Source organism: Rutidosis leptorrhynchoides, chromosome 2 (assembly GCF_046630445.1).
Source record: "Rutidosis leptorrhynchoides isolate AG116_Rl617_1_P2 chromosome 2, CSIRO_AGI_Rlap_v1, whole genome shotgun sequence".
NCBI classification, from domain to species: Eukaryota; Viridiplantae; Streptophyta; class Magnoliopsida; order Asterales; family Asteraceae; genus Rutidosis; species Rutidosis leptorrhynchoides.
In genome coordinates this window covers 66,715,169-66,859,347 of record NC_092334.1, presented here as the reverse complement: position 1 = coordinate 66,859,347, position 144,179 = coordinate 66,715,169, and the positions used below count along the sequence as shown (strand labels likewise).

General features: G+C 33.2%; 2 protein-coding genes across 2 annotated transcripts; both read left to right on the top strand.

The window, feature by feature from the left end:
* Positions 1-43,712: 43,712 nt before the first annotated feature.
* LOC139887942 (uncharacterized) lies at positions 43,713-78,972 on the top strand. Its single transcript, XM_071870987.1, has 3 exons — positions 43,713-43,787; positions 56,736-57,294; positions 78,887-78,972. Exons 1-3 carry the CDS (start codon positions 43,713-43,715, stop codon positions 78,970-78,972), a joined length of 720 nt encoding a protein of 239 aa, XP_071727088.1.
* Positions 78,973-86,135: 7,163 nt separating this feature from the next.
* LOC139894341 (kinesin-like protein KIN-7D, mitochondrial) lies at positions 86,136-101,122 on the top strand. Its single transcript, XM_071877575.1, has 25 exons — positions 86,136-86,720; positions 86,844-86,941; positions 87,032-87,121; positions 87,253-87,305; positions 89,142-89,207; positions 89,525-89,578; positions 89,764-89,823; positions 90,118-90,196; positions 90,467-90,534; positions 91,164-91,220; positions 91,310-91,414; positions 91,565-91,669; positions 91,832-91,939; positions 92,038-92,169; positions 92,276-92,452; positions 92,771-92,881; positions 94,139-94,276; positions 95,110-95,229; positions 95,333-95,383; positions 95,567-95,614; positions 95,902-96,045; positions 96,411-97,118; positions 97,551-97,680; positions 97,770-97,885; positions 100,760-101,122. The coding sequence occupies exons 1-24, from the start codon at positions 86,362-86,364 to the stop codon at positions 97,853-97,855; spliced, it is 3,147 nt and encodes a 1,048-aa protein (XP_071733676.1). The 5' UTR covers positions 86,136-86,361; the 3' UTR covers positions 97,856-97,885; positions 100,760-101,122.
* Positions 101,123-144,179: the final 43,057 nt, after the last annotated feature.

Genomic DNA, 144,179 nt, shown 5'->3' with positions numbered 1-144,179 from the left:
AACTTAATCTTTATATGATTTTGACACGACAAGAAAAGTCTGTTAGGTTGAGCCTCAAGAATTTTGAACTGTTTCATATATGCAGTTGACTTTCGACCGTTCTCGATGATTCACGAACAATTAATTGTATATAGTTATGTGTATATGTAAATATATATAAATGGAAATTGGGAAAAAAAATAATTTGAAACATTATAAGTTGTTGTATTTAAAATTAATTATGTAAAATAAAATAAAAATAAGATATTATAATATAATAATTATTATTTAAAGCATAACTATATATAAATAAAGCATAATAAAAATAAATAATAAATGATTGTAATACTTGTTGGACATTTCAATTATCATTTAGAGAAGTTAAATTCAAACTTATGTAATTTTTAAAAATAAAAGGTGATCCAAAAATAAGTTATATAAATTATAGGCTTATTAAAAATATATTTAGGATCTAATTATTTAATTTTAACACTTTTTATATTTTACCCATAAATGAGAGGGACAGTTGATGTAATTTTTATTTAATAATTTAAGGATCGAATTTTATACCATAATGATCAAAATAAATAAATATAGTTAATTTAAAAATATGAGATTTTTATGAAAGACTTTTATCCGCCACTAATTATCAACGGGATACAAAATTGTAATACTGTCGACATATATTAACCTTTTACTCTTATAACACGTTTTATGATATTAGAAATATTATTATATTTGATTACTATTATTGATTGATTTATTTTCAATCTATTATTACAATGACTGATTCAAAAAGAGGGACAGCTGTTATTCATCTTATCATGCGTGAATTCAATTATGCATAAAGATTCACTGTTTTTGTTTTTCATCTTACATTCTAACTAATAATAGTTTAACACATTATATCAACAACTTGAAAGGAGTATCCTATCTATCTTTTTGAATGTGATTACACTACGAAAAACTGAAACCAACAAATTACTTCTCTTCTTCTTTTGCTAGTCAACAACCACCACCACACTAAATCATCATCAAGTCTTAATGCTATTTTTTTTTTTTTTTTTGAGAAGATCAAACCCATCACCACCACATCGAACCCATAACCACGGTTAACTATCATCACCAAACTATTATGTTTATATCTGCCTTATTTCGAACACCCATATCACCATGATCTTCCATCAAACACCACTCTCCTCACCACCTTCGGTTCAGTCACTTATCACCAACAAGTCTTTCGTCTACCGCTATCTTCATAAACCATGAAGGAACTATTGGTAACTCCTTTATATTTATATTTCTAGTTCACTCGAAAACCACCAAGTACACTAACCCCTGCTGCATCATCAAGGATTATTGCTACAACCCTTCATGAAACCTACAACAACTTCTCCTATATTTCCTGTTTGTTTATTCGACGTATGGGCTGCAAATCCTTTTTGTTTCATGCTTCAACGACGGCCATCAATAGATGATGATTTATTTATTATTATTATTTATTTTATTTTTTTGTCGACACTTGTCCAAATAAAATAACCCCACTTATTAAAGGAGTTGAGCAGTTGCTTACTTGATTACGTTCAAAATAACTTTAAACATCATCATCGAATTTTTATTAGTGATCCCCACTTGTAGTCGTTTTATCAAACAATTATTAAATCACAATATGGAGCTTACTCCCAATTAATCAATATCGACAGTCCATCTACTCCATTTCATGCGGACCAATGAATTGAAAAAGGGATTACATCGTGGCTGACATTTTTAGATGATGGTGATCTTTCTATTGCGTGGTGGACCGAAGGAAAAGAAAAAAAAAAGGAAACCCAACCATATTTTTGTTGTTGATATATTCATAATATTACACAATATTAAAAATATGTGATTTTTGATGAGCATATGTTCCCATTTTTTTATGCTGCCGCTGGTCTGCCTTTTTACTTATGTTCAAGTGTGATATACAATGATGATGGTATAATATAAAGCAAGATGATTAGGTTGCCTACCTTTCCTTTTTCCATCCGATTTAAAAAGAAGAAGTGGGTGATGAAGACCCCACTCATAAACTAAAAATATTACGGAGTATTTGTTATTCTTTTTCGTTGGGCCAAAATGATGAAAGTGATGATAAAGATACAAGGAACGGGATATCTTGGGATGATGACAAGTCACGATGTCAAATTCTGGTTTTTATTTTTTCCTCCAGCGAATAACAGGAAGTGGAAACATCAATCTATCATGGGATTTTATTTATTTAATTATGGGTTAAAGGGGTTACTAAGTTCTTGGGCCGAATTGTATGATGTTGCCAAAATTTACTGATGGGCCGTGACCCAAGTATTAGTTGGGCCGTATTTTACTCTGAAGTTGGGCTGAGACAGATAGAACAGATATATATAAATGAGTTACGAAATAAATCAGATAAATAAGATTGGAGGAGTGGTTAAGAGTGTTATCGGGTTAACGGGAGGTCGCGAGTTCGAGCCTGGGCACGGGCATTTTTTTTAAGAAAAGTGTTAGAAGGTAGTTTTCTATATTATTATTATTATTACTATTATTTTTATCATTACCAATATTATTTTTAGCATTATTATAATTAGAATTTTAACAAACGAATGATTTTTATATAAAAATATATTTTTACATATATCATAACTATACTAATATTACATATTGATTTAAATAAAATGTTATTATTATAACATGTCAACTAAATTACATATAATAGATAAACATATTCTAATATAATCATATATATAAGAATATTGATTATTTATCTAAAAAATAAATAAATATAAAATAGTTATAATTAAACTATTTATTAATATAACATACAAATTATTAAGTATATTAATATTAATATATATATATATAACTTGATTAATTGTTATTATACGTGTTAATATATATACTTGATATAGGTTCGTGAATCTGAGGTCAACCCTGCACTTGTTCAGTACCGTCATATGCATAATTACTACAAAATACAGTATGGTGAGTTTCATTTGCTCCCTTTTTAAATGCTTTTGCAATATATATTTTTGGGACTGAGAATACATGCGCTGTTTTATAAATGTTTTACGAAATAGACACAAGTAATCGAAGCTACATTATATGGTTGAATTATCGAAATCGAATATGCCCCTTTTATTAAGTCTGGTAATCTAAGAATTAGGGAACAGACACCCTAATTGACGCGAACTCTAAAGATAGATCTATTGGGTCCAACAAACCCCATCCAAAGTACCGGATGCTTTAGTACTTCGAAATTTATATCATGTCCGAAGGAGGATCCAGGAATGATGGGGATATTCTTATATACATATTGTGAATGTCGGTTACCAGGTGTTCAATCCATATGAATGATATTTTTGTCTCTATGCATGGGACGTATGTTTATGAGAAATGGAAATATGAAATCTTGTGGTCTATTAAAAATTATGAAATGATTATTTATGCTAAACTAATGAACTCACCAACCTTTTGGTTGACACTTGAAAGCATGTTTATTCTCAGGTATGAAAGAAATCTTCCGCTGTGCATTTGATCATTTTAAAGATATTACTTGGAGTCATTCATGACATATTTCAAAAGACGTTGCATTCGAGTCGTTGAGTTTATCAAGATCATTATTAAGTCAATTATAGTTGGATATATTATGAAATGGTATGCATGTCTGTCAACTTTAAATGAAATGAAAGATTGTCTTTTCAAAACCAATGCAATGTTTGTAAAATGTATCATATAGAGGTCAAGTACCTCGCGATGAAATCAACTGTTGTGAATCGTCTATAATTGATATGGACTTCGTCCGGATGGATTAGGACGGGTCCTTTCAATATATACCGGTTTACATAATATTAAATCATATAGAGAATTGGTTTAAATTAGTCAAAAAATTTTGGGTCATCACAGACGTCCTTTGGACATTGTTATTTCACTTCGCATAACTGAATGGTAGAGTTGGGTCAATAGGTGGGTCAGGTTGGTTGGGTAACAGGCTCAAAATTTAAGGTTTTGTTTTAAATGATTTGAAATACCTTACCGTTGCATTGATGTACTAACTAGGTTGTGTGGAGATGATTGTTTTTGTCTAAGTCATAAACAATTATATAGGGTTAAAGCCAAAAATATGCTACAAACTTACACAAATGTACCGATGTCGCCCACAAACTCATTTCTGTCCTACTGTCGTCTACAAACTTTCAAAAAGTGTACCGATGTAAACAAAAAACTTTCAAAAAGTGTACCAATGTAAACAAAAGTGACTTGATACCGGCTAAACTGGTTAAAATCAACACGTGTCGTTCGTGGATTGGGTCTTAAAAAAAAATTATCAGGTCAAAATTAGTATGTAACGGGTCAAAACTATAAAATGTTGATATTAGCACATTTTTTGAAAGTTTGTAGAAGACAGTATGACAGAAATGAGTTTGTGGGCGACATCGGTACATTTGTGTAAGTTTGTAGCCTATTTTTGACTTTAAACCAATTATATATTGATAGATTGATAGTCGGGTTCAACCTTTTTTATATGAAGTTCGAATATACTCTAAAACAAGATTGCAAAAGACGTGAGACGGGGTCGAGACGGTCAGATCCTAAAAAGGTCGAGACGTTCGAGACGCGGTCGAGACGGACGTTGACTAAAGTTGTCTTTTAAATATATAAGTATATAAATGTATATATGTGTACATATTTTAAAGTCAAAAACTTTAATTGACTAATTTGTACTCATAATTACTATCACCGTTAAGATAATACAGAAAATTCAAACTAAAATACGACAAATTTAACCGATTTTACCGACTTTCTGACTTTTCCGAATTTTGATACTTTGACCTGATTTTTTTCAACTTTGACCCGAATTTTGACCGTTGACTGTCATATTAGACGATTTTCTTCGAGACATGACGTGCTAGTCATCAAACTGTCACAACGGGTCGAGACGGCTCGAGATGAGGTGTTTTGCAACAGTGCTCTCAAATATACATAAGATCTAAGAATCCAAGAATGAACCTTAAAAGTTACTCCGTGTTAAATACACTCCAAATTTTCATTTGAATAATAAAGTTACCCCGGCGACTGGTCAACTCAGGTATAAGCTCGACATCAACCCTTCTTTTTTGAATCTTTAGCTCTCTCTTTTGTTGGTACATCGAGTTCATTTGGAGGTAACTAAATTGGCGTCTTTTTTTCCGAATAAAGTTCATATTTCACACATAAGTTTGTTTGGACCGTACGATTGTTTGTGTCTTTGTGATCAAGAAAGCTTCTGCAACATCATTGTTTCGTGTTATAATGAGTTTGCTTTGGTTACCCCTTTTGATGGTATGATTGAGTCATTCTTCGTGTTTGCTTGGCTCGAATTTACTACATCCTAGTGAAGTTTGCCTCAAAGTACAGTGTTACGAAGGTTGCAGAACTTTTTGGCAAGATTATTGAAGTGGCCAAGTTTTCTACGACTTTGGGTAGTGTAGGTTCTTTTTATGCGTTTGTTAAATCGGCTAAGGTTAAGCATATACATGATTTAGTTGTTGTGGACCTGGGATAAGAAGTATTTGAGGTGTGATGTTTGGTTATCCGAAATCTTTAATCACGCTAGTTTAAACCGAATCCTCTCCCATTCGTTCGACCAATGCTTACTCGAATCAACTAAATTTTTTGTTGGTTTAAAGTAGGGCTTTGGCGGGTAATAATAACATTCGCTTTGGTTTGGAATCTTCGACCAGGTTTCTCCCTATTGATTTAGTATATTCCTCACAGTTTGATTCGGTGATTGTCAAATTGAAAGGATCAATCGATGTTGATCTTTTTGATGTGTCCGTTTCGGTGTTTACTCAGGATCATGTTGTATAGTTGCGGTCTGATCCAGTTAGCAAGTCAGAAAGATTAGCACAGAAGCATTAGCTGTGTTGGCTTAAGATTTGGTTCGATGGTTTTTAATGATCCCGTTCAAGATGAGCTTGAATCGTCAAGGGGCAATACTGTCTCTCGACGAACATGTAATGGCCATCAAATAAGGCAAAGGTTTAATTGCAACGATACATTGTGCAAAGGTTTTTGGTGGGCTGTGGTCCTATCAAATGAGGCAAAGTTGAAAGTTACGAATTTAAAGATGTTGTCGATAAAGAGGCTGGCAAGTAGAGTAGAAAAGTGAAGGGCCAGATCGAGCTCGTTTAAACTACATGATAATTATGACGATATAGATTTTGGTGATCGGTGTAAGAGTTATCTAAAGAAACTCAATGTTATGTTCATGTTGGTGCTTCTTCGAGTGGGGCTAACGGTTCGAATGGAGAAGGATGTTTTTCAAAACCTCTGCGATCGGGGTTTATTAGCTCCTCAATGACTACTTTGGTCGGTGACGGATGTTTAAGCGTCTTATCTTTTAAGTTCGACAACCTCTTGCGTAAAGACATCCATCGTGAGACGGTCGATGGTAAATTCAAACAAATGGATCGATAAGCTTGTTTGTTAGTTTCATTAGTTATTGGGCTTTTTATCGTGTTTTGTTTGGCTGAGTTTTATTATTGGGTTTAGTTTTATTAGTTGTATTTTATTCATGTGGAGGCTTGGTCACGATATACCTGATTGTTAGTTTGTTGTGTTCTTAATACGAGCCTCTTTGTCAAAACCCGTCCTTATCCACCTGGACGAAGTCTTTAACATCTGGTCCCATTGCGAGGTACTGAACTCTACATGCCATGAACGACTCCATGTAGTATCTTTAAAATGAGCAAATGCACAGCGGAAGACTTAATTCGTCCTGAGAATAAACATGCTTAAAAGTGTCAACCAAAAGGTTGGTGAGTTCATAGGTTTATCATAACAATCATTTCCATATGTTAATAGACCACAAGATTTGATGTATACAAACATTTTAATAAAAATATTCTAAGTGGTTGAGCACTTGGTAACCATACTTAACATTTAATCAACGTCGCATATTCCCTTTATTATGAAATCTCACTACACTGTACCAAGTGTAGTCACCGAAACGAAGTACTGTGCAACCGTTGAATACTGGTCATCCAGTCCGATTGGGGTTGTGATAATGCTAAAAATGAACATATATTTCATAGCATTATTCCTCAAGAAAGACAAGCTTTTAGTTGCAATTGTTCTATTTACAAGTAATATTCGTTTAAATAATAAAAGGTGAAGACAAAAGACAGATTTGACGAATTGAAGATGCAAACGACCAAAAAGCTCAAAAGTACAAAGTACAATCAAAGAGGTTCCAATTATTGATGAGAAACGTCTCAAAATTACAAGAGTACAAGACGCAAAACGCAAAGTACAAGATATTAAATTATACGCAAGGACGTTCGAAAATCCGGAACCGGGACTAAAGTCAACTCTCAACGCTCGACGCAACGGACTAAAAATTACAAGTCAACTATGCACATGAATATAATATAATATATAATTAATTCTTAAAAATAATATATATATTATATTATATTTAAAAAACCGTCGGCATAAGAAAACAAGCACATGTGAGCCTCCCCAGCTGGCCATGCGATCGTATGGCCTTGAAGGGCAAAGCTCATGCGATCGCATGAGGCCCTTTTTTAGCTCACAGGCCTATAAAAGTCGCAGTTTGGTTCAGTGTAAGAGAGATATATATCCATCCAACTCTCAACGTATATATATATTTATATATATATATTTATATTTTAATTTTAATTTTAATTATAATTTCTAATAATAAGGGTATGTTAGCGAATGTTGTAAGGGTGTAAGTCGAAATTCTGTCCGTGTAACGCTACGCTATTTTTAATCATTGTAAGTTATGTTCAACCTTTTTACATTAATGTCTCGTAGCTAAATTATTATTATGCTTATTTAAACCGAAGTAATCATGATGTTGGGCTAAAAAATACTAAAATTGGGTAATTGGGTTTTGTACCATAATTGGGGTTTGGACAAAAGAACGACACTTGTGGAAATTAGACTATGGGCTATTAATGGGCTTTATATTTGTTTAACTAAATGATAGTTTGTTAATTTTAATATAAAGATTTACAATTGGACGTACCCATAAATAACCATATACACTCGATCAGACACGATGGGCGGGGTATTTATATGTACGAATAATCGTTCATTTAACCGGACACGGGAATGGATTAATAGCCACTAGAATTATTAAAACAGGGGTGAAATTATGCACAAGGACATTTGGCGCAATTGTTAACAAAGTATTAAAACCTTGGGTTACACGCAGTCGATATCCTGGTGTAATTATTAAACAAAGTAATAAAACCTTGTTACAGTTTAAGTCCCCAATTAGTTGGAATATTTGACTTCGGGTATAAGGATAATTTGACGAGGACACTCGCACCTTAAATTTATGACCGATGGACTGTTATGGACAAAAACCAGACGGACATATTAAATAATCCAGGACAAAGGACAATTAACCCATGGAAATAAACTAAAAATCAACACGTCAAACATCATGATTACGGAAGTTTAAATAAGCATAATTCCTTTATTTTCATATTTAATTGCACTTCTAATTATCGCACTTTATTTTATTGTCATTGTATTTAATTGCATTTTTAATTATCGTACTTTTTAATTATCGCAATTTTATTTTGTCGCACTTTTATTTATCGCAATCGTTATTTACTTTACGTATTAAATTAAGTTTTTTTTTATTTTTAATATTTTACATTAGGTTTTAACTGCGACTAAAGTTTTAAAATCGACAAACCGGTCATTAAACGGTAAAAACCCTCTTTTATACTAATAATATTACTTATATATATTTGTATTTTTATAAATTAAAACTAATATAGCGTTAAGCTTTGTTTAAAAGATTTCCCTGTGGAACGAACCGAACTTACTAAAAACTACACTACTGTACGATTAGGTACACTGCCTATAAGTGTTGTAGCAAGGTTTAGGTATATCCATTCTATAAATAAATAAATATCTTGTGTAAAATTGTATCATATTTAATAGTATTTCGTTGTAAAAATAAAGTTATTTCATATACACCTTGCATAACATCAAGTATTTTTGGCGCCACTGCCGGGGATCTTAAACGCCAAAAGCGCAACGCTAATGATATAAAAAAAATAATAATATAATTTTGTAAAAGTTTTTATTAAGTCCTTCGTATAAAAATATAAGTTTTTTTTTTTAAAATATAAAAATAAAAAAATAAAAAAAGAGTTTGTTAAAAAAAATATAGAAAGTTAAAAAGTATTTTTATTTTTGAGTTTAAATATAAGTATTTTATTGTTTTATATAAATATTTATTTATATTTATATATATTTTTTATATTTATAGAAAAACAGAAGAAGAAAAAAAAAGAACCCTTTCTCAGCTTAAATTTGACCCTCCGCGACTCGCGGAGGTTTTGAACTGGGATTATCCGCACTCGCGTGAAATGTCCCGTTCTTATTGATTAAAAACGTTCCATATTAATTGATTTCGTTGCGAGGTTTTGACCTCTATATGAGACATTTTTCAAAGACTGCATTCATTTTTAAAACAAACCATAACCTTTATTTCATAGATAAAGGTTTTAAAAAGCTTTACGTAGATTATCAAATAATGATAATCTAAAATATCCTGTTTACACACGACCATTACATAATGGTTTACAATACAAATATGTTACAACAAAATAAGTTTCTTGAATGCAGTTTTTACACAATATCATACAAGCATGGACTCCAAATCTCATCCTTATTTAAGTATGCGACAGCGGAAGCTCTTAATAATCACCTGAGAATAAACATGCTTAAAACGTCAACAAAAATGTTGGTGAGTTATAGGTTTAACCTATATATATCAAATCATAATAATAGACCACAAGATTTCATATTTCAATACACATCCCATACATAGAGATAAAAATCATTCATATGGTGAACACCTGGTAACCGACATTAACAAGATGCATATATAAGAATATCCCCATCATTCCGGGACACCCTTCGGATATGATATAAATTTCGAAGTACTAAAGCATCCGGTACTTTGGATGGGGTTTGTTAGGCCCAATAGATCTATCTTTAGAGTTCGCGTCAATTAGGGTGTCTGTTCCCTAATTCTTAGATTACCAGACTTAATAAAAAGGGGCATATTCGATTTCGATAATTCAACCATAGAATGTAGTTTCACGTACTAGTGTCTATTTTGTAAATCATTTATAAAACCTGCATGTATTCTCATCCCAAAAATATTAGATTTTAAAAGTGGGACTATAACTCACTTTCACAGATTTTTACTTCGTCGGGAAGTAAGACTTGACCACTGGTTGATTCACGAACCTATAACAATATATACATATATATCAAAGTATGTTCAAAATATATTTACAACACTTTTAATATATTTTGATGTTTTAAGTTTATTAAGTCAGCTTTCCTCGTTAGTAACCTACAACTAGTTGTCCACAGTTAGATGTACAGAAATAAATCGATAAATATTATCTTGAATCAATCCACGACCCAGTGTATACGTATCTCAGTATTGATCACAACTCAAACTATATATATTTTGGAATCAACCTCAACCCTGTATAGCTAACTCCAACATTCACATATAGAGTGTCTATGGTTGTTCCGAAATATATATAGATGTGTCGACATGATAGGTCGAAACATTGTATACGTGTCTATGGTATCTCAAGATTACATAATATACAATACAAGTTGATTAAGTTATGGTTGAAATAGATTTGTTACCAATTTTCACGTAGCTAAAATGAGAAAAATTATCCAATCTTGTTTTACCCATAACTTCTTCATTTTAAATCCGTTTTGAGTGAATCAAATTGCTGTGGTTTCATATTGAACTCTATTTTATGAATCTAAACAGAAAAGTATAGGTTTATAGTCGGAAAAATAAGTTACAAGTCGTTTTTGTAAAGGTAGTCATTTCAGTCGAAAGAACGACGTCTAGATGACCATTTTAGAAAACATACTTCCACTTTGAGTTTAATCATAATTTTTGGATATAGTTTCATGTTCATAATAAAAATCATTTTCTCAGAATAACAACTTTTAAATCAAAGTTTATCATAGTTTTTAATTAACTAACCCAAAACAGCCCGCGGTGTTACTACGACGGCGTAAATCCGGTTTTACGGTGTTTTTCGTGTTTCCAGGTTTTAAATCATTAAGTTAGCATATCATATAGATATAGAACATGTGTTTAGTTGATTTTAAAAGTCAAGTTAGAAGGATTAACTTTTGTTTGTGAACAAGTTTAGAATTAACTAAACTATGTTCTAGTGATTACAAGTTTAAACCTTCGAATAAGATAGCTTTATATGTATGAATCGAATGATGTTATGAACATCATTACTACCTTAATTTCCTTGGATAAACCTACTGGAAAAGAGAAAAATGGATCTAGCTTCAATGGATCCTTGGATGGCTCGAAGTTCTTGAAGCAGAATCATGACACGAAAACAAGTTCAAGTAAGATCATCACTTAAAATAAGATTGTTATAGTTATAGCAATTGAACCAAAGTTTGAATATGATTATTACCTTGTATTAGAATGATAACCTACTGTAAGAAACAAAGATTTCTTGAGGTTGGATGATCACCTTACAAGATTGGAAGTGAGCTAGCAAACTTGAAAGTATTCTTGATTTTATGAAACTAGAACTTTTGGAATTTATGAAGAACACTTAGAACTTGAAGATAGAACTTGAGAGAGATCAATTAGATGAAGAAAATTGAAGAATGAAAGTGTTTGTAGGTGTTTTTGGTCGTTGGTGTATGGATTAGATATAAAGGATATGTAATTTTGTTTTCATGTAAATAAGTCATGAATGATTACTCATATTTTTGTAATTTTATGAGATATTTCATGCTAGTTACCAAATGATGGTTCCCACATGTGTTAGGTGACTCACATGGGCTGCTAAGAGCTGATCATTGGAGTGTATATACCAATAGTACATACATCTAAAAGCTGTGTATTGTACGAGTACGAATACGGGTGCATACGAGTAGAATTGTTGATGAAACTGAACGAGGATGTAATTGTAAGCATTTTTGTTAAGTAGAAGTATTTTGATAAGTGTATTGAAGTCTTTCAAAAGTGTATAAATACATATTAAAACACTACATGTATATACATTTTAACTGAGTTGTTAAGTCATCGTTAGTCGTTACATGTAAGTGTTGTTTTGAAACCTTTAGGTTAACGATCTTGTTAAATGTTGTTAACCCAATGTTTATAATATCAAATGAGATTTTAAATTATTATATTATCATGATATTATCATGTATGAATATCTCTTAATATGATATATATACATTAAATGTCTTTACAACGATAATCGTTACATATATGTCTCGTTTAAAAATCATTAAGTTAGTAGTCTTGTTTTTACATATGTAGTTCATTGTTAATATACTTTATGATATGTTTTCTTATCATAGTATCATGTTAACTATATATATATCCATTTATATGTCATCATATAGTTTTTACAAGTTTTAACGTTCGTGAATCACCGATCAACTTGGGTGGTCAATTGTCTATATGAAACATATTTCAATTAATCAAGTCTTAACAAGTTTGATTGCTTAACATGTTGGAAACATTTAATCATGTAAATATCAATCTCAATTAATATATATAAACATGGAAAAGTTCGGGTCACTACAGTACCTACCCGTTAAATAAATTTCGTCCCGAAATTTTAAGCTGTTGAAGGTGTTGACGAATCTTCTGGAAATAGATGCGGGTATTTCTTCTTCATCTGATCTTCACGCTCCCAGGTGAACTCAGGTCCTCTACGAGCATTCCATCGAACCTTAACAATTGGTATCTTGTTTTGCTTAAGTCTTTTAACCTCACGATCCATTATTTCGACGGGTTCTTCGATGAATTGAAGTTTTTCGTTGATTTGGATTTCATCTAACGGAATAGTGAGATCTTCTTTAGCAAAACATTTCTTTAAATTCGAGACGTGGAAAGTGTTATGTACAGCCGCGAGTTGTTGAGGTAACTCTAGTCGGTAAGCTACTGGTCCGACACGATCAATAATCTTGAATGGTCCAATATACCTTGGATTTAATTTCCCTCGTTTACCAAATCGAACAACGCCTTTCCAAGGTGCAACTTTAAGCATGACCATCTCTCCAATTTCAAATTCTATATCTTTTCTTTTAATGTCAGCGTAGCTCTTTTGTCGACTTTGGGCGATTTTCAACCGTTGTTGAATTTGGATGATCTTCTCGGTAGTTTCTTGTATAATCTCTGGACCCGTAATCTGTCTATCCCCCACTTCACTCCAACAAATCGGAGACCTGCACTTTCTACCATAAAGTGCTTCAAACGGCGCCATCTCAATGCTTGAATGGTAGCTGTTGTTGTAGGAAAATTCTGCTAACGGTAGATGTCGATCCCAACTGTTTCCGAAATCAATAACACATGCTCGTAGCATGTCTTCAAGCGTTTGTATCGTCCTTTCGCTCTGCCCATCAGTTTGTGGATGATAGGCAGTACTCATGTCTAGACGAGTTCCTAATGCTTGCTGTAATGTCTGCCAGAATCTTGAAATAAATCTACCATCCCTATCAGAGATAATAGAGATTGGTATTCCATGTCTGGAGATGACTTCCTTCAAATACAGTCGTGCTAACTTCTCCATCTTGTCATCTTCTCTTATTGGCAAGAAGTGTGCTGATTTGGTGAGACGGTCAACTATTACCCAAATAGTATCAAAACCACTTGCAGTCCTTGGCAATTTAGTGATGAAATCCATGGTAATGTTTTCCCATTTCCATTCCGGGATTTCGGGTTGTTGAAGTAGACCTGATGGTTTCTGATGCTCAGCTTTGACCTTAGAACACGTCAAACATTCTCCTACGTATTTAGCAACATCGGCTTTCATACCCGGCCACCAAAAATGTTTCTTGAGATCCTTGTACATCTTCCCCGTTCCAGGATGTATTGAGTATCTGGTTTTATGAGCTTCTCTAAGTACCATTTCTCTCATATCTCCAAATTTTGGTACCCAAATCCTTTCAGCCCTATACCGGGTTCCGTCTTCCCGAATATTAAGATGCTTCTCCGATCCTTTGGGTATTTCATCCTTTAAATTTCCCTCTTTTAAAACTCCTTGTTGCGCCTCCTTTATTTGAGTAGTAATGTTATTATGAATCATTATATTCATAGATTTTACTCGAATGGGTTCTCTGTCCTTCCTGCTCAAGGCATCGGCTACCACATTTGCCTTCCCCGGGTGGTAACGAATCTCAAAGTCGTAATCATTCAATAATTCAATCCACCTACGCTGCCTCATATTCAGTTGTTTCTGATTAAATATGTGTTGAAGACTTTTGTGGTCGGTATATATAATACTTTTGACCCCATATAAGTAGTGCCTCTAAGTCTTTAATGCAAAAACAACCGCGCCTAATTCCAAATCATGCATCGTATAATTTTGTTCGTGAATCTTCAATTGTCTAGACGCATAAGCAATCACCTTCGTTCGTTGCATTAATACACAACCGAGACCTTGCTTTGATGCATCACAGTAAATCACAAAATCATCATTCCCTTCAGGCAATGACAATATAGGTGCCGTAGTTAGCTTTTTATTCAATAACTGAAACGCTTTCTCTTGTTCATCATTCCATTCAAATTTCTTCCCTTTATGCGTTAATGCAGTCAAGGGTTTTGCTATTCTGGAAAAGTCTTGGATGAACCTTCTGTAGTAACCAGCTAGTCCTAAAAACTGGCGTATGTGTTTCGGAGTTTTCGGGGTTTCCCACTTTTCAACAGTTTCTATCTTTGCCGGATCCACCTTAATACCTTCTTTGTTCACTATGTGACCGAGGAATTGAACTTCTTCCAACCAAAATGCACACTTTGAAAACTTAGCGTACAATTCTTCCTTCCTCAATACTTCTAACACCTTTCTCAAATGTTCACCGTGTTCTTGGTCATTCTTTGAGTAAATAAGTATGTCATCAATGAAAACAATGACAAACTTGTCAAGGTATGGTCCACACACTCGGTTCATAAGGTCCATGAACACAGCTGGTGCATTAGTTAAACCAAACGACATGACCATAAACTCGTAATGACCGTAACGTGTTCTGAAAGCAGTCTTTGGAATATCATCTTCTTTCACCCGCATTTGATGATACCCGGAACGTAAGTCAATCTTTGAATAAACAGACGAGCCTTGTAGTTGATCAAATAAGTCATCGATTCTCGGTAGTGGGTAGCGGTTCTTGATGGTAAGTTTGTTCAACTCTCGGTAGTCGATACACAACCTGAATGTACCATCTTTCTTCTTGACAAACAAAACAGGAGCTCCCCAAGGTGATGTGCTTGGTCGAATGAAACCACGCTCTAAAAGTTCTTGTAATTGGCTTTGTAGTTCTTTCATCTCGCTGGGTGAGAGTCTGTAAGGAGCACGAGCTATTGGTGCAGCTCCTGGTACAAGATCTATTTGAAATTCAACGGATCGATGTGGGGGTAATCCCGGTAATTCTTTCGGAAATACATCAGGAAATTCTTTTGCGACGGGAACATCATTGATGCTCTTTTCTTCAGTTTGTACTTTCTCGACGTGTGTTAGAACAGCATAGCAACCTTTTCTTATTAGTTTTTGTGCCTTCAAATTACTAATAAGATGTAGCTTCGTGTTGCCCTTTTCTCCGTACACCATTAAGGGTTTTCCTTTTTCTCGTATAATGCGAATTGCATTTTTGTAACAAACGATCTCCGCTTTCACTTCTTTCAACCAGTCCATACCGATTATCACATCAAAACTCCCTAACTCTACTGGTATCAAATCAATCTTAAATGTTTCGCTAACCAGTTTAATTTCTCGATTCCGACATATATTATCTGCTGAAATTAATTTACCATTTGCTAATTCGAGTAAAAATTTACTATCCAAAGGCGTCAATGGACAACTTAATTTAGCACAAAAATCTCTACTCATATAGCTTCTATCCGCACCCGAATCAAATAAAACGTAAGCAGATTTATTGTCAATAAGAAACGTACCCGTAACAAGCTCCGGGTCTTCCTGTGCCTCTGCCGCATTAATATTGAAAACTCTTCCACGGCCTTGTCCATTCGTGTTCTCCTGGTTCGGGCAATTTCTAATAATGTGGCCTGGTTTTCCACATTTATAACAAACTACATTGGCATAACTTGCTCCGACACTACTTGCTCCGCCATTACTCGTTCCGACACCATTTGTTCCTTTCGTTCTATTAACCCCTGGTCCGTAGACCTCACACTTCGCCGCGCTATGACCATTTCTTTTACACTTGTTGCAAAATTTGGTGCAGAACCCCGAGTGATTCTTTTCACACCTTTGGCATAGCTACTTCTGATTGTTGTTGTTGTTGCGGTTATTATTGTTGTTGGGATGATTGTTGTAGTTGTTGTTATTGTTGTTGTTGTTGTTGGGCCGTTTGTTGTAGTTGCGATTGATGTTGCGATTGTTGGGATAATTGTTGCGATTATTGTTGTAATTGTTGTTGTTGTTGTATTGGTGATTCTTATCACCGTTTTCCTCCCACTTTCTTTTGACTTGCTTCACATTGGCCTCTTCAGCAGTCTGTTCTTTAATTCTTTCTTCAATTTGGTTCACGAGTTTGTGAGCCATTCTACATGCCTGTTGTATGGAGGCGGGCTCGTGTGAACTTATATCTTCTTGGATTCTTTCCGGTAATCCTTTCACAAACGCGTCGATCTTCTCTTCCTCATCTTCGAATGCTCCCGGACACAATAGGCACAATTCTGTGAATCGTCTTTCGTACGTGGTAATATCAAATCCTTGGGTTCGTAACCCTCTAAGTTCTGTCTTGAGCTTATTGACCTCGGTTCTGGGACGGTACTTCTCGTTCATCAAGTGCTTGAATGCTGACCACGGTAGTGCGTACGCATCGTCTTGTCCCACTTGCTCTAGATAGGTATTCCACCATGTTAACGCAGAACTTGTGAAGGTATGCGTAGCGTACTTTACTTTGTCCTCTTCAGTACACTTACTTATGGCAAACACCGATTCGACCTTCTCGGTCCACCGTTTCAATCCGATCGGTCCTTCGGTTCCATCAAATTCCAAAGGTTTGCAGGCAGTGAATTCTTTGTAGGTGCATCCTACACGATTTCCTGTACTGCTAGATCCAAGGTTATTGTTGGTATGTAGCGCAGCCTGTACTGCGGCTATGTTTGAAGCTAGAAAAGTACGGAATTCCTCTTCATTCATATTCACGGTGTGTCGAGTAGTCGGTGCCATTTCCTTCAAAATAGTTAAATGGAACAAGTTAATCATACAGAATATTAAGAGTAGTTAATAGTATTTCGTAGCATAATATGAACTCATTTATAAAAGCTTTTTCTTCATATTAGCGTTTTATAAGTTTAAATTCGGGTAGTACCTACCCGTTAAGTTCATACTTAGTAGCTAATATACAATTCAACTACTACAATTCTATATGAAAAACTGATTATAATAATATTTCGCGTTCAAACTTTTATACAATATTTTACAAACTTACAATACCGCTTATTTTACATAAAGCATGAAATATAGCACACAATAACTTTGATACAAGATAGTTGTGAAGACAATTCTAGCTAGTACACAAGTCGTTCAGCAAAGGCAATAAAGACACGTAATTCATACGTCCAGAAACAAGTCATGCATTCTGGTTTTACTAGGACTACTTCCCATCCTTGGTCTTGTGCAACATAACCGTTATGGCCGTTGATAAGACAGCGTGTTGTAACGTCATCAAAGGGACGAGGGTTACGTAATGTCCAACAGTCCCGTAATAATCTAAAAACCTCATTTCTTACCCCAATTACCGACTCCGTCACTTGTGGAAACGTTTTGTTTAATAGTTGTAGCCCGATGTTTGTGTTCTCACTTTGGTGAGAAGCGAACATTACTAATCCGTAAGCATAACATGCTTCTTTATGTTGCATGTTAGCCGCTTTTTCTAAATCACGAAGTCCAATATTCGGATATATTGAGTCAAAATAATTTCTTAACCCGTTGCGTAAAATAGCATTTGGGTTCCCCGCAATATATACGTCAAAGTAAACACATCGTAACTTATGGGTTTCCCAATGTGATATCCCCCATCTTTCAAACGAAAGTCTCTTATAAACCAAGACATTCTTGGAACGTTCTTCGAATGTCTTACAAACTGATCTCGCCTTAAATAGTTGTGCCGAAGAATTCTGGCCGACTCTAGACAAGATTTCATCAATCATGTCTCCGGGTAGGTCTCTTAAAATATTGGGTTGTCTATCCATTTTGTGTTTTTAAACTGTAAAATAGACAAGAGTTAGATTCATAAAAAAATACTTATTAATACAAGCAATTTTTACATATATCATAAAGCATAAGAACACTATATTACATATATTACACCACACGAATACAACTATCTTATTCTGACTCGCTCGTTTCTTCTTCTTCGGTTTTGGTTTTTTTTGCCAAGTTTCTAGGGATATATGATGTTCCCCTAATACGAGCCGTCGTTGTCCACATTGGTTTAGAAAAACCTGGTGGTTTAGAGGTTCCCGGGTCATTGTTACAACTTAAGGACTTCGGGCGTTGATGATACATATAAAGTTCATCGGGGTTGGAATTAGATTTCTCTATTTTTATGCCCTTTCCCTTATTATTTTCTTTTGCCTTTTTAAATTCAGTTGGGGTAATTTCTATAACATCATCGGAATTCTCGTCGGAATCCGATTCATCAGAGAATTGGTAATCCTCCCAATATTTTGCTTCCTTGGCGGAAACACCATTGACCATAATTAACCTTGGTCGGTTGGTTGAGGATTTTCTTTTAGTTAACCGTTTTATTATTTCCCCCACCGGTTCTATTTCTTCATCCGGTTCCGATTCTTCTTCCGGTTCCGATTCTTCTTCCGGTTCCGACTCTTCTTCCGGTTCCTCTTCGGGAACTTGTGAATCAGTCCACGAATCATTCCAATTTACATTTGACTCTTCATTATTATTAGGTGAGTCAATGGGACTTGTTCTAGAGGTAGACATCTATCACATAATATCAAACGCGTTAAGAGATTAATATATCACATAATATTCACATGTTAAAAATATATAGTTTCCAACAAAATTTGTTAAGCAATCATTTTTCAAATAAATACGGTCGAAGTCCAGACTCACTAATGCATCCTAACAAACTCGATAAGACACACTAATGCAAAATTCTGGTTCTCTAAGACCAACGCTCGGATACCAACTGAAATGTCCCGTTCTTATTGATTAAAAACGTTCCATATTAATTGATTTCGTTGCGAGGTTTTGACCTCTATATGAGACATTTTTCAAAGACTGCATTCATTTTTAAAACAAACCATAACCTTTATTTCATAGATAAAGGTTTTAAAAAGCTTTACGTAGATTATCAAATAATGATAATCTAAAATATCCTGTTTACACACGACCATTACATAATGGTTTACAATACAAATATGTTACAACAAAATAAGTTTCTTGAATGCAGTTTTTACACAATATCATACAAGCATGGACTCCAAATCTCATCCTTATTTAAGTATGCGACAGCGGAAGCTCTTAATAATCACCTGAGAATAAACATGCTTAAAACGTCAACAAAAATGTTGGTGAGTTATAGGTTTAACCTATATATATCAAATCATAATAATAGACCACAAGATTTCATATTTCAATACACATCCCATACATAGAGATAAAAATCATTCATATGGTGAACACCTGGTAACCGACATTAACAAGATGCATATATAAGAATATCCCCATCATTCCGGGACACCCTTCGGATATGATATAAATTTCGAAGTACTAAAGCATCCGGTACTTTGGATGGGGTTTGTTAGGCCCAATAGATCTATCTTTAGAGTTCGCGTCAATTAGGGTGTCTGTTCCCTAATTCTTAGATTACCAGACTTAATAAAAAGGGGCATATTCGATTTCGATAATTCAACCATAGAATGTAGTTTCACGTACTAGTGTCTATTTTGTAAATCATTTATAAAACCTGCATGTATTCTCATCCCAAAAATATTAGATTTTAAAAGTGGGACTATAACTCACTTTCACAGATTTTTACTTCGTCGGGAAGTAAGACTTGGCCACTGGTTGATTCACGAACCTATAACAATATATACATATATATCAAAGTATGTTCAAAATATATTTACAACACTTTTAATATATTTTGATGTTTTAAGTTTATTAAGTCAGCTTTCCTCGTTAGTAACCTACAACTAGTTGTCCACAGTTAGATGTACAGAAATAAATCGATAAATATTATCTTGAATCAATCCACGACCCAGTGTATACGTATCTCAGTATTGATCACAACTCAAACTATATATATTTTGGAATCAACCTCAACCCTGTATAGCTAACTCCAACATTCACATATAGAGTGTCTATGGTTGTTCCGAAATATATATAGATGTGTCGACATGATAGGTCGAAACATTGTATACGTGTCTATGGTATCTCAAGATTACATAATATACAATACAAGTTGATTAAGTTATGGTTGAAATAGATTTGTTACCAATTTTCACGTAGCTAAAATGAGAAAAATTATCCAATCTTGTTTTACCCATAACTTCTTCATTTTAAATCCGTTTTGAGTGAATCAAATTGCTGTGGTTTCATATTGAACTCTATTTTATGAATCTAAATAGAAAAGTATAGGTTTATAGTCGGAAAAATAAGTTACAAGTCGTTTTTGTAAAGGTAGTCATTTCAGTCGAAAGAACGACGTCTAGATGACCATTTTAGAAAACATACTTCCACTTTGAGTTTAATCATAATTTTTGGATATAGTTTCATGTTCATAATAAAAATCATTTTCTCAGAATAACAACTTTTAAATCAAAGTTTATCATAGTTTTTAATTAACTAACCCAAAACAGCCCGCGGTGTTACTACGACGGCGTAAATCCGGTTTTACGGTGTTTTTCGTGTTTCCAGGTTTTAAATCATTAAGTTAGCATATCATATAGATATAGAACATGTGTTTAGTTGATTTTAAAAGTCAAGTTAGAAGGATTAACTTTTGTTTGTGAACAAGTTTAGAATTAACTAAACTATGTTCTAGTGATTACAAGTTTAAACCTTCGAATAAGATAGCTTTATATGTATGAATCGAATGATGTTATGAACATCATTACTACCTTAATTTCCTTGGATAAACCTACTGGAAAAGAGAAAAATGGATCTAGCTTCAATGGATCCTTGGATGGCTCGAAGTTCTTGAAGCAGAATCATGACACGAAAACAAGTTCAAGTAAGATCATCACTTGAAATAAGATTGTTATAGTTATAGCAATTGAACCAAAGTTTGAATATGATTATTACCTTGTATTAGAATGATAACCTACTGTAAGAAACAAAGATTTCTTGAGGTTGGATGATCACCTTACAAGATTGGAAGTGAGCTAGCAAACTTGAAAGTATTCTTGATTTTATGAAACTAGAACTTTTGGAATTTATGAAGAACACTTAGAACTTGAAGATAGAACTTGAGAGAGATCAATTAGATGAAGAAAATTGAAGAATGAAAGTGTTTGTAGGTGTTTTTGGTCGTTGGTGTATGGATTAGATATAAAGGATATGTAATTTTGTTTTCATGTAAATAAGTCATGAATGATTACTCATATTTTTGTAATTTTATGAGATATTTCATGCTAGTTACCAAATGATGGTTCCCACATGTGTTAGGTGACTCACATGGGCTGCTAAGAGCTGATCATTGGAGTGTATATACCAATAGTACATACATCTAAAAGCTGTGTATTGTACGAGTACGAATACGGGTGCATACGAGTAGAATTGTTGATGAAACTGAACGAGGATGTAATTGTAAGCATTTTTGTTAAGTAGAAGTATTTTGATAAGTGTATTGAAGTCTTTCAAAAGTGTATAAATACATATTAAAACACTACATGTATATACATTTTAACTGAGTCGTTAAGTCATCGTTAGTCGTTACATGTAAGTGTTGTTTTGAAACCTTTAGGTTAACGATCTTGTTAAATGTTGTTAACCCAATGTTTATAATATCAAATGAGATTTTAAATTATTATATTATCATGATATTATCATGTATGAATATCTCTTAATATGATATATATACATTAAATGTCTTTACAACGATAATCGTTACATATATGTCTCGTTTAAAAATCATTAAGTTAGTAGTCTTGTTTTTACATATGTAGTTCATTGTTAATATACTTTATGATATGTTTTCTTATCATAGTATCATGTTAACTATATATATATCCATTTATATGTCATCATATAGTTTTTACAAGTTTTAACGTTCGTGAATCACCGATCAACTTGGGTGGTCAATTGTCTATATGAAACATATTTCAATTAATCAAGTCTTAACAAGTTTGATTGCTTAACATGTTGGAAACATTTAATCATGTAAATATCAATCTCAATTAATATATATAAACATGGAAAAGTTCGGGTCACTACATCGCGGAGGTCTTCTGACAGGTCACAGTCAACCCTAAAACAGTATTAATTACGGAGTATATATTATTATTATTAATTAAACCCTAATTAGGGTATTATTATTATTATATAATTTAGTTTTTATTATTATTTTGTATTATTTAGTTTAAATAGTTTAAATAATTTATAAAATTAATAGTTTTATAAAATAAATAATATAAAAATAATATTTTTATAAAAATTGTAGTTTTTACAACTTTTAGTTTATTTTTATATTTCGTACCTTTTTATTCGTTTTAGCGTAATTTTTGTATTTTTCGCTCATTTTTAGTTTTAAGATATAGTTTTTGTCATAGTTATTTTTGTTTCTAGATTTTTAGGCTTTGCCGTAAAATCCCTTAAGTGCTTTTTCTTTAGACTAAGATTTAGGTGCTTTAGAATTTTGCGACGCTTTTTTTAGTTTTTAGTATTTTTTTAAGATATTGTCATTTGGGATATAGTTTTTCTATTAAGCTTTAATATTTTTAGACGCAACTTTTAATTTTTAGTTTTCAGTGCCTTTTTAAGTTTAGACGCGCTACTTTCTTATTTTTATTTTTCAACCCTTTTCTTTTTTGACATTTTTCGACGCGCTCTTTTTCTCTCTTATTTCTCGACATCCTAGTTTTTAGGACTTATAATTTTCTCTAGTTCTTATCTAAAATTTCTTTAAATTACGAAAAATTATTTTAAGTGGTTAAATTGATAGACATCAAAATTTTCTGGTTCGTAGTAATAGTTGGATTTGTACGTGGACCGGGTTATTGGAGCCAAACAGTACTCAATTATATTGAGACCAAATGAATCCTGCCCCTCTGCTGCATCTTTTGGCTATTCGAAACGTGGGCAAAATCAGAAAAGTCTATTAATTGGATAACTTATATAATTTTTCTTTCTTTTTAAAAACTAATAGGATATTCAGTGAATGCACCGAGCAAGACGTTCACCACCTTTTGAACGTTCACCACCTGTAACTCGATCAAGACATCTAGCTAATATTGTCGCCGTTGATTTTTCTTTAGAATCGTCATCCAGTCGACCAAGTACTCCAATTCAAATTTCCGATAATCCATTTTTTAAACCCGACCTCATAATTGAGAATCCGGAGAATATTCAGGGACGATTTATAGATCCTGAACCACTAATTCTTCCTCCGGAACCACCAATCATTCAAACAGAGATTGTTGAGGAACGAACCATTAAATCAGAATCCTCTAGTGATCCAGATTCAACAAATTCAATCATGGAAAATCTGGAACCTCTAAGTATGGAAGACCGAATGAGAGCTAAACGCGCTGGCCAAGGTCACGCAATTACTCATCCAGACATTAATGCGCCAGATTATGAAATCAAAGGACAAATTCTACACATGGTAACTAATCAATGCCAATTTAGTGGTGCACCGAAGGAAGATCCAAATGAACATCTTCGTACCTTTAATAGGATCTGTACACTATTTAAAATAAGAGATGTGGAAGATGAACAGATATATCTCATGTTATTTCCCTGGACTTTAAAGGGAGAAGCCAAAGATTGGTTGGAATCGTTACCAGAAGGGGCGATTGATACATGGGACGTTTTAGTTGAAAAATTTCTTAAGCAATTCTTTCCGGCATCTAAAGCCGTGAGACTTCAAGGAGAAATTGTTACGTTCACACAAAAGCCAAATGAAACTCTATATGAAGCGTGGACAAGATTTGGAAAGTTATTAAGAGGATGTCCGCAACATGGTTTAGACACTTGTCAAATAGTACAAATATTCTATCAAGGATGTGACATCACTACAAGGAAAGACATCGATATAGCAGCTGGTGGTTCTATTATGAAGAAAATAGAAACTGATGCTTACAAAATTATTGATAACACTGCTTCCCACTCACATGAGTGGCACTAAGAAAAAGATATTGTTAGATCATCTAAAGAAGCTAGAGCCGATTCTTGCCATGACTTAGATTCCATTTCAGCAAAGATAGATGCTGTCGAGAGACGAATGGAAAAGATGACTAAGGATATACACTCAATACGAATTAGTTGTGAGCAGTGTGGAGGACCACATTTGACAAAAGATTGTCTCAGTATTGAACTAACAATGGAACAAAGAGAGAATATTTCTTACATAAACCAAAGGCCTGGAAATAATTATCAGAATAATTATCAACCGCCAAGACCGATTTACAATCAAAACTAGAATTATAACCGAAATGTTCCATACAACAACCAACAAGGTCCTAGTAATCAACAAGTATCCAATAATACTTACAATCAGCAAAGACCTAATTTTCAAAACAAACCACCACAAACCGATGATAAAAAGCCGAATTTAGAAGATATGATGACGAAGCTAGTTGAATCTCAAACACAGTTTTTCACATCTCAGAAACAAACCAATAAACAAAATGCTCAAGCATTTAGAAATCAACAAGCTTCTATTCAAAATCTGGAACAAGAAGTAAGTAACATAGCAAGGTTAATAGGTGAAAGAAAACCAGGAAGTCTACCTAGTGATACAAATGCTAACCCCCGGAATGAAACGGCTAAAGCCATTACCACAAGAAGCGGTACAACACTTAAACCACCTGAAATACCTGTAATTTCTAATGAAGCTATTCCTACTCCACAAGAACCACAACCTGAACAAGATAAGGAAAAAGAACCGGTAGTTGAAAAGGTTAATGAAGATAACACAGTTAAGGCTAAACCTTATGTTAAACCATACCAACCACCACTTCCTTACCCGAGTAAAATGAGAAAAGAGAGACTCGAAGCCGAGCAATCCAAATTCTTGGATATGTTTAAACAGATAAATGTAAATCTTCCTTTCATTGATGTGATTTCAGGAATGCCTAGATATGCTAAATTTCTGAAAGATCTAATCTCGAATAGAAAGAAAATGGAAGAACTCTCGGATGTTACTATGAATGCTAATTGTTCAGCAGTGCTGTTGAATAAGATACCAGAAAAATTATCTGATCCAGGAAGTTTCACAATTCCATATTTTCTGGGTAGTCTTAGCTCAATAGAAGCATTGGCAGATTTAGGTGCTAGTATAAATTTAATGTCATATTCACTATACACTAAACTAGACCTTGGAGAACTGAAACCAACACGAATAAGCATACAACTAGCCGATAGATCAGTAAAATATCCTAGAGGGATAATGGAAAACATGCTAGTTAAAGTTGGTACTTTAGTATTTCCAGTAGATTTTGTTGTTCTGGACATGGAAGAAGATTCTCAAATTCCTCTCATATTAGGAAGACCATTCTTAAACACGGCTAAAGCAATGATAGACGTGTTTGGTAAGAAACTGACCCTAAGCATAGAGGATGAGAGTGTTACCTTTTCAGTTGATAAAGCTATGCAACAACCACAATCTGCAGATGATACATGTTATTATATTCAAACTATAGATTCACATGCAGAATTATTAGAAGAATTTTCAGAATTACAAGGAACAGGAGAATGTTCTTTAGGAGAAGGAACTGAACCAATTGATGAAACTAAAATGTTAGCTACACTAATGGCTAATGGATATGAACCAACAACAGAAGAAATTCAAATGCTAAAAGAAGAAGACAGATTTCGATACAAATCATCGATAGAAGAACCGCCGACATTAGAGTTAAAGCCACTTCCAAACCAATGTTAGAGGAGTTAGGAGTTTTCTAGGGCATGCCGGTTTTTACCGACGTTTCATAAAAGATTTTTCTAAAATTGCCACTCCTATGAATAAACTCCTAGAAAAGGATGCTCCATTCATCTTTTCAGATGAATGTATCAAATCTTTTAATATTCTTAAAGAAAAACTTACTAATGCACCGATCATGATAACTCCAAATTGGAATCTACCATTCGAACTTATGTGCGATGCAAGTGATTTTGCAATGGGAGCCGTTTTAGGACAAAGGATTGAAAAATGATTTCAACCTATATATTATGCTAGTAAGACGTTACAAGGAGCACAAACAAATTACACAACTACTGAAAAAGAACTCCTTGCTATTGTCTTTGCTTTTGACAAATTTCGATCATATCTCGTTCTAGCAAAAACGGTGGTCTATACCGACCATTCTGCTCTTAGATACCTATTTTCAAAACAAGTTGCTAAACCAAGATTAATCCGTTGGATCTTACTCTTACAAGAGTTCGATATTGAAACCCGAGATAAAAGAGGAGCAGAAAATCTCGCAGCTGATCATCTTTCTTGTCTTGAAAATCCTGAATTAGAAGTTCTAAATGAATCGGCCATACAAGACAACTTTTCTGATGAATATCTATTGAAGATAGATTATAATGAAATTCCATGGTTTGCAGACTATGCAAACTACTTAGTATGTGGATTCCTTGAAAAAGGATTATCGTACCAAAAACGAAAGAAATTCTTTAGTGATATAAAACACTATTTCTGGGAAGATCCACATTTGTTTAAAAGTTGTCCCGATGGAATAATACGCCGATGTGTATTCGGAGATGAAGCTAGTAAAATCTTAAACCATTGTCACACAGGACCAACAGGAGGGCATTATGGGCCTCAACTCACAGCAATAAAAGTTTATGATGCTGGATTCTATTGGCCTACAATTTACAAAGACGCACACCTTCTTTGCAAATCCTGTGATGCATGTCAAAGGGCCGGAAAAATAAGTCAACATGATGAAATGCCACAAAATGTCATTCAAGTATGTGAAGTATTTGACATTTGGGGTATTGACTTTATTGGTCCATTTCCAAAATCTCATAATAATCTCTACATTCTCGTTACGATTGATTATGTATCTAAATGGGCGGAAGCACAAGCTCTCCCAACTAATGATGCACGATTTGTAGTCAACTTTTTAAAACGTCTTTTTGCAAGGTTTGGAACACCGAAAGCTTTAATAAGTGATCGGGGAACTCATTTCTGTAATAATCAACTTGAAAAAGTTCTTAAAAGATATGGAGTAACTCATAAAATCTCCACCGCATATCATCCACAAACAAGTGGACAAGTTGAAAATACCAAACGAGCTTTAAAACGTATTCTATAGAAAACCGTAGGATCAAATCTGAAGGAATGGTCCATTAAATTGGAGGATGCACTCTGGGCTTTTAGAACAGCCTACAAAACTCCAATTGGAACCACACCTTTTAGACTCGTTTACGGAAAAGCATGTCATCTTCCAGTAGAAATTGAATACAAAACATTTTGGGCCTTGAAGACATGTAATCTTAATTTACAAGAAGCTGGACGTCTACGGTTAAGTCAACTAAATGAATTAGAAGAATTAAGACATGAAGCATACGAAAATTCGTTAATCTATAAGAAAAGAATGAAGAAATGGCATGATAAAAGAATCAGAAGTTCAAAAGAATTTAAAGAAGGAGACAGAGTTCTTCTTTTCAATTCACGATTCAAGCTATTTCCTGGAAAATTGAAATCAAGATGGTCTGGACCATTCATAGTCAAAAGAGTTTTCCCATACGGAACAGTAGAATTAATAAATTCAAATGGGATTGTATTTAAATTTAATGGTCACAGAGTTAAACATTACATAGATAGTCCAATGGAAGTTGACAATGAAATTAATCACAATTTCGACACCACAGCTAACTAAGTGTGGGGAGAATCAAGTCTTTAAAGGATAATATGTATTTCTGTTAGAGTTAGATTTTCTGTTTTCGTGTAGTTCTCGAAAATGGAACCCGAATGGTCTTTCCCTAGCAGACCCTAAAGAACTAGTCTTCTCCCCCCATTCTGAATTTTTATTTTTTTTTAGGTTTTACGAAATGAAGACTTCCTGTGAACTAAACCATGGTCTAATGCTACACGCTTTGATCACTAAACGTAATAATGACACCCTTTCAAGTGAAATAGTATCATTAATCAGAAGTAAATTGGACAGAGTAAGAAAAGAATCCATATGCGAAAATAATAAGTTACAATTTGGTAAAGGAAAATCAAAATCCGCAGCGAAAAGAAGAGCACGACACCTTGAAAAATGTCACAAATGCAGAAAATGGTCACACGAAGATTTGGAAAGTTATTAAGAGGATGTCCGCAACATGGTTTAGACACCTGTCAAATAGTACAAATATTCTACCAAGGATGCGACATCACTACAAGGAAAGACATCGATATAGCAGCTGGTGGTTCCATTATGAAGAAAACCGAAACTGATGCTTACAAAATTATTGATAACACCGCTTCCCACTCACATGAGTGGCACCAAGAAAAAGATATCGTTAGATCATCTAAAGCAGCTAGAGTCGATTCTAGCCATGACTTAGATTCCATTTCCCAAAGATAGATGCTGTCGAGAGACGAATGGAAAAGATGACTAAGGATATACACTCAATATGAATTAGTTGTGAGCAGTGTGGAGGACCACATTTGACAAAAGATTGTCTCAGTATTGAGCTAACAATGGAATAAAGAGAGAATATTTCTTAAATAAACCAAAGGCCTGGAAATAATTATCAGAATAATTATCAACCGCCAAGACCGATTTACAATCAAAACCAGAATTATAACCGAAATGTTCCATACAACAACCAACAAGGTCCTAGAAAACAACAAGTATCCAATAATACTTACAACCAGCAAAGACCTAATTTTCAAAACAAACCACCACAAACCGATGATAAAAAGCCAAATTTAGAAGATATGATGACGAAGCTAGTTGAAACTCAAACGCAGTTTTTCACATCTCAGAAACAAACCAATGAATAAAATGCTCAAGCATTTAGAAATCAACAAGCTTCTATTCAAAATCTGGAACAAGAAGTAAGTAACCTAACAAGGTTAATAGGTGAAAGAAAACCGGGAAGTTTACATAGTGATACAAATGCTAACCCCCGGAATAAAACAGCTAAAGCCATTACCACAAGAAGTGGTACAACACTTAAACCACCTGAAATACCTGTAACTTCTGATGAAGCTATTCCTACTCCACAAGAACCACAACCTGAACAAGATAAGGAAACAGAACCGGTAGTTGAAAAGGTTAATGAAGATAACATAGTTAAGGCTAAACCTTATGTTAAACCATACCAACCACCACTTCCTTACCCGAGTAAAATGAAGAAAGAGAAACTTGAAGCCGAGCAATCCAAATTCTTGGATATGTTTAAACAGATAAATGTAAATCTTCCTTTCATTGATGTGATTTCAGGAATGCCTAGATATGCTAAATTTTTGAAAGATCTAATCTCAAATAGAAAGAAAATGGAAGAACTCTCGGCCGTTACTATGAATGGTAATTGTTCAGCAGTGCTGTTGAATAAGATACTAGAAAAATTATCTGATCCAGGAAGTTTCACAATTCCATGTTTTCTGGGTAGTCTTAGTTCAATAGAAGCATTGGCAGATTTATGTGCTAGTATAAATTTAATGAAGTATTCACTATACACTAAACTAGACCTTGGAGAATTGAAACCAACAAGAATAAGCATACAATTAGCCGATCGATCAATAAAATATCCTAGATGGATAATGGAGAACATGCTAGTTAAAGTTGGTACTTTAGTATTTCCAGTAGATTTTGTTGTTCTGGACATGGAAGAAGATTCTCAAGTTCCTCTCATATTAGGAAGACCATTCTTAAACACGGCTAAAGCAATGATAGACGTGTTTGGTAAGAAACTGACCCTAAGTATAGAGGACGAGAGTGTTACCTTTTCAGTTGATAGAGCAATGCAACAACCGCAATCTGCAGATGATACATGTTATTATATTCAAACTATAGATTCACATGCAGAATTGTTAAAAGAATTTCCAGAATTACAAGGAACGGGAGAATGTTCTTTAGGAGAAGGAACTGAACCAATTGATGAAGCTGAAATGTTAGCTACACTTATAGCTAATGGATATGAACCAACAACAGAAGAAATTCAAATGCTAAAAGAAGAAGACAGATATCGATACAAATCATCGATAGAAGAACCACCGACATTAGAGTTAAAGCCACTTCCAAACCATTTGGAATATGCTTATTTACATGGTGAATCTGAATTACCTGTAATAATATCGTCTTCTCTTACTAAAAATGAGAAATCTCAACTCATTTCTGTGTTGAAAGCTCATAAACCAGCCATTGCATGGAAGATTCATGATATTAAAGGAATAAGTCCTTCGTATTGCACACATAAAATCCTTATGGAAGAAGGTCATAAAATGTATGTGCAACGCCAACGAAGACTAAATCCTAATATGCAAGATGTTGTTAAGAAAGAAATTATTAAACTGCTTGATGCAGGTTTAATTTATCCAATTTCTTATAGTCCATGGGTAAGCCCAGTTCAATGCGTGCCTAAGAAGGGTGGCATGACTGTCATCACAAATGAGAAAAATGAGCTTATTCCTACTAGGACTGTAACAGGATGGCGTGTATGTATTGATTATAGAAAATTAAATGACGCCACCAGAAAAGATCACTTTCCCTTACCTTTCATTGATCAAATGTTGGAAAGATTAGCCGGAAATAGTTATTATTGTTTTCTTGATGGATTTTCCGGATATTTTCAAATTCCAATAGCACCCGAAGATCAAGAGAAAACCACGTTCACGTGCCCTTATGGTACTTTTGCTTACAAACGCATGCCATTTGGACTTTGCAACGCCCCTGCAACCTTTCAAAGGTGCATGATGGCGATTTTTCACGACATGATAGAAGAATGCATGGAAGTTTTCATGGATGACTTTTCAGTCTTCGGTGATACATTTGAATCATGTCTAGTTAATCTGGAACGAATGCTTATTAGATGCGAACAATCAAATCTAGTACTTAATTGGAGAAATGCCATTTCATGGTTAAAGAAGGCATCGTTCTTGAACATAAAATTTCAAAGGAAGGAATTGAAGTGGATAGAGCTAAAGTAGATGTAATTACTAAACTTCCACATCCCACCAATGTTAGAGGAGTTAGGAGTTTTCTAGGGCATGCCGGTTTTTACCGATGTTTTATAAAAGATTTTTCTAAAATTGCCACTCCTATGAATAAACTCCTAGAAAAGGATGCTCCATTCATCTTTTCAGATGAATGTGTCAAATATTTTAATATTCTTAAAGAGAAACTCACTAATGCGCCGATCATGATAACACCAAATTGGAATCTACCGTTTGAACTAATGTGCGATGCAAGTGATTTTGCAATGGGAGCCGTTTTAGGACAAAGGATTGAAAAAAGATTTCAACCTATATATTATGCTAGTAAGACGTTACAAGGAGCACAAACGAACTACACAACTACTGAAAAAGAACTTCTTGCTATTGTCTTTGCTTTTGACAAATTTCGTTCATATCTCGTTCTAGCAAAAACGGTGGTCTATACCGACCATTCTGCTCTTAGATACCTATTTTCGAAACAAGATGCTAATCCAAGATTAATCCGTTGGATCTTGCTATTACAAGAGTTTGATATTGAAATCCGAGATAAAAGAGGAGCAGAAAATCTCGCAGCTGATCATCTTTCTCGTCTTGAAAATCCCGAGTTAGAAGTTCTAAATGAATCGGCCATACAAGACAACTTTCCTGATGAATATCTATTGAAGATAGATTATAATGAAATTCCATGATTTGCAGACTATGCAAACTACTTAGTATGTGGATTCCTTGAAAAAGGATTGTCGTACCAAAAACGAAAGAAATTCTTTAGTGATATAAAACACTATTTCTGGGAAGATCAACACCTGTTTAAAAGTTGTCCAGATGGAATAATACGCCAATGTGTATTTGGAGATGAAGCTAGTAAAATTTTAAACCATTGTCACACAGGACCAACAGGAGGGCATTATGGGCCTCAACTCACAGCAAGAAAAGTTTACGATGCTGGATTCTATTGGCCTACAATTTACAAAGACGCACACCTTCTTTGAAAATCCTGTGATGCTTGTCAAAGGGCCGGAAAAATAAGTCAACGTGATGAAATGCCACAAAATGTCATTCAAGTATGTGAAGTATTTGACATTTGGGGTATTGACTTTATGGGTCCATTTCCAAAATCTCATAATAATCTCTATATTCTCGTAGCCATTGATTATGTATCTAAATGGGCAGAAGCACAAGCTCTCCCAACTAACGATGCACGAGTTGTAGTCAACTTTTTAAAACATCTTTTTGCAAGGTTTGGAACACCAAAAGCTTTAATAAGTGATCGGGGAACTCATTTTTGTAATAATCAACTTGAGAAAGTTCTCAAAAGATATGGAGTAACTCATAAAATCTCCACCGCATATCATCCACAGACAAGTGGACAAGTTGAAAATACCAACCGAGCTTTAAAACGTATTCTAGAGAAAACTGTAGGATCAAATCCGAAGGAATGGTCCATTAAATTGGAGGATGCACTCTGGGCTTTTAGAACAGCCTACAAAACTCCAATTGGAACCACACCTTTTAGACTCGTTTATGGAAAAGCATGTCATCTTCCAGTAGAAATTGAACACAAAGTATTTTGGGCTTTGAAGACATGTAATCTTGATTTACATGAAGCCGGACGTCTACGATTAAGTCAACTAAACGAATTAGAAGAATTAAGACATGAAGCATACGAAAATTCGTTAATCTATAAAGAAAGAACAAAGAAATGGCATGATAAAAGAATCAGAAGTTCAAAAGAATTTAAAGAAGGAGATAGAGTTCTTCTTTTCAATTCACGATTCAAGCTATTTCCTGGAAAATTGAAATCAAGATGGTCTGGACCATTCATAGTCAAAAGAGTTTTCCCATACGGCATAGTAGAATTGATAAATTCAAATGGAATTGAATTTAAAGTTAATGGTCACAGAGTTAAACACTACATAGATAGTCCGATGAAAGTCGACAACGAAGTTAATCACAATTTCGATACCACAGCTAACTAAGTGTGGGGAGAATCAAGTCTTTAAAGGATAATATGTATTTCTGTTAGAGTTATATTTTCTGTTTTCGTGTAGTTCTCGAAAATGGAACCCGAATGGTCTTTCCCTAGCAGACCCGAAAGAACTTGTCTTCTCCCCCCATTCTGAATTTTTATTTTTTTAGGTTTTTACGAAATGAAGACTTCCTGTGAACTAAACCATGGTCTAATGCTACACGCTTTGATTACTAAACGTAATAATGACACACTTCCGAGTGAACTGGTATCAGTAATCAGAGAAAAATTGGACGGAGTAAGAAAAGAATCCAGATGCGAAGATAATAAGTTACAATTTGGTAAAGGAAAATCAAAATCCGCAGTAAAAAGAAGAGCACGACACCTTGAAAAATGTCACAAATGCGGAAAATGGTCACACGAAGGTAAATGTTCAAATAATCAAACCTATTCAAACACCGAATTTGTTACTTTATGCAGAGACGGACCGTTCATATGTTTAGAAGAAAAAACATTAAATGCTCGAGGTTACGCCTATGTAGCCATGGAAAATCAATTAGTCCGACTATCTTATGAGTGGACTAGAGCATATCACTAAGAAATCTATTTCACAGGTAAATTTGCACAATTTTTTATTTTTATTTTTAACCTTTTGATAATAAACGCTAATTTGTTTGCTATAAAGTATTAAATTGGTATTCGATGAAATTAGGTCTTGCGACCGAAATTATTGATATCATACAAAAATTTATTACATCACTGCGAAATTTAACGTTTATTCTTAAGGTATAAATATCTTTAATCAATCAACCCAAAATATTTCAAAAATTCGTCATGAGTTAAATTAGGTCATGGAACCGAAATTACTTTACCGAAAAGAGGGGCGCATATTTTTGATAATATTTGATTGATTAAAGTGGGATAAAAGCCAAAAAGATTTTTAATTTTATTTTTACCATGTTTTTAAAATTAATATATAAATATTAAATTGATATTGTAAACTTATTTAAAATTGTAAATATTTGAAAAATTAATATTTTTAATATAAGTTTGTATGTATTAAAACAAAAATATAATATAAGTTTGGTGTGAATTTTTAATTTTTAAAATATGAATTTTTAATTTTATGCATTTTAAATTTAAGTTTGGTGTGAATTTAAAAACAAAAATTTACTTTATTTCGATAAGTTAGAAATATGATTTTTAAAATTCGTCGTGAGTTGAAGACTAGGTCTTTGAACCGAAATTGCTTTACCCGAGGGAGGGACGAAAACTTTTATTATCATTATTTTTAATCTTATTGAATTAAAGTATGCCAAAAACATTAAAAAACCCAAAAATCTTTGCTTTTAAAACCGCGCTTTAAAAAGACAAATTTTAAAATTTTGTCGAGGGACGGACTAGGACATCGTTCCGAAACGACCTCGTCCTAAATAACAAGGGAAACAAAATTTTAAAATTAATTAATTAATTGTTTTATAAGTTAAGATTTTTATATAAAAAAAATAAAAAATATAATGCAAACTCCGCGACTCGCGGAGTTTGAAGAGGAAATTCACCGCAAGTCGTGGAGTATGTAAAATACAGAAAAAAAATAAATAAAAGGGAACGAACAGATCAGTCCCCAACACCCAAACCCAAAATAACTGCGAAAATACACACGAAAAACACACACAAAATCGAATTTTTTCACCATTTTTCATCAAATCTTTCACAAAATCATGTTGAGAAGGATGCTATCAAGGAATTACTCAAGAAAAATGGTAAATTTCTACACCTAAACACCATTTAATCCGAAAATTAGTGTTCTTGAACAAATTTATACCCAATTCGATTTTTGTTGCTTTTTAGTGTAATTATGCTTAAATTGTTTGTGTATTATGCTTGTATAACCTAGAGTGATGCTATTTAACATGATTAGAAGCCTTAAACTTCAAATTTTGAGTAATCTAGGGTTTGTATTCTTGAGCAATTTGGGGCTTTTTGATATAAACAGGTTATGGCCGATTTTTGTCATGAATTATTGCTAAATCAAGTAGTGTAACATGTTTAGGTAGTTAAATGATCCAAACTTTGAGCCTAAACATGATTTTTGAGAATTAAAGTGGACTTTTTCAAGTCTAAAATTCATGAACTTGATTTTTGAGAGATAATGCTATTTGAAACTTGTTTAATTGCTAATAATGATTATTTTGACATGTTATTTGAGTTGAATGCTTATGAACTTGGCGAACATTTTCGTATATGCTTATTTGAAAAAGTGTAGATTTGATAAAAATATGAAAATGGGCATAAGTTTGATATAAATTGAACATGTCATTGTAATTATTTTGATTGATGATTTTGCTGATACTAATGCATATTTGGATGCACAAAAATTTTGTTTGATGTGTTTTGCAGACTAAAAGGGGTGAATCTTCATCCCAAGCTCGCATTGCTCCTCCTGAGAATGCGGAACAACAGGATGTTGATAGCTATTACAAACAAGATATACCTCATCCAGTTATGACATTTTCAGATATGTACGTGGAAAATTTGCACCCGAACTTGAGATTAGACAGACGTTGGATAGATTATCCAAAATACCAAAGGGGCTTGCATACTCTTCATTCTAAAGCTGTTGAAGTACCTAGGGTAATAAAATGGGAACCGTTAGAAGCCGTAGAATTGGCCGAGCCAATTAGGGAATTACTTACACATAGGTATGGTAATTCTACTTTTAACGATTGGGTATGTTTATTCAACATGCGTAGGCCTGTATATAAAGTGTGGTGTGAAGAATTATTGTGTAGTATAGAAATAAATGATCGGGTAGCTAGTTTAACCGATTGAACTTTTATTAGATTTTTGTTAGGAGGTTCGATGCGCCACATGTCTCTACTAGACATGGCTCAGGCCTTACGTATATATACGCCTGAGGAGCTAGCATCTGCCGATTGTCGAGGGTTGATATTAAATGGTAGGAAAATTGATGAAAATTTTGATACGCATGGTGTATGGAGTCAAATGACTAGCCATCACCGATTTAAAGGGGGAAATTACTCTTATTTGGATATAGATAGAGCTGAGTTAAGAGTAATTCATAGGTTTCTAGCGAACTCGATTACACAGCGAGGTAAAAATAAGGAAAAGGTAAATGAGCAGGATTTGTTTTACCACATGTGTATTCGAGACCCACAAAGCGCTGTAAGTATACCTTATTGTGTGGGTTATTATTTATCAGCTATGGTTAGGGGGATGAGACCGCACAGTATAATAGGAGATGGTATATTTATTACATTAATTGCTGAGTATCTCGATGTGGATATAAGTCAGGGGTGGATTTTTAAGAGTTTGTTAAATATTTAAGTTTTATAAAGTTTCATTATTTTTATTTTATAAAAATATAAGTCTTATCTAAATATTTTGTTTTTATTTAAAACATAAAAAAAACCGAAAAAAATATATGTATATAAATCTATTTTTAAGATTTTTATAAAATTATAAAGTATAAGTATTTTTATTTTAGTTTTTAAAACATAAGTTTTTATATAATTTATATAAATATTTTATTTAATTATTAAAAACAGAAAAATATATAAAATATAATTTAAAAAAACTACAGAACCTGTCGAACGAAATTTGGGCATTTAAAATATTAACCTCCGCGACTCACGGAGTTTGTTGCCTGGTGTACCGCGACTCGCGGAGCCGTCTGACACGGGTTACACAGAAACCCTAATTTGGCATTTATTACGGAGTTTTAATTATTATTATTAATTAATTAGTATTTAGGGTTAATTAATTTATTATTTAGTTTAAGTTTTAATTAATTTGTAATAATTTAGTTTAATTAGTTTTATTAAATTAATAGTTTTATAAAATAAATAATATAAAAATAATATTTTTACAAAAATTTTAATTTTTACAACTTTTAGTATATTTTTATATTTTGTCCCTTTTTATTTGTTTTAGCGTAATTTTTGTATTTTTCGATCATTTTTAGTTTTAAGATATAGTTTTTGCCATAGTTATTTTTATTTCTAGATTTTTAGACTTTGCCGTAAAATCCCTTAAGTGCTTTTTCTTTAGACTAAGATTTATTCTACCTAAAGTGTATTCGAGATCCTAGAAGATTTGTCAATATCCCTTACTGTGTTGGTTTTTATTTATCTAAAATGGTAGAAGGAATGCAGGATGGGAGTATAATAGGAGGAGGTATTTTTGTTACTCTCATTGGAGAGTATTTAGGTGTTGATAGGAACCAAGGGGGTCCATTACAGCTTTGTAGAGAACAGGTTGAGCCTTTAGGATTGAAAGTTTATGTGGGTGCTAAGGTATTGAAAAGTAGACGCAACCAGGCAGTACCCTGTGAGGGCCGTCATCCACAGGTAGAAAGGGGCTCAGACGAGGAAATGGAGGAAGCGGAAGACATTAGGGATATCTTTCGAGATGCTATTCTTGACGTCCACGTTCGTATAGATGAGGAATCAATGACGAGCGCGGCCAGACATAGTATGTTTGAGCAGTGGAACTCCGATCGAGTATATGAGGATTATAGGCGACGCCAACACGATAGCTGGTTAGTTCATCAGCACCAAATCATGAGCCAGCTATCATATCAGGTACCAAATAATTACGTGCCTACTAGACCTGCTTATTTTCCGCCACACAGCCCCGAGATCCGACCACCCTTTAACCGGTATGACTATAACCAAGCCTATCAGGACACCTATAACCAACAATGGAACCCACCTGACGAGATGAATTGGAACCCCTATCCAGACTGATTTAGTTCCATTGGTTATTTTTATGATTTTTATGTTTTTATCTTTTTACTTTTTCATGTTTAAACTTATGTTATTGGATATATTTATGTAATTTTTATCATTTTTATTATTATTGTTTACTAATATTTCACATTTAGGATTTGAAAGTGGGATTTTAAGTCCCATTTCAAATTGCCATGCATGTTTATATTTGTATGTATGTATATTGTAAATTGTACAAAACAGGGTAAAACAGCGCATTTTCAAAGACTGGCATTAAGTTCAGCAAAAGCTACTAGTTTTGACGACAAGATGAAAAATAAATGTGATGTAACAACAAGACGGAATGAACAAATGATGTGCACCATTTATCATTCAGCAAACAAACGCCAATATGTTTGGAAACTTTGGTAAAATTTAATCATTTTTCTGCGCTAATCACCCTCAATAATTTAAATTGTTACTGATTTCTTGCAAATGAGGGCATTGCAAGATCTTAAGTGTGGGAAGGGGTTAAATTCTTTCGGAATTTTACAAAAATTTTAACTTAAAACACTTGGTTACTATTAAAAATACTAGTAAAGCAGTAGTTGTATTAGAATCTAGTGTTCTCTGATAATAAAGAACAGCCCTACTCTTATATACTGACTACCCAATTCTAGTAAAATTTTCAAAATTTCCAATTAAATGAATTCAAAATCATGTTTATACATATTTATGAACGATAAAACTAGGTGTTAACACCGAAATTATTGTTACCTCGGAAAGGACATAAATTGAGAAATAAACCAAAATGTTAGAATTCATTTAAAATGGAATAGAGGACAATAAAAAGGCAAATAAAAGAAAATAAAAGCCAAATGTGGGAAAATTTACCAAGTTATTTTAAACATATGTCACATATTTTTGTACAAATAACTGAAGATACTTTTGCTTTGGACTAAAATAAAAAGTTTTACCCGATTTACTGTAAGAAAGATGGATCTACACGATGAATCAATTCCATCATTAAAAGGAAGTAAAGTCTTCCGAAAAAGAAACGCGCTTCTTGATTTAGGTCATGAAGTTGTCGTCCAGACCAGCTGTAGGTAGACGAAAAATCTAGAAAAGTCATCACTAAAATCAGCAGGAAATCCACGGACCTCAGCATCAAACAGGGTCGCCAAGTGGTCAGACTTATCCTAACCATGAGAGGATCTGTCATGTAAAATAGGGAGAACGCCGTGCAAATTAGATGGATAAGGCTAATGAATCAGATCCCCAGAAAAGATAATCTCCTTAAAGATCAAAAATCAGCTTTTAAGACTGATATTAATCAATCCTTGAGATTGACCTTAAAGATTGAGAATTACAAACTCATGGAATTCGATGATATCTAAACTCGAGCTTGAACGAGAAAATATTTTGATCAAAATTACAAACCGATTTGTTTTCTGAAACCCCATTTTCAATGCGTTCATTACCATTGAACGTAAAATCCTAGGAATTCACATGGAATTCATTAGGTCACCTGAACCAAATCGGGTGTCAACCGTAAGAACGGTGGTTGCATAGCATGGTCAAAGACAGGACCTTGTGCCAGACCGAAAAATTATAAGGGTGAGCTTTACTATTGCTCCTACAAAGGATAGTAATTGTGTCCGACACGTTATAGACCATAATTAAAAGCATGTCAGGAGACATTGCCTTAACAGTTGCTTGTTCAACGCTTTCCTTTACAACCGGACGGTAGTTTATCGAAAGGTAATATACAGAACAAGTAAACTGGACGTGTTGCTTTCCTAATACAAGGTTAGCAAGTGGGTGACACAAAACCACAAGTTTTGAGCTAAAATTTTCAAATCTGAAACCCACAAAACCCACAAAAACAATTTGCAAACACCGGTGAAGGGTTATTCCAGAAAACTTATCTAGGGTAAAAGCTAGATTTAATTTTCAAAAGATCAAATGTTTTCATAAAGATCCAGTTTCCTTAAATGATCTAAATTTTTATAGTCATGTGGGACTGTAAACCACATCGTTACTACCATTGTTTATACCGCCGTATAGAAATCACTGATGTACAAAGTGTGAAGAATAAAGAAGTGATTCTAGTATATTTCAAGACTATATTGCTTGAGGACAAGCAACGCTCAAGTGTGAGAATATTTGATAATGCTAAAAACGAACATATATTTCATAGCATTATTCCTCAAGAAAGACAAGCTTTTAGTTGCAATTGTTCTATTTACAAGTAATATTCGTTTAAATAATAAAAGGTGAAGACAAAAGACAGATTCGACGAATTAAAGACGCAAACGACCAAAAAAGCTCAAAAGTACAAAGTACAATCAAAGAGGTTCCAATTATTGATGAGAAACGTCTCAAAATTACAAGAGTACAAGATGCAAAACGCAAAGTACAAGATATTAAATTATACGCAAGGACGTTCGAAAATCCGGAACCGGGACTAAAGTCAACTCTCAACGGTCGATGCAACGGACTAAAAATTACAAGTCAACTATGCACATGAATATAATATAATATATAATTAATTCTTAAAATTAATATATATATTTTATTATATTTAAAAAACCGTCGGCATAAGAAAACAAGCACATGTGAGCCTCCCCAGCTGGCCATGCGATCGCATGGCCTTGAAGGGCAAAGCTCATACGATCGCATGAGGCCCTTTTTCAGCTCACAGGCCTATAAAAGTCGCAGTTTGGTTCAGTGTAAGAGAGATATATATCCATCCAACTCTCAACGTATATATATATATATATATATATATATATATATATATATATATATATATATATATATATATATATATATATATATATATATATTAATTTTAATTATAATTATAATTTCTAATAATAAGGGTATGTTAGCGAATGTTGTAAGGGTGTAAGTCGAAATTCTGTCCGTGTAACGCTACGCTATTTTTAATCATTGTAAGTTATGTTCAACCTTTTTACATTAATGTCTCGTAGCTAAATTATTATTATGCTTATTTAAACTGAAGTAATCATGATGTTGGGCTAAAAATACTAAAATTGGGTAATTGGGCTTTGTACCATAATTGGGGTTTGGACAAAAGAACGACACTTGTGGAAATTACACTATGGGCTATTAATGGGCTTTATATTTGTTTAACTAAATGATAGTTTTTTAATTTTAATATAAAGATTTACAATTGGACGTACCTATAAATAACCATATACACTCGATCGGACACGATGGACGGGGTATTTATATGTACGAATAATCGTTCATTTAACCGGACACGGGAATGGATTAATAGCCACTAGAATTATTAAAACAGGGGTGAAATTATGCACAAGGACACTTGGCGTAATTGTTAACAAACTATTAAAACCTTAATTTACACGCAGTCGATATCCTGGTGTAATTATTAAACAAAGTAATAAAACCTTGTTACAGTTTAAGTCCCCAATTAGTTGGAATATTTGACTTCGGGTATAAGGATAATTTGATGAGGACACTCGCACCTTAAATTTATGAACGATGGACTGTTATGGACAAAAACCAGATGGACATATTAAATAATCCAGGACAAAAGATAATTAACCCATGGAAATAAACTAAAAATCAGCACGTCAAACATCATGATTACGGAAGTTTAAATAAGCATAATTCCTTTATTTTCATATTTAATTGCACTTCTAATTATCGCACTTTCTTTTATTGTCATTGTATTTAATTGCATTTTTAATTATCGTACTTTTTAATTATCGCAATTTTATTTTGTCGCACTTTTATTTATCGCAATCGTTATTTACTTTACGTTTTAAATTAAGTTTTTTTTTTATTTTTAATATTTTACATTAGGTTTTAACTGCGACTAAAGTTTTAAAATCGACAAACCGGTCATTAAACGGTAAAAACCCTCTTTTATACTAATAATATTACTTATATATATTTGTATTTTTATAAATTAAAACTAATATAGCGTTAAGCTTTGTTTAAAAGATTTCCCTGTGGAACGAACCGGACTTACTAAAAACTACACTACTGTACGATTAGGTACACTGCCTATAAGTGTTGTAGCAAGGTTTAGGTATATCCATTCTATAAATAAATAGATATCTTGTATAAAATTGTATCATATTTAAAAGTATTTCGTTGTAAAAATAAAGCTATTTCATATACACCTCGCATAACATCGGGTTGTCAGGCCCGATAGATCTATCAACAGGATTCGCGTTTACAATAACCATGTAAATAGTAGTTACCAAGCTACACGGATGTATGCCAGTGGTACAACTCAACGTAGAATGTATTTTAAAGTACTTGTGTCTATTTCGTAAACATTTATAAAAGCAGCGCATGTATTCTCAGCCCAAAAATATATATTATAAAAGCAATTAAAAAGGGAGCAAATGAAACTCACCATACTGTATTTTGTAGTAAAAATACATATGACGGCATTTAACAAGTGTAGGGTTGGCCTCAGATTCACGAACCTATATCATGTATATATATTAATACATATAATTGTGATCGAATAAATTTATATAGATTTAGTTATGTATTGAGATTAATATTTATATATAATTTTATTAATACTTATAATATATTATAATGTTTATTTGATATATGATTTAATTATTGTTATATAAATATAAATAATGTTATCTTAGTTAAAATATAATATTATGTAATATTAGTATACCTAAATATATTCTTATATGAATATCTTCTGTTTGTAAAAATTAATAATTGTAATAATACTAAATTAAGGATAATAATAATAATGATAGTAGTAATAGTAATAATCATAATAAAAATGTTAATTTTAATAATGATAATTTTTGTAAAGAAAATGGTAGTTTTTAATGATAACAAAATAATAATTTTAGTAAGAACGATATTTTAATAATAATAGTTGTTTTTAATAAAAAGATAAGTTTAATAATGATGAAAATAATAATACTTAATACTTAATACTTAATACCTAATAATTAATAATAATAATAATAATAATAATAATAATAATAATAATAATAATAATAATAATAATAATAATAATAATAATAAGACTACCTTTCAAAATAAGCTTTTAAAAATAATTGCTAGAGCCCGGGCTCGAACCCGAGACCTCTCGCTAAACCAAAACACCCTGAACCATCCCCCTACTCCTCACTTTCTGTCATATTTACTAATTAGTTTTCTTTTAACTCGTCACCATTTACAGTTCACGAATTGAGTGTCACTACTATCCAAATTTCGGGATATTGTCACTTATGAAATTAGTCTAAACGATCTTGGGTCTCGGCCCAGTAACGGTTTCACAGGCCCAAATAAATTGTTTAAGCCCAGATAACAAGAATTGGCCCAAGAGTAGCCCGATGCAAAAGGAATTCTGTGGGTTCTTGATGTCGTGATTATGGGGAACAGGGACAATAACAGCCTATATCATTATCATCTTGCGTTTATCCTAATCATCAACTTATCACTATTATTTATATACCGAAATTAGTGGGGGGAAAAATACAGCGCCGTGGTTTTTTTTGATCGAATAAGAAAGTAGAAACAAGAAGACCCACCTTGTTTTAATGGTTGTTTTCAAATAGAATTTCATACGGTCACAGAAATAAAGAAGCTGCAACACAGGAAGCAATCGATCATCAATGATTGTTGGTTGGTTTGCGTTTGAGTTTGAGTTTGACAGGAAAGAAACCGGCATCGTGGTTGTAGGGGTGGATGTATCAACGAGAATCCAAGAATTCAAATTACAACTTCACTGTAGTAGTGGGTTTTGGTGATTCATGGAGCTCATAGGTGAATACTGTTGTAGAAAATAAGAGGAAGAGAGAGAGAGAGAGAGAGAGAGAGAGAGAGAGAGAGAGGAGAAAGGTGTTGGCGGTGGTAGTTTAAGAGAAAATATAAGGTAGTGGTGGTTCACGAAGGGGGTGAGTGAAGGTGGTAGTGTGCGTATTTTATGGTGGTTCACGTGATTGAGGGTTGTAATGGTGATGGAATAGTGGCGGTTGTGGTGTCATAAAAGAGTGGCGAGATGGTGATGGTGATTCAAGGTGATGGTAACCGAATGCTCGAGAGAAGAATTCGATGGAGTCTTTTTCTTTTATTCCTCTAGTGTAATTATGTATATGTTGCAATGTATAAGTTTATATATATATATATATATATATATATATATATATATATATATATATATATATATATATATATAAACTTAGATAATGATAAGATGAATGGAAACAGTACACAATCACTTAAATCACGGAGTATATGAATGATTGGTGATATGTGTCGGTTTTCATAACCAATAATGGAAACAGGAAAAGAGATAGATCATAGATATTTGCATTCATTTATGTATATTATATTTATATATAATGAATTAGTAAAAAGGTAATCTAAGTAAATATCTAGAGATTATACTACTGGCCTAATAGTCAGTCGCCATTGATTATTGGTAATAATTTGAATTGCATAAAAATCACGGGTGACAAAAGGTCCCCAAGATATTCCACAAGATATTGTGTTCCAATAAAGTAAATAAATTAAAGTCTATGATTAGTAAAAAAAATACGCCGTCTCATATGGTTTCTGAATATTTGCTTTCCAATAATTGATACTATCAATCACGTACAAAAATTCTTTTAAAATTACAATTATTTGATTATTCTATCGACACTCATATCATATAATTTGGTTTATGCAAAGATTTTTAATTATAATGATCAAGTTGATGTAAAGTAGGTTAACATTATTAGTTGTAACTTTATTGTCTAAAGTTTCAATTCTAGAGATGGAAAGTGAGGACGATTGTTGGATTTATATTGTGAGTTCGAAATAGATCAAAACAAGAAAGTGATATCATGGTGAGTGAATTCGACAGTACGAAATCTAAAAATTATACTTACTGAAATAGTCAAGTTTAAATATAGATTCAGGTTTTATTATATAACTAAATATATTAAATATATATTTTCAAATAGACAAATTTAATATTTAATCTTATATATCTACAATTAATATTCATGTATATATATATATATATATATATATATATATATATATATATATATACATACTTAAATATATATGTATCTATTTACAAATAGTTGTTCGTGAATCGTCGGGAATGGTCGAAGGTCAATTGATTTCATGAAACAGTTCAAAATTTTTGAGATTCAACATAACAGACTTTGCTTATCGTGTCAAAAATACAATATCGTATTGAGAGTTTGGTTTAAAATTAGTTGAAATTTTCCGGGTCGTGACAGTACCTACCCGTTAAAGAAATTTTGTCCCGAAATTTGAATGGAATGGTCATGGTTGACAATAAGTATGTTTTTACGACACATACGAGCTAGAAATTAGGGTTTTATCATCATTGAGTAATATAGATAAAACAGTTCGATTACTCGAAGCATACGAGTGAAGCTGTCTCAAAAGAATGAAATGAGTAAATGAAGATTTGTCATATCTTTTGACGTAGATAGGATTGATTTCCAGAGTCCAGAGGATTTGGAGAAAATATTTGTAATAAGATTTGATTCTTCGGTAATTAAAGAAATTAGAATCTTCTTTGATTAAATGCGAGGATCTGTTTCGATTGCTTTGTCAGATATCTCACTATAATTCCACTCTCTTTGTTTCTTTTATATTTTGGAGTTTCATCCTTTTGTTTTCCCTTTTCGACTTTAAGTCAAGCGAATAATGATCCAGAATTCGTAGATATAGAGTTTCGAATGATTATAATGTTCTAAGCAGGAAGGAACGTGATAGCATGATTTGATTTTCAAATTTATCCACATCACGAAAGATAGAACTATCAAGAATATACTTTCTTGATATGTTCAGAAGTTAAGCAGAATGAAAGAGTTATGTAACATGGCACATGATGATGTTAGGGTCTGTGAATCATCACGTTCTATTAGAAACTCAGCATGACTTACTGTAATATAATCACGTTGGCCGGACGTCATTATATTATACTAACCCATGCTTCAATTCCCAACACTTCTCCACAATTCATTCATAATTTATACTTAGATTTTACAGAAGTTTCCAATATAATGGAATACAGAAAACACGAAGAGGTAGATAATTTCGGACAAGAATATTTATGAAAATATCCTCAGAAATATCGAAGATATTTATGATGATATTTTAGAATTTCTAAGTTCGAAGGTTGATGTAGAAAAATTTTCCGCAAGATTTTAACATGACCTTGGAGCAAGATATACTCTAAATTTTTCATCGGATCCAGAATTATCTGGATTCTTTGAATATAGAGTTTGGTCTTTGTATTTGTTCTTTGTTTCCTTCATGGTGTGCTCAATCCGATTTTCAGTACCAAATTTTCTATCGAGCGTTCCAAACACTTCCTTCTTTATTATCAACTTTTAGCCATTATGACCATCTACAACATGCTGCCTCGTCAGTATTTTCAAAGTTAATGGATCTGGGTCATCGGTAATCAAATCGAGGTGGTTTCAGGAGAATTGGGTTTTTAGATGATTAAACGCTGATGGTAATATGGTGGAATATAAAAGGTTCCCCAGTAACAATAAAGAGTACACATATATATCAAGGTTATAATAAGGTTGTTTCGGATGAAAAGTCGGAGTTGACTTACTGGAGCTGTGACAAAATTTGCTACTTTGAAAGGAACTACCAAATTATTTTGGGTAATAATAACACTAAAGGAATTAGCACAGCTACGTGTTAAACGTTTACTCAGTTTTCGAGGGTTTTTCAGGTGCATAACTATATGCATCAATCTTTTCTTCCGTAGATGAAGTGCGGCTGGTTCATCCTCTCGATCGAGGTATTTTCAAAAATCATGAAAGATTTGAACATGGATTAGAATCGTCAAGATTCAAATGAGGTTTAAGATGAAATCAAGTGGCAAACTTGAAGAATTATTTAGTTTCATATGTTATAATTAATATTTTAATTCATTTTTAATTGTCCAATGTTGATAGTCCCATAATCGGTTTATATATATAAAATTTTAGAATTATCCCACTACGTATTGTATACGTATTGTCTTTGCATCAACCCAGAGACGTATTGTAGACATATTGTCTTAGAATTAACTAAGACGTATTGTGTACGTATTGTCTTAGGATTTATCAAAACGTATTGTATACTTATTGTGTTAGGATGTACCAAATATTCGAATTAATAAATACGTATCATGACCCGTGTACAACTTATTATCTCAGAATTAATCCGACGTATTGTGTACATGTATCCCGATTTTAAAGTGCTTAAAATAAATAACAGAAATTAAATGATGATAAATAAAATTGCGAGAATGTAAATTGCGATAATTAAATTGCGATAAATAAAATGTAACCAGTTAGCTAGGAACAGTTAGCGTGGATTCTTAACAAATTTCTTCTCATAGTTAAATTGTTTGTTTCTAACAAATTTTATTTTTCCAATGTTTTCTTCATTATGCCACTTGTTTGATTCTGATATGTCAAAATCCAAATATGAAATTGAATAAAAATGGTTATTCTGTGGTGTACAGATTCATATATCGGTGAATGTAAACAGGGTAATAGATGATCATTGAATCAGATTCGAAGAATGTACAGTGTAACTTATTAATGTGAAATCCAAATATTCCTCGGGTATTACCTACCCGTTAAAATATTTTCACCATTAACAGTTTGTACGAAAGAATTTTTAATTACAATCTTTATGAAAACATATATACATATTTATTTTCTTCAGATGTAATCATGGATTTAATGAGTTAATATGATATTAATCTCATTTGCTTTTCAGTTTGAGCCAGAATAAGTATTCTCTAAAACTATTAGGAACCACATATTCTTCGCAGAATATTAACGAAGTTATGGTTCAATACTTCATTGTTCATTGTTGTTGGTACTCCTTGGTATATATGGTGCGTATGATGTTGATGTTCGTGGTAAAGATTTTTAATGATGAGGTGTGGGATGCGGATGTTGATGTTGTTGATGGTACTGTTGCTGCCGGTGATGCTGCTGGTGCTTATGGTATTGAGGCTTGCGATGTGGACGTTACTGGTGGTACTGGTGTTGCTGATGGTGCTTGTAATCTTTACACCATACGTTCCAAAGCCACTACTCGAGTGCGAAGCTTGTTGACTTCTTTTATTACACCGGGGTGATTGTCGGTTCGGAAGAGCGGATAAATAAAATCTAGAATTTGATGTAGTATATAATCGTGGCGAGATACTCGAGAAATGAGAGAGAAAATGGTGTGTCGGACAGGTTCACCGGTAAGTGCTTCAGGTTCTTCACCTAGAGGTGAATTCGGTTGGTGGAAAGGATCGCCTTCTTCGCGTCTCCATTGGTTAAGTCGACTACGAACCCATCAGATAAATTGGGGATGGCTGATTGGTTGATTCATTCTAGTGACGTTGTCTTCAGAGCTCGAGTGAAAATCCATATCGGAATCCGAGGGACTTGAACTAGTGGTGAGTTCCATTTCGTACGATTAGATAAAGGGTTTTCGATATGAAAAGAATTTCGAATATCAGATGATATTCTAATTACATAGAATACTTATGTTCAATATAGAATACTCGTTTTTCACTGTAGCACTGTAGCAAAATACGGTTCACTGTAGCAAATAGTGTTTTACTGTAGCAAATAGTGTTTTACTGTAGCAAATCACTGTAGCAAACTCGTTTTCACTGTAGCACTGTAGCAAAATACGGTTTCACTGTAGCAAATAGTGTTTTACTGTAGCAAATTGTGTTTTACTGTAGCAAAGTAATTTTTACTGTAGGAAAGTCGTTTTTTACTTGTACATATATATATGCATACATATAATTGTTCATGAATCGTCGAGAGTAGTCAAAGGTAATTGTATATATGTAACAGTTCTAAAATTTTGAGACTCAATCTAACAGACTTTGTTTAACGTGTTAAAATAATAAATCGTATAGAGAATTGGTTTAAATAAGTCAAAAAATTTCGGGTCATCACAGTACCTCCCCGTTAAAGAAAATTTCGTCCCGAAATTTTGAGTAGTACCTGTTTCATGAGCGATATCAGTGAACAAATGTGGATACTTTTGCTTCATCTGATCTTCACATTCCCAAGTAAACTCGGGTCCTCATCTTGCGTTCCAACGAACCCTAACTATCGGTATTTTGCTTTGTTTTAATTGTTTGACCTCACGGTCCATGATTTCAACAGGTTCTTCGATAAAATGGAGTTTATCATTGATTCGTATTTCGTCAAGAGGAATTACGACATCCTCTTCAGCTAAACATTTCTTCAAATTTGACACGTGAAATGTGTCGTGAACACTACTAAGTTCTTGTGGTAGCCTTAATCGATAAGCAACTGCTCCAATTCTTTCGGTGATTTCAAAGGGTCCTACGTACCTAGGACTTAGCTTTCCTCGTTTACCGAATCGTACAACGCCTTTCCAGGGTGACACTTTCAACATGACTTTGTCGCCCACTTGAAATTCTAGCGGTTTTCTTCTTACATCAGCATAACTCTTTTGGCGACTCATGGCCGTTTTCAATCGTTGTTGTATTTGAATGATCTTTTCGGTGGTTTCGTGAATAATTTCTGGTCCAGTAAGTTGTCTTTCTCCTACTTCACTCCAACAGATAGGAGATCTGCACTTTCTACCGTAAAGTGCTTCAAATGGCGCTGCGTTGATGCTCGTATGATAGCTGTTATTGTATGAAAATTCTGCCAACGGTAAGTGTCGATCCCAACTGGTTCCGAAGTCAATCACGCATGCCCGTAACATGTCTTCCAATGTTTGTATTGTTCTTTCACTTTGACCATCTGTCTGTGGGTGATAAGCGGTGCTCATATCTAATCGAGTTCCCAATGCTTTTTGTAATGACTGCAAGAAACGTGATGTGAATCGGGTGTCACGATCAGATATGATGGAGATAGGTACACCATGCCTGGAAACTACTTCCTTCAAATATAGGCGTGCTAATTTCTCCATACTGTCTGTCTCCTTTATTGGTAGAAAGTGAGCTGATTTAGTTAGACGATCAACTATCACCCAAATAGTATCATGACTACTTGTAGTCCTTGGCAATTTCGTAATGAAATCCATGGTTATTCTTTCCCATTTCCACTGCGGAATTTCTGGTTGTTGCAGTAATCCTGACGGCTTTTGGTGCTCAGCTTTGACCTTTGCACACGTTAAACATTTGCTTACATAAGTAGCAATTTCTGTTTTCATATTAGGCCACCAATAAAACTTCTTGAGATCGTGGTACATTTTTCCGTTTCCTGGGTGAATTGAGTACCTCGTTTTGTGTGCTTCATCCAGTACTAGTTGCCTTAGGTTACCATGTTTTGGTACCCATATCCTACCAGCAAAATACAGGGTTCCATCGGCTTTTTCTTCAAGTTGTTTTTCTAACCCTTTGCTTATTTCGCCTTTTTCGTTTTCTTCTTTTAAAGCCTCTAACTGTGCTGCTTGAATTTGCTTTGTGAGATCAGTACGAATTGTAATATTCAAAGCTCGGACCCTAAGAGGTTTTACTCTTTCTTTTCGACTTAGGGCATCAGCTACAACATTAGCCTTTCCGGGGTGGTAACGGATTTCACAATCGTAATCATTTAACAACTCTACCCAGCGACGTTGCCTCATATTGAGTTGTTTTTGATCAAAAATATGCTGAAGACTCTTATGGTCGGTGTACACTGTACACTTGGTGCCATATAGATAGTGTCTCCATATTTTGAGTGCAAAAACTACTGCTCCAAGTTCTAAATCGTGTGTCGTATAGTTCTTTTCATGAATTTTTAGTTGTCGTGAGGCATATGCGATGACTTTTGTGCGTTGCATTAATACACATCCTAAACCTTGGCGTGAAGCATCACAATAGATCACGAAATCATCATTTCCTTCCGGTAATGACAAAATGGGTGCAGACGTTAACTTCTTCTTTAATAACTGGAATGAGGATTCCTGTTCTGTGGACCAATCATACTTCTTTCCCTTTTGAGTCAATGCAGTTAAGGGTTTGGCGATTCTAGAGAAATCTTGAATGAATCTTCGGTAGTAACCAGCAAGACCTAAGAATTGGCGAATTTGTGTTGGAGTCTTCGGGGTTTCCCATTTACTAATGGCTTCGATCTTGGCGGGGTCAACTTTAATTCCATGTTTACTGACAACATGGCCCAAAAATTGTACTTCTTGTAACCAGAAATCACACTTCGAAAATTTTGCGTACAATTCTTCTTTCTGGAGTATCTCCAGTACCAGTCTTAAGTGTTGCTCATGTTCTTCCTTGTTCTTCGAGTAAATCAATATGTCGTCGATAAAAACAATGACAAATTTGTCTAAATACGGTCTACAGATGCGATTCATTAGATCCATGAATACTGCTGGAGCATTAGTTAATCCAAAAGGCATGACTAGAAACTCATAGTGACCGTAACGGGTTCTGAACGCGGTTTTAGGAACATCTTCTTCCTTCACTCTCAGTTGATGATATCCGGAGCGTAGATCAATCTTAGAATAAACACTTGATCCTTGCAATTGATCAAACAAATCATCAATCCTCGGTAATGGGTACCGATTCTTGATCGTTAATTTGTTTAATTCTCGGTAATCTATGCACATTCTCATAGATCCATCCTTCTTCTTGACGAACAGAATAGGAGCACCCCAAGGTGAAAAACTAGGACGAATAAATCCACGGTCCGATAATTCTTGCAACTGGTCTTGTAATTCTTGAATTTCTGAAGGTGCAAGTCTATATGGAGATCGGGCTACAGGTGCAGCTCCTGGTATGAGATCAATCTGGAATTCTACACATCTGTGTGGAGGTAGCCCCGGTAATTCTTCTGGAAATACTCCGGGATATTCTCTTACAACCGGCATGTCATTAATGCTTCTTTCTTCAGTATTGATCTTCTTTACATGTGCCAGAATAGCATAACAACCTTTTCTTATAAGTTTCTGGGCCTTCATACAGCTGATAAAGTTCAGCTTTGAGTTGCTCTTCTCCCCATAAATCATTAATGACGTTTCATCCTTACGAGGGATGCGGATTGCTTTCTCAGCGCAAACAACTTCCGCTCTTGTTTTGGACATCCAGTCCATGCCAACGATTACGTCAAAACTTCCTAATTCTACGGGTATCAAATCGATTTTGAAGGTTTCACCAGCGAGATTCATTTCGCAACCATGGCAAATTTTATCGGCTTTTATCAGTTTACCATTAGCTAATTCAATAGTATATTTATCGTCTAGAGGTAATGATGCACATTTTAGTTTAAAACTAAAGTCTTTACACATATAACTTCTATCAGCACCCGTATCAAACATAATAGAAGCTAGTTGATTATTAACGGTAAACGTACCCGTGACAAGATTAGGATCCTCACGTGCTTTACTGGCACTAACATTAAATGCCCTCCCACGTGCGAGTTCTTTGTTCTTCTCCTTATCAGGGCATTGATTTATAAAGTGACCAGACTTCCCGCATCCAAAACATTTCTTGACATCGGTCAGTTTTGTCTTTACTTCAGAAACGGTGGCATAACAATCTTTCGCCACATGTCCTTTCTTGTTGCACTTATCACAGACCACTTGACAATAACCTGCATGATGTGTGTAACATCTTTTGCAGAACGGATGGGGTCCCTTATAGTTTGGACTTGCAGTTGCCCCATCTTGTTTACCTTTAAAAGTTTCTTGTTTCTTCAGGTGAGTACTTTTGCCCTTATAGTCTTCCCATTTCCTCTTTCCTTCAGTTGTCTTGACTTCGGTAATTGGTGCCTTAATCGAACTCTCTGTGATCTGGTCCATGAGTTGGTGTGCCATTGTCATGGCTTCCTGCATCGTATTTGGTTTGGACGATGTAACATTTCCTTTGATATTGATCGATAAACCGTCAATATACATTTCTATCTTTCGTTTCTCGTTTGGCACCAATTCGGGACACAACAAGGCTAGTTCCATGAAACGCTTTTCATAGTTATTGAGATTCGCGCCGATAACCTTCAGATTACGTAACTCAGATTCCATTTTTCTGATCTCGTTTCGAGGACAGTACTCCTCGATTAGCATCTTTTTCAGTTCTTCCCAAGAGATATCATATGCCGTATCTATTCCTTCTGCTTTAGCATAATTGTTCCACCAAGTAAGTGCACCATCTTGCAACGTACACGAAGCATACTTTGACTTGTCTCTGTTCGCACAATTACTGATTTTGAAAACGGACTCCATCTTTTCAAACCATCGGGTTAGACCGACTGGTCCCTCGGTTCCACTAAACGTCTGTGGTTTGCATCCTTGAAAAGTTTTGTATGAGCATCCGTTTCGTGAATTTGTGTTTACGGCTGCTGCTTTGGCTGCTGCTTCGGATGTTGCTTTTGCTGCTTCAGTTGCATCAATTCTTTCATTCACACGTTTCTCGACTAGTTGCTCAAACTCAGCATCCGACATTTGAGACATGTTTCTTCAATAAACACAACAGATATAATTTAATCATATAGAATATTATAGGTAAAATGAGTTGTCAATAGTTAATCGTAGCATATTAATAATATGAACCGATTATTATAAAAGCCTTTTCTTCTTATTAGCATTTTATAATTATTTCTAGGGTATTACCTACCCGTTAAGTTCATACATAATAGCTAGTACAAGGAATTAACTACTAAAATCCTAATAATATTCCACTATGAAAAATTATAGCGAGTTACTACATTATTATGTAATAATAATAATAAGAAGTAGTAATAATACAAATAATCATTCCATGCATTTATTATTAATAAACCAAAATAATACAATACCATACAATATTGATATTTTACATATGCTTATTTTACATAACAAGATAGAGTAGCACACATAAGTAATAAAATAGCGCATGGAAGATTTATGGTTGTGAGGTCGTTCATTCAGAACTATCAGAAACTTCTTCCCATTTGGTTCTCTCTGCCAATTGTTTGTGTGCACATGGTCCGACAGACATTCTGGCAGTGTATTTTATTTTTAGTTGGGGTTTTGAGGTACCCGTTACCTCAGTGGGTTTTATACAATAAGGGTGGTTACGGATCGAATGGTCCTGTTCTTTTTTAATAACTAAGGACATTTTATTATTGTGGTTGTTTTTATTATCTATAGCAAGTTGGAATTTCTCCTTAGTGATCTCTTTTATTTCATTAGCGAAATCCTCCTCCTTACTGATCTCGTCTGATGACGAACTGTCTGAGTCATGTGTAGGAGAATATGATGACGAACTGCAAGAATATGTACCGGTGGTCATGAACCGAAATCTGCCAGGCGTAATCGGCACAACCCGCCCGTTGGCGGTATATCTGGACCAATGTCCATATTTGTTTAGAAATGGACGATCCTCGTTTACTCCAGGGATCATGGGTCCATGCCAACGATACTGTGGCTCCGGAAAACTAGAGTTGGGTGGAGCTGGAACCTCCTCTGGGTTTACCGGGAGTTGAGATTCCCCGGCTAACACAATTTCTTCTTTAATAGGTATTGGAACGCCCTTTTCAGTTGTGGATAGAATAGATTCAGTGTCCGATTCCGAGTCGTACAAAATGATAGGATTAGAGGAAGTCATCTATCACATAATTGAAACAACAATTACGTTAGCATATAAATATATCACATATAATGTTTTTGACCAAATAATAAGCAAAAATCAGTGACAACAGATATGGTCATAGTCCAGACTCACTAATGCATCCTAACAATTACCAGTTAAACACACTAATGTAATTTCTGGTTCCCTATGACCTCAAGCTCTGATACCAACTGTAACGACCCGTCAAAATCGCTCTTGATGCGGCACGTTAATCATTGATTCCACAGTGAGGTTTTGACCTCTATATGATACGTTTTGATAAAATATTGCATTCATTAAAATAAGTGACTTTCTAAACATAGAAAGTTATAAACATGTGGGCGAGTGCTTAGGTATAAGCAAAACCCCGAAATACATAAGTCTTTAATTTACAGGTTGACATCACAGTCCAGTTATTTATTACACAACGCAGTTTTATTTTGAATGCAATAAACTTTGTACAAAGCATGAGAGACTCCATGCAGGCAACAAGCACATCACAGCGGAAGCATTCTAAGGACCTGAGAATAAAACATGCTAAAAAGTCAACACGAATGTTGGTGAGTTATAGGTTTAATTGCTCGAGTCATAAACATGTATAAAGATAGACCACAAGATTTCATCAAAAGTTTATCAATAGATTCTACGTAACAGAGCACCCTGGTAACTAAACTTAACGCTATAGTGATAATTACCCCATTCGTTTTAATACACGCAAACCAACGTGTCTTAAACTCAAATAACATACGTCCGTTAAAAGGCTAGCGCTCTAGCTCGGACGGGGATGTCAAGCCCTATGGATCCATATATAATTATTCGCGCCCACCAGTCCATATCCTATGTACTGGCAGCTACTAGTTACCAAAGCTAAGGGATTTTCGGTTTAACTCAGTGTAGAATTTTGTATGTACTTGTGTCTTATTGCGTTTAAAATAAATTGCATGTATTCTCAGCCCAAAAATATTTAAAGTATTTAAAAAGGGAGACTATAAACTCACAGTTCAATATTGCGATTCAATATTGTAGGCAAATTGCGTAGACGTAATGATGGTAGACGACTGTATGGTTGGTCTTGGATTCAAGAACAATACCCCGAACAATACCCAAAATTTCCTTATTTTAAAACGGTTTGAAACCCGAATTAAAAATACCCTCGAATATACTTTATTATTATTAAACTTAAAATTAAAATTATAATTATAATTATAATTATAAAATAACGTACATATATATTTATGAAATATTTCGTCGAGCAAAACTGACCTTTTATAGTACTTTTCGATTTACTGTAGCTCATGCGATCGCATGAGTTTTCAGTGTTTTTGCCATGCGATCGCATGGCCGCCTTTTCTGTTTTTGTTTGCTAGTTCGTCGACATCAAATAGTGTTTACTGTAGCAAATAGTGTTTACTGTAGCAAATAGTGTTTTATTGTAGCAAATAGTGTTTCACTGTAGCAAATAGTGTTTTACTGTAGCAAATCACTGTAGCAAACTCGTTTTCACTGTAGCACTGTAGCAAAATACGGTTTCACTGTAGCAAATAGTGTTTTACTGTAGCAAATTGTGTTTTACTGTAGCAAAGTAATTTTTACTGTAGGAAAGTCGTTTTTTACTTGTACATATATATATGCATACATATAATTGTTCATGAATCGTCGAGAGTAGTCAAAGGTAATTGTATATATGTAACAGTTCTAAAATTTTGAGACTCAATCTAACAGACTTTGTTTAACGTGTTAAAATAATAAATCGTATAGAGAATTGGTTTAAATAAGTCAAAAATTTTCGGGTCATCACAGTTTGATCGTTAGTTTTATTTGTAACTTTCTAAGTTCGAGCCTCGTCCCAACCCCAGATTTGTAATTCATGTTGTAGACGTTTTCTTTTTGAGGACGTTTACGTTTCTATATAAGTTTTCGTATTTTTAGCAAAAAAAATCAAAATGTATCATCCAAATTATTTTGCCTTTCAAATTCAGTGTTTGAGTTTCAGTCTTATTTGTTACGTTTGAAGGATTAAGTTTTGTTTTTGTTATTATTATTGTCATTTTACAATAGACACATGTTATAAAGAAGGGTTGAACAGAGATATAAAGAAGCCAAAAGGGAAGCTAAGAAGGCTGTAGCCTGTGCAAAAGAGAAGGCATATGAAGATTTGTATAGGAAACTAGACTCCAAAGAAGGAGCAAATGATATATACAGGATAGCCAAAGCTAGGGAGCGAAGGCCCAGGGACCTAGATAACATCAAGTTTATCAAAAATGAAGCTTGTCAAACCTTAGTAAAGGAAGACGAAATTCGGAAAAGATGGGAAAAGTATTTCTCATCTCTTTTCGCTGGTGGAAGACCTGAGGGTCACGAAGATCCGCAAGACTCTGATATAGAACAATCCCAGAACAACATGGATTGTGAGAGGATCAACCAGGAGGAAGTAAGAATGGCACTACGAAAGATGGGGAGAAACAAAGCTGTGGTGGGACTGGACCAATTCCCCATTGAGGCGTGGCGATGCCTCGGTGATGACGGTGTTAGGTGGTTGACTTTACTTTTCAACAAGACGTATCGAAGCTCAAAAATGCCTATGGAATGGAGAGTGAGTGAGACTATTCCCGTCTATAAGAACAAGGGGGATGCTCAAATCTGCGGTAATTATGGAGGAATAAAATTACTTAGTCATACTATGAAGCTCTGGGAGAGAGTGATTGAGACTAATGTGATGACCCGCCTTTTTCCATTTAATTTTCGTTTACTTAATTTAAAGTCCGTTATTTAATTATAACATCTCTCGTTAACTTGCGTTTTTAAAATATTTTGTTTAGATAATTCACGCACCCGCTTTAAACTTGAGGGACCAAAGTTGCTAAGTGACCAAAGTCTTGACTAGGTCAAATGGTCAACCTCCTCCTCCTCCACTCATTCAACCTCCTTTCTTTTTGATACTTCCACTTTATGCTCTCAACACCCAATTCAAAGATTCATCATCCATTTTCGATCTAGCAAGCGTTCTTCAAAACAAATTACATATTTGGAATCCTTGCATCTTTCTCTTCGAATCCATACCTGAAATGACCCGTCCTAATCCACCTGGACGAAGTCATCAACATTTGGTCCCATTGCGATGATCGGCTCCAAGTAATGTCCTTATATTGAGCAAATGCACAGCGGAAGACTTAATTACCTGAGAATAAACATGCTTTAAAGTGTCAACCAAAAGGTTGGTGAGTTCATAGGTTTATCATAACAATTATTTCAATATGTTAATAGACCATAAGATTTCATAATCATAAACATAATACACTCGCAAGTGTATGTAAAGCATTCTAAGTGGTTGAGCACTTGGTAACCATACTTAACATTTAATCAACGTCGCATATTCCCTTTATTATGAAATCTCACTACACCGTACCAAGTGTAGTCACCAAAACGAAGTACTGTGCAACCGTTGAATACTGGTCGTCCAGTCCGGTTGGGGTTGTCAGGCCCGATAGATCTATCAACAGGATTCGCGTTTACAATACCCATGTAATTAGTAGTTACCAAGCTACAGGGAAATATGCCAGTGGTACAACTCAACGTAGAATATATTTTTAAGTACTTGTGTCTATTTTGTAAATATTTATAAAAGCAGCGCATGTATTCTCAGCCCAAAAATATATATTGCAAAAGCAATTAAAAAGGGAGCAAATGAAACTCACTTTTGCCTTGAAGGTATTTAATTCGACTTGGTCTCTGATAGATATCACGAACCTAACCATATATATAATATATCAACATATTTTCTTTTTAAGTAATCGTTACATATATATATACTTTTAATACTTTTAATATTTTCTTAGTCCGTAGTTAGCAGTCCGATGTTAGTGGTCCACAATTAGTTGCTTAAATAAAATAAATAAAGACCCCATCGTATTCGTATTGATCAGAATTAATCTCGACCCATGGTACCATGTTGTCAAATGACGTGTTGCGTACATAAAGTACCGTGTTGTCAAATGACGTGTTGCGTACAATCATAAGGTCTTATGATTAATCTTCTCGTGTTGTTTACGGGTGGTCCTGAAATATATAAAATCAAATCATAAGTAATTATATATAAAATATCATATTAATTAGAAAAGATATGATTAATTTACTTTTTCTCCAAATATTTTCGTAGCTAAACTAGCTTCGGATACCCAATCTTGTTTTAGTCGTAGTTTCTTCATTACAACTCCGTTTTTGTTGGTTCAACTTGCCACTTCCTTGGATCGAGTCAAATTTTAAGAATATGAACTGAAAATACCTTAGTTTGTATTCGAAATCATAGGTTACAGGTCAAACTTTGGTAAAACTTATGAAAGTGATCATTTTCCATCATAAAAACAACATTTAATGATCATTTTTCTAAAAATACTTACACTTTGAGTTAAACCATGAAATTTTTATGTGTTAACATATTCATAAGAAATATCATTTTTCCAGAACATGAACTTCCAATTCAAAGTTCAAGATGGTTTTTAATTATCCAACCCAAAATAGCCCCCGTTTGCACTCTGACGACGTAGATTCAGTTTTTAAGATGTTCTTTGTAAAACCAAGTTATATTTTGTTAGGTTAGCATATCATTATGATATATTACAGGTCTTGAAGTATTTTAAAAGTCAAGTTAGAAGGATCTATTTAGTTTGCGAACAAGTTTGAAATCATTCAAACCATGTTCTTGTTGTTAAAATTTTATACCACAGAATAAGATAGCTATATGAATATGAATTGAATAAGATTATGAACAAGATTACTACCTCAAGTTACTTGGACAAAGTTACTGCAAAAGATAAGAAATAATCTTGGAATCAAAGAGTGGTGGAGTTAGATCAAAAGGTTGGAAGTAAACTTCTTCAAATGGGTGGTTATTTTGATATGTTCTTGAAAGAGTTTTCTTATGGTGTTTAAGGCTTGTAATTGAAGCTAAATGATGGGGAAAATGCTTGGAGATGATCAAGTATGAAGTTAGGAGTATTTTGAGAGAGAAATGAGGGTGTAGGTATGAGAAAATGGAGTGAAGAAATGGTGTTCATTTATAAAAACGTTTTTAGTTTATAAAGAAAGAAAAGGATTCCTAATTTTGTTTTCTTACTAATAATTCATACTACTTGACAAATCCTAGTTACCTCATATCTAGGGCAGTAATAATGTTGATTAGGATGTTGATTTGATGTGTATATACCAATAGTAAATACGTATAGAAGCTGGGTATGATACGGGTACATATACCCTAGATATACGTATAGAAATCTTGAGGAAACGGAACGAGAATTCAAATATAGCTATCTTTTGTGAATATACTTATATTGTTTTATGTATTTAAGTCCTTAAAAAGTGATTACATACATTATATATACGATACATGTATAAGCATTATAGATTATAAGTATATATATCAAAGAATGTTACGTATAGTTATCGTTTTGAAAACTTTAAATTATAGTTTCAAAATATACTTATAACTCATTGTCATTAGTACACAATGAGATGTTAAACCATCCTTAAATCATGTTAAATATATATAAATACATATATATACACAAACATATAATTATCGTATGTTATATAGTTCGTGATATCATCGGTCATATTGGACGGTCAAACGTTGTGTAAAACTCTTTTCAAAAATACAAGTCTCAACAATTTGGATTGCTTATCATATTGGTATGGTTTAATTTATGTAAATATTAATCTCATAAGTATAATTTGGTCAGAAAATTCCGGGTCATTACAATACCAACTTCATCTTATTTGGGTAACATTTTAAAAACACTAGATTTTATGTTCTTGATGTTTTTGATTTATAAAAGTGTTAGTTAGTGTCTATGGCTCTAGTCTAACATGAATATATGATTTGTATGCTCGATCTTGTTATTTTAGTGTAACTAGCTTGAACTTGAAAATTGTGTGTTTAGTGTTGAGTTTTGGATGATTAAATGTTGTTGTTATGTTAAAGTTCATGTATTAAATGTGTTACTAGCATCATTAGATTCAATTTGATGTGTAGGTTGATTTGGAAAACTTCACTAACATGATTATTGATTTTGTGATTTTGGTTAGGGTTTGATAGACTTAATTATGAATTTTTGATGCATTAAAAGCATTGCAATGTTGTTTGTAAGTGTTTGATAGTATTGTATACGTAATTACCTACGAAACGGCGTATTATATGTGTGTATTAAGTTCCCGAATCATCTTATGTAATTTATGAACTTGAAACTTTGAAAATGGACTTTTAATGATCACTTGATGAGAAATTGGTTACTGTAAATGATGTTTTGTTTGATGAAATGTATTTAGTTGTATTCCTCATTAAATTACCTTTCCAACGATATAAGATACGTGTTTTGAATGTTTACGGTTCTCGATTTATGGTTATTTGAAGTTTGGTTCGTGCATACCACAAATCAGCAAAACAGCTGCTGAAAAAGGCCACTTCGCAATCGCGAGGTTTGGGCTCGCGGTCGCGAGATGCTGAAAAAGGCCACTTCGCGATCGCAAGGTTTGGGCTCGCGGTCGCGAGATTCTCCCTGACCAAAGTCAATTTTTGATTTTTGCAATTTCGTTCCCGCTTACTCGCAACTCCGTTTAACATGAAATTTTGCCAACATGCTTATATATGACTATGTTTTTATGTGTAATGGTCGGAAACCCGACCCGACCCCGTTGACTTTGACTTTGACTTTGACCAAGTTTGACTTTTAGTCAAACTTAACCAAACTCTTATGCAATCATTCTAACTTGCGTTTATACTTATATCTTGCATGAAACTTGACAATTTGACTCACATGCTATATTAATTGAGTCGTAACGAGCCATAGGACTAATTGAACACTTTGTCCGACTTTATACTTTACCGATATTGATACAACCTATTGTTTAGGTCAAGACTAGCATTCGTTCTTGCACACGTTTACTTGTGAAGTACTTTTATATTCTTGCACTCAAGGTGAGATCATAGTCCCACTTTTTCAACAACTTTTACTCTTTAAACTATGGGATGAGAAACATATACGTATCATATTTTTATGCTTTGAACACATGTACGAAAATAAACATTTCACGTGCGCGTTAGAACACAAAGGCCTCAATTCAATTATCATTAGTTACACTTACAGGGTGTAAACGTGAACTTATGTTGTGTGGATCCATACGGGATTGACAAGCCCTCATTCGGACGGTTCGCAACCGTTAGCGGATGAAATATATTTTCGAGTATATAGTGTAGGTTCTAACACTATGATAACGGGGTACGTGAACAGTTAAGTCTTGATAATTGGGTGCTCCATAAACGAACAACAACTTTGGAATGTGAACGATTTAGATAATCAACGTTGTGGAAATACAAAATCTTGTGGTTCAAAAACAACGTTTACTAATACACCTATGATTTCACCAACGTTTTCGTTGACAGTTTTCTATATGTTTTCTCAGGTCCTTGAACGCTAGGTGATACATGCTTCCGCACATTATTTTGATACTTGCTTGGATGTCGAGTATACATGCATACATGGGGCGTCTTTTGGCTTACTTTAAATCATGTCGCATAGGTTTCATTTGTACTTAAAACGTTGTAATATGTTTAGTCGTTGAACTACTTTGTAAACTTTGAAACATCCTTACATTTGAAATGAATGCGACATATTTTGGTCAAACGTCGTTTTAAAGACTTATGACCACGTAACGGGACCTAAGTAGACGGCGTCGTCAATGACGATTTTGTCGGGTCGCTACAGATGGTATCAGAGCGTTGGTTGTAGGGATTTAGAGCTCATTTGTGTCAACCCCGAGTCATAAGGTGGTGAGTCTAGACTACAACCGGCATATAGACTTGAAGTAGGACTTGCTTGACTACTTGTGCGTTTATACTTGAAGTCTTCTATTAGTATCTAACTCATATTTCGTCTTAATCTCGCGTTGTTTAATTCGATTGACATGCCATATTGACCTTATGAGGTAATGTCGAATGCACATATGAATTAGGGTAATATAATTGCCGGGATTATATTACGGTGACTCATATGGACATTTCGACATTATATCATAAAGAATTTAGGGCGAGTCAATGAAAATTTTCTCTCTAACTTTATTCCATATCACGATTAGTAGTATTGAGAATACTAATCAACAATATTCTTGTGTCTTGAAGGAACAATGCCACCTCGTCGCGGCCCACGTAATGAAACTCCCGAACAAGCTCTCCAACGAATGATAGCCACCGCCGTGGATGCGGCCATGGCCGGTCACTCCTCCAACAACAAAAACAATAACAACAACCACAACAACAACAACAACAATCATGGAGCCGGAAATTCAAATGAGGGATGCTCCTACAAAGCTTTCATGTGGTGTAAACCTCACACTTTCGATGAAACCGGGGGACCGGTTGCTCTCACTCGATGGTTTGAACAAACGAAAGCCATTTTTAGCATAAGCGGTTGCCGGGACCAAGACAAGGTCAAATATTCCACCCACACTTTCACCGGTATCGCTCTCACATGGTGGAATACGTATGTACAATCGGTGGGTACCGATGAAGCCCACGCTCTCTCTTGGTCCGATTTAAAAGAAAAAATAATCACCGAATACTTTCCGCACGAAGAGACCCGAAGGCTCAAAAGCGAGCTAAGAAGTTTAAAAGCGGTCGAAAATGACCTCAAGGTTTATAATCAACGTTATACCGAGCTAGAATTAATGTGTCCGGCCCTTGTGACTCCCGAGTCCTTAAGAGTTGAACTTTACATGGATGGCCTCCCTAAGAGCATTAAACACGGAGTAATGGCATCCAAACCCCTAACCTACAAGAAGCTTTAAAGATGGCCCGCCAATTGATAGAAACGGTGAACGAAATTGAAGTGCCGGCACCAAAGACCGAGGATAAATCAGGTGGCAACAAAAGAAAATGGGAAGTCACTCAATCAAGCAACTACAACAACAACAACAACAACTTCACCAAAAAGCCTTTCACCTCCGATGGCAAGAAAAATTATGCCTGAACCCAACCTTTTTGCAACAAATGCCACAAACATCATTTTGGTGAATGTGGCAAGCCATTTTGCCACCGGTGTCAAAGAAGTGGCCATGTGGCCAACGATTGTAGAAGTGTCACCCCCGTCGCTCAAAAGGGGCCCAATGCACCAAAGACGGGTTTTTTTTAATGTGACCAACCGGGTCATTTTATGTGACGATCGCTCCAAATACATATGGACGAACACGTCATTCATTGATTTCATTGCGAGGTATTTGACCTCTATATGATACGTTTTGTAAACATTGCATTCTTTTGAAAAGGCATACCATAAATGAATATTTAATTCTAAGGTTTTCGACATCTGATGATTTCTACATATAGACAATCACCGTAAATAATAGTTTACAATAATACTTCCGTTGACAATACAGTCAAAATGGATACATGATGATGGTTTTGTGAATGCAACGTTTTCTTGAATAAAGCATGTAAGACTCCATGCACATAGCTTGTATCACATATAAGCAAACAGCGGAAGACTTCTAGGGAACCTGAGAATAAACATGCTAACAAGTGTCAACACAAAGGTTGGTTAGTTCATAGTTTTAGTGTTTCGCATAATCTGTATATAAAAGTGGATCACAAGATTTCAGTTGTTTCATCCAGAAACGTTTATCAAAATATTCTACAAAATTGAGCACCCTGGTAACTAAACTTAACGTATATATAATTTGTACCCTTTGTATAATCATCTTAATAATACACGCAAACCAACGTGTACGCTTCTCAAATAGCATACGTCCGTTAAAAGGCTAGCGCTCTAGCTCGGACGGGGATATCAAGCCCTATGGATCCATATACTACTACTCGCGCCCGCCAGTTCTTATAACTGGCAGTTACTAGTTACCAAAGCTAAGGGATTTTTGGTTCAAACTCAGTGTAGAATTTAGTATGTACTTGTATCCATTGCGTTTAAAATAAAGTGCATGTATTCTCAGCCCAAAAATATAGATTGCAAAAGCAATTAAAAAGGGAGCAAATGAAACTCACACATATAAATATTGTATATCGGTTAATAAAGCATTTGCATGTATTCTCAGCCCAAAAATGTAGAGAGTAAAAGGGATCTTATGAAACTCATCTTAGCAGCACATAAAGTTGTTCATCGTAATGTGACCGAAACTCGAAAATCAAATAATCGTAGATTTCAACGTATCAATATTGTAGAAAAGTATGTAGACGCAACGGAGATGATAAACACTAGGTTTGATTCATATATATACCCCCGAACATTACCCATAACCTCCTTGGCAATAACCCATAATTTCCTTAGCTCTAGCTTGCTCGTAAACCATTTTTGAAATCGTTTAGACATAACCTCGTCGTAGTATTTTATGTATAATACTAATAATTATTATACTACTGATAATAATAATAATAATAATAAGATTAATAATAATATTAATCTTAATAATAATAATAATAATAATAATAATAATAATAATAATAATAATAATAATAATAATAATAATAATAATAATAATAATAATAATAAATATAAATATAAGAGTGTGAGAGAGAGATGGATGGAATGCATCAAAAAAACAGAAACGATCGAGCTTTTATACATGTTTGCTGAATCTGATGCCCATGCAATCGCATGGGCTTTCAGTGCAAATGCCATGCGATTGCATGGCCTGTCTGGACAGCTCACTTTCGTTTGTTTTCTTGCTTGCCGACATATTATTTAATTATATATTTAATATATTTAATTTATATAATTAATTATATATTATATTAAATTCACATGCATAGTTGACTTGTACTTTTTGTTCCGATAAGTCGTACATCATCACTCGACTTATGTCCCGGTTCCGGTTTTTTGAACGTCCTTTCGTACGCTGAGAAAACTTGTACATTACGTTTCGCGACTCGTACCTTTGTCAAAATATAGTCTTAAATTGTCCATAAACTATACCATTCAAGATATAACTTATACTTTTGAGTATTTTGGTCATTTACTTCTATAAATCATCTTCTCGTTATTTGTTAATATATATATAATAACAATTCGTTTTATGACCAAGTTAATATTATATTTTATCGTATTGTTAAATATATATTTTCAATATTAATAAACACGTTTTAAAATACATATCGCAAGTTTATTCATATCTAATTCCAACAGTTAATATTCCTTATTATTGTATGTGTCCAAATTACGTTATTTAAACAAACACTTTAATATTTATTTCGAATATCGTTAAAAATGAATGATTTCTTAAATCAACGTGGACCTCACAACAGAGACTCGTAATAATATTATAATCCTTAAGGGATTCAATAAATATCTTTTAATTCAATCGTTTTGCATAATCTTTTATCTCTGTAGTTAAATATATCGATCAGGTAATCAAACCAATAAATTTTAATTCACGGTATCATATACTCAACACTTTGTTACGTTTTCAAGTTATAGTATATGTATCTATTTACATATAATTGTTCACGAATCGTTGAGAACAATCGAAGGGTAATTGAATAGTTCAAAATTTTGAGATTCAACTTCATAGACTTTAACCTTAGGTCGGACACTGAACTTCAAGCTTAAACCTCCGTCTATGATCGGCTTGCTCATGTCGGAAATGTTAATCATACAAAGATTAAGTTTAAATTTGGTCAGAAATTTCCGGGTCATCACAGTACCTACCCGTTAAATAAATTTCGTCCCGAAATTTGAGTGAGGTCGTCATGGCTAACAATAAAAATGTTTTAATGACGAATATGAGTTGATAATAGAGTTTTATCTATGTTTGAATAATATGGATAAAATAATCCAATTACTCGAAGCGTATGAGAGAAGTTATCGTAATCAAGTGAAATGGAGAATAGAGATGTGTCTTATCTCTTGATGTAGTAACGATTGATTTCCGGATTTTAAGCAATTGAAAATCTTCATAATTTAAATAAGATTTGATTTTTCAGAATTTGCAGAAATTAGGATTTTCTTTGATTAAATGCGTAACCTGCCTCTATTGCTGCGTCCGATATTTTGCTATAAATTGACCTCTTCCGTTTCATTTATTTTCAACACTCCTATAATCTTCTTTATTATTTCATACATCCCAATAGATTGTGAAAATGCTTAATCCAGTTCTGATTCTTGATATTTTCCTGGCTATCGTATCCTTCATTCTTCTTTTTCATCTGCCACAGAGGAAGTTATTTTCTTCTACTATTACCTTGGGGTTATAGTGTTTTTCATTCTCCCGTGTCTTTATATTGCTATACGCATTGATATACACGGTTTATAATTTCAGGGTTGTTATCGGGCTTTATATTCTCCATTATATTTCGGAGCTTCATGCTTTCGTTTTCTCTTCCCGACCTTAAGTCAAGCGGATAATGGTCCAGAATTCGTAGGTATGAAGTTTCAGATGAACATAACTAATGTTCTAAGAAAGAAATGGTAATAGCACAATCTGACTTGTCAAATTACCAGAATACCTCGAAAAGGACCGAATCATTAAGAAAATAATTTCTTGATATTTTTAGAGATTATATAGAATGAAAGAGTTATGTAACATGGTTCATGATGAGGGTATGATATGTGAACCTTTATCACGTTCCATTAGAAACTCAGCATGACTTACTGTAATATAATCACGTTGATCAAGTGTCATTATATTATATTAACTCATGCTTCAATTCCCAACATTACTTCAAAACATTTATATTTTAAACTTGAAAGTTTCAGAATTTAGAAACTAAAATAGTTTCTTTTATGGTGTAACACAGATATCGTAAAGAGAAAATTGATTTTCGATAAGAATGATTATGAAATTATCTCCAGAAATATGGAGGATATTTATAATGAAAGATACGATGATATCTTAGAATTTCTAATATCAGAGGATGATGAAGAATATTGTCCGCAAGGGTTTAGATTCAGAAGCAAGGTATTCGTTAATGGCTTTAGCAGATACTGAATCATTTGGATTCTTTGAAGACAGGTTTCGTCCTTGTGATTTATCCACAACCTCTTTCATACTTTGCTCAATCCGTTTTCCAGTTCCAAACTTTCTCTTTTTCTCAGCTTTACCACCATACTATTCTTTATCATCAAACTTTTGACTGTTAAGGTCGTTTACAGTTTTTGCTGCTTCATCAACATTTTTCCAAAATTCGGAGAACTAGTTTCGTAGTTTGGGGTGTTTTTTTTTTTGGAAACTTCACATTCGAAGTATGTAAGTCCAGGAGGTAGACGTTATATGTACACATATAACTGTTGGCGTAGACGTGCTACAAGATTTCAAAATACTGATTGCTAATTCCCGATAGTTGGTATGGCAATTGCCGTTACAAGATGTGGATGAGTACATGATACGGTTTCAATGAGTATAAGGATTTTTCGGAAGGTCAAAGATCAATGAAGTTGTTGGTAAATTTACTGCTAATGTGGTGGAACATGAAAGGTTCCCCAGTAACGAAAACGTATATGCCAAAATTACAAGTCTGAAAGGTCGTCGTTGACTGGTTGAATGGTTGATAATACTGGATACTTTGAAAAGGAATTGCAAGGTTATTTTCGGTAAAACAATGCTAAAGGATCTTGCATAGTTTTGAAGTCAAAGTATAGCTTTGAAAGATGTAGAGATCTAAGAATGATGTCACCGATTCAGAGTTATGGCTTGGATTCTGATCGTCGATATCAGAATATGTGATTGAATTTGTATGAAATGATTGTGTATCATTGTGAAGATAGTGAGTATAGTTAATGATTTTTGAATCAAAATTGAAGAATGTACAGTGTAACATATTAATTGTGAACTTAAATATTTCTCGAGTAGTACCTACCCGTTAAAGATTTCACAATTAATACTTTGTACAAAAGAATTTTTTTTTTTTATTACCGTCTTTATGAAAATATATGTATGTATATTTTTTAAAAAAAAAAAATCTAATACAGATTTAATGAGTTAATATCATATTAAACTCATTTGATTTTCGACTTGACTTAGAAATGATTAATCTCTAAAACATTAAAGATTACATAATCTTTGCGAAGTATTTCGCTAATGTAATCGATACTCCATTATTTATTCTTATTTCTCGGTGAAGGATGTTGATGCTTGTGGAATCTTTGTGAACCTTACAAGGCACAGATGATGTTTTCTAGAAAGTTTCGAGTACTTCAAAAATGAAAATGTAAAATCAATTATGTAATTGAATAATACACTTGGTTTATTATGAAATGGAATTCATTAAGTTGAAACAGAGATTGTAGTTAACAATGGTTAAGTTGTTAACGAAGGATGTACATCATTGCATATTAGTAATATGAACTAACCGAGTAGACCTACCAGTTAAGATTCACACGTAATAGCTTAGTACGAAAAGATTTATTTTGATTTCAAAATTCATATATATTAAATATACACAAAATTTCTTCAGGGGAAATAAGTTAATACTTCATCGGTTATTGTTGCTGGTATTTCTTGGTAACTACAATGCGTATGACGTTGATGTTCAAGGTACATATTGTGATGTTGAGGCTTGCGGTGCGGATGTTGTTGGTGGTGGTAATGGTACTGTTGGTGTTGTTGTCGGTGGTACTGTTGATGCCAGAGATTCTACTAGTGCTTGTAACCTTTGCACCATATTCTCCAAAGCCACTACCCGAGCGCGAAGCTCGTTGACTTCTTCTACTACACCGGGATGATTGGCGGTTCGGACGAGCGGATGAATAAGATCCAGAATTTGAGAGAGTATATGATCATGACGAGATATTCTGGAGATGAGAGAGAAAATGGTATTACGAACAGGTTTGCCGGTAAGTGCTTCAGGTTCTTCGCCAAGAGGGCAATGTGGTGGATGGAAGGGATCGCCTTCTTCTTGTCTCCAATAATTAAGTAGGCTACGAACCCATCCCCAATTCATCCAGAATAGATGATGGCTAATTGGTTGATCCATTCCGGTTACACTGTCTTCAGAATTCAGGTGAATATCCATATCGGAATAGCTGTCAGAGTTTAAGGAATTTGAACTAGATACGGGATCCATCTTGTATAATTAGGGAGATGATTTTTTTTTATATGAATTAGATTATAGAATGTAGTTTGGTATTCTTCAATACATAATTTACATATGTATATATAATACCAAATTCCATAAATCACGGAGAAATTTTCGGAAGATGTCAGGAAAAGTTTACAGTAACAGATACGCTAAGATATGAATTTTGTCTATACGCTATTCATGCAATCAATGTAGTAAAACGTGTCTAGACTAGGAATGATAAGCAGTTAATTTCCGACAAAAAATGATAAGCAAAACTTTTGACATGCAGACACGGTCGAAGTCCAGACTTACTAATGCATCCTAACAACTATCAGTTAGACACACTCATGCAAGACCTGGTTCGCTAGGACCAACGCTCTGATACCAACTGTGAGACAGTTGGGGACAACCACCGTCCCACCCAGTGCCTTCCCAGCTAACCGCCTGGTGACCACTGAGTGTACCTCAGATACTGATTTTAGGGCCTGCCTCTCGGCTACTGCCAACCCTCGTAAGGGATCGCAAGGAGTAAGAGCCAATGCTTCGACACAGGTAACACTGTGAGAACCTCCTTTACGACTAACCCGCCACACATGGACAGCGTTATACCAGCTCTGATACCAACTGTGACGATCGCTCCAAATTCATATGGACGAACACGTCATTCATTGATTTCATTGCGAGGTATTTGACCTCTATATGATACGTTTTGTAAACATTGCATTCTTTTGAAAAGGCATACCATAAATGAATATTTAATTCTAAGGTTTTCGACATCTGATGATTTCTACATATAGACAATCACCGTAAATAATAGTTTACAATAATACTTCCGTTGACAATACAGTCAAAATGGATACATGATGATGGTTTTGTGAATGCAATGTTTTCTTGAATAAAGCATGTAAGACTTCATGCACATAGCTTGTATCACATATAAGCAAACAGCGGAAGACTTCTAGGGAACCTGAGAATAAACATGCTAACAAGTGTCAACACAAAGGTTGGTGAGTTCATAGTTTTAGTGTTTCGCATAATCTGTATATAAAAGTGGATCACAAGATTTCAGTTGTTTCATCCAGAAACGTTTATCAAAATATTCTACAAAATTGAGCACCCTGGTAACTAAACTTTAACGTATATATAATTTGTACCCTTTGTATAATCATCTTAATAATACACGCTAGAGTTTCTTTCTATACCTGGAACAGACGGGGATGTCAAGCCCTATGGATCCATATACTACTACTCGCGCCCACCAGTTCTTATAACTGGCAGTTACTAGTTACCAAAGCTAAGGGATTTTCGGTTCAAACTCAGTGTAGAATTTAGTATGTACTTGTATCCATTGTGTTTAAAATAAAGTGTATGTATTCTCAGCCTAAAAATATATATTGCAAAAGCATTTAAAAAGGGAGCAAATGAAACTCACACATATAAATATTGTATATCGGTTAATAAAGCATTTGCATGTATTCTCAGCCCAAAAATGTAGAGAGTAAAAGGGATCTTATGAAACTCACCTTAGCAGCACATAAAGTTGTTCATCGTAATGTGACCGAAACTCGGAAATCAAATAATCGTAGATTTCAACGTATCAATATTGTAGAAAAGTACGTAGACGCAACGGAGATGATAAACACTAGGTTTGATTCATATATATACCCCCGAACATTACCCATAACCTCCTTGGCAATAACCCATAATTTCCTTAGCTCTAGCTTGCTCGTAAACCATTTTTGAAATCGTTTAGACATAACCTCGTCGTAGTATTTTATGTATAATACTAATAATTATTATACTACTGATAATAATAATAATAATAAGATTAATAATAATATTAATCTTAATAATAATAATAATAATAATAATAATAATAATAAATATAAATATAAGAGTGTGAGAGAGAGATGGATGGAATGCATCAAAAAAACAGAAACGATCGAGCTTTTATACATGTTTGCTGAATCTGATGCCCATGCAATCGCATGGGCTTTCAGTGAAAATGCCATGCGATCGCATGGCCAGTCTGGACAGCTCACTTTCGTTTGTTTTCTTGCTTGCCGACATATTATTTAATTATATATTTAATATATTTAATTTATATAATTAATTATATATCATATTAAATTCACATGCATAGTTGACTTGTACTTTTTGTTCCGATAAGTCGTACATTATCACTCGACTTATGTCCCGGTTCCGATTTTTCGAACGTCCTTTCGTACGCTGAGAAAACTTGTACATTACGTTTCGCGACTCGTACCTTTGTCAAAATATAGTCTTAAATTGTCCATAAACTATACCATTCAAGATATAACTTATACTTTTGAGTGTTTTGGTCATTTACTTCTATAAATCATCTTCTCGTTATTTGTTAATATATATATAATAACAATTCGTTTTATGACCAAGTTAATATTATATTTTATCGTATTGTTAAATATATATTTTCAATATTAATAAACACGTTTTAAAATACATATCTCAAGTTTATTCATATCTAATTCCAACAGTTAATATTCCTTATTATTGTATGTGTCCAAATTACGTTATTTAAACAAACACTTTAATATTTATTTCGAATATCGTTAAAAATGAATGATTTCTTAAATCAACGTGGACCTCACAACAGAGACTCGTAATAATATTATAATCCTTAAGGGATTCAATAAATATCTTTTAATTCAATCGTTTTGCATAATCTTTTATCTCCGTAGTTAAATATATCGATCAGGTAATCAAACCAATAAATTTTAATTCACGGTATCATATACTCAACACTTTGTTACGTTTTCAAGTTATAGTATATGTATCTATTTACATATAATTGTTCACGAATCGTTGAGAACAATCAAAGGGTAATTGAATAGTTCAAAATTTTGAGATTCAACTTCATAGACTTTGCTTATCGTGTCGGAAATGTTAATCATACAAAGATTAAGTTTAAATTTGGTCAGAAATTTCCGGGTCATCACATTTTATAAATGCATGCCCAAAGAAGAAAGCCTATGCACACGGTCGAGCTTTCAACATCAACACCAAGGATGCCCGATATGACAATGAACTAGTCACGGGTACGTTTCTTCTCAACAACTCTTATGTTACTTGCTTATTCGATTCGGGTGCCGATAAGAGCTTTGTATCCAAGACATTGACTTATTCTTTTTGCACTCCACCACTCCCACTAGATACTACTTACACCATTGAAGTGGCCAACGGGAAACTATTGAGTGCCGATAAATTTTATCGGGGGTGTTGATGTATGCGAGGTGTAGTTTACTACGAAATACTATTAAATACGCTACAATTTTACACAAGTTATTTATTTATTTATTAAATGGATATACCTAAACCTTGCTACAACACTTATAGGCAGTGTACCTAATCGTAGAGTAGTGTAGTTTTTAGTAAGTCCGGTTCGTTCCACATGGATCTGCTGAGTTTAACACTATATTTTTATTAACTATATTTGTATATATATATATATATATATATATATATATATATATATATATATATATATATATATATATAGTATTATTATTATTATTATAAAAGGGGGTTTTTACCGTTTAATGACCGGTTTATCGATTTTAAGTCCTAATGCAAAATATTAAATATAACTTAATTTAAAGCGTAAAGTAAATGACGATAAATAAAAATGCGATAAAATAAAAGTACGATAATTAAAAGTGCAATAATTTAAAGTACGATAAATAAAAGTGCGATGAGATATAAAGTAAATGAATTATGCTTATTTAAACTTCCGTAATCATGATGTTTGACGTGTTGATTTTAATTTATTACAATGTGTTAATTGTCCTTTGTCCTGGATTATTTAATATGACCATCTGGTTTTGTCCATAATAGTCCATCGGTCATAATTATAAAGTGCGAGAGTCTTCGCTAAATTAATCTTATACCCGAAGTCAAATATTCCAACTAATTGGGGATTTAAACTGCAACAAGGTCGTAATACTTTGTTTAATGAATACACCAGGTTATCGACTGTGTGTAATCCAAGGTTTTAATACTTTGTTAACAATTACACCAATTACCCCTGAATGTAATCCACCCCTGTTTTAATGAGTCTAGTGACTATTAATCCATCCACGTGTCCGGTCAAATGAACAATTATCAGTATTTATAGATATCCCGCCCACCGTACCCAGTCAAGCGTATGTGGTTATATATAAACACGTCAAATTATAAATCTCTATATTAAATTAACGAGATATCATTTAATTAATATAAAGCCCATTAATAGCCCATAGTCCAATTTCCACAAGTGTCAGTCTTTTGTTCAAACCCTAATTATGGTCCAAAGTTCAATAACCCCGTCTTAATATTTAGTCCAACATCACGATTACTTCCCTCAAATAAGCATAATAATAACTTAAATATGAGACATTAATTTAAAAAGGAAGAACATAGCTTACAGTGGTTATTAATCGCGTAGTGTTACACGGACAGAGTTTCGACTTACAAAATCTTAAAACATTCGCTATAATAACCCAATTATTATTAAACTTAAATTAAAATTAAAATTAAAATTATAATATATATTATGTTTACAGAGAAGAGAAGAGAAAAGGTGTACATAATTCGGCCTAAAACGTTGCTATTTAAAGGAGAAACTGGGTCCTGGTGTGCTCCTCGATTACGATAGATTTGTTCCTCACAGCTCCGCAGTCGCGGAGCTTTGGTTTCCAGCTCATCACACAATTCCAAAACGTGGGCTGCTGAATATTTTATAATATAATATATTTATAATTAATTATATATTATATTATATTCTTGTGCATAGTTGACTTGCATTTTTAGCTCCGTTGAGTCGTACGTTGATAGTTGGTTCATGTCTCGGTTCCGGATTTTCGAACGCCTTTTCGTATAATTTAATATCTTGTACTTTGCGTTCCGCGGCTTGTACTCTTGTAATTTTTAGACGTTTCTCATCAATAATTTGAACCACTTGGATTGTACTTTGTACTTTTGAGCTTTTTGGTCGTTTGCGTCTTCAAATCCTCGATTATGTCTTTTGTCTTCACCTTTTATTATTTAAACGAATATCACTTGGAATTAGAACAATTGCAACTAAAAGCTTATCTTTCTTGAAGGATAATGCTATGAAATATATGTTCGTTTTTAGCATTATCAGGTGTACGTTAAACTTAATGGGTAAAGAGTTTGAAATTGACTTGATACCTATAGAACTAGGGAGCTTCGATGTAATAATTGGTATGGATTAGTTAGCCAAAACAAAATATCACATCCTTTGTGATCTTAAAGCGATTCAAATTCCTACCGAGAATTGTGAACCCTTGATTGTCTATGGCGATAAGAGTTGCACCGGACTCAACCTCGTCTCGTGCCTTAAAGTTGAAAAATATCTTCGTAAATGTTGTTTTGTGATCCTAGCCCACGTTAAGAAAGTCAAGACCGATGAGAAGCATATCGATGATGTGCCAATTGTTAGTGAATTTTTCGATGTATTTCCCGAAGAATTACCGGGTCTTCCACCTCATCGATCGGTAGAATTCCAAATCGATCTTATTCCGGGAGCCGCACCCGTAGCACGTGCACCGTATAGACTTGCTCCATCCGAAATGCAAGAATTACAAAGTCAAATTCAAGAACTACTTGACCGTGATTTTATCCAACCTAGCCATTCACCATGGGGCGCTCCGATTTTATTTGTTAAAAAGAAATATGGATCCCTACGAATGTGCATGATTATCGTGAACTAAACAAATTGACGGTTAAGAACTGATATCCTCTTCCACGCATCAATGACCTCTTTGATCAACTACAAGGATCTTGTGTATATTCAAAAATCGATCTCTGCTCGGGTTATCATCAACTAAGGGTTAAGGGGGAAGATGTCTCCAAAACCGCTTTCCGAACTCGCTATGGTAGTTACAAATTCCTTGTCATGCCTTTTGGTTTAACTAATGCACCGACGGTGTTCATTGATCTTATAAACAGCGTGTGCAAACCGTATCTCGACAAGTTCGTTATTGTATTCATCGATGATATCTTGGCCTATTCTAAAAGCGAAGAAGAACACGAACAACACCTCTGACTCGTGCTTGAACTCTTGCGACAAGAACGACTCTATGCCAAATTCTCCAAGTGTGAATTTTGGTTGAAGGAATTTCAATTTCTTGGTCACGTTGTAAGCGATCAAGGTATTAAGGTCGATCCCGCAAAAATTGATGCCATTAGCAAATGGGAAACCCCTACTACTCCTACTCACATTCGACAATTCTTAAGCCTCGCCGGGTATTATCGTAGGTTCATCAAAAATTTCTCTTTGGTCGCACGTCCTCTAACCGCGTTAACTCACAAAGGAAGGAAATTCATTTGGTCAACCGAACAAGAGTCCGCGTTTCAAATCTTGAAGAAAAAGTTAACCACCGCCCCTATCTTGTCACTTCCCGAAGGCAATGATGATTTTGTTGTATATTGTGATGCCTCGAAACATGGTTTTGGTGGCGTATTGATGCAACAAAATAAGGTTAATGCTTATGCTTCCCGACAATTGAAAATCCACGAACGAAACTACACGACACATGATCTCGAACTCAGAGCCGTTGTCTTTGCACTCAAAATGTGGAGGCACTACCTTAATGGAACCAAAAGTACCATCTTCACCGATCACAAAAGCCTCCAACACATCTTCGATCAAAAGCAACTAAACATGAGACAATGACGGTGGATTGAAACTTTGAATGATTACGATTGTGAGCTTCGTTACCATCCCGGGAAGACATATGTAGTAGCCGATGCCTTAAGTCGAAAGGAAAGAGTGGTGCCTCTTCGTGTCCGAGCTTTAACATCACCATCCACACCAATCTCAATAACCAAATTCGTGTCGCCCAAGATGAAGCTCTCAAGGATGAAAACATCTCTCTCGAACGCTTGAACGTCCTCACCTCTCGATTTGAGTTAAGGAGACCGGACTCCGATATTTTGCCGGAAGAATTTGGGTGCCTAGTTATGGGGACTTGCGAAGCCTTATTCTAGATGAAGCCCATAAGTCAAGGTATTAGATTCATCTCGGGGCCGGCAAGATGTACCACGATCTTAAAGAACAATATTGGTGGCCGAACATTAAAAGAGACGTTGCTACTTATGTGGAAAAGTGTTTAACTTGCTCCAAGGTCAAAGCCAAACATCAAAGACCATCTGGATTACTTCAACAACCCGAAATCCCGCAATGGAAGTGCAAAAGAATAACGATGGACTTTATCACCAAACTACCCAAGACAATAGGCGGTTATGATACCATTTGGGTTATTGTTGACCGTCTCACCAAATCCGCCTACTTCCTAGCTATGAAGGAAACCGAAAAAATGGAAAAACTTGCACAACTTTACATTAAAGAGATCGTATCCCGTTATGGTGTACCCTTATCGATTATTTCTGACCGAGATGGCCGTTTTGTTTCTAGATTTTGGTGTACCTTACAAGAAGCGTTGGGAACACGATTAGACATGAGCACCGCATACTATCCGCAAACCGACGGGCAAAGCGAACGCATAATTCAAACTTTGAAAGATATGTTACGAGCTTGCGTTATCGATTTTAGAAAAGCTTGGGAAAAGCACTTGCCTCTCGTCGAATTCTCTTACAACAATAGTTATCACGCGAGTATCAACACCGCACCTTTCGAAGCTTTATATGGTCGCAAATGTCGTTCACCTCTTTGTTGGGTCGAAGTAGGCGACAAATAAATCACCGGACCCGAACTCATTCATGAAACAACCGAGAAGATCATTCAAATCCGAGATAGGCTCAGGATGGCCCGTAGTTGTCAAAAGAGCTATACCGACATTAGACGTAAGGATCTCGAGTTCCAAGTGGGTGATCGTGTAATGTTAAAAGTCGCACCTTGGAAAGGTGTAATCCGTTTCGGGAAACGTGGAAAACTAAACCCGCGATACATTGGTCCTTTTGAAATCTTGGAGCGTATTGGAACCGTTGCTTATTGTTTAGATCTTTCGCCTCAATTGACCTCCATTCATCCAACTTTCCATGTATCAAATTTGAAGAAGTGTTTTGCCGAACCCGAACTCGTCATCCCTCTCTAGGAGCTTACTATTGATGACAAACTTCATTTCGTGGAAGAACCGGTTGAAACTGTGGACCACTCCGTTAAAACACTAAAACAAAGCAAAATCCCGATTGTCAAAGTCCGTTGGAACGCCAAAAGAGGACCCGAGTTTACTTGGGAAAGACAAGATCAAATTCAAAGGAAGTATCCTCACTTATTTGTAGAGTTGGCAACGCAAGATCCCGAGGAAGAAACAACGAAAACTACATCTACTTAAATTTCGGGACAAAATTTCTTTTAAGGAGTAGGTAATGTAATGACCCGCCTTTTTCCGTTTACTTTCCGTTTACTTAATTTCAAGTCCATTATTTAATTATAACATCTCTCGTTAACTTGCGTTTTTAAAATATTTCGTTTAGATAATTCACGCACCCGCTTTAAACTTGAGGGACCAAAGTTGCCAAGTGACCAAAGTTTTGACTAGGTCAAATGGTCAACCTCCACCTCCTCCACTCATTCAACCTCCTTTCTTTTTGATACTTCCACTTTATGCTCTCAACACCCAAATCAAAGATTCATCATCCATTTTCGATCTAGCAAGCGTTCTTCAAAATAAATTACATATTTGGAATCCTTGCATCTTCCTCTTCGAATCCATACCAACTTCATCTCATTTGGGTAACTTTCTAAAATACTAGATTTTATGTTCTTGATGTTTTTGATTTATAAAAGTGTTAGTTAGTGTCTATGGCTCTAGTCTAACATGAATATATGATTTGTATGCTCGATCTTGTTGTTTTAGTGTAACTAGCTTGAAATTGAAAATTGTGTGTTTAATGTTGAGTTTTGGATGATTAAATGTTGTTGTTATGTTAAAGTTCATGTATTAAATGTGTTACTAGCATCATTAGTTTCAATTTGATGTGTAGGTTGATTTGGAAAACTTCACTAACATGATTATTGATTTTGTAATTTTAGTTAGGGTTTGATAGACTTAATTATGAATTTTTGATGCATTAAAAGTGTTGCAATGTTGTTTGTAAGTGTTTGATAGTATTGTATGCGTAATTACCTATGAAACGGCGTATTATATGTGTGTATTAAGTTCCCGAATCATCTTATGCAGGGCCGGTCCCGAGTGTTCTGTTGCCCAGGGCGAATCGATCAAATAATGCCCCCTACTTTATTTATAAACAAGTGTTCGAAAGCTAATCAACTTATATAAATCATTTTCACGTTAATTTTTTTTAAATAAATTTAGTGTGACAATTTGAAGATATAAACTACGATAAAAGTGGTGACTAGATAAAAATTTTATAGTGTCTTTTTCTTTTTCATACGTGATTTAATTAATGCGTTTAGATTATAAAAGAAAAATATCAAATTAATGTAACATGTGTCTAAATTATTAGATTATCACTTGATCTATCCCAAAATATGTGTCTATAATTCTATTTTTCGTTTGTTTCAAAATAATTTTCTACTTTCAAAAAAGACAATCAACTTTACATTTTTATTTTAAAACATTTTCTCAAAAATTGACATCTTAAAAGAATTCATTTATATACTATACCAAAATTTGTTTGTGATACACCAATAAAATAGGACTTTTAAAAAAGGACTTTTGTTTCTTGTAGAAATAATTAAATTAAAGAAAATATAAAAGTCAAGTAGTACTATGGAGTATTATATTAAGAAATAAGTAAACTTATTTTATGAGTTCACGTTATTATAACCTCTATTGTTAAACTAGAATTTCAAAATCCATACGTGATTGTACAATACGTTATATATATTGTACGATATATTGAATTTTAATAAAATTAACACATCTGACAAAAGAAAAAAAAGTTTACAATTTTTTCTCTTTCCAACTTTTGACTTTTCCTTTTTCCTCTCCCTTCCTCCATGAAATTTCTCCTCTGAACTTAAAAAAAAAACACAACTCCACTTAAAAAAACTCAGAACTCCAGATTTGATGCCCCTTAAAATGTGATGCCCGGGTGCGATCGCCCCTTTGGCCCTACCCTAGGGCCGGCCCTGATCTTATGCAATTTATGAACTTGAAACTTTGAAAATGGACTTTTAATGATCACTTGACGAGAAATCGGTTACTATAAATGATGTTTTTGTTTGATGAAATGTATTTAGTTGTATTCCTCATTAAAGTGTTGGCCAATGACGAAGGCACAAGAGAGAAGGATGGAGGTGGCAGAGATGAGAATGCTTAGGTAGACATGCGGTAAAACGATGTTGGATATGATTCCAAATAGTGTTTTTAGGGAAAACCTGAAAGTTAGAAACATCATTGACAAGCTAAGAGAAGAACGGCTTCGATGGTTTGGAAATGTGAGGAGGCGACCTCTTACTGCACCTGTTAGGAGAGTCGAGGTACTTACAGTTGATGGTGTAAAGAGAAGGGGTAGACCTACACGTAGGTGAGAGGATAGAATAAAGCTCGACTTGAAGGAGCTTTTATTGATCGAGGACATGACTTCTGATAGGAATGCGTGGAGGGCTAGTATTAGAATAGATGAGTAGGCTTTAGTAGGTATATGTGTTTGGAGGTAGGTGTGCTTGTGGGTATGGGTGAATGTGTGCATGTGTCTTATTTTATAGTGATCTACGTATGAATGTGTATGTATGTATGTTTCCTCTTGTATGATATTGGGTATGTGTATGTGTGCATGTTTGATTGTGTTTGTATGGAGGTATGTGTATGTATGTACGCATGCCTAATGTGTAGGGTATGGTGCATGCATGCTTTGGTATGGTTGATCTTGGGTATGTATGTTTTGGTTGTTTTATGGGTGCTTATGCGTGGATGTATACTTATGTTTGTTTCTATGTTTTCTGTATGTTTATGGATGAAGGTATTTTAATGTATATGTATGTGTGCGTGAATGTGTGTATGGATGTATTTACGAATGTATGTTTCATGTATGTATGTTTTATGTATTGATTAGGCATGGATTTAGGTATGTAGGTTCGTATGTATGTATGTATGTATGTATGTATGTATGTATGTATGTATGTATGTATGTATGTAGGTTTATGTTTGTTGACGTGTACGTCTAGGTGTATTTCTGGTTGTAGGTACGCGGTCATATATGTTTATTGTTCTTTTAGTGTAGTATTATGTCTTGAGCTCCGCACTGCAGTCTAAGGTACGTTTTCCATATATATATATATATATATATATATATATATATATATATATATATATATATACACATATACATATATACATATATATATACGTACATAGATAGATACATATATATACACATATATATATACATGTATCTATATACACATATATATATATACATGTATCTATATACATGTATCTATATACACATATATATACATGTATCTATATACATGTATCTATATACATGTATCTATATACATGTATATATATGTATATATATACATTATTTTGTTACTTATTTTTTTTACGGCCCTATTAAATGAGGTAACAGCAGGCGTCGATTTATTGGAGACTTGACTGCCACTTAGTGGCTAAATTGAACTCCAGGCTTGATTTAAAACCCATGGAAATTTTATTCTACCATTTTCATGGCGTCTCCTTTTTATTACTTTTTATCATGTATGTATTTATTTTATTCTCTGTATTTATTTATCTATTTCATTTTATTTAAAGTATTTTCTTTATTTATTTCTATTCTTATTTGTTTTTGTTTTATTTTATTTTCTCCTACCTTTTGGGCCGGAGGTCCTCCTGGAAGCAATCTCTTTACCCGTCGAATAGAGGGATGGATGACTTTCCCTACTCTTGTGAGTGTTTCACTCAGGGTGGAGAAATGATTTCTCTTTATTCTAGGATAGAGGAAGGATTGTCTACGTCTCACCTCCCCCATACCCCATACATGCGGGATTGTGTATGTTGTTATTTTACATGTTATATCTCCTAATAATTTTTATATAAATTACTATTCGGGAATGACTAACGTGTGTCCTTAGGGCATACTATAGGAAACATTCAATAATGTTGGTCTTATTCTCCATGTGCCTAAGTAGAATTTTTTTGGATGCGTGTTTGCGAAATAATTGTACATTTGAGTCTCGTGTTATAGCATATGTTTGTTCCATATGTATAATTTGTTATAATAATATTCCTATTTGAAATAAATGTTTCAAATAACTACATATAGCAGATGAAACTAAAAACAACTTTTTAGTTTGATGTAAAAGCGTGACAATAAATTTGTGAGAAAGTGAATAGTTTGATTAGTTATAGAATTAAGTTTAAAATATCTAGATTTAAGATGAACAATTTAAACATGGTCACATTATTACATAAATGCTTTTATCTTTTACGTTTGTTAGGTATACTTACATCACAATATAATAACATTCAATCAATAATGATATACCGATTCTTGTAATTGAGATGAACATAATGAAATAACTTGATGAGTTTATTAACTTGATGAATATAAAGAAATTAAGTACGTACTATTTTTTTAATTATTATTGAGAAATCATACGACAAAAAATAAATTCTTTTTTGTTAGTAAGCAAAAAAAAACAAAAAAAAAGAATTTATTTTTTGTCGTATGATTTAAAAAAATAAAATAAATTCTTTCATTAAAACTATCTAAATTCAATTATACATTAGTGTTGATTAAGATTGATCCTACTCGTTAAGTCTATATAGCTTAGCGTTTCAATATATCTTTCAACCATACCAGCCGGATTAGGCTATTTTCAGTAGTCACGCTCAACGTCTCTGTATTTTGTTGTCTTGTGTGGTATGAAATAGATAAATGTTGTACTTTCCTAATTACTCCATATAAGTGAATGTTTGAAATATGTAGACTTGTTTTACCAAATTATTATTATAAGTAGACATCTCTACCTTTAATAATTGTGGTGAAATGAAGTTGTTAGCCCACTGCCCCACTCCATTCCTCATTTTCTATATCCATTCTTAAGGTAAATTCGTGATCTCCTACTTGACACATGCTGAGTACAAACCATATGTGTAGAAAATTAAAAAATATTTGTACATGAAAAAATAATGTCACAATAAAATTAAGTAACATTAATCAACATGATCAATATAAAGAGATTTATCTATCAGTAAGTTTGTATAGATTAATTTTTACATATAAAATGATAATACCTCGATTTGACCATGAAAGCACTTTAAACAATCTTAACATAACATGTGCCCCGACATGATTACATATATTTCGATGCCATACTACACCATACAATCACACATATTAAACATTTAAACCACATCTCGTGCCATTTTTCTATATGTCAATATCATCAAAAAGTTGCTCAACTGCATCAACAACAAAACCAAATTATGCAACTTAAAATGTAATCTTACCAAATCAGCTGCAACATGTAATATCATTCACCTACGTTAATTCACATCCATGTAAATTAGAATTAAATAGTAAATCGTAACTCGAAAAAAAATTACAAACCAAACTGGCAAAAAATAATATTTAACATACTTGGCGATGTTCTTTCAACAATTACCATAATTCATGGGACATATCTCTCATATATCTCTGGAAGCATTTCAAGCATTGGGAAAATGAATCAATATTAAGGAAGGTGTTTAAAATGTGGATTATATGATGGATGATGTACCCTTTTTATACTACTCCGTATTATTCAATAAAAAGGTTCTATTATTGAATGATGAGAAAACATATAGACGTACGTTTGCAATTAATAAATAGGTGATCTTTCAATAAATATAGATTTTTATAGTTTATAATTAATTCAAGAAAATTGAAGGACAAATGAATGAAGTAAACTTATATTAACCAATAGAGTATATCATTAAGTGAAATCAAAAGGTTTTGTCATTAAATTATGTAATAATATAAATATAAACGTTCGTATATATATATACATATATATACATATATATATATATATATATATATATATATATATATATATATATATATATATATATATATATATATATAATATGTCAGACTTACATGTAAAATATACTAATTATTAGGTTTGAATTATGCACCTTAGGGTTAACTTAGTTAATCTTTTAACCATTATTTACCTTTTACTATCATTTGTTGTTTTTTGAAAAAAAGTTGGAAGTACAAAAGACATTATTATTTTGGATTTATTATTAGGAAATTAACTTTTATCATTTTTGTTAAGTGGTTAAATGGTTATAAATTATAAGTTGGGTTAAAAAAGAAGGGTAAATGCAATGGAGTTAATGATGAATTTTTTTTACTGGCGGTAAATAATATAAATGAAGGGTAATTCTGATGGAGTTAACAATATTTATTAAGGCCTATTTAATTTTTCAGGACTCAATTTATATATATATATATATATATATATATATATATATATATATATATATATATATATATATATATAGTGGTAGGATCAAGAGGGAAGTAACCATTCGGGGGGAAGCGGGGGGAAACAAAAACTTTTTTTTTTTTTCGTTTTTTGAAAAAACTTTGTTCACGATATTATAGATGAGATGAAAATATGAACATTTAATAGAGACACTTTGTGATAAATATTTTTATTTTGGCGGGAAAACGCTCGAAGAAGTAATATATAACAATTATCGTGTTTTTCGAGCGTATTTTGAGGTTTTAGCTATTGGGGTTTAGATATTAGGGTTTAGATATTAGGGTTTATAGGGTTTAGATATTAGGGTTTAGAAATTTAGGGTTTAGGGTTTAGATTTAGGGTTTAGATTTAGGATTTAGATTGAGTTTTTAACACGAACGGTTTAGAGTTTAGGGTTTAGGGTTTAGGGTTTGGTGTTTTGGGTTTATGGAATAAACCCAAAACACCAAACCCTAAACCCTAAACTCTAAATCGGGCTAAATTTGACTTCACAAAACATGAAAAAAAAAAAAACGTTCATATTCTTCACGAACAATATTATCTTGAATGTTATTTTTGTCGATCGTTTTTCCGCCTAAATAATAACATTCATCACGAAGTGTCTCTTCTAAATGTTCATATTTTCGTGTGATCTTGATGCCGGAAAAAAAAAAATTCAAAAAAAACTAAAAAAAAAAAAAATTTGCTTCCCCCCGATTGGTTACTTCCCCATTGATCCTGCCTCTCTCTCTATATATATATATATATATATATATATATATATATATATATATATATATATATATATATATATATATATATATATATATATATAGATTAAGCATTTAATAAACTCTCTATATTTTCTATATGTGTATTCATATTAATTACGAATACTGTTATACATGAAAGAATTTGGCTAATTGTTTTTTATCACGTGGTATAGGGCACTCGTTAAAAAATCCATTATCCATTATCATTATTAATACTAACCCATATTTATAAGGAAACATACGTAGGCATAAATGTCAAGTACAATAATGTCTTGATCTCCATTATCCTAAACAAAGTACGGAATATATGTTTTTAGAATTTGCTGGTCCATATTTATTAATTATATTAGTGAAATGACCCGTGAAATCACGGTTTTGTTTAAACGAAACAATTTAATGACATGTTTTAAGTATTAAGTGATCGAAATGCTAAAGTCATTTTTTTAATGACCCATTTGACTAAAAAACTTGTCGTTGTTTTTATAAATATATAAAGACATGTATTTTCGCATACATATGTAACGTAATTAATTTCGTAAAAAGAATTCATATTTGAATATTAATAAAATAATAATTATAATTATAATTATTATATTAAAAGTAAATAATAATAATAAAGTTCGCTCAAAGTTGGGTGTTTATATTTTTTTAATAATAATAATAATTAGTAATAATAAATGTCTTTTAGAATTTTTAGAAAATTAAAATTACAATTTAGGAGAGATTAGTATTTCCTTTTATAAAAGATTTTGTATTATTTTTATAATTAAATTAATATATAATTATGACATCATCATTATGAAAATTAAAGTGTAATTAGCATAATGATGACATTATCATTTTAAAGCTTTATATAACTATATAGATTACTCATATTATATAGTGTATTACATATATTTACTTTTTATATATATTTGTATTTTATATTTTATACATATCGATATCAATATCAACTTTTTTATTAAATGAAAAGTATAATCAAAAAAGTTATTATTGATGTGTAAGTTTCAACTATATTTGTTGTAGCATATATTTTTAAGAACATGTAGTTAAATACAATCTTTTTTTAATAGCCTTAAAAAATAGGAAAATATCATAAGATATGTTGGTATATATTTTCTTTTTTATTTCAAACTTTCAAAATTTAGAATAAAAACAAATACAGTACTTTCGTTGTTCACTTACCTCCCTCCTAGTATGATTCCCAGTCACTAGGGATCTCTTCTTCAATTCATTACCATGAAACACACACCGAACACACCACAAAAAACACACACACTTTCTCTCTCTTAAATATATTCATACATTATTACTTTCTATCTCTAAAACAAGCTTCTCAAATCTGAATCACATATCTATAGTCAACATGTGCAGCTCTGACATATGCTATATGCTTGATTGAGTAAGTTATTCGCTAAATTTGTCCGGTTGCTGAATCGATGAGTTGACTCAGTCAATGGCAGCATCATCCTCTAGAGGAACAACTAACAGCTCATCATTTTACAATAATAACAGCAGCAGTAATAAGCCTTCAAGTCCGTTTTCATCATCTTCATCTTCCTCATCTTTCAAACAGTCTGTAAATCGATCTTCAAATTCTGCTAATACGGCGACGTTTTACGGCAGTTCAGGAGCCGGTTACGGCTCGAGATCTGATACACTTGTTCGAACTTCATCTGAACCGATGTATTCTGGAGGCGGTGGTTACGGAGATTATCCGTCTGCCGATGAGATAATTGATGAACCGATTGATGACGTGTCCGGACCTGGAGGCGGTGATAGCATTTCGGTGACGATTAGGTTTAGGCCTTTGAGGTAACTTTGAATTGAACTTACTAGCAGATTTGTATTTATGTTTTTTTTTTTTTTTGGTATATACATTTGCTAGGGTGTTAATGGCAATGTGGTTATGGTTTATTGAATTTATGGTGAATGTAGTGAGCGCGAGTATCAGAGGGGAGATGAGGTTGCGTGGTACGCGGATGGAGATAAGCTTGTCCGAAATGAGTATAATCCGGCTACTTCGTATGCATTTGGTACTATTTGATTTGTGAAATTTTAAAATTGAAGTGGATTTGGAAGGCTATGTTAGTTATGGTTAGTTGTATTGTCGTTTTGTTTAACAGATAAAGTATTTGGATCGTATGCGGAGACGCAGGAAGTTTATGAAGTGGCTGCTGGACCTGTTATAAGGGCTGCTATGGAAGGCATTAATGGTGTGGTAGAACTAGATCAAATATAGAAACATGATTATATTTATTTGTAGATAATTTACTATCTACATTTACAATGGCCAAAGGGGATTTGGCATTTACTAGTTGGATATAATGTAAGTTTGCTATTGCAGGAACTGTATTTGCATATGGTGTTACAAGTAGTGGGAAGACGCATACAATGCATGTAAGTACAGCTTTCTTTTATGTGATATTGGTCTTATGTAGAACCATAAGTGTGCATCTTAGAACATTCAGTAGCAACTTATGCTACCATGATCACTTGTAGACTTTCTATTTAACTAGTAGCTTAGGAACACCCCAATTTGATTCCACACTAAATTAAACCTGGTGGCAAACATGGCAATCCATTGTTAATAGACTCGTAAAGTACATCAACACTTAAGACCTGAAATAGCAATGATAACTGAGTATCTGTCTATCTTTATGATGTTCGGGTATCACCAGAGAGTCCAGCAGATTTGTAAATTGTAATAGACAGCAAATATCACGATGCCTTAGTGCTGACAACACTGGAGCTTATATAATATTATAATAAGGACGTGAAGTCCAATTATTTTTTAAGCAGATTGATAGTAAATCTTGCAGAAATATATAGGGCAGCAAGCTTCAATAATTAGCAGGGTAAATGGATTAGATGCTAAATCTTAGTCATGCCTGGCTGTAATATCTCTGAGTGTAGAACCACCGAGGCATTGCTTGAGTGGTATACGAGGGGCGGCCTGTTTGTCCTCGACGAGTAGGCGCATGTTCGATTCCAAGGGCCGGATCTAATTGGTACTGCCGGCAATTAGCTTCTCGAAAGGGGGTTTTCCCAACCTTCAACCGTATTGCCAGGGTTGTTGCGATTTGGGTTTCCTCCTAACGCGTGTGTGGGTGGCATATGATCGCGAAGGTGGTTAAGTCCTCTTTGGGTGATGCCAATACTGACGTTAAAAAATCTCTCTGAGTGTAGAGCTTGTAGTTGTAGAGGTAAATCTGTCATTGGCAATTGGAATCTAGTTGAAATTTCTCGAAATATGGAAACATCAAAATCAAGCTAATAATAATGATTGCCCTTTCCAAATTTAGCAAACTGATTTATGTTTTGCAAAACATAAATATTAACCAATATTGTTTACCGTCCATTATTTTGTTTATTTCTTCTTTCTTTGAATTAGTGTACAGAGTAATTACAAAAAGAAAAAAAAAAAAAAAAAAAGTTGTTACCAGACAGCTAATATTTTAGATCGTTACTTGATCCACTTAGGGGGTGTTTGGCTTAGCGCTTTGAAAAATGATTATGCGTTTTAAATAATCATAATCAAATAATCAATCGTATCAAAACGTGATTTAGTTAAATGATGTTTGGATTTATTTATGCTGTTTGATATCGCAATAATCAAATAATTAGTTTTTTGAGTGTTTGGAAATATCATATTATTTGATAACTTTACATATAAAATTACCAAAAAGGGTATTCTTTCAAATAATATAATATACATATTTAATATTTATTAAATACTTATAATTTTGTAATTTAACTACTATTATACATAAAAAAAAAAGGAATGCAAACGGAAGATAAATTGGACAATGGGTGCAGACGTGCAGTAGTACTCTTGGTGTGGTAATTATGTAGTGGGTAAAATTGCCCAGTAGCATAAGCATGTGTCTTTTGGGGTAGTTAAGTAAATTTGACAACAAATAAGTAATGCGTTTTGCGTGCAGTAGGTCCTTAGTCACTGTTTCATAAATGCGTTTTGAGGCTACTAAAACGCAAAAAAGCAATTATATTTTTTTCTATCCAAACACTAAAAATAAATTATTCACGTCTTGTAATCGCAATAATCAAAAAATCACTCTCAAATCGCTAAGGCAAACTCCCCCTTATTGTTCACTTTGTATTAATTGATGATGGAGATGGTGTTGATATAACTTCCTGGTGATATGGTTGTCTGAGTCTTCACATTTATCTGTAGTAGTTTTCAGAACCCTTTATTTTCCTGAATTGTTTTTACAGGGTGATCATAACTCTCCTGGAATAATACCCTTGGCGATAAAGGATGTTTTCACCATTATTCAGGATGTAAGTGATCTCCAGCTACTTATTTTGTGCTTTGTACGTTTTCTATTTAAAGCTTCTTTCTTTGCACCCGACCCCCTCTATGGGCAGTTTAGTAGACACAGACATACATGTTTTTGGATTTGTATGCTTATAGGTATGTATATAGCTTTAATATAAATACATATTTACATTCATCAATTGGCCTGGCTTGCATTATTAGAAAGCTTGAGAAGCTTATAGGTGTGTCTATATGTGTGTGTGTGTAATTATGCTTGCAATCTTGGTTCACTCACATTATTATATGTGAGCCAAATGAACATTTTGTATTTACATTTCAGACGCCTGGAAGGGAGTTCTTACTCCGCGTGTCATATATCGAGATATATAATGAGGTACACCACAACATGGGAGATGGTTAGCTTGCTAATACACTCCTATGTTTTTCCATTTTTTTTTTAATATAAATTTGGCATTCCCATCCATTTCCGCAAGTGGTCGCGTCCTCCATTGAGGGCCTCACATGAAGCGTTTGTGTAATATTTTGTGATTAACCTTACTGATTATATTTCTCTTGCAGGTGATCAATGATCTGCTTGATCCAACGGGCCAAAATTTGCGTGTTCGAGAAGATGCACAGGTTTCTGCGTTAACTTTCTATACATCTTTCAGTCTTGTCCATATAGTATATTGATATCTGTTATTTCCCACTCCATCTCTGTTAACGTTAACACTTTAACAGCTTACCGGGTTGAGCAGAATATTAGACTTACCGTCATTAATTAGAATTAGAATATATATTTAATAATTATGTTTCTTTCACCTAAATACATCAGCTCTTGTTCTTGACATTGGTTCGTTTGTAATATATTATTATATGCGTGGATAATTTATACTTGTGATCTGATTATGTTTTCTATTCCTTGATTGATAGGGTACATATGTCGAGGGTATAAAGGAAGAGGTGGTTTTATCTCCTGGGCATGCCCTTTCTTTCATTGCTGCTGGTGAAGGTATAACTCAATCTGTGTATGCTTATCTGTCTCTTAGACTACATACAGTACTTTTCAGCAACTATTATTATTATTATTTTTAAAATAAAAAAATCTTATCTGATTATAAGTTTGCAATTGAAATAAAAAATGGTATAAAATTAACCCTTTGCAATGTAAGTATGTACTAATCAACACTGTGGGATCTTATTTATGCGATTATAATGTTTCATAACATCTTCTGGCTGCCATTGATACCATCTAACGCTTCTTGATACTCACTTTTTGCAGAGCATCGGCACATCGGTTCAAATAACTTCAACCTTCTTAGCAGTCGTAGTCATACTATATTCACCCTGGTATGCAATCCATTTGAATCATATGTGTAGCTATCTCTTTATAAGATTATATTCGTTGGATGGAATAAATTATATTTTTCACACATATTCAAGTTCTTCGCTTTTGATGTTGACCTCAATTATGTATGTTAAATGCTGGACAAGCATAAGGTAATTAACACATCAAATAATAGTTAAGATGCGACAGATTTGATATTTAAAGTAGTAGCAGCTAAAATTTCAAGCAAACATATATCACACGGTGAATAGAAATGTAGTAATCCTAGTTCAAACATCAAACTGTTGTAGGATGTTTAACTCAATCTTAGTTTAATCATCGAATTGCTTGAGGATGCTTAACTTAACCCAGTTGAATCATCAAACCGGGCATTTCATTTATTCTCTAATAGTTTCGTATGGGAAATGTTTGGTACATGGAAATATACTGTTGTACACATGAAGTACATGCTAACTGTGTTGTTTTACGACCGTGCTGATATTGTATTTTATGCGTACAACATAGTTTTTCGTTGTTCAAATCACCTATAGTTGACCTCATCACGCGTTATATATGTACATGTCACTTTCTCTCTTGATAAGCTTCAACAATTGCTTAGAACTATCTCTTCACATATAATGTTAACTTGCAGATGATTGAAAGTAGCTCTCATGGTGACGAATACGATGGAGTCATATTTTCTCAACTTGTATGCAACAACCATATTACTTCTCTTTATTACACGAGTTGCTTTATGTTTCATTGCTTATTAATTAAATAGTTTAATTTTGTGTTTAGAATTTAATTGATTTGGCGGGATCAGAAAGCTCAAAAACCGAAACAACTGGACTAAGGAGGAAAGAAGGATCGTACATAAACAAAAGTCTTCTAACACTTGGAACTGTAAGTGGTTACGTATTTCTTTAACAAAACATTTGGTACTTCTGTATATCCAGTAATATGATGGTTTAATTGCCTTTCAAAAAATCAAAAATTAAAAATAAAAAAAATATGATGGTTTAATACGGGTAAGTATTTGAACTGGACTTCCAGGTTATTGGAAAGCTTAGTGAGGGAAGGGCTACTCATATTCCTTATAGAGATTCCAAGCTTACCCGCATTCTACAGTCTTCTTTGAGTGGCCATGGACATGTTTCAGTAAGGATAAAAATCTTGAATCTTGAGTTTTGATCATCTCTAGTTTTTCCTTCTTTAATCTTCATGATGCTATCGAATTAACATCATACCATGTTTCGTGTGGTATTTATATATATTTGTACATAGAAGCATTACCACATTTAACTTTTGTTCTGTTTCCAGCTCGTCTGCACAATAACCCCGGCATCAAGTAGTATGGAGGAGACTCACAATACATTAAAATTTGCTAGTAGGGCAAAACGCATTGAAATATATGCACATCAAAATAAGGTTTGTTGTAACATTGGTGATTTGATTTCCTTTGGACGATACTGAGAACAGCTATATTAAGCTCAATGTTCAATGTTCTTGTAATATCTGTTTTGCAGATTATTGACGAAAAATCTTTAATTAAGAAGTACCAAAGAGAGATATCAGCTCTTAAGCTAGAGCTTGATCAATTGAAGAGAGGGATGCTTGTTGGTGTTAATCCGGAAGAGATTATGAGTTTAAAACAAAAGGTGATAATTTCGTTGACAGGTTCATTATCCTTTTTAACATTTTCTTGATAATGAAGTTTACTTTAATTGTATTCTATATTCTATATATATATTGTTTGTATAATAGTTAGAAGAGGGACAGGTGAAGATGCAATCACGATTAGAGGAAGAGGAAGAAGCAAAGGCTGCACTCATGAGCAGAATTCAGAGGCTAACTAAGCTAATACTTGTTTCCTCAAAAGATTCAATTCCTGGGTTGACTGATGTATCTGCTCATCGAAACACTCCTGCCAATGATGATGAGGTATGTTCATTGTTCTCCATCGTTTTTTAATAAGAACTGATAACCACAATGAAAAAATTTTCAGCGCCTTTATTAGTATCATCAAAAAGTAGTGTCAGTGTGATATGACCTTTATTGTATGAGATGTGAATTTCTAGATTTTGATGCCTGATTAACTCTTTTTGTTGGCTTAAATTTTTTTTATGCAAATAGCTCTTCAAGTCTTGCATCCGTTTTGTACTAGTTACAACTGAATCTTCAACACACCTTGAATCTTTTGCATTTTGATGTATGCAACTTGAGCTTGACATCCCATCTTGTTAATGCCTTGGATTTCAGAATGGTTCTCTGCTCTTGCACAGTGACATTCAGAATGACTTAGCAGCAGGTAGCACTATCACTGAATCTACTCAGGCGGGCGAAGTCACCAGTGGTGCGAAGCTGTTACCGGTATGTTTGTCGACACTCTTGTTCTTCTTGTGGATTTTTTGATTGCCAGATTTTTGGTGTACGTGTTTTGAATGATATAATAACATGAGCATGATCCAAACTTTTGTTAATATATATTTATATAATTTTTTTGAAAGTCTAAGCCTCCAAAGTGGAGCTAGTGGAGATTGAACCTGGGTCCCCTTTAAAAATCGACCCGAAAGTTTTATTCATAATCCATTTAAGAGATTGTAAATTGAGTATACTTTATGCGATCTTTCAATGGTTTGATGCATACTTAGATAGCTCCGTAGATTTATTTTTAGTACTTGCACCAATGGTTTCTGAATAATTGTGAGTTTGTGATGGAGTCCTTTTTATCTCTTCATCATACTAATCTAAGTTAGAAAATTGACACGGTTGTCATATCAAAGGAAAAGCATATAATCACACAACCGGATTGGGTAATGGATAGTTGGATACAAGTCAAGCTATGGTTGTGATACCTGCTATGTCTCATTATGAGGGTTTGTTTGGTGACCGTAAATTCACCCAAGGGTGCACCTTACTTAAATGGATGGCTTAGGCCATTACCATTACTATCTTACTTGCTTTGAATAACCAAGTCTCATGCATTATGTTTGTATGAATAATCAACATATGTGTGTGTGTGTGATTTTACTAGTTTTAATTATGTTCTTTTAGTTGAAAATGAAGCCTTAGAATCCAACAAAATAAGTATGGAGAAACATAGAGGCAAATCAGCAAAACAAATCAGGAAGAGACAAAAGTGGTCCCAAGTGGTACAAATGGTCCCAACTGATTTAGTCTATGTTTGTTAGGGAGCAGTCCGTACATCTCCAGCTTTTATTTTAACTTTTGACTAGGGTTTAGAATGGTCTAGAGCTTGATTCCTCTATAAAAAGAGGTTGCTGGAATGTAAAAGACAGATTTGATGAATATGAATTCTATGGTTTTCAAGCTCTGTTTACCCTAAATCTTCATTTTCCTTTATAGGTCATATGATCTTCGTAGTTTGAAGTGTTTCCTTTATCTTTAAAATCTTGTTGAAATAAACTCCTTTAGAGATTAAAGTAGATTAAAGTGGTGAATTCATATCCTTTCTTTCCTGTTTTCTAATTAAACTCAGCAAGCTTACACTCTGTTTTATTTTGGTGTTCTTATATTAGCTTAACAATCTGTTTTACACTTGATTTCACATAAAAAATGCAGGAATATTTGTTTCAATTATATTAATTGCATTTTGTTTTACTACAGGGTGGACTCTCAATAGATGAGATGGACCTTCTAGTAGAGAGAGTGAAGATGCTTGCTGGAGAGATCGCATTCAGTACAAGTACAATGAAACGTTTAACAGAGCAGTCCGCAAATGATCCTGAGAGCTCCAAGTCCCAAGTAAATCCTTGTACTTATCTCTTTCCTCACATACACACACAATGACTAATCGTCTAATTCTGATAACAGTTGAAAAAAATGAACCGTTCTAGTGTTGCCATGTAATTCAGATAGCAGTTGCAAAAATGAATCGTAATCTCAATTATAATAGCTAGCTTACCGCTACCGGCACTAGAGATGGCAATGGATGTCCGATCCATTGGATATCCATCTGATCCGATCCATTTAAATGAATATAGATGACCTAAATGGATATGGATGATGTGAAAAGTTAGTGGATTGGTTTACCGCGCTTCTAGCCGAGTGGTATTCCCATCCCTTGTGTTTGGGGCTGAGGTTGAGGTCGTGAGTTCGAGCCTCACTCAGCTCACCCTCTTAATTAATCTGCCTGATTATGGAGAATATGGAGCTCCAGATCGACCTCGAGGGGGGTTTTCTCCCGGATCCATCATTCAAACCCAGTCTGCCTGCCCCTCATGATGGTTTAGGGATCGGTTCCTTCAATGTGATTCAGGTTTCCTCTGAAAGCGCGTGCGTGCGTGGCAAATGATCACGAAGGTGGTTAATACCCCTTTGGGTGATTCCGACAACTTGCCTTTTGAAATAAAGATAAAGAATAATAATAATAATAGCTAGCTTACCTAAGCCTAGTTTTTGTTTTTGTTTTTGTTTTTGTTTTGTTTTTTTTTTTTTTTTGTGAATATACGCATGTGTGGGAAATAAACCCTGAGAAGAGTAAACAGATAGAATTATGATGACTCGTACTTTGATTATAGTGTAATTGCAACATATTGAATTATGTGGATCACTAATAAATGTTTGATAATACCCAGATAGATCAGCTGGAACATGACATAGAAGAAAAAAGAAGGCAGATGAGCGCCTTGGAGAAACAGATTGTTGAAAGCAATGAAGCTTCGATTTCTAGTACATCCTTGGCTGATATGCAGCAGGTATACCTTCAAACCTATCTTTCTTCTGTATTGTCCACAACCTAACTGATAATAATTATATTAACATATTGTCTTTTTTTTTTCTGTCTCTTCTTAAAAACAGACAATGATGAAATTGATGACCCAGTGTGATGAGAAGGGTTTTGAGCTAGAGGTTAGTTTCCATTTGAGATACTCTTGAACCTTTTGTGGTTATATCTAATATATATAATAATTTTCTCAAACTTAATTGAATTAAATTACAAGCTTGACTACATATTGTTACATGGTATTGACATTTTAAGCCAATTTAAGATGTTAATTGATTCTTTTGCTTGATTGCCATGTATGATTGTAGATCATGTCAGCAGACAACCGCATTCTTCAGGAAGAATGGAAGAATAAGGTATATGGATCTATAATGCAAATACTTGTAATAATCAGATATTGTCTTTTATAGTATTTGGTTGAAAACAAATTGTTATTCTAGCTAAAACAGTGCTTCACATTTTGGTTTACATGTCCACACTTCGCCGTACACTTCAATTTAGGGTAGCTTTGTACGTCAAAATATTATGCCATCAACACCTTCCCTTTATTTACGTATCTCTAGCTATCTATACAGTTTTACTGAAACACACAACTTTGCTTTTCAACTCTCTAGACTCTTGATTTATTTATTTTCTATTTCAGTGTGCAGAAAACAAAGAATTGCAGGATAGAATCATGTTGCTGGAACAACAGCTGGCTATTGCCAATGAGAAGCAAGTGTCATCTTCAGAACAACATCGATCCAAAGAGTACATTGATGAGCTAGAGACAAAAATCAAAATTCAGGTGATTACTGGCGTCAGTTTGAAACGATATACTAATCAATGGGTTGATTTTAGTTGTGTTTTATTTCAGATGGGTCGCCATTGTCAAATAAATTGCTTAGGGAAGTTCACAAGGGTCAAATTTTCTGAACAGGATGAATTGTTGCCCAATGATCACTTTTTTAATTCTTACAACCATTTAGATTATTTTATTCAACAGTTTAGATCATTGTCACCATATTGAAGAAATAGAATCTGGGCAACTTTCAACTTGTTCCTTTGACCTGTTCATAAGTACACTGGTTGAAATTTCCTCCTCTAATTCCTGTTCATAAGTACATTGTTGCTTTCCTGACATGTTCTTTACTTCTTTATCTGTCTGATCAGGAGGTAGAGAATGTAAAGCTAAAGCTAGAGCGTGTTCATATCCTAGAAGAGAACAGTGGATTATACGTACAGAATCAGAAACTTTCAGAAGAAGCGTCTTACGCAAAGGAGTTGGCGTCTGCTGCTGCGGTTGAACTCAAGAATTTAGCCGGTGAAGTCACTAAACTTTCACTCGATAATTCAAAACTTGAAAAAGAGTTAATAGGTGCTTGTGAGTTGGCAAATTTAAAATCTGGTAGTCGCAAGTATGATTCAATAAAACCCGCCCGAAAAAACCGGTCCTCTAGTCGAGTCAAGGATGCATACGATGAGTTTGACTCATGGAGCCTTGACTTAGAAGATTTAAGAATGGAGTTACAGGCAAGGAAGCAAAGAGAGGCGAGACTTGAGTCCGCTTTGTCTGAGAAAGAACTTGTAGAAGAGGAATACAGGAAAAAAGTCGAGGAGGCAAAGAAAAAGGAAGCCTCGTTAGAAAACGATTTGGCAAATATGTGGGTTCTTGTTGCTCAGCTGAAGAAAGAAGCTAAAGGCGCGCTTCCTGAATCGAATAGTGATGGACGAAATGCGGAAAGACCTGAAAATGTTGAACAACCGAAAGTAGAAAATGGGGAGAGTAACAATTTAGGTGTTAAAGAGAGACAAGGTTTGGTTGTTTCGCAAACGGCTCATTATGTTGCAAAAGAAGAGCCCCTAGTTGCTCGTTTGAAGGTACATAAGTTTGTATGAATTTATTAAATACGTATTTCTTTAATAAGTACATAAGTAATCAATGTTTCTGAGAGGTGGTAATATGAACCCACTTACTTGTCAATTTGCTGACTGGCGTTGTGTTTCCTTTCATGGGTAAAAAGGGTTGGTTAGAAAGTAAACGGGTCGAATAGATCAACACGTTGAAAATTGCTTTAACGTGTATATATATGCATAAAGCATCCCAAATCATTTTATTTGGAAGAATATATGCTTTTGAAATGAGATACTTATTTGATCGTAGGTACTTAGTGTTTGGGGTGGCATAGCCCGACCCTTTTCAACACATACCAAAAATTGACCTAAAACCAGTTACCCCAGTTGGTCATATGTACTTAGATATTACTTATGTAATCTTATGTCCTTTTCTGGTTTATGATTATATGGTATTAGGCTCGAATGCAAGAAATGAAGGCAAAAGAGGTCAATTACGTGGGTAATGGAGATGCAAATTCTCATGTATGTAAAGTCTGCTTCGAGTCACCAACAGCAGCGATGCTTCTTCCGTGTCGGCATTTTAGTCGTAAGTTTTGCTATTGCAGTTGATGTTACTTGTCACCAATACTTAACCACGTGATTTGATTGATGATATTACTTTCACTTCTTTTGCAGTATGTAAATTGTGTTCCCTTGCCTGTTCTGAGTGTCCGATTTGCCGAACCAAAATTTCAGATAGAATTTTTGCTTTCACTTCTTGATATATTCTCTTTACCTCTCTCAATATGAAGGTACACGATTCTCTTTTTTTTCTTCTTAATAATGTTACAAATATGCGACATTCACTAAGGTTGCAAAAATCACTGATCGAGGGAGTACTCGGTCTGGACTTTTGAGGGAGTAATCGGCAACTCGGGGAGTAATCACTAATCATGGAGTAATCGGATTGGACTTTAAATACGTTTAAGAAATAAATTTCAAAATTATGTGTAAATATACAAGAAATCCATAAACATAAACGTAAATGTTAATATAATTGTCTAGAAACATATACATAATATTCATTTGTTCAAAAACTCTAAAAATTTAATTTAATTTAATTTCATATTTAAATATTGACCAATATTGACTATGATCGAGTTTAACTGACTAAATCTGAATTTGACCAACTTAATTCGATTTTGACCTTATTCACCTACGTTGACCAATTAGTTACTTAGATTATGGAAACTCGGATGTTCCTAAAAAGGAGCAATCGAGGAGTAATCGGTTTTAATTGGGGAGTTCTACAACACTTATAAACTTTCATATCGGGAACAAATTGTCAACCATATATCTATGAAAAGGGATCCTGAATTGAAAGTAGGCTATGCATATTTGTTTTATATCACAATTAAGTTTCCCTTTATTTTTCTTACACCTAGTTGAATCAATTTAACCTATCAAAATTATGGGTTAACATCTTTTTATCCAATTTCATCATTTACATTATCCAATTCAAACTTTGATAGTTCCTGCATGTCCTGTAACATCATAAGAACAAAACCCCTATCTCTATTTCGTTCAATTTCACCAGTCCAATTCATAATCACCAAAATCATCTAATTCAAACAATATAAACCAAAAACAACTATTAGATTGAATTATTATTGTGAGTACGAGTTGAATTAGACTTGAAACGGATGAGATATGATTAGTATCACTTGCTTGAAGCCTTCTGCTGTTTAATATTCGCGAAAATGAAAGAACATGGGAGTATGTACGTTAATGTCCTTGTATATATTTTATTTATTTCATTTAATTTGTTATATACACAATTAATTCTTGAATTTCTGGCTTTAAACTCTTTTGGTCCCTAAAGTTTTATCATTCAACTCTTTTAATCTCCAAATTTCAACTATTTTGACACTCGGATATTGTCAGATTTCTAGCATATAGTTTATTAGTATCAACGGCTCTATAGATAATTCAACTTATAGAACTCATTACGGATATACAATAAGGCATGTGACTAATTAGTATACGGCTAAATAATAATAATAAATACATTATTACTATTCTAAAATTTTTGAATGTTATGTTTTACTATCACTGTAATTAGGAATGTAAAATTGTATTTAAAACTCAAAATTAAATGTTGCGGGTAATGAAGAAGAAGTTGGAGGGCCGGGAGGACTCGTTCATTCAGAATACGAAAAACATTTATTTATTTGGCTAATTAAATGTTTTTCATATTCTGATCAAACGAGTGCTCCTGGCCTTCCAACTTTTTTCTTGATCACCCGCAACATTTAATTTTAACTTTTAAATACAAATTAAAATTCTTAATTACTATGCTAATAAAATGTAACATTCCAAAAAATTTTAAATAATGATGTACTTATTATTATTATTATTTAGCTATATAATAATCAATCACATGTCGTATATGCTGAATAATCTATGAAGACGCTAATACTGTTAAACTGTATATTAGAAATATGACAATTTCTACATGCCAAAATAGTTGGAACTTTAGGGATCAATAGCGTTAAAGATAAAACTTTAGGAACAAAAAAGTCAAAAGTTCGGGGATTGCATGAGTAAATAACTAATTAAATGGAATAAATAAGATAGAATCGGGGAAATTCACCTACATACTTTCATGCACTTTCATTTTCGAGAATTTTAAAGAGCAAAAAGAGTTTAAACAAGTGAAATCAAACCTATCTCATTTCTAAGTTTAATTCAAGTCGTAATCAAAATTCAATTTAATACTTGTTTTTGGTTTCTATAGTTTAAATTAGATGATTATGGAATTAGATTGCCAAAATTGAACGATGTAAAAATAGAGGTTTTGTTCATATGATGTTATTGGACATGTAAGAAATAACTATCGAAGTTTGATTTGAACAATGAAATTGGATCAAAGGATGTTAATCAATGATTTTTATGGGTTAAATTGATTCAAACGGATGTATTGAAAATAAGGGAAAGCTTAATTGTGGTATTCGTCTTTAATAGCTTAGCTATTGATAGATATATATCATCATTACTAGCTAAGCCTTTTAAACCACTCTTGTTTAATTGTTGAATATAAGTTGAATGGTATCTGAGAAAACAAGAATTGAGGACGTGTTAATCACTGTCCTCAAGGTTGCAAAAATCGGGGAGTTCTCGGCGATAACTCGGATTCATCTGGCTGCCGAGTTCTCGATCAACTTCATCGCAGGATTCAACCTCAATTTAAGAACGTTATGCCAGCGTACATAAAGTTCACATGAAAATCATTGAATATCATTTGTGAAAGTGAAAGTGATTATTCCAAAATTTGTTGGTTGATCCGATGGAAATCATAGACATATTTATAGTTGAAAATATGGCAGTTATGTCCTAACTATCTTGTCTTTTTATGAACCAACATAACTGTATGAACAAATATGCCTGTTCAACCATCAGAATGAATAACTGTCTCTTAATAACTAGCCGTCCACGTATCATGGCCATGATAAACTAGTGATGACCAGTGATGATGCCCTTTCACATATACAATCATGGCCGTGATAGGTCACCGATAACCAATAAATAAGACCACAAGTTCTAACATTAATTCTATTTAGCAAAACAAGCAACAATCCGGAAAATTTACTGCCACAAATTACTCAATATCTTCTATTTTCCTGCAGGAGATTTTTTTTCCCATGAGGGATCATTCAATGAGTGGTTTATTTATGGTTCAATGTCATTCCTTGATTGTTCAATTTGTATGTAAACACTCTGAAAAAGTATAGTCCCGTTTTGTGTATGTATTTATTTTTAAACGTGTAAGAGTAAACGTTAGAACTGCTAAAACATGTTATAGATAAGAACGGATTGAAAAGGTGCGCTAAGAGATTGAAGAATGAAGATCTCATTTATCTTCCGACCTTGTGTTCATTAGTTTTCACAAAGTTGTTTATCTAGTTTTTTTTATATGGAGCGATAATACTAATTTCCTGTGTAACTTCTAATTGTAAATTGTATCTTTGCCTTCATATATGTAAAATGGCTGGAGCTGTTTATATCATATAATGTTACCAAACATGTTGACAACTTTTCTATGGCAAGTTGGCAACCAGTTTTTGCTGCTTCTGATGATACATACTATAAACTCTAAATTAATTTATTTAGTAACATGTAATGCAAATGTTATTTAAAGGCATGCAATTATGCAAATGTGTTTTTATTATGTTTGATTGGAAAGGTACAATAGTCATTTATTATCATGAAGATCTCAAAGTATTCGATGAAAACCCGACTATGTGAGATCTAACGAAAAGAAGAAACTTTGTTCAACGACATCATTAATAAGATACAAAAATTTGATCACCGATAGATTAAACAAATTAATAGATATCTGTTATATATTTCAAAAACTATTAAAATATTTTCTATTAATAAAATTAAACGAATAAAGTAATTTTAACAAATAAAACATTAACGTGATGTAAGAAAATATAAGCACAAAAAACATGTACTGTAATTGTTATCGCGAATTGACTAAAGTATCTTACATTTGTAAATAACTAGAAAAAAATTCGACCGCGCGTTGCTGCGGTTGTTTTCGATGCGCGGTCGAATTTGGATATACGTTGTTTGGTACCTAATATATCTAGTAGGTTGGGTTGTTTGTTGGACCTGTATGTATATGTATGTAATATAGCCCGAAATATTTAGTGTTTTTTGAACGATATCCATTTCGCGTATAGTTAGTCGCGTTGTGTTCGTAAAATTATTTCGAGTTAAACGGTTGACTCGGAAAAATTTAACTCGTACCGAGCGAGAATATAGGGCCTGTTATCTAGTGTTCTTTTAACGATGTCCATTTCGCGCCTAGTTAGTCCCGTTGTTTCATTAGATTTTTTTCGAGATGAACGGTGGTCTCAGAGAAATTTGATTCGCACCGAGCGAGAAGATAGGACCCGTTAAAAATTCGGGTGGAATTAGTTTCTTTTATTTTAATAAAATTATATATTTACATTTTCTACCCCTGAGAAATGTAAAATTGAGGGGTCGTTGTGTAAATTGAGCCGTAGTTGAAGGGCCGTGTGTAGTGTGAACGCAAACTCAAAACGACAATCCGATATAACTGAAAACTTGAGGGGTCGTTGTGTAAATTGAGCCGATTGAGGGGTCGTTGTGTAAATTGAGCCGTAGTTGAAGGGCCGTGTGTAGTATGAACGCAAACTCAAAACGACAATCCGATATAACTGAAACAACGAAATTGGACATGTATTTTAGTATATAGAGTAATAATAATAATAATAATAATAATAATAATAATAATAATAATAATAATAATAATAATAATAATAATAATAATAATAATAATAATAATAAAAAAAATAAAATATATGTTTTAACAAATGTAAATGTGTAATCTTTAATTCTTTAGTATCTATATCCATCTATCTATATCTATATTATCTATCTATATCTATATCTATATCTATATCTATCTATATTATTATTATTTATTATTATATATAATAATAAAGTTATTTTAACTAATCATCTTTCAAAAATCTTAGTTGACAAAAAAAATAATCATTAGATTATATCTCATTTATCAATAATAACCATTTATTAGCTTGATCTCTCATCAAATCAACTGTGTCTCTCATCAATCAATTGTGTCTCTCATCAATTGTCCTCCATTTCTATTTGTCAATGAAGAAATTAGTGAGAGTTTGAACTTAATGGTCTTGATCATTGATAAGATTGCCTTCTCTAAAGAGAAGCTTGCTAAATGACTTATTGAACGCAATGGTAAAATTAACAAATGCTTTTTATGGGGAATATATGTCTACATAATTCGATGTTCCGACTTGAAGAGTTTTCAAAACGTGTGTCAAGGGCCTCGATTGAGTAACGGAAAAGATGAATTCTTAAAAGTTATTCCTATGAAGGATAGAGTAGGGAGGTACTCGAGATTAGTTTGGGTGGAGGTAAGAGGTATTCCAATGGATTATGGTTGTTTAGAGAATGTGTATATGGCTGTCCAAGGCTTGGGAGATGTTCTCTTTATGCCAAAAAGCTCCCTTGAATTGTCTCAAGCTGGTTCGTTCTTCGTATTCATGGAGGTGTTTTCGCCGTCAGTGATCTTCAAAGAAAAACTTACGGTGCTAGAAAACAATCAAAAAGCAATTCTTTGGGTCCATGAAGTTGGAATGGATTTCAATCCAATCCAATATATCGATGTAGATGATATGGAGACGTTTATGGATTCGGTCAATAATTTAATTTTGTTGAGGTTGATCAAGAAGATAAGATTTCTAATGACAACAAAATGGGTGATGAGACTAAAGGTCCGATTATTGAGGATGAAGGAGCAGATGGGTTGATGTCTCCGGGGCCGGTGACAGGTTCTCCGATCCCGAGTAATGTTGGCGAGCAAGTCCACGAGAATTCAAATTTTGAATTCGAATATGGTATTTTGGGTAATAACCTGTAGGTTGATGATAATAGTACACCATCAAATCTCAACCTTCTGTCATGGTCTTCTGGGGACGAACCGGGGAAGACCCGAATTCTCACCTGGGGACGAACCGGGGGTGAGCTCGGACTAGTCATAAGCCCAAGTGTAGAACTCACTCCCAAAAGCTAGCTTGAAGGAGGAGAGAACACCTTGACTTATAAGCCATCACCCAATCCCATACTTGGGCGATGTGGGATCGTAACAATACCCCACCCTTAAAGAACCAACGTCCTCGTTGGTCACGGCTATGTTGGTCACGGTTGGCACCCTCTCTTCGGGTCCAAGCCACCACTCCGAGGTGTCGGGTCCCGAAAGGCGGGCTAGCTCTGATACCAATTGTCATGGTCTTCTGGGGACAAACAGGGGAAGACCCGAATTCTCACCTGGGGACGAACCGGGGGTGAGCTCGGACTAGCCATAAGCCCAAGTGTAGAACTCACTCCCAAAAGCTAGCTTGAAGGAGGAGGGAACACCTTGACTTATAAGCCATCACCCAATTCCATACTTGGGCGATGTGGGATCGTAACACCTTCATGTCTATGAAAAGTACAAGGGTGCGGTTTTAGTGAAAAAATCGATTACAGAGCCTGTAAAGGTGGCTGATACATCGCCTTTTTGCATTTCCAACAATCTTAAAAAGAACCTTGAATCCACTTTTACTTCTACAGAGGATGTACCCTATGAAAAAAGGGTATTGATGTTGACAAGTCTCCTATTAACCCTAAAAGTATTCCATCTGGTGATAATGTGAAGTCCACTTCGTGTGGGCCTGAAAAAGTGAAGCCCAATTCAAGTGCAAAAAAGTCAATCCCATCAGATTTGAACAAGCCCAGTTCAGCTGGTCCGTCACAATTGGATAATACGTATGGTGTGGATATACCAGACGATTCATCGTTCTTTCACAAAGCCAGGTTTTCTCACGATAAGCTTGACACACACCAGTGCCCAACACTGGATTGCAGGTCAGCCTGTGCAATTTACAAAAAGAATGCGCTAAAATCAAAGTTAAACTGCAATAAGGAGAGTGGATCAGGTCAACGTGGTCCAAGCAAGGGACGTAAACCTAAGAAAAAATAGGTCTTGTGATATGATTGAAGATGTCGAATTGGAGATGGAAAATCGATCAGTTGCTGGGGAGGTTAAGAATGCTGAAAGTGATCAGGAAACTGAATTCCCAAGAAAGCCTATAAAAGTGAATGGTAAGGTTCTTAATCCTAAAAAGAACGACAAAGAGGAAAAAGAAGTTTTTGGGAATTTTTTGGAAGGTATGTTTGATAGTAACGAACGACCTTCTAAAAACTACCAATGAAGATTGCGTCTTGGAATTCTAGAGGCCTTGTTAGTCGGGATAAAGGCCGGAGGGTATGACGGTTGTGTTAGATTAAGAGAATTAAAAAACCAAATGATGATTTGTATTGATCAGTTTGCTAATTGACAGAATTGATACAATTGTTATGATTTTTTACAAGTGCAAGTGTGTTTATATACACTTAAGAACTTAACAGCTAATTCTAGTTTGAGGTTAGGCTCCAATGTACTTTTGGAACCACCTCTACAAATAAGAAAAGATGTTGTTTTGGCTTGGTGCTTGTAGCCGTTGAATCTGTGCAGTTTGTAGCTTCCAATTGAGGAAATGATGAAGTACATCTTCTGATCCCATAAGTCAAATTACCTAAAATGGTAATTTGACTATTGTTGACTTTTTGGTGACTCATTCTGACACTCCCCCTCAAGTTGAACAGTGGGGTTTTCAATATTCAACTTGCCAAGAACTTCGCAGAAGAGTCTTCCGTTGACTGATTTGGTGAGGATGTCGGCTAGCTGATCTTCGGATCTAATTGATGGAAGGGAAATGATTTCACCATCCAGCTTTTCTCTGATAAAGTGTCGATCGATTTCAACATGTTTGGTTCGATCATGTTGAACCGAGTTCTCTGAAATGGCAATGGCCGCTTCATTATCGCATAAGATTTGAATAGCTTCTTTTGGAGGGAATCCTATTTCTGTCAAGAGTTTTTGAATCCATAATGCCTCCACCACTCCCTTTGCGATACCTCTAAATTCTGATTCAGTACTTGATAGGGACACGACCTTTTGTTTCTTACTTTTCCACTCAACTAAGTTTCCTCCAACTATTGTGAAGAAACCTAAAGTTGACCGTCTATCTCCTTTTTCTTCAGCCCAACTTGCATCCGTATAAATTTGTGCTTCAAGGTGCCCATTCTTTCTGAATATAACTCCATGATCCTCTGTTTTCTTCAAATATCTGATGATTCTCATTACGGCTTCCATATGGTGAACCTGTGGTTGACGCATGAATTGACTCACAACCTGTGGTTGATGCATGAATTGACTCACAACTCCAACTGCATGTGCTATATGTAGTGACCCGAACTTTTCCATGTTTATATATATTAATTGAGATTGTTATTTACATGATTAAGTGTTTCCAACATGTTAAGCAATCAAACTTGTTAAGACTTGATTAATTAAAATAGGTTTCATATAGACAATTGACCACCCAAGTTGACCGGTGATTCACGAACGTTAAAACTTGTAAAAACTATATGATGACATATATATGGATACATATATAGTTAACATGATATTATGATAATTAAACATATCATTAAGTATATTAACAATGAACTACATATGTAAAAACAAGACTACTAACTTAATGATTTTGAAACGAGACATATATGTAACGATTATCGTTGTAACGACATTTAATGTATATATATCATATTAAGAGATATTCATACATCATAATATCATGATAATATAACAATTTAACATCTCATTTGTTATAATAAACAATGGGTTAACAACATTCAACAAGATCGTTAACCTAAAGGTTTCAAAACAACATTTACATGTAACGACTAAAGATGACTTAACGACTCAGTTAAAATGTATATACATGTAGTGTTTTAATATGTATTCATACACTTTTGAAAGACTTCAAGACACTTATAAAAATACTTCTACTTAACAAAAATACTTACAATTACATCCTCGTTCAGTTTCATCAACAATTCTACTCGTATGCACCCGTATTCGTACTCGTACAATACACAGCTTTTAGATGTATGTACTATTGGTATATACACTCCAATGATCAGCTCTTAGCAGCCCATGTGAGTCACCTAACACATGTGGGAACCATCATTTGGCAACTAGCATGAAATATCTCATAAAATTACAAAAATATGAGTAATCATTCATGACTTATTTACATGAAAACAAAATTACATATCCTTTATATCTAATCCATACACCAACGACCAAAAACACCTACAAACACTTTCATTCTTCAATTTTCTTCATCTAATTGATCTCTCTCAAGTTCTATCTTCAAGTTCTAAGTGTTCTTCATAAATTCCAAAAGTTCTAGTTTCATTAAATCAAGAATACTTCCAAGATTGCAAGTTTACTTCCAAGTTTTCTAAATCCATTCCAAGTAATCATCCAAGATCAAGAAACCTTTGTTACTTACAGTAGGTTATCTTTATAATACAAGGTAATAATCATATTCAAACTTTAATTCAATTTCTATAACTATAACAATCTTATTTCAAGTGAAAATCTTACTTGAACTGTTTTCGTGTCATGATTCTGCTTCAAGAACTTTCAAGCCATCCAAGGATCCTTTGAAGCTAGATCCATTTTTCTCATTTCCAGTAGGTTTATCCAAGGAACTTGAGGTAGTAATGATGTTCATAACATCATTCGATTCATACATATAAAGCTATCTTATTCGAAGGTTTAAACTTGTAATCACTAGAACATAGTTTAGTTAATTCTAAACTTGTTCGCAAATAAAAGTTAATCCTTCTAACTTGACTTTTAAAATCAACTAAACACATGTTCTATATCTATATGATATGCTAACTTAATGATTTAAAACCTGGAAACACGAAAAACACCGTAAAACTGGATTTACGCCGTCGTAGTAACACCGCGGGCTGTTTTGGGTTAGTTAATTAAAAACTATGATAAACTTTGATTTAAAAGTTGTTATTCTGGGAAAATGATTTTTATTATGAACATGAAACTATATCCAAAAATCATGGTTAAACTCAAAGTGGAAGTATGTTTTCTAAAATGGTCATCTAGACGTCGTTCTTTCGACTGAAATGACTATCTTTACAAAAACGACTTGTAACTTATTTTGCTGACTATAAACCTATACTTTTTCTGTTTAGATTCATAAAATAGAGTTCAATATGAAACCATAGCAATTTGATTCACTCAAAACGGATTTAAAATGAAGAAGTTATGGGTAAAACAAGATTGGATAATTTTTCTCATTTTAGCTACGTGAAAATTGGTAACAAATCTATTCCAACCATAACTTAATCAAATTGTATTGTATATTATGTAATCTTGAGATACCATAGACACGTATACAATATTTCGACCTATCATGTCGACACATCTATATATATTTCGGAACAACCATAGACACTCTATATGTGAATGTTGGAGTTAGCTATACAGGGTTGAGGTTGATTCCAAAATATATATAGTTTGAGTTGTGATCAATACTGAGATACGTATACACTGGGTCGTGGATTGATTCAAGATAATATTTATCGATTTATTTCTGTACATCTAACTGTGGACAACTAGTTGTAGGTTACTAACGAGGACAGCTGACTTAATAAACTTAAAACATCAAAATATATTAAAAGTGTTGTAAATATATTTTGAACATACTTTGATATATATGTATATATTGTTATAGGTTCGTGAATCAACCAGTGGCCAAGTCTTACTTCCCGACGAAATAAAAATCTGTGAAAGTGAGTTATAGTCCCACTTTTAAAATCTAATATTTTTGGGATGAGAATACATGCAGGTTTTATAAATGATTTACAAAATAGACACAAGTACGTGAAACTACATTCTATGGTTGAATTATCGAAATCGAATATGCCCCTTTTTATTAAGTCTGGTAATCTAAGAATTAGGGAACAGACACCCTAATTGACGCGAATCCTAAAGATAGATCTATTGGGCCTAACAAACCCCATCCAAAGTACCGGATGCTTTAGTACTTCGAAATTTATATCATATCCGAAGGGTGTCCCGGAATGATGGGGATATTCTTATATATGCAGCTTGTTAATGTCGGTTACCAGGTGTTCACCATATGAATGATTTTTATCTCTATGTATGGGATGTGTATTGAAATATGAAATCTTGTGGTCTATTATTACGATCTGATATATATAGGTTAAACCTATAACTCACCAACATTTTTGTTGACGTTTAAAGCATGTTTATTCTCAGGTGAATACTAAGAGCTTCCGCTGTTGCATACTATAATAAGGACAAGATTTGGAGTCCATGTTTGTATGATATTGTGTAAAAACTGCATTTAAGAAACTGATTTCGATGTAACATATTTGTATTGTAAACCATTATGTAATGGTCGTGTGTAAACAAGATATTTTAGATTATCATTATTTGATAATCTACGTAAAGCTTTTTAAACCTTTATTGAAATAAAGGTTATGGTTTGTTTTAAAAATGAATGCAGTCTTTGAAAAAAACGTCTCATATAGAGGTCAAAACCTCGCAACGAAATCAATTAATATGGAACGTTTTTAATCAATAAGAACGGGACATTTCACTATATCAGGTCGAGTGTGAGCAAGATAGATGAGTTTTCCGACCATCCTTTGGTATTGCCCTTTATCAGCAACATCAGCTTCATCTTCCATATATAGTTTCTGATTTGGAATTATTGAAGTATCAGCTGGTTTGCAATCAATCATACCTGTTTCTGCAAGAAAATCAAGAACATACTTCTTTTGACAAATAAATATTCCCTGTTGGGATCGTAATACCTCAATCTCCAAAAAATACTTAAGTCTGCCCAAGTCTTTCATTTCAAATTCTTTAAATAAGTTCATTTTCAAGTTAGAAATTTCCTCTTTATCATTTCATGTTATTATCATATCATGAACATAAATGATTAAACATGTAATTAAATTTCCTTTTCGTTTAAAGAAGAGAGTATGATCAGAGTTACTTTGTTTGAAATCGTATTTTTTTTATAAATAACGTAAATCTCTCAAACTATGCCCGTGGCGATTGTTTTAGCCCATATAAATCCTTTTTAAGTCGATAAACTTCCCTGTTTTTAAAGTTGTCGGTGAATCCCGGTGGTGCTTCCATATAGACTTATTCCTTTAATTCGCCATGGAGAAAGGCATTCTTCACATCAAATTGATGAAGTGGCCAATCTTCATTTGCAGCGATAGAGAAGAGAACTCTGATGATATCAATCTTTGCAACAGGTGAGAAGGTTTCGAAGTAATCAATCCCATATGTCTGAGTGTTCCCTTGTGCAACCAGTCGAGCTTTGTATCTTTTAATAGTTCCATCTGGTTTATATTTTATCGTAAATACCCATCGACATCCCACTGGTTTCTTTTCTTAAGGCATGGCACATTTTTCCCACGTGTTATTATCACTCAAAGCTTTCATTTCAACCTCCATTGCTTTTTTCAGTTTGTTGATTTTAGAGCTTGTTCAACGGAGGTTAGAATTTTTTCGGAGTAGATTGCGGAGTTAAATTTATGAGCTTCTTTTGACAGATTTTCCTGTGCTATATTAGCCATAGGATATCTGGATCTTTGCGCTTCTTTTTCTGGTGAGTATCGTTTAGGTGGGACACCTCTATTGACTCTTTGAGGTAGGACATATCGTTGTGTAGTTTCATCAGAATTTGTGTCATTTTGTTCCTCATGGGTTTGATGTTCATTGTTCGAGGAGGTTTCAATAGTCTCATGGTTTGGTGGGATAGTTTCTGTGGGTTCATGGTCTTGTGTTGGCTCAGGGTTTAGTGTTGGAGTTTATATAGGTTCGGGGTTTTGTGTTGGCTGGGCTCTTGTGTTTGAGGTGGTTCATGGTTTTGTGTTTGATGTATTTGAGGTGGAACCCATGTCATCCAACTGAGAGTGTCATTATCCTCTTTCTCCCCCTCACTCGTGAGTTGGGTATCATAAAAATATTCGATTTCGACAAATTCACAGTTCATTGTAGTGAAAACATGACGTCTTTTAGGACTATAACATTTATACCCTTTTTGGTTAATTCCATAGCCCACCATGACACATTTTTCCGCACATGGATCTAGTTTGGTGCGTTCATTTTTCGAAATGTGTACAAAAACCGAGCACCCAAATATTCGAGGTTCAATACTAAATGAGGTCGGAAGAGTATGAAATTGAGAAAGAGTATCTTTCGGAGTTTTTGTGCCCAAAGCTTTAGTAGGTAGTCGGTTAATAAGGTAGGTAGCGGAAGCAAGAGCTTCGGGCGAAAAACTTTTCGGAACTTTTGATTCAATTAATAAAGCTCCTGTCATTTCTAAGAGTAGTCGATTTTTTCGTTCGGCTACTCCATTTTGTTCGGGGGTGTGAGCACAAGATGTTTGGTGAATAATCCCGTTTTCTTCGCAAAAATGTTTCATTGAAGTATTAACAAATTCACCCCCATTATCGGATCTCAAAATTTGTATATTTTTGTTAAATTGAGTTTGTATCAATTTATAAAAATGGGAAAACTTTTCAAACACTTCAGATTTGCGAGTCAAAAAATAAATCCATGTCATATGTGAATGATCATCAGTGAATAAGACAAAGTATCAAAAATTCTTTCCCCCATTAACCGGTGTAGGACCCCAAACATCCTAATAGATTAAAGCGAAAGGTACATCTTTCCTTGTATTACTAGGTTTAAAAGTACTTCGGTGGCTTTTGGCCAAAATGCAAGTTTCACAATTTAAGGTAACATTTGATGGAAAAAGACTTAGAAATAAAACATGTAAGTATCCGGCAGATGAGTGACCCAACCTCCTATACCATAACCAAGCTTCCCTCGTAGGTGTTCCATGAGCAAGCATCACGGTACCTTGTTGGGTTACTTCGTTCACATAGTACAACCCGCCCCGTTCAGTACCACGCCCAATAATCACCCCAGTTCTGATATCCTGAAGGATACAGAAAGTGGGATGTAATAAAACAGAACAATTTAATTCTCTTGTAACATGACTAACGGATAAAAGTTTATGGGACAGGGTTGGAATATATAAACAATTAGATAAGTTCATAGTCAGAGTAATTTCAATTTTTCCACCCCCTTCTACTTGCACAACACCTCCATTGGCCGTTTGAATTTTACTAACACGAGGTTTTGATTGAGCGTAAAAATCGGATTTTTCAAAACTCATGGTGTGGGTAGCACCACAATCAAAAATCCATTCATTATTCTTAACGTTGTTCGAAATAATATTGGCTTTTCCCGTGTCATTAGTTAAATGTTTGTTTTTAAAAAAACTTTTGGACAGATTTATTTATTTCATCATTTTGGGCCTGAACATCCCCATTAAGTCCACTCCCTATTTCCATTTGGGCCGAAATATTAAGCCTACCCCCTTTTTATTTTGAGCCCATTTATTAATATTAGGCCCATCTATTGATCTCTTTTGTCGATGGGAATGGGTATAACAATTGGGGTCAGACATATCATTAGTGTCAGACATAAAATTAGGGTTTGACACCCATTTAGGGTTTGACATATTTATCTCCTGTTTATCATCTTTCACCCCTTTTTCTTTATCGATACATGATAAAATCGATTGAAAAGAGAGATTTAATTTTCTCTTTTATTTATCAGTACACCACCGATGGGTGTTTTCAGTTCTAGTCACTTGGCTTCTAAGATCGGTCGATTGGATTTTGGGTTCAAGTTTTTCGTCTTTCATCAGTTCTTGAAAACACTTGAACCTATTATCATTAGTTAATTTAAAGTGATTAGGGTTTACCCCAATTACCTTGTTTGATTGGAGTAATTTATTAGGGTTTGAAGATTTAATCTTCACCCATTTGGTCAATTTTTGAGGTAAAAAGTTTGAGATACCTCTGTTTGATTTCTGAGTTGACTGGTTGGATCTTGAGTTGCCGTTGCCGGTAACCTTATGGTGGCCGCTGGTTGTTTCAGCTCCAGTCCTCACCACTTTGTTGTGTCTCTGTTTATCCACCAATTTGGATAACCAATAAGCCTATAACAGTTAATTATTGTGTGTCTTGGCATTCTACAATACACACAACTCAATTGCTTAGGTGGTTGATGATAGTTTGTGGTGACAGTTTCAGTTTCAGCAATGATTGATGGCTTACAGAGAATATCCAGGTAACTTTCTCCATTATATGTTGAGCTACCGTCAAATATTGACATGACAACTCGATTTACTGAGCTACCGTCAATGTTAGACATGTCAGCCTTGTTTATGGTAAATGATTGAGCCATAAAAGTGTTGCAATGATCCAGAATCAGCACACCCGCTCTGATACCATGTTAGATTAAGAGAATTAAAAAACCAAATGATGATTTGTATTGACCAGTTTGCTAATTGACAGAATTGATACAATTGTTATGATTTTTTACAAGTGCAAGTGTGTTTATATACACTTAAGAACCTAACAGCTAAATCTAGTTTGAGGTTAGGCTCCAATGTACTTTTGGAACCACCTCTACAAATAAGGAAAGATGCTGTTTTGGCTTGGTGCTTGTAGCCGTTGAATCTGTGCAGTTTGTAGCTTCCAATTGAGGAAATGATCAAGTACATCTTCTGATCCCATAAGTCAAATTACCTAAAATGGCAATTTGACTATTTTTGACTTTTTGGTGACTCATTCTAACAGGTTGATTATGAAATTTCAAATATAATTAATGGTAATTCAGAGACGGAGGTTGAAAATGTGTCGATTAATGCTCTTAACAACATTTGGAAAGGTTTTATTTTTTATGGGATTCAAGTGTCCTCGAATCGTAGGCCTGTGGGTTTATTTTGGTGTTGGAGTGTATGTTTAATATTGTGATGGGTTTTATTGTTTCCGGTTATGATGACGCTTCAAGGCATTGATGATTATTTCGAATTTTAATCCCTCGTAGTTGGTAATGGATCATTGGTAATGGGTCGCGTATATCTTTTTGGGATGATATATGGATATATGACTCGGTGAGCTAGGATTTGAAAGAGCTTTGGATTCTTATGAAGAAAATCAAGTCATGGTGTTATTGTTAGCTAATGTAATATGGTTATAATATTCTGCACTTGTGTTTGGCTATTTTGTTGGAAGAGTGTATGACTAGAGTTGTATTTTAGAGTTTTAAGCCTTTTAAGGTTACTTTCTTTTTTTTAAAGGGTGGTTTGCATCAATGTAAATCCATGCCTTGTATGTTTGTAACCTTCAACTTTTCACATCTTAGTGGAAAGTTTTATATATTTAATTCCTGTTTTTTGCTAAAATAAAAATAAAAATAAATAAATACTAACAAAAATAGCCTTAAAAATCCGTCCCTAATGAAAATGGGAGATGATAAATTCAACATGAATTTTACTTTTTCCACTTAAATGGTCTAAAATGCCCTTAATGATAAACTAATGTAAAGATTTTAAAATTTTGTGTTGTAATTTATTGAAGGATATTTTGGGAAAAGGGAATGAAATGATGTTGGAAGAAGTAAAAATCATGTTGGATTTATCATCTCCCAATGAAAATACGCGAGGTCATTGTTACTCTGCCTATTATCACATCACAAAAACCAATTAAACAACACACCATACTTCGCTACGATCTGTAAATTCGGAACCATAAAATTGACGATGCAATTAGTGTAAACTTCTATTCATCTACAAATCAGAAGTTAGGTTTCACGAAAAATTAGGGGTCATATGTTGCAATTGTCAATAAAAAATCCTTCATGTTTCAAAATCAAATTAGGGTTCTCATGGTGCAATAGATTTGAGTCCTCAAGATCCAATAGATGATTGTATCTGAAAAAGGTTTTGATATTCCATGGGATATTACGATTTCTTAATTCTTTTCTATATTCTTAATTCGTATTATGAATCATACCCAAAAAAAAAAAAAAGAATTTTTTTTATGCGAAGCAAAATGTATAATTACTTCATTAATTGCAAGGGAATTGAAGTTTTTTTTTTTTTTTTTTTTTTTCTTTTCAACACTCCCATTTGTCCGATATTTTTGCACATTTTTTGTTTTTGTTTGCTCTATATTTTGGTAAACATGCTTTAAGATGCACTCTGATATTTTTTGTTAGGGGCAGGGTCAATGGGGAAGTAACAAATCGGGGGAAGCAAATTTTTTTTTTTTTTCCTTTTTTTGGATTTTTTTTTTTCCGGCATCAAGATCACACGAAAATATGAACATTTAGAAGAGACACTTCGTGATGAATGTTATTATTTAGGCGGAAAAACGATCAACAAAAATAACATTCAAGATAATATTGTTCGTGAAGAATATGAAAGTTTTTTTTTTTTTTTTTTTTTTTTTTTCATGTTTTGTGAAGTAAAATATAGCCCGATTTAGAGTTTAGGGTTTAAGGTTTAGTGTTTGGTGTTTTGGGTTTATTCCATAAACCCAAAACACCAAACCCTAAACCCTAAACCCTAAACTCTAAACCGTTCGTGTTAAAAACTCAATCTAAATCTTAAATCTAAACCCTAAATCTAAACCCCAAACCCTAAATTTCTAAACCCTAATATCTAAACCCTATAAACCCTAATATCTAAACTCTAATATCTAAACACCAATAGCTAAAACCTCAACATACGCTCGAAAAACACGATAATTGTTATATATTACTTCTTCGAGCGTTTTCCCGCCAAAATAAAAACATTTATCACAAAGTGTCTCTACTAAATATTCATATTTTCATCCCATCTATAATGTTCGTGAACAAAGTTTTTTCAAAAAACGAAAAAAAAAAAAATTGCTTTCCCCCGATTGGTTACTTACCTCTTGATTCTACCACTTTTTTGTTAAATGTAAATATGTAATGCAGACATAATGAAACAAAAAATGCATATGTTCGGTTAACTTGAGATTATGATGTTTTGGAAGTTGCACACACGATTGGAATCATTTAAGGCTATAGCAGTTGCAAACGAGATTTAAATACGGGATGCAGATTGATAATCGATCATGTAATATGTAAGTCACGAATCGAAATTATGGACAATACTACCTTCCAGTTGTATATGTTAAAATCTTTGTAAGTATAACAATTGCCATTTTACTATATGGAAATAAAGGTTGTCTAAGCTCTTTGATAATATGTGAAATAAAGATTGTCTAAGCTAAAGAGGACTATTTCAAGTCATTGTTTACGAGTGTAGTAGTCTATTATGCGTTTTTTCATTTGCTATACTTTACTCAATGGATGTAAATGTGTTTGTGTTATATCTGTTATCTACAAATCTAAACTTACGCTATTTGATAATGTATTAGTTAAGAGAACAAGCATAAGCTTTAATGTTTTCATTTTAGTTTTTGTGGGTTAACCCTCTAAATTGTGATCTACTCATATAAGTTTCATGTTTATATAAAAATGTTTATGTTTATATTTATATGATTGTTAACTACTTACTACGTGTAACTATAGCAGTGCAGTTAGGTTTTTTGTTATAATTGTGTTGCTTTATCAATTGATATTAGGTTAATGACATATTGTTGTGCCATCATATGTTGCTTTATGAATTGTCATAGTTTAAATTTGTAGTTGATACTGTTATCCATGTGGTTAATTGTTAAAAATATCAAGATGCTTTGATTATGATGAGGTTGGATTGAGTTCGGCACATGGATCCGGATCTCCAGTCATGTTTGATGCCCTATCCAACATTACAACCTACTTTTCCTCAGATTCACAGGTAAAAGCAGCTTCATATTCTAATATAATATATCAATGGATGGCTGGCTAACCGGGAAAATGTCTAAATTTTATCCATGTATCATATGGTCAAAATAGGTAAAATAAGGTATGTGTTGATACGTGTCAAAAATGGGTTATGTTTAAGTAGGTTGAAATAGGGGGGGGGGGGGTGATGTGGAATCATTCTCCCAGTGAATTAATAATATGATTTTCAATATGATTATAAATGTAAATTTAACGTATGAAGGACTTGTTTGAAGCAGTTGGACTCGATTTTTATTTGTTTCCGTATGGTGTACTTCCAACTGATCCACAAAGAGGAATAATTGAGGTTAGCTATATGTCACTGACCCAGTAATTTATTTGTTATTCGATTTGGTTCGAAGATGACATGCAGAACGTTGTAGTGAGATGGAATGCGTGCATCAAATATTGAAACTTTTCTTTTCTCTTTATTAGTGGTATTTGTTACCACTTTAAAGATAGTGCAGGGGACATCAATTGCATCAGTGACATTGTAAAGAACTAGGTATGTTTAGGAGTGTAGACTACGTTACTTTTTCATTATTGTATGAGTAAGTGACCGACTATTAATATGTTACAGATCATATATATTTTTTTTAGAAGCATGGTTTCTAATAAACCCTAATTACAAACCCGTATGTACTATACCTCTAATAGATTAGTTGCTTAATTTTAAGCCTGTTAGCTTTGTTTTTCTAACAATTGATAGTTATTGGCAATGATCGAACAATTGAGGGTTGTATGAAGTGTGCAAGAGTTGATGGGAGTGTGCACTGGACGATAATACAAGATGCAACTGATGCAATGGAGACGTGTTAACCTCTACTACGGATTCATTAAACCATTATATTGAACTTTGTGTACTTATTTGTTTGATTTACTGTACATGTGTTTTCATAACATTATGAATTATAATCTACCAATGATTATTTATTCCAAAACATGAACTGCTTACCTCTCAAAATAAGTTTTATAATATTTAATTTAAAACCCTGCAAAACCGCAGGTTATAAACTAGTTATTAATTAAATTACATACAAATATTTGAGCTACTTTAATTTTTATTCATGGTCAATTAGACTTTGATACTCCGTATGATGGCTCACCCAATTATTATTTATTTGGATGGATTTGGATTTGCTATATTACAACGTCGTAATACTAAATATCATATTAAATAACATTATATATTTAAGATATATGAATTGTTAGTAGGTTTTTTTTTTTTTTTTTAAAGGCAAGCTTGCATCAGTCCGGACCGAAGCCTAGTCATCATTTGCACACACACACGCGCTTTCGGGCAGGAAATCCGAACCACACTCTGAGGATCCTACCCTTAAACCATCCCGAGGGGCAGGCGGGCCGGATCTTAGTCCCGGAGCGGGTCGGTAAAACCTTCCCTTTGGGCCACCTTCAAGGAATAATGTTTCAATTCCTAGAGCGGGTGACGAGGTTCGAACCCGAGACCTCTAGCCCTGCGAGTACACAAGTGTAACCGCGGTACCATTGAAGCAATGCTTCGTTGGTATGAATTGTTAGTAGTAGATTTTGTAAGTAACAAGATCCGGATCGGCTCGCGCTATTCAGCGTGGCCTTTCGGGTTGCATATTCATATATAACGTAGCGTTATTTATTTACAGAATTAAAAACGCGTGTGTTGCGGGTGTGTTTGGATACGCGTGGTTAGTGCCTAGTATGTTAGGATTTAGGACCCAAACAAGATAAGTGATTGATCATAATTACTAACCCGCGAACGACAAACGAATAATTAAAACAAAAACGATAAATAAACGATACGGGATTTAACGTGGTTATATCCCAACTTCGAAACACGGAGAAGGGGTTACTCCACGGGCGCAAACCAGAGATTTTTCACTATTAATTTCGTGCACACATGTTAGGGTTACAATAGGGTGTTTATATAGGCATATCTAAACAAGGAACAACTTGAAGAGCAAGAAAACGCGTTTTTCCCGTCAGGCTCCTGGATAGGTTTAAGCCGCGTCGTGGCTTAAAGCATGATTTCGAAACTGATAACATTGCAACCGTCGAACCTTAATCCAAGTGTTGATCCATAATGCGCCTTAATGAGCCATGACGCGCCTTAATGAGCCACAACGCGTCTTAACACTAAAACACACTTTTCTTGTTGTTTTAATATCTTTCACACATCCAACAATCTCCCACTTGAAGGATGATCTAATCACAACCCATTTTATAAACCCATACTCGATCATCTGTCTCGACTTCATTAAACCTCACCATCTATACCATCAAGAAAGCTTCTTGGGACACGCACATTCCAACTACTCGAGCTGGCAGCTTTAGATAAAGAGCACTTCAACTACACTCGCCAAAATGTAATCAACTTCAATTGTACTAAACACCCACAACAACTCTAGATTACCTGATTATGGAACTCCATTTGAACACCGCCGAATAAACACCCGAGACACGCCGCACTTCCACGCCATGGGAAGGAAGACTTTCGACACTCAAACACCTGAGTAATAATCTAATCTTCGTTGCAAGCTTGGGTTATCTCTCGATTTCTGCGCCACCATCTTCTAACACGAAGATCAACTTCATACACCAGAAGACCAATTGAAGTATGCGACTCTTCAGTTATAGGATTCTTCATGAGACTACACCGCCTCACCGATCACTCTAGACATGTCCAATCCCGAACACACATGTCAATTATGACCCTCATACAGGATTTCACCGTCTATCTATGATTTTCCTCCCAGCAATCAAGCAATCAAAAAATACAACAGACGCCCTCGTAGACTCTTCATCAAGGCTCCACTGAGAATGCAGTCACAACCTCGAAATCTACTAAGTTTTCAACTTTCCGCTTTATCGCTGGTACACTGACCTCATCATAGCTATGAATATCACAAACCCATCTTCTCATCCCAAGCATGCTCCCACTGTACGAGTAAGAAATAAAACCTCGGCTACTCGAGAAGAAACTTGGTTCGTACCACCAGCCAGTCACAAATTTCTTTGCCATCGGAGAGTAAAACAAGTACTCGAAGCCCTAGTGTTACCCGGAATCATCACACTAATCTTGAGAAATTGGATAATAACGTCGCATAAACATCTCCACAACTTCACTAGTCGACTAACTCCCACTAGCTCGATAACTTCCATCGATTACCAAACTCACACCAAGTTCCCGACTTTCATGACCCGTCCTAAACCATCTGGACGAATACATTACATTTGGTTACATCGCGAGGTACTTGACCTCTATATGATACATTTTACAAACATTGCATTCGTTTTTAAAAGACAAACTTTCATTACATCGAAAGTTGACGGCATGCATACCATTTCATAATATATCCAACTATAATTGACTTAATAATAATCTTGATGAACTCAACGACTCGAATGCAACGTCTTTTGAAATATGTCATGAATGACTCCAAGTAATATCTCTAAAATGAGCAAATGCACAGCGGAAGATTTCTTTCATACCTGAGAATAAACATGCTTTAAAGTGTCAACCAAAAGGTTGGTGAGTTCATTAGTTTATCGTAATCAATCATTTCCATAATTTTAATAGACCACAAGATTTCATTTATCCAATAATCATACACTCGCAAGTGTTTAAAAATCATTCATATGGATTGAACACTTGGTAACCGACGTTAACATAATGCATATAGAATATCCCCAAAACAGAAATCCATCTGTATTAATAACTCGAAATACTAAAGCATACCATTTTCCAGTATAGGGAGAGTTAGGGCCAGTAGATCTACCTTTAGGATTCGCGTCAATTATGGTGTCTGTTCCCTAATTCTTAGGCTACCAAGCTAAAAGGGGTGATATTCGATTCGATAATCCAACCATAGAATGTAATTTTAAGTACTTGTGTCTATTTCGTCCTACATTTATAAAATCGGCGCATGTATTCTCAGTCCCAAAAATATATATAGCAAAAGCATTTAAAAAGGGAGCAAATGAAACTCACGATACAATATTTTGTAGTAAAAATATTCATTCGACGATACTAAACAATGCAGGGTTGGCCTCGGATTCACGAACCTATATCATTTGTATATATATATATTAAAACATATACTCGTAACTGAACAAATTTATTTATTATATCTTAATTTATATATTATATATATTTAATTTGTGTATGTATTCAAAATGATTAATATTTATATAGTTATATTAATATATCCATATTTATATATATAATTGTTTAGTATTATATAAAAAGAAAAAAATAGTTTGTTATATGTAAATATCTATTTAAATAATATTAATAGGTTTAATATATATAGTTATGTGAAAATATTAATATAATTATGTAATAAGTATATTTTATATATAAAGTATTTATTTGTTTAAAAAGATAGTTTTGATAATAATAATAATGATTTACTAATAATAATAACAATAACTTTATTAATAATAACACTAATAATGATATTGTTAATACTGATACTTATAATAACAATAGTAGAAATCTTATCAATAATGATAATATTAATAACCATGTTACTTAATAATAATATTTATTTTGATAATAATGTTAGTAGTAACAATAACAATAATAATAATATTCATAATTGTAACTAGGGTTATGATGAAAATGATAATAAACTATAACTAATACTTATATTAGTGAAAATAATAGTAACTGTGTTATTTTCATAATAATACTATTAATAATAATCATAATCATAATAATAATAATACTTGTATCAATAATAATAATAATAATAATAATAATAATAATAATAATAATAATAATAATAATAATAATAATAATAATAATAATAATAATAATAATAATAGTACTTGATGATATTATTTAGTAATAACAAAAATGATAATAATATTAATCCTATTATTTATATTAACCTAACAACAATAATTATTAATAATAATAACAATCACAATAACCAATACAATAATAATAATGATAGTAATAATAATACTTGTAATAATAATATCAATTACTAATAATAATACTAGTATCATAACAATAATATCACTCATAATCATAATAAAAATGATAATAATAATAATAATAATAATAATAATAATAATAATAATAATAATAATAATAATAATAATAATAATAATAATAATAATAATAATAATAATAATAATAATAATAGGAAAAAAAAATATAACTACCTTAGATTATCATGCTTGTTTTAAAAAAAATGCCCTAGCCATGTCTCGAACCCGCAACCTCACGTAAACCCGCACACACATCAAACCATTCTGCTATCACTGCTTATCTGTTTCAATTTCTAGTTTACGTATATTTAACCCTATGTATTTCTATTTTTTTTCTTTCATCTTCTACTTCGCAGATTAGCTCGACCAGAGATCAAACACCACTCTATTAATGAATCAACTATCTAGTTTTAGGATAATTAAACAAACTTGGAACTAAAAATAATAATAAGTTCTTGAAGTAAAAATATATATATATATATCCAGCCATCTGCTGCTGTTCGACGAGCAAGAGGAAAAAAAAAATTGATTACCATTTTACGATCTTTTTGGACAAAGATTTCAACACAAACTACCCTTCAAATCATTCATATAATCTTCCTTAATCATCAATTTAACTAAAAACATCGAAACGATTTCAAATTTCGTGATGAACACAGGTTTGACTTTTAAAAACTAAAACTTTGACTCGACAATTTGTACTCGATATTACGAATTAAAACTTGATATTTTGCAAATAGTTTCACTAAAGGATTCTTAACACTTCTGCATTTTTAGATTTTGAGGTAGGATTCAAATTCGATTTATGAGCAAAAGTGATACGTATAGAGGTTACCGAAAGAGAAAAAAAAATATTGATTAAATTATCAATTTGATTCTGAAAAAAAAAAATAGATGTAACTGATATAGAGAGGGAAGATAACGATTGATTGTTGTTTGTATTGATGATTAAGTCTACAATTGCTCACGAGCAGATAGGAAAAAGAACGAGAGCAAACAAAAAAAAATCAATCAGATAAAGATGGAGCCAGATTTCTACTATATTTACCTTTATATTAAATTAATATTAATATAAATAATTAATAATTAATAATTAATAATTATATCTAAATAAAAATAATAATAATAATAATAATATTAATAATAATAATAATAATATTGTTATTAACTATAAAAATGATAAATTTAATATTATTCATAATAATAATAGTTTGTATTATTTATAATAATAGTGATAAATATAATAATAATAACAAAGATTTCTAATGATAATGATAATAATAATAATACTAATCGTAGTAATAACCTAAATTCTAATTTTTACTACTAATTATAATAATAATGATATTAATTATGATAATAATAATATTAGTAATTATAACATCTTACATGTATTAACTTTCATATCTATATAATATATATTGAAAATAATAATATAATTAATACTGATTTCAATATTAATGTTAGTATTAATATTAATAATAATAATGAATGTAATAAAAATTTTAGTATAACACTTATATTTCTAACTTGTAATTACACCTTTTATATATTATCATTATCATTATATATTATAATTACACAATATATATTATATGATAACATATGTTAAATATTTAATATTTATACATCTTATTTATTTTGTATATTACTTTACACATTTAATTGAAATGATTAAATGGTATGATATTCATTAATATATACACTTATATTTTATTTACATATTTATTTTCATACAATTGTTCGTGAATCATCGGGCGTGGTCAAAGGTTAACTGAATTCATGTAACCAATTCAAGAATTTTTGAGACTCAACATTACAGACTTTGCTTATTGTGTCGGGATCATAATAAGATTAAATTTAAATTTGGTCGAAAATTTTCGGGTCGCTACAGTACCTACCCGTTAAAGAAATTTCGTCTCGAAATTTGAGTGGGGTTGTCAAAGCTAACAATAAATATGTTTTCTTGACGAATACGAGTTGAAAAATTAGAGTTTTATCATCATAGAGTAATATAGATAAAATAATTCGATTACTCGAAGAGTACGAGTGAAGCTATCACAAAAAAAATGAAATGAGTAAATGCAGGTTCGTCTGAACCGGTGACGTAGTCACGGTTGATTTCCGGAATTCAAGGAATTTAGAGAAAATCTTCGTAATAGGATTTGATTCTTAAGGAAATTAGAATCCTCTTTGGTTAAATGCGATGATCTATCTCGATTGCTCTGTCGGATATTTCACTATAAATCCATTCCCTTCTTTTCCTTATTTCCACAACTCCCACTTTCTATTCTTTCTCCCTCAATTCATACTTTTGTTTCCTTTTCTCGATTTTAAGTCAAGCGAATAATGGTCCAGAATTCGTAAGTATGGAGTTTCGAATGAACTTCATGTTCTAAACAAGAAAGAATGTACTAGCACGATTTGATTTGTCAAATTACCAGAATTAATGAGAATAGAACTATCAGGAAGATATGTTCTCGATATGTTTAGAGATTAAGTAGAATGTAAGAGTCGTGTAACATGAACATGATGACCTTATGGTCTGTGAATCATCACGTTTCATTAGAAACTCAGCATGACTTACTGTAATATAATCACGTTGATTAAGTGTCATTATATTATACTAACTCATGCATCAATTTCCAACACTACTTCAAAAACATTCATAGTTTAAACTCGAAAGTTTACAGAATATAGAAACTAACAGTTTCTTATATGATGTAACACTGATAGCGCGAAGAGATTAATGATTTCAGATAAGAATAGTTATGAAAATATCTTCAGAAATATGGAGAATATTTATAATGAAAGGTACGATGATATCTTAGAATTTCTAATATCGATGGATGATGATGAAGATTTGTCAGTAAAGGTTTAGAGTCAGGAGCAAGGTATTCGTTAATGACTTCAGCAGATATTGAATCATTAGGATTCTTTGAAGGCAGGTTTAGTCCTTGTGATTTATCCACAGCCTCTTTCATACTTTGCTAAATCTATTTTCCAGTTTCAAACCTCTTCTTTTTCCGAGCTTTGGCAACACACTATTCTTTATCATCAAACTTTTTACTATTAAGGTCGTTTACAGTTTTTGCTGCTTCATCAGCACTTTTCAAAACTCAGAGAATTGTTTCGTAGATTGGGTGCTTTTCAGAATTTCAGAATGGAAGATCGTAATTCTAAAAGATAAAGGTTATATGTATACATATAACTGTTGATGTAGAACCACTGCGAGATTCGAAATACTAATTGTTGATTACCAGTGATTGATATGGCAATTCTCGTTACAAGACGCGGATGAGTATATGATAGGGTTTCGATAAATGTAATGACTTTTCGAAGAGTCAAGATCATTGAAGTTGCTGGTATGTTTACTGCTAATGTGGTGGGATATAAACGGTTCCCCGATAACAAAGGCGAAAAGACAACATATATATCAAGGTTATAATAAGGTTGTTTCGAACGAAAAGTCGAAGTTGACTTGCTGGAGCTGTGACAGAATTGGCTAATTCGAAAAAGAATAGCAATGTTATTTTCGATAATAACAATGCCAAAGGAGCTAGAACATATACGTGTTAAATGTTTACTAAAGTTCCGAGTGTCTTTAAGTGCATAACTATATGCATCAATCTTTTCTTTCGTAGATGAAGTGCGGTTGGTTCATCCTCTCGGTTGAGGTGTTTTCAAGAATCATGAAAGGTTTGAACGCAGATTGTAATCATCAAGATACAAATGAGGTTTAAGATGAAATCAAGTGGAAAACTTGAAGAAATATTTAGTTTCATATGTTATAATCAATATTTTAATTCATTTTAATTGTCCAATATTAGTATTCCACAGTTGGTAGTTCAATAATACATATATAGTTTAATATATAATATTCGAATTAATTAATACGTATCGTGACCCATTGTATACATGTCTCAGACTCGATCACAACTCAAAGTATATATATTATTTGAGAATCAACCTCAACCCTATATAGCTAACTCGATCATTACTGCATAGAGAGTGTCTATGGTTATTCCAAATAATATATATAGATGCGTCGATATGATATGTCAAAACCTTGTATACGTGTCCCGATATTTAAAGTGCGTAAAATAAATAACAGAGATTAAATGACGATAAATAAAATTGCGAGAATTAAAATTGCGATAAATAAATTGCGATAAATAAATGTAATAAGGAATTAACAGTTAGCTAGGAACAGTTAGCTAGGATTTTGTTAGCGTGGATTCTTAATAGAATTTCTCATAGTTAATTCGTTTGTTTCTAACAAATTTTATTTTGTCCAATGTTTTCTTCATTATGCCACTTGTTGGATTCTGATAGATCAAAATCCAAATATGAAATTGAATGAAAATGGTTATTTTGCGGTGAACGGATACGTATATCGGTGGTTGTAAATAGGATAGTAAATGACTGTTGAATTAGATTTGAAAGAATGTACAGTGTACTTATTAATGTGAAATCTAAATATTCCTCGGGTATTACCTACCCGTTAAAATATTTTCACCATTAACAGTTTGTACGAAAGAATTTTTAATTACAATCTTTATGAAAATATATATACATATATATTTTCTTCAGATGTAATCATGGATTTAATGAGTCAATATGATATTAGACTCATTTGATTTACTGTTAGAATAAGAATATATAATCTCTAAAACATTAGAGATTACATAATCGCTATGTCGAACGAAGATAAATGATGTAGAGCGATTCGTAGAACGATGATTATACTCGAGGTACAGAATGAGATGTTGAGCTATGGATTGTTGATGATACTGGTGCTGTTACTGATGTAACGACCCTGGATTTTCCAACGTTTACTTATTAATATTTATTATTAATACTTGTGATTTAATGAATGTATTGTTTATATACATTTACATGTTACCATACTTGACTTTAAATGCACGAAACGTCTTTGTGACACACGTACATTACACGAATAATATTTTTGAATATTATTTACATTCATGATTGATTTTTATTAATCATTTTATTTAACTAAGGTTATTAGTTAATTACTTGGGCTTTTGTTGGATTAACTTATTAAATACTTGAACTTGGGCTTTGATTAGTATTAGTGGACTTAGGAGCCCACCCTACAACCTTAATGGATAAACTAGCCCATTTTATTCATGCAAGTATTACATTTGAACTTAACTAGCTTGCTTAATGCTTATGGAATCTTGTTACATATTACTTACATCTAGTTCCCATGTAAATACATTTAATAACCAACTTTTGAACCTTTAACATGCAATAGACTTGTGGACTAATCCCTCCCCTCCTTTTTCCTTTGAAACCGTCGACTAGCATGAGGGAGGAGGGAGTTCAAAATCTTTTTTTTTGATTACTTATTACTTGTATTCTTCACATGTCCATTTCACTTTTACACACACAAAAATACTTGTATTTTCTCTCAAACTTTCCTCTCATTTTTCTCTCAACTTGTAAGTTACATGGACTATGTTCTTCCTTCTTTCTTTCCTTCTAAAAACCGAAACCAACAACAATCATCATCATCATTCACTTGTCTTTGATTAATGTTTACTTACTTATAGTTGTTTGCTTACTAGTTACTAAGAATCAAACTCTTTAGTTTGATTCTTCATATCATCTTGCTCTAACAAGAACATACAAGAACTAAACTTTCTAGTTTATGTTCTACATTTATTGTTTTAAAAAAGATTGTAAGTTCATATGTTGTAAAATCATACTTGTAATTCATGTTTGTAAACTTAAAGTTTACATTCTTAAAGATCAAACCTTGGTTTGAATCTTTAAAGTATGAACAACCATGACTTGTTACTTGTTAAAATTAGTTTATTTCTTCATTCCTGGAATCTTTAATTTGTGATTTATGTTGTTCTTGGTCAAGTGTTACTAGTTAACTTTGATCTCATTTTTCTTGAACAAAAGTTAACTTTATAAGTTTAAGAACATGGAAGTATAACTTTTTAGTTATAACTTCATACACTTGTGTTAGATTTAACTTAATAACTTTAGATCTAGACTTTTGGGTCTTGGATCTTCAAGATCTAACTAAAAACTATGTTCTACATCTTAAGATCTTGATTAGTTAGTTTACTTTCAAGTTTGTAGTTCAATATTACTTTTATAGTTCATGTATGTGTTAAATCTAAGACTTTGATGTAACTTTGGTTCATCAAACTACATACAACACTTAATTGAGTTGTGCTACATGTCTTAGACTTACACAAGTGTTATAATGGTGAAACCTTGGTTAAGATGATGCAAACACATGAACGAGTTGTACACTTGAAGCTATATGTGTGAAGACCCGTCCTAATCCATCCGGACGAAGTCCATATCGATTATAAACGATTCACAACAGTTGATTACATCGCGAGATACTTGACCTCTATATGATACATTTTACAAACATTGCATTCGTTTTTGAAAAGACAAACTTTCATTACATCGAAAGTTGACAGGCATGCATACCATTTCATAATATATCCAACTATAATTGACTTGATAATAATCTTGATGAACTCGACGACTCGAATGCAACGTCTTTTGAAATATGCCATGAATGACTCAAAGTAATATCTATAAAATGAGCAAATACACAGCGAAAGATTTCTTTCGTACCTGAGAATAAACATGCTTTAAAGTGTCAACCAAAAGGTTGGTGAGTTCATTAGTTTAACTTAAACAATCGTTTCCATCATTTTAATAGACCACAAGATTTCAGATTTCCATTTCTCATAAACATACGTCCCATGCATAGAGACAAAAATATCATTCATATGGATTGAACACCTGGTAACCGACATTAACAATATGCATATATAAGAATATCCCCATCATTCCGGGATCCTCCTTCGGACATGATATAAATTTCGAAGTACTAAAACATCCGGTACTTTGGATGGGGCTTGTTGGGCCCGATAGATCTATCTTTAGGATTCGCGTCAATTAGGGTGTCTGTTCCCTAATTCTTAGATTACCAGACTTAATAAAAAGGGGCATATTCGACTTCGATAATCCAACCATAGAATGTAGTTTCACGTACTTGTGTCAATTTCGTAAAACAGTTATAAAAGTTGCGCATGTATTCTCAGCCCAAAAATATAAAGGGTAAAAAGGCAAATGAAACTCACGATACTGTATTTTGTAGTAAAAATACATATGACGTCATTGAACAATGCAGGGTTGGCCTCGGATTCACGAACCTATATCAATTGTGTATATATTAATACGTATAATGTAAGTTACAAAATTTCATTTATTAATATGTATTATTTATATATTATAGTTTTGTAGAATTTATTCTAACCTTTATTTTAAAACGTATACTTATATTATATTTTAAGTTATATTTTATATATATATATCGATTTTATGTATATATATCTATAATGATTTACGTTTATATAAATAGTGACATTAATATATTTATATACATATATTTGTGGTTAGTATTGTATTTATGAAATTTTATTAGTTTGTTATGTGAATTATTAATACAATCCTAGTATATACCATAAGTATATATATAGTGTACAAAAGATTTATTTGTTAAAATAATAATTTAGATAATAATGATTTACTAATAATAATAATAATTTTATTAATAATGATAATACTAATAGCAAAAAAAATGAAAATGATAACTGTTAATGATACTAATAATAATAACTCTAAAATAATATTAATACTAATACCATACTTATGTTAATAATAAGGGTTCTAATATTTATAAAATGATAAATGATAATCATAATAATACTAGTAAATATTAATGATGATACTGATAAATATGATATTATTAATTATAAATGTACTGATGATACTATTATTTATAAACCGGTACAAATTCTAATATTGATGATAATAATATATTTTTATTTCCTTCATAATAATAATAATGATAATCATAATCCTAATGATGATAAAATACTAAAATGATAAGTTTATTACTAATAATAATATTATTAATACCTATCATAATAATAATAGTAATGTCTATAATACTTTCAAATATGATAACAAGTATGATACTAATAATAACAATAACAATAACAATCAAAACAATCACAATAATAATAATAATACTAATAATAATTAATATATAATAACAATAATAAAATTAGAAAAGAAAACTACCTCACATGAAAAGAGTTTCAAAAAAAAAAAAAAAAACTACCGTCCTCTGGACTCGATCTCGTGACCACATGCTCACACGCAAACACTCTCGACCATCCCACCAATTCTGATTCTCTGTACTAATATCGAATTTAAATTTTATATATAAACTGTTTTTCTTCTATTCCTCTTCTTCTCCACAAGTCTCATGGATTCAACAAAACATCAATAACCAAAAAAAAAAAAAAAAAAATCAGGGTTCCTTTTAAAGCTTCAAAACATTACAGAAAAAAAAATAATTTGGGTTCTAAAATAAAAAAAAAAAACACTAAAGGCCTACTGCAGCGTCGGTTCTTGGAACAAAACAAAAAAAATTGATTTCGTAATAGATAACATTATAGATAATGTTTATAACACGAAATAGTTTTCTAAACATGTATAAAAACTACTGGAATCGTCAATTTGATCAGAAACATATACACGAACGCGAATTTGTCTCAAGAACAATTGTTGACTTTTTTTAAACTAAACTTTGACTTCAAAATTCAAGATCGATATAAAGATTTGAGAGTTGAGATTTTGCAGATAGATTCAAAGAAAGATTTCTAACCTTTCTGCATTTTTAGATTTTGAAACTTTATTCGAAATTGAATTAAGAGAAAAAAAAATTGGAGCGTGCAGAGAAGAAGAAAAAAAAAATATCGTTGTGCTCTTTAATCCCATTGGATTTCCTTTTTATTTGATTTGCAATTATACATAATCATTTTGTAATAATAGAGATCGGTTGATAAAAAATGGAGAAAATGTCAACACAGGTTCACGAGTTTGGAGCAGGAAAGAAACAAAAAAAATAATAATAATAGAGATAAAGGATACAGAGGTCAAGCGTATAATATAGATCCCTACTGTTTTTTTTAATTAATAATAATAATATATAATAACAATACTATTAATATCTAATAATATTAATAAAATTAATAATAATGATAAATATAATATTAATGATAATAATAATTGTAAAAATGATAATAATAATAATAATAATAATAATAATAATAATAATAATAATAATAATACCATACTAATTATGATAATATTAATATTTTATCGATAATAATAATATTAGCAATAATAATCTAATTTATACATCCAATTTCATCTTTATATGATATAAAGTGATATTATGAATACAAATATTGATATTTGACGATACAAATAACATTACTACAACAACTATATTTGTATTTAAATTTAATTTATTAATATCATCTATTATTATGTAATATTTAATAATTATGTAATATGTATTGTAACATATACTGAATATTATATATTTATGCATTTTAATATAAATATATTATAATATTTATTTACATACTAATTATATTATACTTATGTATGTAATTATGAAAAATATAAATGTTTTATATATGTAAGTATTATATATATTTATTAAAATAGTACATTATTTCATCATAGATATATTATAAATTTCTACATATACATAATATAATAATTATGTATAAAATTATATATATATAGTTATATTTATGTATATATGTATACTACCATATATATAAAATCATGTTTTAAATGTTGAGTAGATGATTAATTATGTATATTAAACAATTAACTACAAAGTATAACATTGTACATTTAATATTTTGATAACGTTGGTAAAATATGTTTGAATCATTTATATACAATATACTATATATATTCAAAATGAAAATCTTTAGTTATTAAATGTTATCTTTTATAATAACAAAATTACTTAATAGTTCATTAATACTAATATAATTAGTTTTATATATAATTATTTATATTTACATTCTTAGTTACAATTAAAGGTTCGTGAATCGTCGGAAATAGTTAAAGGTCAAATGTTATCATGAAATAGTTCAAACATAATGAGACTCGGTTTAATAGACTTTGCTTATCGAGTCGAATCATATAAGATTATGTTTAAATTTGGTCGGAAATTCCCGGGTCATCACAGTACCTACCCGTTAAAGAAATTTCGTCCCGAAATTTGAGTGAGGTCGTCATAGCTAACAATAAATATGTTTTCCTGACGAATATGAGTTGATAACTTGAGTTTTATCATCATTGAGTAATATGGATAAAAATAATTCAATTATTCGAAGAGTGCGAATGAAGCTATTCACAAAAGGATGAAATGAGAAACAAAGATTTGTTTTTAACTTTTGACGTAGTCAGGTTTGAATTTAGAAAATAAGGCGCGTCTTAACTTTTGACATTGCCTTGGTTGAATTCCGGAATTTAAGGGATTTAAAGAAAATCTTGAAGATCTATAAAATCTGATTCTTCGGGATTTATGGAAATTAAGATCTCTTTAATTAAATACGGTGATCTGCCCCGATTACTACGTCTGATATTTCCAGTATAAATTAAGCTCTTCCTTTCCATTATTCTCACCATTCTTATACTTTCTTTCTTAGTTCATACATCCAAAAGATTCTGAAAATGATTAATCCAGTTCTGATCCTTGTCCTCATCCTTACTATCGCAACAATCATTCTCCTTTTCCAACTTCCACCAGAGGAATCTGCTTTCTTCTACTTCGCCCTCGGGATTATAATGTTTTTAATTCTCCCGTGTCTTTATGTTGCGATAAACATTGATATACACGGTTTGTAATTTATGTGTTGTTATCGGACTTTATATTCTCCCTTATATTTCAAAGCTCTATGCTTTTGTTTTCTCTTCCCGACTTCAAGTCAAGCGAATAATGGTCCAGAATTTATAGATATAGAGTTTCGAATGATTATAATGTTCTAAGCATGAAGGAACGTGATAGCACGATTTGATTTTCAAATTTATCAACATCACGGAAGATAGAACCATCAAGAATACATTTTCTTGATTTGTTACGGAGTTAAGTAGGATGAAAGAGTTATGTAACATGGCACATGATGACGTTATGATCTGTGAATCATCACGTTTCATTTAGAAACTCAGCATGACTTACTGTAATATAATCACGTTGATCAAGTGTCATTATATTATACTAACTCATGCATCAGTTCCCATCATTACTACAATAACATTCATATTTTAAGCTTGAAAATTTACAGAATATAGAAACTAACAGTTTCTATATGATGTAATACTGATAGCACGAAAAGATTAATGATTTCAGATAAGAATAGTTATAAAAATATCTCCAGAAATATGGAGGATATTTATAATGAAAGGTACGATAATATCTCAGAATATCTAAGATCAGAGGATGATAGAAACTATTGTCTGCAAGGGTTTAGAGTAAGGAGCAAGTTATTCACTATAGACTTTAGCAGACATTGAATTATTTGGATTCTTTGAAGTCAAACTTATTCTTTGTGATTTATCCACGGCTTTCTTCATAGTTTCGCATAATCTGCTTTTCGGTACTATATTTTCTATTGAATGTTTCCAATATATTGATACACAGGAAGCACGAAGAGGTATATAATTTCGGACGAGAATATTTATGAAAATATCCTCAGAAATATCAAAGATATTGATGATGATATTTTGGAATTTCTAAGTTCGACGGTTGATGGAGAAAGATTTTCCGCAAGATTTTAACATGACTTCGGAGCAAGATATTCTCTAAAGATTTCAACGGATCCAGAATTACCTGAATCCTTTGAATATAGGATTTGGTCCTTGTATTTGTCCTTGGTCTCCTTCATGGGTAACTCAATCTGTTTTTCAATACCCAATTTTCTATCGAGCGTTCCTAACACTCCTTTCTTTATCATCAAACTTTTGTCCGTTTAGACCATCTACCATTTTTCTGTTTCCTCTGCATTTAATGCTATGATATCTGAATCATCGGTTATTAATCCGAGGTGGTTTCAGGAGAATTGTGTTTTTAGATGATTAAACGCTGATGGTAATATGATGGAATATGAAAGGTTACCTGGTAACAATAAAAGAGCACGCGTATATATAAACGTTATAATAAGGTTGTTTCGTACGAAAAGTCGAAGTTGACTTGTTGGAGTTGTGACAAAATTGGCTAATTTTGAAAAGGGATCGCAAAGTTGTTTTTGTTAATAAATGCCAAAGGATCTGACGCGGCTATGTGTTGAACTTTTACTCAATTGCCGAGAGTTTCTCAGGTGCATAACTATATGCATAAATCTTTCCTTCCGTAGATGAAGTGCGGTTGATTCATCCTATCGATTGAGGTGTTTTCAAGAATCATGAAAGGTTTGAACGCAGAATGTAATCGTGAAGATACAAATGAGGTTTAAGACGAAATCAAGTGGCAAACTTGAAGAATTGTTTAGTTTCATATGTTATATTCAATATTTTAATTCATTTTAATTGTCCAATGTTATTAGTCCACAGTCGATAGTCCACAGTTGACAGTGCAATCATTCATATATAGTTTAATATATAATATTTGAATTAATTAATACGTATCGTGACCCGTGTACATGTCTCAGACTCGATCACAACTCAAAGTATATATATTATTATAGAATCAACCTCAACCCTGTATAGAGAACTCGATCATTACTGCATATAGAGTGTCTATGGTGATTCCAAATAATATATATAGATGTGTCGATATGATATGTCAAAACCTTGTATACGTGTCCCGATATTTAAAGTGCGTAAAATAAATAACAGAAATTAAATGACGATAAATAAATTGCGTAAAGTAAATAACAGAAATTAAATGACAATAAATAAAATTGCGAGAATATAAATTGCGATAAAATAAATTGCGATAAATAAATTGCGATAAATAAAATGTAATACGGAATTAACAGTTAGCTAGGAACAGTTAGCTAGGATTTTGTTAGCGTGGTTTCTTAATAAAATTTAATATTGTTAATTAGTCTGTTTCTAATCAATTTTTATTGTGTCCATTATTTCTTCATTATGCCACTTGTTGGATTCTGATAGGTCAAAATTCAAATATGAAATTGAATTTGAATGAAAATAGTTATTCTTTGGTGAACGGATAAGTATCCCGGTGGTTTTAAATAGGATAGTGAATAACTGTTGAATCAGATTCGAAGAATATACAGTGTAACTTATTAATGTGAAATTTAAATATTCCTCGGGTATTACCTACCCGTTAAAATATTTTTATTATTAACAGTTTGTACAAAAGAATTTTTAATTACAATCTTTATGAAAACATATATACATATATATTTTCTTCAGATGTAATCATGAATTTAATGAGTTAACATGATATTAAACTCATTTAGTTTTCAGTTGGAACTAGAATAAATAATCTCTAAAACATTAGAGATTACATAATCACCATGTCGAACGAAGATAACTGATGTAGAATGTCATGTAGAATGATGATTATACTCGAGGTATAGATTGAGATGTTGAGGCATGTGATATTGAAATTTGGGTTGTTGGTGGTACCGTTGGTGCCGGTGATTTGGATGAAGCTGGTACGTTTTGCACCATATTTTCCAAGACTACAACTTATGCGCGAAGTTCGTTAACTTCTTCTATTACACCGGGATGATTGTCGGTTCGGACGAGCGGATGAATGAGGTTTAGAATCTGAGATAGTATATGATCGTGATGAGATACTTTGGAAATGAGAGAGAAAATGGTGTCTCGAACAGGTTCGCCGGTAAACGTTTTAGGTCCATTGTCAAGAGGTGAATTTGGTTAGTGGAAATGATCGCCTTCTTCGCGTTTCCATTGATTAAGTCGACTACGAACCCATCTCCAATTCATTCAGAATAGATGATGGCTAATTGATCGATTCATTCCGGTTACTCTGCTTTCGGAGCTCGAGTGGAAATCCATATCGAAATAGCTGTCGGAATAACTATCGAAATAGCTATCGAAATCAGATGGACTCGAACTGGTTGAGGGATTCATCTCGTACGATCAGATGAAGGATTTTCGATAAGAAATAGATTATAGGATGTAGATTAGTACCCTGCAATACATAATTTACATATGCATATATAATACTAAAATCCCATAAGCTACGGAGGAATCTACGGAAGCTGTCAGGCAAAGGTAACAATAACAGATACGCTAAGATATGAATTTAACTATACACTGTCTATGCAATAAAGGCAGTAAGACGTGTCTTAGACTTTAAGGATGATAAGCAAATAATTTTTCGACACTAAATGATAAGCAAAACTTTTGACATGCAAACACGGTCGAAGTCCAGACTCATTAATGCATTCTAACGACTATCAGTTAGACTCACTAATGCAAGACCTGGTTCGCTAAGACCACCGCTCTGATACCAACTGTGAAGACCCGTCCTAATCCATCCGGACGAAGTCCATATCGATTATAAACGATTCACAACAGTTGATTACATCGCGAGATACTTGACCTCTATATGATACATTTTACAAACATTGCATTCGTTTTTGAAAAGACAAACTTTCATTACATCGAAAGTTGACAGGCATGCATACCATTTCATAATATATCCAACTATAATTGACTTGATAATAATCTTGATGAACTCGACGACTCGAATGCAACGTCTTTTGAAATATGCCATGAATGACTCAAAGTAATATCTATAAAATGAGCAAATACACAGCGAAAGATTTCTTTCGTACCTGAGAATAAACATGCTTTAAAGTGTCAACCAAAAGGTTGGTGAGTTCATTAGTTTAACTTAAACAATCGTTTCCATCATTTTAATAGACCACAAGATTTCAGATTTCCATTTCTCATAAACATACGTCCCATGCATAGAGACAAAAATATCATTCATATGGATTGAACACCTGGTAACCGACATTAACAATATGCATATATAAGAATATCCCCATCATTCCGGGATCCTCCTTCGGACATGATATAAATTTCGAAGTACTAAAACATCCGGTACTTTGGATGGGGCTTGTTGGGCCCGATAGATCTATCTTTAGGATTCGCGTCAATTAGGGTGTCTGTTCCCTAATTCTTAGATTACCAGACTTAATAAAAAGGGGCATATTCGACTTCGATAATCCAACCATAGAATGTAGTTTCACGTACTTGTGTCAATTTCGTAAAACAGTTATAAAAGTTGCGCATGTATTCTCAGCCCAAAAATATAAAGGGTAAAAAGGCAAATGAAACTCACGATACTGTATTTTGTAGTAAAAATACATATGACGTCATTGAACAATGCAGGGTTGGCCTCGGATTCACGAACCTATATCAATTGTGTATATATTAATACGTATAATGTAAGTTACAAAATTTCATTTATTAATATGTATTATTTATATATTATAGTTTTGTAGAATTTATTCTAACCTTTATTTTAAAACGTATACTTATATTATATTTTAAGTTATATTTTATATATATATATCGATTTTATGTATATATATCTATAATGATTTACGTTTATATAAATAGTGACATTAATATATTTATATACATATATTTGTGGTTAGTATTGTATTTATGAAATTTTATTAGTTTGTTATGTGAATTATTAATACAATCCTAGTATATACCATAAGTATATATATAGTGTACAAAAGATTTATTTGTTAAAATAATAATTTAGATAATAATGATTTACTAATAATAATAATAATTTTATTAATAATGATAATACTAATAGCAAAAAAAATGAAAATGATAACTGTTAATGATACTAATAATAATAACTCTAAAATAATATTAATACTAATACCATACTTATGTTAATAATAAGGGTTCTAATATTTATAAAATGATAAATGATAATCATAATAATACTAGTAAATATTAATGATGATACTGATAAATATGATATTATTAATTATAAATGTACTGATGATACTATTATTTATAAACCGGTACAAATTCTAATATTGATGATAATAATATATTTTTATTTCCTTCATAATAATAATAATGATAATCATAATCCTAATGATGATAAAATACTAAAATGATAAGTTTATTACTAATAATAATATTATTAATACCTATCATAATAATAATAGTAATGTCTATAATACTTTCAAATATGATAACAAGTATGATACTAATAATAACAATAACAATAACAATCAAAACAATCACAATAATAATAATAATACTAATAATAATTAATATATAATAACAATAATAAAATTAGAAAAGAAAACTACCTCACATGAAAAGAGTTTCAAAAAAAAAAAAAAAACTACCGTCCTCTGGACTCGATCTCGTGACCACATGCTCACACGCAAACACTCTCGACCATCCCACCAATTCTGATTCTCTGTACTAATATCGAATTTAAATTTTATATATAAACTGTTTTTCTTCTATTCCTCTTCTTCTCCACAAGTCTCATGGATTCAACAAAACATCAATAACCAAAAAAAAAAAAAAAAAAATCAGGGTTCCTTTTAAAGCTTCAAAACATTACAGAAAAAAAAATAATTTGGGTTCTAAAATAAAAAAAAAAAACACTAAAGGCCTACTGCAGCGTCGGTTCTTGGAACAAAACAAAAAAAATTGATTTCGTAATAGATAACATTATAGATAATGTTTATAACACGAAATAGTTTTCTAAACATGTATAAAAACTACTGGAATCGTCAATTTGATCAGAAACATATACACGAACGCGAATTTGTCTCAAGAACAATTGTTGACTTTTTTTAAACTAAACTTTGACTTCAAAATTCAAGATCGATATAAAGATTTGAGAGTTGAGATTTTGCAGATAGATTCAAAGAAAGATTTCTAACCTTTCTGCATTTTTAGATTTTGAAACTTTATTCGAAATTGAATTAAGAGAAAAAAAAATTGGAGCGTGCAGAGAAGAAGAAAAAAAAAATATCGTTGTGCTCTTTAATCCCATTGGATTTCCTTTTTATTTGATTTGCAATTATACATAATCATTTTGTAATAATAGAGATCGGTTGATAAAAAATGGAGAAAATGTCAACACAGGTTCACGAGTTTGGAGCAGGAAAGAAACAAAAAAAATAATAATAATAGAGATAAAGGATACAGAGGTCAAGCGTATAATATAGATCCCTACTGTTTTTTTTAATTAATAATAATAATATATAATAACAATACTATTAATATCTAATAATATTAATAAAATTAATAATAATGATAAATATAATATTAATGATAATAATAATTGTAAAAATGATAATAATAATAATAATAATAATAATAATAATAATAATAATAATAATAATACCATACTAATTATGATAATATTAATATTTTATCGATAATAATAATATTAGCAATAATAATCTAATTTATACATCCAATTTCATCTTTATATGATATAAAGTGATATTATGAATACAAATATTGATATTTGACGATACAAATAACATTTCTACAACAACTATATTTGTATTTAAATTTAATTTATTAATATCATCTATTATTATGTAATATTTAATAATTATGTAATATGTATTGTAACATATACTGAATATTATATATTTATGCATTTTAATATAAATATATTATAATATTTATTTACATACTAATTATATTATACTTATGTATGTAATTATGAAAAATATAAATGTTTTATATATGTAAGTATTATATATATTTATTAAAATAGTACATTATTTCATCATAGATATATTATAAATTTCTACATATACATAATATAATAATTATGTATAAAATTATATATATATAGTTATATTTATGTATATATGTATACTACCATATATATAAAATCATGTTTTAAATGTTGAGTAGATGATTAATTATGTATATTAAACAATTAACTACAAAGTATAACATTGTACATTTAATATTTTGATAACGTTGGTAAAATATGTTTGAATCATTTATATACAATATACTATATATATTCAAAATGAAAATCTTTAGTTATTAAATGTTATCTTTTATAATAACAAAATTACTTAATAGTTCATTAATACTAATATAATTAGTTTTATATATAATTATTTATATTTACATTCTTAGTTACAATTAAAGGTTCGTGAATCGTCGGAAATAGTTAAAGGTCAAATGTTATCATGAAATAGTTCAAACATAATGAGACTCGGTTTAATAGACTTTGCTTATCGAGTCGAATCATATAAGATTATGTTTAAATTTGGTCGGAAATTCCCGGGTCATCACAATATGCATCAAGGATGAGAACCGTGATAAGCATTGAGCACCAAGAACCACCAGAACCTACTGTTTTGCTGTTTCTTGGTCTGATCAGTACGACCTGGGCTATTGTAAAGATGATTTTCAGTTAGCTCTATTCGATTATATAACTTTTCATTTAGGACTTGTCTTAATCCGAGTTACGGTTTAGGATTTATGGCCCTCCGATCGTCACTATGTCCTTTTAACGTTGTGCTGAAAATTCTGACCTACTCGCACTTAGACCATCGCCACGGTCAAACGAAGACGAGTTTGCTTCTGGAATTTTTACCACAACTAGAGGACTCATATACGGAGCCATGGCCTCTAGTCTCACCTTATTTCAGTAGGTATTGAGGCTGTGGTGACTGACCGAAGTCAGCCTTTGTTTTAAACTCTTTTCATGAACGAAACTTACTTTACACCTTTTGTTTGATGATGACCTTTAAGACCTAATTTACGTATTTTAAACCTATTAGGATGATTTACTGACTTAGTACTATTTGACTTAGGTTGAGGACTTTCCGGACCTACGTACTTGCTTATTTCCCGACTCGACTTTACCACTACTTTACCACTGTGAGTTATAGCATCCTTTTTTACTTTAACTATTTTGGGAACTGAGAATACATGTGCATTTTACGTTTTACATACTAGGCACGAGTACTTAAACTTTATATATGTGTGGGTTATACAACGGCATAAACATTCCCTTTAGCTCGGTAACATTTAGTCACTGGTTTTTGAACCGGTGAACGCGAATCTTAGATATGGATCCATAGGGTTTGACATCCCCACTCGGGCTAGTAGCGCTAGCATTTAACGGGTGTTTAATACTTTGTAAACATACGCACTTGCCAAGTGTACTTTCAGGGGGTATAAACGTTAAGTTAGTTACCAAGTGCCCACGGTTAAACATATACTTTATCATACTATTTTGAAACGCTCTTTGTAGCATTGAAATCTCGTGGCCTACCTTACATAATGTTATACTTAAACTATAGCTCACCAACCTTCGTGTTGACGTTTTTAAGCATGTTTTTCTCAGGTGCTTAAGGTTACTAGCTTCCTCTGTTGTACTAGTCTTGCTGTAGACACCCGCTGCTTTAGAGATGTCACTGCATGAACGTTATCTTGCATTCATAAACTTTATTACTTTTGAAACTATGATTTGTAACGACCTAAGGGTCACGTACTATTATATTTTCTTATGTTCATAGAAGCATACTTTTGGTTGTAAATTATTGACGTTGGTTATGACGTCAGCTTTTATCATGAATGCAAACTTGTTTTAAAATAGCATATAGTGTTTGACCTTGTAATGATCCTGTTGATGATGATTCGTACACGATGGTTTTGTACGGGGCATCACATTTGGTATCAGAGCATTGGTTGTAGGGAATTAGGATGCATTAGTGAGTCTAAGACCGACCCGAGTAGGATTCACTAATAGGACTAATCTACAACTTGCTAGTTTACTTGTTTCCGCTGAACTTACTGCATGCTGCTGCTTACTTTTACTGCTATATGCCGTATGCTATTACATGATTTCACTACTGCATGCTATTATTTGCTTTCCATTGCATGCTACTTCTGTACGATTCGTTATTACTGCTATGCTATTTACTGTTATGCATGATTTAGACTGTTGTAGTTACTTGGCCTAATACGTGCTTGCTTTATGACTTACTAACATGGAAAATTTATTTTTCCTTGTTCAGATGTCGGATATTCCACCTGCTATCATTTTGGGCAGCGATTCAGACACTTCAGCCACTTCACCTGTCACTGTTGCCGATCCCCCGATCCCGTCGGTGACACACTCTAATGATCCAGGCGCTTCGTCCTCTGGAGCTAGTAGTCATGCGTCTGCCCCAGTGGGTACTGCAGACGGAGCCCAGGACCTCCGGAGATTCCAGCTCCACTTGCCCCGGTACCTCAGGAGCCACAGTACCATCCCGGTGGTGTTGTGATTCCCGCAGAATTTAGGGAAGGTCCATTCCGTAATCAGTATCGTCATTGGTGCCGACGCGCTCCTGATGGACGACTCGTGCCGATCCCGCCTTTTAGATACCGACAGATGATGGCCGCCCGAGGAGAACCAGTACAGCCACCCGTGCAGCCACCTCCACATGATTCTGATGACCCTTCATCCAACGACTCATCCACAGACGACTCTAGTGACGATGACTCCAACGAGGAGGACCCCGATGATGCACCTGTTCAGCCACCCTCCACCCCGCTGAAGAAGCGGTACCGTTTCGATGGTACTATCGTTCCAGGAATTAATGGTGGTCGAGCATTCACTGACGCATATGGTCGGCATCGTAGGGTTACCGCCCGTAAGCGGCTTGTGCCGTATCCTGCTGATCCATTCATCCGTAAATCTTACCGCCTCGCAGCCTCTACTTCTGGAGCCGGACCGTCAGCACCACCAGCTCCACCACACCATCCGTACCGACTACACTGCCTGCCCCACCCACTCCCTCTGTCGAGGAACTGATGAGGGAGGTGGAGATCCTCCATGCTCGGGTAACTGAGCTCGAGGACCAGATGACCCACGTATTGGACATCCTACACCCACCTTCACCGTAGGGCTTTTGTAGTAGATTTCATTATGTAATCTAGTTGTAGTTTTATGTTTCACTTATGTATTGTACAAAACTATGCGAATGTATGCAACTTATTATTATTAATGAATGGAACTTTGCGTTATTTAATTCTTGCACGGTGTTGATTCCATGTGGTTACCATATACTGTATTATTACTATTTGAATACTGGATTTTGACTGGAGTCAAAATTTTTGTTTAGAACACCATGGCCAACGGACGATCAACATCAACACCTACCGCAGCCCAAATCGAGGAGATAATCAATGAGCGAGTCACCGCAGCTTTAGCAGAAAGAAACCTCCAAGCTCCACCGCCACCGCCACCGGTTATTCAACCCATTCGTAATGGGTGCACGTACAAAGAGTTCCAAAGCTGCAAACCCCACAAATTCAGTGGAACAGAGGGGCCGGTTGGTCTCACTAGATGGTTCGAGAAATTAGAATCTGTGTTTCGAGTTAGTAACTGCGCAGAAGCAAATAAAACCAAGTTTGCTTCATGCACGCTGTCTGACGGCGCACTAACGTGGTGGAACACGTTGGCTCAAGTGAAAGGTATTGATGAGGCATTTGCTATCCCATGGGAGGAATTCAAAGGGGCCCTGATTGAAGAATATTTCCCTAGGACCGAGATCCAGAAGATGGAGATTGAGTTTATGCAGTTAAAGGTCGTGGGAAACGATCTCGATGGGTACAATCGTAGATATTTGGAACTAGCCCTGATGTGTCCTACCATGGTCACCCCGAAATTCAAGCGTATGGAGAGATATTTTTGGGGACTTCCTAAGTCCATTAAGGGAAACGTTACCTCGTCCAAGCCACCCAATGTCCCGAAAGCGATGCGCATGGCGCATACTTTAATGAACTAAATTATCATCGATGAACCAGAGAAGGCTAAGTCTGAAGCGGGTAGTAGTGAGAAGTGCAAATGGGATAACAACAGGGGAAGGACCTATGATCAAAACCCGGCAAAATGACATGAGGGTTTCAGAGGAAACAACAACGGTGGAAACCCCAATCCGAACACCAACTCAAACCCAAACTACAAGGGCACCTTACCACAATGCAAGAGGTGCAACAAGCACCATACTGGGTATTATAACGTTGTTTGTGAAAAGTGCCAGCGGACTGGACATATCAGTAAAGACTGCAAGGTTACCACCATGACTGGGAAGCCGAACCCTAATGTACCGAAAAAGTGCTACGAATGCGGACAGACGGGCCATTTCAGAAATGCGTGCCCCAACAAAAGAAAAGACGGTGGACCACCGCGTGGTAGAGCTTTCAACGTTAATGCAAGGGATGCACGCGAGAATCCCGACTTGGTGACAGGTATATTCACTATCAACAATTTATTAGCTTCTGTCTTATTTGATACTGGTGCCGATAGAAGTTATGTATGTAGACACTTTTACGATAAGATTAATTGGTCGTTAGTCCCTTTAAAAGAGAGTATGCTTGTCGAGGTCGCCAATGGAAAACTTGAGAAAGTTGACCATATTAGTCGAGGAGCTATTATCAACATAGCTGGTGCGGAATTCGAAATTGACTTAATACCTATCAAATTGGGAAGTTTTGATGTTATCGTCGGTGTGGACTGGTTAACCAAGATAAGGGCCGACATTATCTGTGGAGATAAAGCTCTTCGTATACCACAAGGAGATGGTGAGCCACTGATCATTTACGGAGAGAGATGTACCTTGAAGCTGAACCTCATTAGTTGCGTGAAAGCGCAAAAGATCATGAAGAAGGGACGTCTTGCTGTCCTAGCACATGTGAAAATGGTAGAAACCGAGGTGAAGAGTGTGAACGACGTTTGAATTATGAACGAATTTTCCGATGTCTTCCCTGAGAAATTGCCTGGATTGCCGCCACCAAGAGCAGTAGAGTTTCAGATCGACTTAGTGCCAGGAGCTGCACCTGTAGCTCGCGCACCTTATAGACTCGCACCTTCCGAGATGCAAGAATTACAGAGCCAATTA

Excerpts from the sequence above, each read along its gene's own strand:
- LOC139887942 (XM_071870987.1), top strand. The coding sequence starts at position 43,713 with ATGATTGTTGGTTGGTTTGCGTTTGAGTTTGAGTTTGACAGGAAAGAA. Across the intron at positions 43,788-56,735 it reads TCGTGGTTGTAGGGGTGGAT|AGATATAAAGAAGCCAAAAG; the intron begins GTATCAACGAGA and ends AGGGTTGAACAG. Across the intron at positions 57,295-78,886 it reads GGGGGATGCTCAAATCTGCG|GGCCGGTCCCGAGTGTTCTG; the intron begins GTAATTATGGAG and ends CATCTTATGCAG.
- LOC139894341 (XM_071877575.1), top strand. The coding sequence starts at position 86,362 with ATGGCAGCATCATCCTCTAGAGGAACAACTAACAGCTCATCATTTTAC. Across the intron at positions 90,197-90,466 it reads TTTCATTGCTGCTGGTGAAG|AGCATCGGCACATCGGTTCA; the intron begins GTATAACTCAAT and ends CACTTTTTGCAG. Across the intron at positions 91,221-91,309 it reads GAGTCATATTTTCTCAACTT|AATTTAATTGATTTGGCGGG; the intron begins GTATGCAACAAC and ends TTTTGTGTTTAG.